The sequence below is a fragment of the Sabethes cyaneus genome, chromosome 3 (genome assembly GCF_943734655.1).
Source record: "Sabethes cyaneus chromosome 3, idSabCyanKW18_F2, whole genome shotgun sequence".
NCBI lineage: Eukaryota > Metazoa > Arthropoda > Insecta > Diptera > Culicidae > Sabethes > Sabethes cyaneus.
Genome location: NC_071355.1, coordinates 238,656,465 through 238,800,643, shown reverse-complemented (window position 1 = coordinate 238,800,643; position 144,179 = coordinate 238,656,465). Strand labels below are relative to the sequence as shown.

Below are 144,179 nucleotides of genomic sequence, written 5' to 3'. Positions count from 1 at the left end.
GCGAACCTCCTGTTGACATCACAAAGATCAAAGCCAACTGCGTTAGAAATTTCTTTTCGTCTTTCGATGTCTGAACCATAAAAATCCCCCCTTTGAGTGCCGGAAATGTCTTTCCCCTGTGCTCAGCCCCAATGATTCAAATTTCAACATAATTCCCCATTACTAAACGTCCTGTTTTTCTTCTTTCTCTTTTAACAACAGGAAAAAGATGTGTTCACATAGCAGCCGAAAGGTCAAACATTGAGATTCTCCGATATCTGGTCAACGCCGGAGCCAACATCAACGCACGGGTAAGTGTCTCAAACCAAACTAAAATTTCCCAGCAAAATTTTCATCTAACTAACGGTTTACGGTTTTTCGTCTCATTGCATTCAAACAGGATGGCAAAGCCGGTCTAACGCCGCTGCACATTGCCGTCGAGAGTGGCAACGAGTCGGTGATGAACTTCCTGCTGGACGAGTGCCCCAAGCTGCGGCTCGAGCAGGAGACACTGGCCGGCCTGACCGCCTATCAGCTGGCGGCCATGCAGCAGAACGAAACCCTGCAGCACGGTCTGCAGAGCCGGGGAGCGGAACCGCTCAGCCCACCGGAGTCCGACTACGAGTACGACGACAGCGAGGAAGATGAAAATGTAAATATTTTTATTTATTCTACTTTATCTACTACTGCCTATTCCATCATTGCTTACGACCGGATGAAAATGAATCGTTTTTAAGTTAGGTTGGTTCACTCCTTAAACAAGATAAACGCATAACCTTACGATAAACGAACGGTGTTTGTTAATAATTTTGGCTGGTGTATAACACAACTAACGCTTTGTTTTTTTTTCTCTCTCCTTTCTTCTTCAGTAATCGTTTCCTCAGCTGCCTACTACCTAGTCGTGTATCCTATGTATCTATGTGTATTTGTGTATGTGGGAGCTTCCCCCCTGTCCCCCCGTATCTCATGGGGTACTGCTCTACTCACTGTGTGGGGATGGTGGTGGTGGTGATGGTGACAAAACTGCATGACCGAGGCCAAGAGCGAACGAGACGGAAGAGTGCATCGTCCTAACTGTTGTTAATTAGTTCTTAATGGCAAAAGACTTTCGTAGACAAGAAAAAAAACAAGCGAAACATACATTTAAGTTTCAAACCTAGCTTTATACAAATCATCGCTGTTTACACAGATCTATAATAGTCCCACTAGTTAAGCGAAATTATTTATGTTCTGTAAATAGTGCAACCCCCGAACCCCCCTTGTAGGCTAGGCATAATATACTGTTATCTGTATGTTTTCTCTGTACATGTGTATAATAATAAATTAATCCATTTAATCGACTAACGGTGTGTTTGTGATTGGTCGTAGTTCTACGTCTCCTTCGAAAACGATTCATCCACCGGTTTTACCTGCTTTTTTCAGTCCTATCTGATTCAATACTTACTGTGCTGCGAACGAAACAAAAAAAAAGGAACCTAAGCGATATGTCATTTGATTGTGGCGCTCAAAATTCGAAGAAAAAATGTCCCGAATCCCGATGATTGTGCATCTCAAGCAATATTGTGCTGATTATCTGATACACACAATTGTTTGTAGACGACGGCGTCATTGTTTTTTTTTAACTTTCAATTTACTTCGACGGAAATTATGAACGAAAAGTTGAATCATTTACGTAAATACTGATAATTTTGTTGTTCGGAAAGTTTGCCTCAAGACTATTGTCTGATATACGCAAGCAACTGAAATTAACCGTCACGACCATGACGATTAGGACAGAACTTTGCATCGAAGTCGTCAGTAATAAGTCCAGTAATACGTCAGATCGTACTTTCGGCTGAATGAGAAGCCATTTTTTTGCATTGAAGCTGCTACCTATCTCGATCGATTCGATTTCGATCGAAAGCACAATCCGACGGACGTGTACCGTAAAAAGTAAACTGTCAGTCATGCAAAAACGTTACTCGTTAAGTCTGACGTAATAGACTCACTTTAACTTAATTTTTCATAGTTACGATGGTAGGCAATGACTTTCATGATAGTGCATCATTATTTTGGAGGTATCCGATTATCATTTATTGCTAAGTGTCTTTGATCCCATTCTTCGGTGATTGGATCAGAAGGTCACTCGCTGGATGTGACTCAGTCCACAAAATTGATTCCTTAATTGTTCGCAAACATGTGCTTGCTCATACAACATAATTTCGCGTTTACGTGTTGCTATAGCAACACACTCGACGATATCATTTTGTTGATCAATTTGGTTCCCCGTTCAAAGTTTTCTGTCAGATAGCAGTAAATGAACTCCATGAACTCCCAATCGTTCATCTATGGATTAGAATGAATTAGCAAATTTTGCAGTAATAAACCATCATGTTTAAAAACATAAAATTTCTACAAGCAAAACTTAAGGTTCCAATAACTTACTTAGTTTCTCTAAAGTGAGATAGATCGAACCAGGACAATTAGTCCCATAGATAACTTTTCCGAATTTGGCGAAATAAATAAAACCATAGCACAAAGAGCAGAACAGTCCTGGATCAACCCGTACGTACACCGTAATGACGTGCTATGGAGTTTGATAGCAATTCGGTTATAACATCTACTAACTGGAATGAACCAGTTTGAGTAACGAATTTATCAAAAATGCAGAATGAAGGCGTATTTATTCCTACAATGAGAAAAAAGATTAAGATCTTCCTTTTCTCTCATCGATGCAGGGTCTAGACAGGGTATAAAAAGTTCCTGGCGAAGCAATCTTCACTCGCAATCAAAATAATCCACATTATTCATTATCAAATTTAATTTTTTGTTGCGAATTGCAACCATAAATCACGCCAATATTCCGTTATCAAAAATTGACCCACAATTCTCGCGGCGGCTTCGGCTTACAACCGGATACTTTGGCGACCACGATCCTGAAGCGTAATATGTATGACGAAAATGAGATTTTTTTCTGTCGTTGCAATAATCGTAGCTATCTTGGTGCATCAATCATCCGCTTTTATTCCCGTTTTATTTGCAAATCAATTGCCCGGAACTGCAATTTTGTTTCGAATTTTTCGTTCCAACTTGTTGGTTCGGCGAATGGTAGTTAAGAATTAAGGGGGGACCCTACTCTGGAAGACCGGAAAATATTAGATTTTCGTAAATTTTTTTCAGATGCTAGAATTATAGTTAAGTGTTGGGGTATTTTGGTTATTGGTTAAGGTATATTTGAACATATATTTTGTATTCTTTGGATACCAGAATAGTGATTATTATACTGGTGAATGCCCTCTAGAAAATAGTTCCTTGTTGGCGGTACGTGCCAGGAACCAACGGAGTATCGTAGAACAATTTCAAGGATGATTTTGAAGCTTTAGGTTAATACCTAAATTGTTACGTAGGTTAATACCTAAATTGTTACGTGTTAGATAAGTCATTTTTACATGCTGAAAAAAAATTTCAGCCAAATCAGTCCACTAGACCCTGAGATACACGTACCGCCAGCTAAAGAAACATGGTTTCAGGGAAAACGCGTTCAAAGTTTCGTACAGCAATGAACTTCCCTTGAGGTGACTCCACAATATTTACCGTAAGTAACGACATCAGATATTAAAAAATCTTTTTGGCAAGACATTTCTGAAGGTATAAGTGTCTCGAAAATGCAAAAAAAAATAAAATTCGATTTCTCCGACTTTCCAGAGTAGCTCCCTCATGTTGTGTCTTGATTGAATGAAAGACTGTTCAAACTATAACGTCTAATGTATTTACGTCTATTCCTATTAACTGACAAACCTAGAATGAATTGACTGGTAGTTGTTTGCTAGCCTAGATTGCTATGATCTAACACTTCCCCTCTATAATTCATCCAGTAGGATTTAAACCGGGCAGGTAACTGGATAAATCGCCGTTCACGTTCGGAAGCTTGAGACATTGTGTCGGAATTTTCTTGAGCTAGTGGTTGATTCCTAACAGCAATAGTATCTTGAGCTTCGGTGTTCCCTAATAACTCGTCGAGCTCAGCATCGAAAGGGGTTTCCGTCTCATCTAGTTCCAATTTCAAAACTGGTTCCACTTGAACTGGATATGGAACATTCGCGTTCAACGTTTGGTACTAAACGATCCGATAGGCCGAAGTTATCAAAAAATATCGATAGCGGTGTCGAGTCCATAGGATGATTAGCTTTAACTGAGAGCCGGATCTTCAATTGGTTCGCATGTGAGCGAATTAATCGACAAGAATCTTCGAGAAGAACGTTATAGTTCACCTTGCCAATTCTTTCAATTACTTTAGCTGCTTCCCATTGCCAGCAATAAGTTCGATGAACCTGCGCGAACACTGATTCACCAGCTTTGAAACTACGACGAACTGCTCCGTGCTTTCTGTTGAAGGCTTCATTTTGCTTTTCCGCCTTTGGATTGTAGGATGAAACTGGCTGTTCACTCGGCTGAAGTAACGATGGAGTGGTTCGTATTTTTCTGCCGAACATAATTTCCGCCGGAGATTTCTCATCCTGGATAGGTGTTGTGCGGTATACTTGTAGAAAGCTTTGCAATGCTAGTTCCACTGATTTTTCCTCCGAACGAATTTTCCGAAGGCTGCGTTTCAAGGTGTCCACGAATCGTTCTGCCAAACCATTTGATTGTGGGTGTTAAGGTGCAGTGCGAATATGTTGGATACCCAGGCGTATGCAAAACTGTTGAAACTCGTATCCAGAAAGTTGTGTACCATTGTCTGAAACGATCACCTCAGGAATTGCAAATGTAGCGAAAGCTTGATTTAGGAATTTGATTGTGGTTTTTGCTGTTATCGATCGCGTTGTGTATACCTCGGGCCATTTGCTGAACGAGTCGACAATAATTAAAAAATAAATACCGTCTACAGGACCAGCGTAATCGATGTGGATTATGGACCATGGTTGACTTGGTGAAGGCCATGATTCTAGAGTCGCTTTCGTAGGTGCTTTGCCTTCGATGCAACAAGGCGTGCAGCGTTTAACGAATTCCTCAATATCCCCATCAATTCCAGGCCAGTAGACAAAACTGCGTGCAATTGCTTTCATTCGTATCATTCCGGGATGACCTCGATGAAATTGTCGTAGAATTTGCCGTTGAAACTTGTCTGGAACTACCACTCTGTCATGGAACATTACACAACCGTCGATCAAACTAAGTGCTTCACGTCTGTTGTAGTAAGGTTGAACTTCAGCTGACAGACTTTTGAAGCATGTAGGCCAACCGTCGCGGATGTGTTTAGCAACGGTTTGTAGTACAGCATTTGTTGATGTAGCCTTCCGGAATGCTGCAAAAGAGACAGGAACTTTTCTGCTGCATCGGCTAGAATGCTTGAGAGATCCTCTTCTAGGGTAAGTGCCGCAGTCACATATTCTTCCTCTGGTTGTTTAGTTCGATCAATCAATCTGGATAACAGGTCTGCACATCCGAACTCGTTCGTTGAAACATGGTGGATTTCAAAATCGAGGTTCAGCATTGTGAGTGCCCAGCGTTGCAGCCTGTTTGCAGTGTGTAGTGGAATGCCCTTCTTGGAATCAAAAATGGACAATAACGGCTTGTGATCAGTCAGCAATGTGAAGTGACGCCCACGCAAATATTTATGGAACTTTGTTACTGCATAAACCAATGCAATGCCTCCTTTTCAGGTTGTCCATAGTTACGTTTTGCCGGTGCAAGTGTTCTTGAAGCATGATGCACAGCTTTCATTTTGCCATCGGGAAACTGGTGAAAGATGACTGCCCCAATTCCTTTGTTTGATGCATCTACAGCCACAACAATGGGTAACTTCGGGTCGTAGTGCGTTAGTAGTAACTTTAATTGAAGCGTTTCCTTCAATTGATCAAAAGCTTTCTGGCACTCAGGAGTCCACTGCCACTTTGTTTCTTTCTTCAGTAATTGGTCCATCGGATGACGCAGTTCATGTAAGTTACGTACGATACTTCCGTAAAAGTTGATGGCGCCTACATACGAACGCAGTTCGGTGATGTTGGTTGGAGGTGAAATTGCAGCAATACTCTTCACTTTCTCAGGATCTGGATGGATGCCTTGATTATCCACGATGTGTCCCAAGTAACAAAGTTGTGGTTGGGAAAACCTACACTTTTCAGCTTTAACATGAAACCCATACTCCTTGAGTCGTTGAAAAAGCTGATTGAGTGATGCTGCATGCGACTTCATATCCTTCCCAAACACGATGACGTCGTCGATGAAAGAGCGAACTCCTGGTATGTCCGCGATCATTCCGTCGACCAAGCGTTGAAATGCTCCCGAAGCTGACTTCACAACCTGGAGCAAGGCGATTAAATCGGAACAAACCACGATGCGTATTGATGGTGAGAAGCTTTTTTGATTCATCAACTTCAAGTTGTAGATATGCGTCTGAGAGATCGATGATACTGAAAACGGTGCTGCTATTAAGTTGGGCGAAAATTTCCTCTGGAGTAGGAAGCGGATAATGATTAGCTTCCAGTGCTTCGTTGAGCCCAGTTGAATAGCCCGCGCAGATGCGAACTTTGCCATTAGGTTCGCACAATGCCACGATAGAAGCGGCCCACTCGGAGAAGTCGACTGGTTCAATGATGCCCAGCGATTGCAGCCGCGTAAGCTCGGCATCAACCAATAATATCGTATTGAAAGGAACAGATCGTTTTGGACAAAAAATCGGTTTGGCATTTGATTTTAGAAAAAGCCTTACCGTCATTTTCTTGCAGTGTCCAAGTGAGTCTTTGAAAACGTCTGCATGTTTCGCTCGGAATTCAAGAATTTGTTGATCGCTTTTTACTTGTACTTGATTGCAGATGGAGTCGATGGGAACTGACCATAATCCAAACATTTCTATCCAATGAATGCCCAAAAGGTTGAGGTTTGGAGTCGTTGTGACGAAACATCTTCCTTGATAGGTTTTACCGTTGATCTGGATTTCGCACTGAAATTCGCCGATTAGTTTAAGTAGCTGACCTGATGCGTTGACTGCTTCAATCGTCGTGTTGTTACCCAAATTGTTCCAGGTCTGCTTCGAAATTACCGTGATATCGCTTGCTGGATTGCTGAGCGGTTTGTTTCACAACGAAAATTCCTCTTGATTTAGCTTTCTTCCTCTTTTTCCTGTATTGCTTTTTTCCCTCTTGTTGCTAGCTGACTTGGAAATGCAACTACAGTAGCCTTCCTTATGGCCAACACGATTGCATGTCTTACACTGATGACTCGAAAACGGACAATCGCGAACGTAATGCATTTGACCGCATTGCCAACAAGGCGTGCGTAGAGATTTACCCGTTGAGTGATTCTTCGAAGCATCTTTATCACGAACTGTGTACACCGTTTGCTTCGAGCTTGATGGTTGCTCGATTAATGTGGTGTCCGCTTTGAGATTGACCAGTCGTTGATACTCCTCGATAAGATTTTCAAGTTTTACTGGTGCTTCAGCTGTCTCGGTTTCAATGCGGGAAAGTAGTCTTACGCGTATGTCTGCATAGCGTGGTGCTTTGAGACCACAAACGGAAATCAGACATTTGAATTGGTCTATCGTAAGTTTTTCAAATTCGAAAGCTTCACAGGCGCAATTCACCTTCCCTCCGTAGCTGATGATGTTGTCTGCTTCGGACTTCAATAGTTGTAAACACTGGTAACGTTTGTTGAACACGGTTGTCTGGGTGCCGAAAATTTTCTTCAACGTTGCTGTGGTAACGTCAAAACTTTTCATGCCTGGCTCTTCCGGAAGGATGAAATTGATGTACCGGGTGTGCGAAGACGTGTCCAATTTTCGTAACAGGAGTCGTACCTTTGCTGGCTCGTCCAATTTCGCAGCATGATGTTCGAAAAGGTCCTTGTAACGATTGTACCACCGGTCAAAAGTGATTCCGTTGTCGGGATCGAACGAAAATTCGGTAATGTTGCTTGCGAGATTTTCGAGAACTTGTTCGGTATTAATTCGTGCTGGAGCTAGCTCCGCCAATTTTTAAAGTAACTCCGTTATCCGCAGGATCGCTTCTTTAATTTTAGCCATTCTTCCGGAATTTTGCAGGCTTCATCCTCGTTGCCAATTTGTAGGGTCTTGATTGAATGAAAGACTGTTCAAACCATAACGTCTAATGTATTTACGTCTATTCATATTGACTGACAAACCAAGAATGAATTGACTGTTAGTTGTTTGCTAGCCTAGATTGCTATGATCTAACACCTTAAATGACTAGTCAACAAAATCTTTAACATTTTATCTGACGGGTTCTCAAAAACAACTGCGTCAATCCTTCTAATTTTTATTCAATATTATTCAAATCATCGAAAGGATAGTCAATTGTAGAACCACTCAAAAAATATTAACTCTGACTGAATTGTGAGAATTTTAGCGACTTTCAGCCAGACAAGCTATTAGGGTTTATTTCTAATTCCCGCCGTAGTAAGTAAAGCCATTTTAATTTTCATCATTTGTTGGATGGATTTAATGAATACTCCAAAAGTTCTTGTGCTGATTTGACTCAAACACACTCACCTTCCGATCCGTGCACTATGAATTCACTAAAAAGCGATTATTAACCCTTTATAAGGCCGTGGCAATTATTTTGCCACCAACGAAAAATATTTGTTTTGCGTCTATAATGACATCAATATAATTATAGAAGCAAAATAAAAACTGTTTGTTGGTGGCAATATAGTTGCCGCTGCCTTATAAAGGGTTAAAGCATTTTATTGAAACTACGCAACTGATTTTATTTCTTAAATTCGTCGTTCCATTTTAAAATCCGTCCATCAAAATTTTTTCATTTCTGAAAATTTCTGCTGGTCATATAAGTTTTCCCGGCTGCAGAATAACGACAGTGCGCTGCGTAAGTTAGTTTCGTTTTATGAATGACGAAAATTGAAACGATTAGTCGACATTTTCTTCTTCGTCGGTCGTCGTACGAAAAAACATAAAAAATCTGGCTGCTAGGAATCCTTTAATGATTCTCAGCTTACTTTGATTGATCGCGTATGATAGTCAACAAACTAAAATATTAGGGAATAACTAATTTTGTATTGTTTGTCATAAAAAAGCTGATATTTTGAATAATTTGTGCTGGATAAGACGGGAATAGGCAATTACAAATATGACGAAACAGCAACATACCCTGCTACTCCATGATTTCTCTCAAAGAGCTTTTTTTATCAAATAAAAAGACTGCTCTTGTTTTTTGTCAGCTTCTTTTATGACACGAACCTTATGCGTGCTTCTCAGTATACTCAGCATAATACTTATAATCAGTGCCTATCAGCGCATGCTAACAGCCAATGTTTATTTTATTGCTTCGGTAGTTCACCGTTTTGCTAGTTCCAGTTTCAGTGTTCAGATGATTCCAGTCCTATTTGAGGATCCCGCTTCGGCCGGTCGATATGTCATGGGGGAAACCTGATAAGAGACGGAATTGGAAATTAAAATGGATAAATTGATGGGAAAACTTACTACATTTTTGTGTCGCGGTTTCCTTCGATTGGCATTGAACGATAAACTTTTTTTTTCAAAAATTTCTTATAAGGTTATGCGCAATATCGTAAATACTAATATTTTACTGGGCTTTGAGTTAGCGAACGAAAGAGAGAACTATTTTTGTTTCTAATTTCACCTTTTGTAAATTTTAGAATGGGATTTAGTGTTCTTACACAAATCGATTTTACTTTCGTCTACGCAAATTTGTGTGCTGATCTGAAAACACTTGGTTGCGAATCCGCATCCCCTTCCTCTTTAACGGAATAATCTATGAATTCTATTATTCGTCGGGGGTTTTGGGGTTTTTATGATTGCCTCCTTCCCTAACCAGTCTGGGACACAGCAAAATTGTTATTAAAAATTCAAATTTATTAGAAGATTCTTTATTTGCGGGAGAAAAGGTCCGATTTTGACCGCTCCTGAACCCGGATGCTTTCCGTCGGCATCCGCAATCTGCTCTTTCTACGTACCTACCTATTGGATACGAGTTTTGGGGAGTTACACCACCCATCTCTAGATTTGAGATTGATAGCTCTGATCAGAGATTCAATAATCCTGTTTGAGGTTTTCACCACACCGTTGATCGATTGGTTGGTGTCATAAAAATACCTGCCTTCAGGACCGGAATATAGTCACCAAATGATGCAATGACTGATAATTATCACATCACAGATTGTTCTATCGAGATTAACCTTGAAAAACAGGTTTTCGCAACAAGAATATTTGAAGCATCTGCCGAAGTATTTGAAACCGACGGGAACATGATTTATGCGAAAAACTATTAAAATTAAAATCAATATTAATTATGGAACAAAAGATGAAGAATCATGTTAAATCGAAAACAGAACGACGACCCTGTCTGTCACTGATAACAGGGGATTTTAACATGAAAAAAACTGTAATCAAATTATAACACGCAATAAATAAACACGACGCTGTTGAAGTCAAAACAAAAAAAAGTCCCTGGATTCTGAGTCCGAGTCCGGGTGTCATCATGCGTAATCTACGAAATGAAATTCCACAAAACGGGTTCCACGCGCGGTTCGTTCGTAGTTCATAATCATCATTTTCTGTCCAAATATTCTAATGATTGTGTTTCTTCTCTCTTTTCTTTGTGTTTTTTTCTTCTCTCTTCAAACAAACGCAGATTCGCACGTATTACGGCGCCGGGAGCGCGTTCTGTAACAACTTTGCAGGACTTTCCACGATCAATGTAGCTTAATTTTCTGTTATTTTCGACGCCAGAGCATTACAGTATCACTTTGATTGACTGGTAGCCACTGAAAATTGTATTTTTTTTTTTTGTGATTGACAAATTAATTGACGGACCCCCATTGGATTAGTGTTTAATTGCTGTGTAGCCTTCCTACTGTAATGTATTAATCTTTTTACTAAACGTTTCATCAATCCAAGACCAGGCCCGTAAACACTGTCAGCGAAATAATTGTAGCTAAACGTAGTTGGTAGTTTGTTTTTTCCTATTATCAACAGTTCATTTCCTATTTTTTCTAAATCTTTCTTTATATTCTGGCTTGTCCGTATTTGCATATCTTAAATGAAACAAAAAAACACCGATATGTTAAACACAATTGTACATCTTGTAAACGAAAAAAAACTTTTTCCTAAGGCGAAAAGTACGCCTCACCTGTCGTATTTAATAGTATAGTAGCGATAGATAGAAACCACAGCGCTTAGATGATGAGTAAGCGCAAGATATGCATTATCTATATCGATGTCTTCAACTACAACAAAAAAACTGAGTAGTAAAATTAGTTTATACTTTCTTTCGAAATCCATACTGTGTAAAAACAATGATTGAAAGAAACCATCCATATGTAGGGTAGGGACCCGCATGCATACCTCATCCATCAGTCATGTCATGATGATGAGCACCCCGCGATCGTAAAAGTGTCACTCGACTAATCCGGTTTCACGCACTTGTCGTCGGTCGTTCTGAACGAAATTTCCCTGCCCTGAATCATGCGCAGCAGCTCGGCATTCCACACCCGGTACCGGGTGGGAAGCCCTCTTGTTTGTGTGATCCATTCGCGCGGCGGGGAATGCCTTGTCGCGTGCGCGCAATCTTTGTCCTTAAACGGAATGGAACGCAATGACGGGACTTTCTGGGAAAGGAGAAAGACAAACATCCTGTTGTGTGTCTTAGGCGCTGATTAACCTAGTGACGTTGCTGAGTTGGATTGGCGTGCTAAAAATGCCGTTTTAATTATTGACTCCTAGTGGTAAGTAGAAATTTTTTAATTAAAACCGTACGGTGGTGGTTCACAAAATGTATTCCCACGTGTAGTTCCCTGTTTCTTCCTGTTGTAATCTATCAATACTATATTTAACACCATGCTAATCTATTCTACACCGTTCATTAGGTATGCGTTTTTGTCATTGGAGTTTATTTTTATTATCTAAAGCAGTTGGGATTGGGAATTCATTAACCTAAATGCAAAATCATGGTGGAACCTTACTGTAAACCGCTTTTAGCCAGTCGGGAAAACCCTCATACCTAGGTACCTACGTTTAATTTTATGGCATGCATGTCTCTCTATATATCGGTCCGACGCGCGAAGGAACACGAGCCCGTAATAAGCTAGCTATTGATAATGACATTGCTTAGCGGTCTCGATTGATGTAATTACAAGAAATTAAAAAAAAGATTTATTACGGTGGCTTGTTTCTAAGGAAGAAATATTTTTGCTGCTTGATAGTTTTAAGACTTATTGGGGAACAAACTGTTGTTACTGGGAAAATCCCCCTCTGTAACATGTCACTTTAATTGAGCTTTACTTGAATCGTTCTGCAAAACGAGTGAAATTATTCGAAACATGCATCGAGTTCAACTCTTGAACAGCGTTATGAAAATGCCATCAAACTGCAGCCGCTTTAGTAGGGGGAAACGATCGCAGTAGTCTGTTTGGCAGATCTACTAGAAAACCTAAAGCTGTCATGTTTATTTAGTTTAGAGATTTTATTTTCTCTCAAATCGAAATTAGTTTACAGATTTATTATCTCTTATTTAAACTTAAATTAAATTCAAAAAAATATCTGATAATGGTTGTGTGAACAAACATGAAACGAAACATCAGTACAGGCTGATCCAGTCAGAAATTCAGAATTAAATTCGCAATTAGAATTTTTCTAATGTCAGAACTACCTAGGTAATTCATTTGGACTCGATTGTGTGTAAAAAATTCCGATGACGTTCAAGTTTTTGACGTAGAACTATATCTTACGCAATGGTAAGGAAAATTATGGGATTAACCAGATTTTTTTTACATCAATCGATCAAAAATCCTTCTACAAGTTGGTTCGCATAGGGAAAAAAGTAGTGCATCATCCACAAGTATCAGTTGATGTTAGTAGAAAGGAATCGATCTGGATCCACCGAGGCAGGTGGTGCGATTACTGTCATTCGAGCTCGCGTACGATTTGCGGACGTCTTTGGTTACGTGGCCATTGCGAAACAGATAGTGGAGATCCGACATACCGATATAAGAAAAAACTGAGAAATCAGTTCACCGCACCGAAAATTATGTTCTTTCAACATATTCGATTCGTTCGAAATCTCCCGCAAAACTCCGAACTACTTTATTAGGGAGCTGTTTAAGCTATTTAGTTTTTGATATTCGATAGTCATATGAAAGAAATTAACCGCGATGTTCCTAGGTAACCGATTTCACGACTCAAATGCACGTTTATAATGCTTCAAATGCTGCGGTAATGCTGCGGTTTTTAAACACGCCATTGCTAAATGTGCTCAAATGAATTCAAAATGACCATCAAAAGCAACTGCTGCCGGAAAAAATACAACGAGCGAGACACGAAAACAAACGATACTAAATTATCATACCAAACAGTACTCAGTATGTAAACATCGGTGATATGAGACTAACTTGGATATTAGGATTTTTGACGTAGGACTACGTCTTTGTTTACTATACTGGGACTGGGTAGCACTTTGTAAAAACGAGAAATAGAAGTGTAACGTTTGAATGAAATATTTCAAACGCTAATAGCTACTATACTACTGAACGAAACATAACAGTTAATATGTCGTTGGATAGATAAAATGTCCAGCAATTTTATAGTAACATACTAATAATAATTTTTTATACGCTAAATAGTGAAAATGTGTGTAAAGATTCAAGGTCGAATTTTTCCATACATTTCCCTTGTTATCGCCTAGCTTCACAGGCACGGACGACAATTAGATACACCAAAGGATTTGAATCCAAATGATAACCTTGAGACCACTTTGTAAGCCACACCCCTTTTCCAATCCAATCGGCAACATCGATGGCTATTGACGGCAACACCGGTCCCAAAGACAAGCGGAATCAGAGGGCAATGGCCAACGTGAATCCCACACGATGCACTTAACATTACATTTGGCATTATCCCCATCGCAGACATGCGAAGTTGTTCGATAGCTTGCTCAATCAGTGTCGGACAATCATTTAAGCAGCGGCAGCCGATATGGTTTCCTCCACCACCTACACTAGCTTACAAGCAGCAGCGGCAGTGCCAGTGACTATAAAATGGTACTCTTGGTTCGCCGTCTGCTCATTCATCGCACAATCGCACTGACGGACGGTCAGTATTTACCATCGACCCGACCATCGAAACCCAAAGGCATTTTGGCGGTAATTTTCGCAAACCAACACTGAAGGCAAATGGAAACGGATCGACTGACGGGCAGCAAATTCAGCAGTAGGCCATTGTGGTCTTAAACAGTTCTTATAAGAACTATAGTAATTGAAGAATGGAAAGATTTTTCTACACTTTCTAAATGATTAACGTTCCATTCGGATAATTATTTGAGCAGCAGCAGCAGCCGATCTGGTTTCTTCCATACCTACACTAGCTTACAAGTAGCAACGGCAGTGCCAGTGACTATAAAATCGCACACTAGGTTCGCCGTCTGCTTATTTACCGCACGATCGCACTGACGGACGGTCAAAATTTTGATAAAACTAATCCATTTCTACTTTACAGTGATTTGGTATTTCCTATCACTCCTGTATTAGCGGGCAACCATCATCCTAGAGTCTAAAGGACCGAATAGCGACATCCATCTATATATTGGCAACAGTAATTATAGTACTGATTTTTAAGAAGTGCTATCAGCTCAAACATAGTTCTTTTCAGGGCCACCAAACAATTTCAAACGGTTTTTTTCAAAACCACCATTGATTCAATGAAGAATTAAATCAGAATATTTCGCTCTTCTTTTACAAACAAACACTCAAACAATGATACTCACAAATACTCAAATATGCATATGCCAGAAATACAGTTTACATTAGTCTTTGATTTAATGATCAGACATAAAGTTATACTTCATCGATTAAAACATGTTATCAATATAATGAGTATTATATGACACAGTCCTACGTCACCCTTTCGTACAACCCTTAGGGCTGTATACCTTGTAGTTTTTTTTTGTAAAGCTAGTATAATTACGAAAATTAAGATCAAAAATACACTTTTTTTATAAATCTAATATAATGGTAATGCTACTCATAAACAACCAAATTTATTAATTTATATCGAAAACTCGAAAACCGTATGACAACTTCAACTTCTTATACCTAAAAACAAAAATCAGACATAAAAAACAAGCCAATATTATAGTCCCTAAGTTGATAAGCATTTCCTCCTACCAACGCTAATATGCAAAGATTTAGCACTCTACACGCTCAATTGAGTAACGAAAACAATAAATGGGGAAAAAAGGGATAGAAAAGAAAATAAAATGGGAAGAAAAAAAAATGAAAACAGACGACAAAAGGGATGAAAATGAATAGAAAAACAGGATATGACCGAAAAGGAGCAAAAGCAGGATTTAATAAGAGGAGGAACGGAATCGGCGAACGACGAACGAGCTAAAACGGGATAGAAAAGGAGTTGGAAAGCGAAAATAGACGAAACCGAAAAAGAAGAAAAAGGTCGAAACAGGAAAGAAAATGACAAAAAACGAAACAGAAAAAAACAGAAACAGGTCTGAAAACAGGCAAAACAGAACAGAGATAATGCAGTAGTAAAAAAAAGCGAAAAACGGAACAACAATTGAAGAGAAAAGGAACAGAAAAAGAAAAGAAAAAGAATGGCAGAAAAAGGAGAAGCGAAAAAGAGAAACCAAAAGGGAAAAGAAGAATAATGAAAGAGAAAAAAGAAACAACTTTTATTATTTTAATATCGACTTCTACCTGTCAAGTTATATTGTACAACAATTCATTTTTTACACAAATTCCGTAATTTGTAAAAAATCCGTGTAAAAAAGAACTTACTGTTGTTGGCGAAATTTTTGAAAAACCGTGTTATTTCGAAAAACCTCGTGCCTCGTGAAAAAAAGTCGTGCAAAAAAAATTCGTGTAAAAAAAATCCGTGAAAAAAAATGAACTGGGTGTACTTCTTATGAGGGAGTAAATGTGTTATAGGTGGAGAACAAACATTGGAAGAACTGGGAGTTTATTTTTCACAGTTTGCATATCATTTCCCAGTTCTTCCAAAGTTTGTTCTTCACCAAAACCACACTTCTCGGGTACTTTTTCATTTCGATGTATCTGCAAATGAGAGATTCACCTCGTGTCTCCACTCTTCCGCTGTTTACGGCGATACTAATAAATTTTGACTCATCAGCTTTGCATGAATCGGTTGCCGGATAAATGATAAACGTTTTGAAAATTTTCTTTTCAATGCATTAGTATCGCCGTAAAAAGCGGAAAAGAGGAGACACGAAGAGAATCTCTCATTTGCAGATGTGTCGAAATGAAAAAGTACCCGAGATTTACTCCCTCACAATAAGTAGAAAAAAGAAAAGCGATAGGAAACAAGAAAAAAGGGAATAGGTAAAACGAGACATAAAAGAAGAAATATGGGACAAAAAGCGGGAAATGAGACAGAAAAAGAAGAAAATGAAAAACAAACTAAGGAAAAAGGTAAAACAGAAGAACAAAAAACGGAAAGCGGGTGATAAAAAGGAAAACTGGAGTGGAAAGAGAAAGCATGGCTAAAAACGGAATAAAATGACGGAAAAGACGGAAGAACAAGGCTTCAAAAAATAAGGAAAACGGCACAGACGAAGACGAAAAAGCTGGAGACAAGAAAAAGGGGGATAAGAAAGAATGACTGAAAATGGGAAAATAACAAAAAACATGCGGAAATCATGCGAAAAACCGGCACTAAAGACAAGACAAAATGGTACCAAAAAAACGAAAAGCGAAGAAACAGGAAATAAGGGACAAAAAAAAGGAAAATGAGAAAAAAGAGAAAAAACAAAGGAAAGTGAGAGTAAAAATCAAGAAAACGCTACAGAAAAGGAGCAAAAACGGAACAAAGGGGGAAAATGTGGCCAGAAAAGAGAAAAAGCGGAACAAAAAATTGGTAAAATGCGCGAGAGAATAAGCCGATAAATGGCAACTTTAATTTCAAGTAAAAATTCGAGTCTAATTTCGTGTTCATGGTCGGTTTGAAGTAAAATGTCAAGTCCAAATTAGTTCAAATTCAACTCTAGTTTACTGTTCAATATCAAGTTCAATTCAATTGCATGTCTAATTTTACATCCAATTTAATGTCTAATTTTAGGTCCAATTTCCAGTCAAATTTAATCTCTAATTTTAAGTCCAATATCAAATGACAATCTAATTAATCTAATTAAATACAAAAATAAGTTCAATTTCCAATAAAACCTTCAAAATCTGTTTTAATTTGTTGGCGTCTATTACTCCTGTGCATAAAAGTGGACATCGTCACAATGTGGAAAACTACTGAGGCATTTCAGTTCTGAACTGCTTGTCAAATATGTTTGAAAAGATAATCCATCACTCACTTTGTACCGCTACACGAACTATCATCAATGAGTGCCAACATAAAAATATAAGAGAAATAATCCAGTGAGACTTTAGTAGGTACCAATCTTTCAAATGGGACAATAAGCGTGTAAATCGTACCCTTTGTCGAGAAAATTTAGTCCTATAATTACATAACTTGTAAAGGGAGCTTTTCGAAATCAAATTATGAACGATTAAAACGCTCCAGCCAATGCTCTTAGAGCCGGCTGTTAGAGTACAGGACGGTTTCGGGCTAATGCAACAATCCTACTGACTCTAATTACCACCTAGCCGAGATTGGAACATACGACGACTGACTTGTTAGACAAGCATCGTACCTTGAAACTAGCTGGACGATTTGACACACAGATATTTGCTAATTTTCTTAAGCTAAATTGATTGGCTGGACTTTGGGTTTGGAAGCCTTAAGGAGAAATGAGCCGTCATTGATTCTGTAAATTTCGAAAGCAGTTTTTTTTGTTTGAAACAAAAATTATGCTCATGAAAATATATTCTGTGTGTTCAGATTGGCAAGAACAATGCAGTGAATACATCTTTAAAAACAGATACCGTGTTTTCGGCCCAAAAGCTGCTTCCGAAATTGGGCTTTCCGACGAAAAGTTTATGAATGCTCGTTTCCCCTTAAACAAAAAGCGGATTATTTTAGCGAAATAATGCCTTTTTACAGTACAGTTAAAAAAATCAGCTTTAATCATTCAAAGCAAGTCCTAGTCATCGTTTCCACCGTTGCCAGTTTTACTACCAAAAAAGTGTTCCGGACTTTTCCGGACTTTCAAAGCAACACCCGGTCCGGTCCGGTTCCGGTTCCGGTCCGGCAAAAAATTGGACTTTAAAATTTCGTTCCGATCGGATTTCGGACCGGATATCGGACCTGACTTTCCGGATTTTACCCGGTCCGATGTCGATCACTACTCGCGGGGAATTTTACTTCCGCCTTCCGCGTTGAATCGAGGGCGAGAATGAAGAAGAAAAGAAAAAGTAATACAAAATTTGTATCCCAGTGCGCCACCAGCCACACGGGTAGCTGACTCCCCACGAGTTTTTTGACTCCGGGAATAAGCTATGCAGGAAGACGATGTGAGGATGTGCGTGCGCGAGTATGTGGGTAGCAGGATGTCGGCAAATTGATAAATTGATTGTGTAAATGGTAACCCAAATCAATTGATTATTATTTACTGTTTAGCAAGAAGTTTTGCGTTTAATGACAAATATTTTATGCTTTGAATAAGTTTTTTAAGCCAATAAATGAATATCGATTGTCACGATTTTCACTTTGATTGATCGCGTATGATAGTCAACAAATTAAAATATTAGGGAATAACTAATTTTGCATTGTGTGTCTTAAAAATCGCTGATATTTTTAATAATTTGTGTTGCATAAGACGGGAATAGGCAATTACGGCGAAGCAGCAACATACCCTATACATTGTACGTCAAGTTTCACCCTCGTTGAAGTTTCGATTTTTTACTATAATTAGTGTTAGAACCCGTTTTTAGATTAACTAATTGACCAGGGGCGAAATGAGCACTTCTGTGTGGAGTGAAACGAGCACATTCGAATAAACTAATCTCAAATTTATCTCAGCAGGCTTGTCAATTTTCTTGTTCATCTCGTCAGTGAGTGCTTGTTAATAGTGATGATGCTTATATATAAAAGGAAATCCGGAAGACAGACTTGGACAAAAATGGCCCTGCAAGCAGTCTTGGCCACTGTAAGGCGAGACGGAACATCCCCGAAACAAGCCGCCAAGCATCACGGGATTCCACGGCAGACGCTATCTCCGTGTGTGAAGAGATACGAAGCTGCATCTCGGGGCCGGAGGTGTTCCAAATCGGTTCTTTTGAGACCGTTATCACTTCTACTGAAAAACAAGCGCTAGTGAACCATATTTTGGAAACGGAGGTTCGTTGCTGCGGTATTACTTCCCGTGAAATCAGAAGCCTTGCATATTAGCTGGGGGAGAAAAACGAAAAAGCCCATGTCTTCAACACCAAAATACAGCTAGCTGGTTGGGATTGGCTGCGTGGCTTCCGAAAGCGTCATCCAAAACTTTCCTTGCGTGCTCCAGAGGCAACCTTTGCGACTCGATTGCAAGACTTCAACCGGGTAGCGGTCAATAATGTGTGATATGTATTTATGTGCTTGTTGTACTTGTATATACCTTCCAGGCAAGTGTTTATAAGGGTGCTCATTATGCCCCGGGGAGTGCTTATTTTGTTCACACACTGGCTTATTGGTAGTTTTTGAAGCATGACTTTAACTTACAATTTTCATGATTATACAGTTATTTTGGAACTTGCAAACATTATGCCTTTAATAATTGATACTAAATTCATGTTTTGCATTGACAACACTTTAAAAATTTAGTCATTTAAGCATCCAAAATCAGCCATCAGCCAAGTTAAGGTACCCATTATTCCCCTATTACCCCTATGTTAAAAGTGCAAATGGTTTTGTCACAATCACAATCACAAATGAAAAACGTCAGTCAGTGCCCCGCTCCCACTGGAACAACTTTGAGTGGACGTCAAAGTCCAATCCAAGGTGCAAAGCAAGCCTTGAATTTACGTCCGTCAAAATACTTAGTGCCCGAAGATGTTACGATTCTACTGGCAAGGACTGTTGGTATCGAATTTGAATAAATTCGACAACCAAAGTGGAGCCGTCGATCCAGTATAATTTGAAACGACATGATGGAAGTTTTAGAACAGAAAAAATCAGTTGATACGCATAACACAAGAATTGATTTATTCCTTTTTGTCTGTCAAATAAAAACGACTTGCTTTAGTGTAAAAGAACCTTTCCGACACCAACCGTTGCTGGAGCTACCTGTTTTGCCGCCGGGACAACGGTCTTAATTACTTGTGGCTGTTCCCAGCCGTATGTACCAGCTCCGTAGCTTCCCCATGGTATTCCCCACGAGTTACCGGCTGGAACGATAGTCTTGGCAACGTTTTGCTGATAACCCCAATCAGCGGCTCCATAGGTTTCCCATGGCTGGCTCCAAGAGTTAATATTCACTGATGGCACAATGGTCTTGGCAACATTTTGATATCCCCAATCAGCGGCTCCATAGGTTCCCCATGGCTGGCTCCACGAGTTGACCTTCACTGATGGCGCAATGGTTTTGGCAATGTTTTGATACGACCAACCAGCTCCGTACGTTCCCCATGGTTGACCCCATGCTTTCTGCACACCACCATATGCGCCATCCCATCCGTTGCTGTACAAATTGGTTGCTGGCCATGAGGAAGAGGTCCACGATTTCGCGTAAGGATAAGCAGCTACTTGGTGATCATTCCAGCCGTTGTTCCAGGAATTCCAGCCAGCGGAGTGCGATGGCCAGTAGGACGTCGGCACGTAGGATCCTTGAGCGGCAACGGCCAACGTTGCAATCAATAGGGCAGAAATCATCTAGTGACGAATAAGATTCGTAAATTTTAAAAACACTGTAGCATTTGAGTAAAGCTGTTTTACCTTAGTTATTTGTTTCTAAAACGATAATACTAAGTTGATTAGACTGAAAAAGCCTGAGAGGTACTGTGGTTAGCTAACGTTTTTCCAATGTTTTTATACTTCTTTCATGACCTCTGCTCTGCCAGGTTAGCAATTGCGCTTCCTAATATTGAATTGTTTTATTTCCTTTCGCTCAATAGTTAAGTTTTTGGCGATTTTAACCTTCTTTTTATGTGCAAAAGTCAACCGATAAATAAATCGAACAGAAAATAAACCTTCCACCGAATTAGGTCATTTCTGTTATTAAAGGATGTGACAAAGCACCGATAATTAATACCGATTTTATAATTGATCGCAATTGAGGAAATAGGCAACCGAAGCAACTAAACTGGTATAAAAGTGGCAAAGTTCGATAGTTTCAATCACAGTTCAACTCCAAACACAATTGTTTTAACACAGTATTTCCAAAATGAAGGTTTGAGTAGATTTTCCCTTCGTTTACGAACTTTACTGTATTGATTTTTTTCCATTTTCTAACCAAATTAGATGTTCGCTGCTTTGTTGGTCGCCACCCTGACTGTGGCTGCTCAAGGATCGTACGTGCCTTCGTCCTACTGGCCATCACACTCCGCTGGATGGAACTCCTGGAACAACGGCTGGAACAGCTGGAATGGTCACCACCAAGTAGCTGCCTACCCTTACGCAAAGTCGTGGACCTCTTCATGGCCAGCAACCAATTCGTACAGCAACGGATGGGATGGCGCCTATGGTGCTGTGCAAAAAGTATCCGCCTGGGGTCAGCCATGGGGAACGTACGGCGCTGGTTGGGGATATCAGAATGTTGCCAAGACCATTGTGCCATCAGTAAAGGTCGACTCTTGGAGTCAGCCTTGGGGAACCTATCAACAGAACGTTGCCAAGACTATCGTTCCATCTGGTCACTCCTGGGGACTGCCATGGGGAAGCTATGGAGCCGGTGCTTACGGCTGGGAGCAACCGCAACTAATCAAGACTGTCGTTCCGGCTGTCAAGCAGGTAGCTTACGTTGCTCCAGCATCGGTTGGTGTTGAGAAAGTTTTAGTGCACTAGGACAAATCGGTTTGGTTTGACAATGGGAATAGAAAGGAATAAATTGTTGGGTTGTGTAAATACATTGAACGAATTGTTTTATTTTATTTTTGAAATATTTTCGCAAATTTGCCCGATTTCTATTTCATATCAGTAATGACCTGAAGTGGTCAAATGATAACCACATCGGTCAGTAACATCACGAGACTTCAGGTCTACCAAAAGAGTCGGTTGTATAAAGAAAATTCGCATTCAAAAACAGTAACTGATAGATAGAAAAGCTATAATTAACACACATCCAGTCTATTTTTAACCGCCAATTGAACTTTGGTTTTGCTTGTGTTTTCGATGTCTCTCTTCTCTAATCTCAAGCTCTAGCTAGCTGATATTAAATAGGTAGGCACAGTTAGGCGGATTATGTGCGAAACCCCATTTATCTCTTCCCGCCCGGCTTCTCTGCGAAACGCACAGACTATGCGTAACGGTTCCAAAACACAATGGATATGCGATTTCGGCTCTGTTGGGTAAATTTGATAGATAATCCAACAGAAAACTGAATCCGTTTCCATTTTGGTGGGCCTTAAGCATTGCAGATTTTAGCAACTCAGATTTCTCTTCAGAGAAAATTAGTTTTTGACGATTGATGAAAAAACACAAAAAATCTTACTTTATAGCATTAAAAAGAAAATAATAAAAGATCTACAATGTGTTTATCAAATATCCTAGCTGGTTTATTGCAGATGATTAGTGGGCAGGTAACAAAAATAACAGAATTTGAGTTTCTCAAACCATTTGTCTGGGTTTGAAATGCCACTAGACCGTTTCGCCCGAAACGCAGACGGGTGCAAAGCTCGGGAATAACAACTAATTCCCTTCGGATATGATATGATAAGTGTCCACGCGTCACTCTTCGCATGAGAACTATTGACAAATTCAACAACGGTTGAAGGTTCCGCTCTCTTCGCTCCGATATCTTATCTGAAGGGATTTTCCAAACGATATGTATAGTTTCAATAAAAAACGCGACATACTGACAGTGTAAGTGCATGATGTCCTTGATGGAATTATGGCTCATTGGCTCATCCAGGTTTTACCGCAAAACAACAACTTGAGTCACTGTTTACTGTTTTTTTAACGTTTTAACGTAGGAAAACCAGGGGTAGTCCCGATGTAACCAAGTGTTGCGTCAAATAGTGATTTTTCCTTTTCTTTTTTTTTCAATTAAATTTAAATTTTATGCTTCAAAAGTTGTTGATATGTTAACGGGGGTTTCGTTGAATGATGTCTGGCTTGTAATCACCACCGGTGCCGTATCCGTATCACTGGTCTGCCAAAGCCAGAATTTCGGTTATCACGTAATTTCATTCCCGCTCGCTGCTCTCTCGTATTTGCGTCTCCTCGCAGCCTAAATTCCAAATTTCGTTTGGCCAGCCGTTGCAAACAGCAGTGAACAATTTGCTTTGCAAAATTCAGAGACAAGTTCCGATTATTTCGACTGTGCACGTAATCATCCAAATGATTGGCGTCCGCTTGTGGGCAATTATCGTCAGACAGTGCCACACTTGTTGTTCTTACATCGATGATTCCCTTCCGCGAAACGATCTGGCCCGGCGAAAGTGGGAACCGTTGAACTGTGCGCGTTCACATTACTGCGGGGAAGACCAGAAGGGAAGCCTTCTTGCCCAAGTCCCCGACCTCCGCGCCGTCAATCAATCAAACATCCCACCAACAAACATCAGTAACGCCATTGTAAAGCTCTGTAAGCCGGTTTGGTGATCTGAAATTTTCCCCCAATTAGAAAAACAACAACAAAAACCAAATGGTCCAAATGAAGAATCGCGTAACCACGCCGAGTGGTAAAAAACCGCATCGCTCGAAATTGCACCATTTAGGTCCGCCGTCCGTGTCCGTACGTGTCCATCATTATCCCCGACCGGCCAACCGACCGGCCGATTGTCTGTCTGTGTTCTGTTTCTGATGAGCTTGTGAACTGGACCCATCGTTTACCACACTCGACTCTCGCTGGCCGACCCCCGGCCAGCCTGCCTCCACCAGCCGTAGCCACCCGAACACCCGAAGCGATCCATTTTTCGAAACTGGCTGGGAATTTTAATTCGGTGGTTTTTCTCCGATGGGTTCTTCCGAGGAAACAAACCAACCGACAACCGAACCGGCCAGCAGAGCATTTCATTTGCTGCATTTAGGGGCGTCGTAAATTCCACTTATTAGCACGTGCAGCATCATCATCATCCTCACCAGCCAGGCCAGTCAGCAGCATGGCAGCAGCACAGTAATAATGCCGAAAACAGCAGCAGACAGGCAGCAGGTTCTTTATTATCTTCTATTTTCCAATCGACGGAGCTCTTTCCTTTTTGCGGTTTTGAAATGTCAGTGACGTTTGTTTATTGGCGAATTTTGATTTAACCTTCCACTCACTGGGTTGCTGTGATTGAAAGCGCGGTATTCAAAACTTACTGATTTTGTACGAAATGAGTCAAAATATCCCACACGGAGAAAATTTGCTACACTCTTTCTTTAACTACGGACCAAATATTAACTTAGCGTTCATTTGACGAACCGTTTATTTTCGTACAAATTCAAAAGTTTGGGTTATAGGTATATGTGTATTTTTGTTGAGATGCCTTTTGATTATAACCCATTCCCATTCAATAGGTGACCATTCCGGGCAGTTTTGAATTATCGACAACAAAAATAAAATAAGCCATTTAAAGTATTTACGTAATCCAAGAATTGATTTATTCCTTCGTTGCTATCACATAAAATCTAATCACTTTAGTGTACGAGGATCTTTTCTGGAGCAACATAAGCTACCTGTTTCACAACCTGTGGAGCAACGGTCTTAATTACTTGCGGTTGTTCCCAGCCGTAAGCACCAGTTCCATAGCTTCCCCATGGCAGTCCCCACGAGTGACCAGATGGAACGATAGTCTTGGCAACGTTCTGTTGATATCCCCAATCGGCGGCTCCGTAGCTTCCCCATGGCTGACTCCACGAGTTGACCTTTACTGATGGCACAATGGTTTTGGCAACGTTTTGATACGACCAACCGGCTCCGTACGTTCCCCATGGTTGACCCCATGTGGAAGCTTTCTCCACAGCACCATAGGCGCCATCCCATCCGTTGCTGTACAAATTGTTTGCTGGCCATGAAGAAGTCCACGATTTTGCGTAAGGGTAGGCAGCTACTTGGTGGCCATTCCAGCTGTTCCAACCATTGTTCCATCCGTTGTTCCAGGAATTCCAGCCAGCGGAGTGCGATGGCCAGTAGGATGTTGGCACATAGGATCCTTGAGCAGCAACGGCCAGCGTTGCAATCAATATGGCAGAAATTACCTAGTGAAGAATAAAATTGATAAGTTTTAAACACATGATGAAGTTTAATTAGATTTTACCTTCATTCTGTTTGTTTTTAAAATTCTAATACTGAGTTGAGGAAACTAAGATAGGCTGAGAAGTACTGTGACTAGCTAACGTTTAGCTGGCTTTTTTATACTTCTTTCATGGCCTCTGCCAGGTTAGCAATTGCACTTCCTAATATGTTTTACTTCCTTTCGCCCGATGGTTCAATTTTTGGACGATCACTATTTCTTACGTGCAAAAGCAAACCAATAAATAAATCAAGCAGAAAATGAACCTCCCACAGAATTAGGTCGTTTCTGCTATTAAAGGATGTGACAAAGCACCGATAATTAATACCGATTTTATAATTGATCGCAATTTCCTCAAGCAGCCAAAACAACTAAACGGGTATAAAAGTGACAAACTCCGACAGTTTCAAGCACAGTCCATCTTTAGACACAATTGCCTCCAACACAGTATTTTGAAAATGAAGGTTAGTTTTAGTTAATTTCACTTCGTTCGCAAACAGCCACTTTAATTTGTTTCGTTTCCCAACCAAACTAGATCTTCGTTGCACTGCTGGTTGCCTGCATGGCTGTAGCCTTGGCTCAAGGATCCTATGTGCCTACATCCTACTGGCCATCATCGCATTCTACTGGATGGAACTCCTGGAACAACGGCTGGAACAGCTGGAATGGTCACCACCAAGCTGCTGCCTATCCCTACGCAAAGTCGTGGACCTCTGCATGGCCAGCAACCAATTTGTACAACAACGGATGGGATGGTGCCTATGGTGCTGTGGAGAGAGTCTCCTCCGGATGGGGTCAACCATGGGGAACCTACGGTGCTGGTTGGTCGTATCAAAACGTTGCCAAAACCATTGTGCCTTCAGTGAAGGTCAACGCTTGGAGTCAGCCATGGGGAAGCTACGGAGCCGCTGATTGGGGATATCAACAGAACGTTGCCAAGACTATCGTTCCATCTGGTCACTCTTGGGGTCTGCCATGGGGAAGCTATGGAGCTGGTGCTTATGGCTGGGAACAACCGCAAGTGATTAAGACCGTTGCTCCACAGGTTGTGAAACAAGTAGCTTATGTTGCTCCTGCACCGATTGGTGTAGAAAAGGTTCTTGTGCACTAAGCCAAATAGGTTTTATTTGACAGCAAAAGGGAATAAATCGATTTTTGGATCACGTTAAAACATCAAATGAATTGTTTTATTTTTGATTTCAGTAGTTCAATCAACCGAAACGTGCGTTTTTAAGCATTCAGCAACTATTTTGCACTGGTTTCAGTTGTGGTCGGAGTGATATCTTTCAAACGATTCAATATCTTCAAAACTAGTAACATTGATTGCCGTCACGGAATGCAAGTCAACTAACAAATATTCAAGCAAGTTTGAATGAAGAATAATGTAGTCAAATAAATAGATACCAAATCAAACCTCCGCAAAGCTGAAGCTCGAAAAGAGCGATTGAGAAAAGGACAACTGCGGGGATTGATAAATTACTCTATTGATATTAGAGACCAAAAGAATTTGGATCACTGATTGCACAAACAATCGAACTTGTATGTTTTCATTCTAAGACATTGCAACTTAGAAAAGATTCGGCTTGGCGACTATGAGTACGTTCGTTTTTGAATTTCTGAAAAAGCGGCAGTTCTCTCAATTCATTCAAATTGTTGCAAAAAAAGGCAAAGCATTGCACATAGGAGTATTTGAGCCGAAAAGTTGGTCAAAAGTAATATTAATCATTTTTAGTAGAGTAAACAAGCGGTAATGAGTGAAAAATGGTATCATTAGTTCTATGAAGCATTTTTTTATGGAATTATGTTTGTATCTACCTAGTAGTGTAGCACAACTTTTCTGATATTGCTTTTACTGATAGTAGAAGAATGGAAACTTTTTAGAAATTGTGTGAATAAAGGGAGAAATATATATGAGAGAGAGGTAAGAAAGAGAGAGGCAGTTTTCGTGCAGTTTTCAGATACTATTTTAATAACCAAAACGATGCGTTTCAAATTAAATTGCAAGGGATCTAAAAGAGGTAGCCGTTTCAAGTCATAGAACCAACTGTAGAATGGTACCAGAGCTTTGAATTTGTGCATAAAAGCAATTGACTTTGTCACGCTTTTTTAGGAGAAATTTGAAGAAAACGCCTTGAGAAACACTTATTTCAAAACACTTCTGCTTCTGAAAAGTTACTAAACTTATTGAAATAGGAAGTTTAAAGATAATTTTCAGTACAATTTTCTATTTCGGTTTTTGAATGAAAGTAACAGAGTTAGTGTTCGACATCCGAACGAAAATTGAAGTCCGGGTTCCGGTCCGGTTAAAAATCGGCACGAACTTTGTTATTCCGACTTTATTCCGGTCCGATTTGGCTCTGTTCCGGTTCGAACCGGAACATTCCGTGACGGCAACCAATATTACTAGTTTTGAAGATATTGAATCGCTTGAAACCACTCCGACCACAACTAACACACGTTTCGGTTGATTGAACTACTAAAATCAAAAATAAAACAATTCATTTGATGTTTTAACGTAATCTAAGAATCGATTTATTCCCTTTTTCCTGTCAAATAAAACCTATTTGCCTTAGTGTACAAGAACCTTTTCTACACTAACCGGTGCTGGAGCAACATAAGCTACCTGTTTCACAACCTGTGGAGCAACGGTCTTAATTACTTGCGGTTGTTCCCAGCCATAAGCACCAGCTCCATAGCTTCCCCATGGCAGACCCCAAGAGTGACCAGATGGAACGATAGTCTTGGCAACGTTCTGTTGATATCCCCAGTCGGCAGCTCCATAGGTTCCCCATGGCTGACTCCACGAATTGACCTTTACTGATGGCACAATGGTTTTGGCAACGTTTTGATATCCCCAACCTGCGCCGTACGTTCCCCATGGCTGACCCCAGGTGGATACTTTTTGCACAGCACCATAGGCGCCATCCCATCCGTTGCTGTACAAATTGGTTGCTGGCCATGAAGAGGTCCACGACTTTGCATAAGGGTAGGCAGCTACTTGATGGTGACCATTCCAGCTGTTCCAGCCGTTGTTCCAGGAGTTCCATCCAGTAGAATGCGATGATGGCCAGTAGGATGTAGGAGCATAAGATCCTTGAGCGGCAACAGCCAGGATGACAACCAGCAATGCAACGAAGATCTAGTTTGGTTGGGAAACGAAAAAAATCAAAGTGGCTGTTCGTAAACGAAGTGAAATAAACTAAAACAAACCTTCATTTTCGAAATACTGCGTTAGAGGCAATTGCGTCTGAAGATGAACTGTGCTTGAAACTGTCGAAGCTTGTCACTTTTATACCTGTTTAGTTGCTTTGGTTGCTTGAGGAAATTGAGATCAATTATAAAATCGGTATTAATTATCGGTGCTTTGTCACATCCTTTAATAGCAGAAACGACCTAATTCTGTGGGAGGTTCATTTTCTGCTTGATTTATTTATTGGTTTGCTTTTGCACATAAGAAAATAGTGATCGTCCAAAAATTGAACCATCAGGCGAAAGGAAGTAAAACAACCCAATATTAGGAAGTGCAATTGCTAACCTGGCAGAGGCCACGAAAGAAGTATAAAAACACCAGCCAAACGTTAGCTAGTCACAGTACTTCTCAGCCTATCTCAGTTTCATTAACTCACTATTGGAATTTTAGAAACAAACAGAATGAAGGTAAATTCTACTTAAACTTCATCATGTGTTTAAAACTTATCAATTTCATTCTTCATTAGATGAATTCTGCCCTATTGCTTGCAACGCTGGCCGTTGTTGCTCAAGGATCCTATGTGCCAACATCCTACTGGCCATCGCACTCCGCTGGATGGAATTCCTGGAACAATGAATGGAACAACGGTTGGAACAGCTGGAATGGCCACCAAGTAGCTGCCTACCCTTATGCAAAGTCGTGGACCTCTTCATGGCCAGCAACCAATTTGTACAGCAACGGATGGGATGGTGCATATGGCGGTGTGGAGAAAGTTTCCACATGGGGTCAACCATGGGGAACGTACGGTGCTGGTTGGGGATATCAGAATGCTGCCAAAACTATTGTGCCATCAGTGAAAGTTGGCTCGTGGAGCCAGCCTTGGGGAACATATGGAGCTGCTGATTGGGGATATCAGCAAAACGTTGCCAAGACTATCATTCCATCTGGTCACTCGTGGGGACTGCCATGGGGAAGCTATGGAGCTGGTGCGTACGGCTGGGAACAACCGCAAGTGATCAAGACCGTTGTTCCGGCGGAGAAACAGCTGGCTTACGTTGCTCCTGCACCGGTGGGTGTTGGCAAGGTTCTAGTTCACTGAAGTAAATCGGGCGACCGCAAGGAATAAATAAATTATTACTCACGTAAAAGGATGTCTTAAATTGTTTTGGTTCGCTACACCTCTCGATTGTTCCGGTTTGGTCCGGTTGTCGAATATTTGAATCTAAATTGCCCAAGACGTTTTGCGTTTGCGCACAAACTGATGGAATCATTCACTTTTCGAACAGGTGAAAAGGTTGACGACTAAATATTCAAGGCTTGCTACTCCATACGACCATCTATTTTTTGTGACGTCAGAAAATTCGATGCTATCCATCGGTTAAGATCCAATCTACTGGCAGACTCTTTAGGCGTGTTAACGATAGATCATGCAAAGTAATGAAAAATTTCTGCTCTGGGTACCGTGAGGCGTTCGAAATTTCGACACATTTAAGGTGCGTTTAAACTGGGCAATTTTTCGGCAACATGTGAAATGCAACATTTAGTATGCGACATGCTGCTAGTTGTTACTCAATGCTGCTTCTGTTGCCACCTGCACATTTGTTATGCGTTGCTATGTTGCTTGGAAACATCGGGCAACAGTTTGGAGAAAGTTGCATGCCACATGTTGCCAATCTAAACGCACCTTAACCCTTTATAAGGCCGTGGTAACTACGCGTAAAATTAACACAAACTTCAGCGAAACATAATGTTAACATTCGGTAGAACCCATTTATATTCTTTTTGTAGAAAAAATTGCTGAAAAACTTGAAAAAATTGGTGGCAATATAGTTGCCACTGCCCGTCTAGCGCAAAACGTTGGTGGCAATATGTTTGCCGCAGCCCGTTAAGCCCAAAAACCATGTTCTCGAATATTAGTTCTAAGTTTTTGTGTAAATCCGCATAATCTGTCACAAAACGCCATAAACTGAATATTACCATCCAAAAAGTTTCCAATTTAATGGTTTTTCTACGAATTTAAACCAAAGTTACTGTTGACACTCAAAAACCAAGATTTGTTTTCATAAAAGCGGTTCGTAAATTACCAGTTTTGCAAATTCAGCGATTTAAAAACATTGAGAATGTTGCCAAAGGCTATCAGAACATATTGAGTACATAATATGCTAAAACGATACTGTTAGAAAAGCAAAAACAATATTTTTCGTTGGTGGCAATATAGTTGCCACTGCCTTATAAAGGGTTAACTGTTCATGAACACAACACTGCAGTGTTGTCTTTATAGAGACTTTCAATTCTGTTTTACAGGCGAGTTCTGGAACACAGCTGTTTCACTTTGATTGGCAGGTCTATCGCTTGTGACATTTCTTCACATTTCTTTATAGCGTTCACAACACCACAGTTGAGTTTATAGCTATGTCCAGAAATGACACGGTTTTTAAATATATTAGCTAACTTTTGAACGTTGAACCCTAGGCTTTGTAAGACCACCCTCTGATAACTGGTCCACCCAGATAAGGCCTTCGGAACCGTCTTCAAATCGTGCTTACTATGGGCTTCACAAGCAATTGCGGTCGAGCAGACTAAGTCCCCGTAGAAAATGCACCCTGTACAAGACGCTTATTAGATCGGTTGTTCTCTACGAGCATGAAACATGGACAATGCTCGATGAGGACCTGCGAGTGCTCGGAGTTTTCGAACGACGAGTGGTAAGAACGATCTTCGGTGGCGTACAGAAGAACGAAGTATAGAGACGGAGGATGAATCATGAACTCGCACTACTCCATGCCGATCCCAGTATCCAAAAGGTGGCCAAAGCTAGACAGATACGATGGGCAGGGCATGTTGCAAGAATGCCGGACAACTGCCCTGCAAAGATGGTGTTCGCCTCAAATCCGGTAGGAACAAGACGACCAGGAACGCAGCGAGCAAGATGGTTAGCACAGGTGGAGCGAGATCTGGCGGAGAGTACTCGATGTCCGAGGAATTGGAGAGTGTTACGGCGAGTGACAATTATCGTATTAAGTCACGTAACTCGTAGAATAAGAGTGAATAGGACCCTATGCATGTTGAACAAAACTAAACGGGTCTAATTAGCTCTATAGCAAAATATAAAATAATATTTTTCTTGCCTAAAATAGGGTAACCAATCTATTTTGGGCCCCATCAGCAGCTGTACATAATTTAGACACTTTTATTCGATTTTGCTGTAAGTGTCCAAATTATGTACAGCTGCTGATGGGGTCCAATATACGTTGATTACCCTACGCAACGCAACCGCAATCGATACATAAATTCCTGTTGGATGGTCGCGTATAGTAGCGAAGAAGCTCACTAAGTCATCTTGCTGCAGCTTTCTCGCCAACGCGTGATAATTACAATTGTATTACATTTCGCCGAATACCTTAATCCGGGGCAAATTGATCTCGATCTCGTCAGTTGCAGAAGGTTACCATTTTAATTAATAGTGCGAATCTTGTTCGTTAATTACTTGTAGCTCTGTGTTATTTATTGAATGTTGTCTATGCAAGGCGCTGGATCAATACCGCTCTTTCATGACAGGTCGCTAAATCTGCGCTGCGGCTATGGCTAGATTAAAAACTTGATGGACAATAAATCAATATAGAGATTTCAGTAATCCCGTCTTGAGCCACAAGCACTGATTTGGCGTAAGATGAATTGTATTCCATTATTTAAAATATAAAGAGTAAAATTCATGCATTGCTGTAGACGTATCGATTTGGAGTATACATATAAGAAACATTCAACTTTGATCACTTTATACGAAATTTATAGAAAGATTTCTTATAGTATCAACATTTGAGGGGCATAGTACCTACTTTTTCATTCCTAAAAAATCGAAGTTTTTTTTATTGATTATATCGAAAGATTAACATTGCAAGCATATGTGTTTGAAACCGTTTGGATGAAAAAAATGATAAAGTTACAGCTATTTGTACCGTGCATGTCTGGAGAAATTACACAGCGAATAAAAACTTCAACGCCGTTTTTCTTGAAGCCAGGTTTTCAAAGTCGGTATCATAAATATCTTAAGAACGGCTCAAGCAATTCACTTGCTTCTTTTTTTTTTGTTTAAAAGCTATTAAAATTATCTTGTCTGACCCATCCTTTTTTCGATATTGCAGTTTATGCATTTTTAGAATAGTTTAAAACCAATTTTGCGACTTAAAAAACTGACTTTTATGTTCGTTTGTACCTTCGTTCGTTTGTACGATTCCTCATGCCAACTAACGGGGTCAGTTTTTAATTTGAACAACTGGCAACCCTAAATATGCTGAAACTTGTAGGAACTGGTCGCCCTGTCTTATTTGTTATTGTTTTGGTGCTTTGATTTAGTTGGCAGTTGCAAGCAGCGAATATTTCATTCTCCGATTGGATTTCTATCATAATCATTGGGAAAACGGAATGTTAAACATTAAACACGCTAAATCAGTACAAACAAATCGTGTTTATGTGCATTGTCTGCATAGTAAACGATGTCATGGTTAGAACAAGCGAGTGGTCGTGGGTTCGAATCTTACTAGAATCAAGCCATTCGATGTCAAGTGACTTTAGCATGGGTTTATTCTCAGGCCCCTCCATTTACCCTTCCTTCGTGCTGAATTCTATATTTACCCTCTGAAGCCTCTTGACAGTGCAAATGTCCCTCCTATAGTTAAGTGTACTGGTCAGAGGTACGAATGAGTCCTCGCCAGGGACGGCTTTAATATGGGATAGTGCTGGCAGCGAGTAATAAGTGGGTAAAGTAGATCAAGCTTTGAAGGAAGGGTAAACCCCAATACACGCAAGCACGCATATAATTTAAAAGAAGCATATCGCTCACTCAATAGCGATTATAGCCAAAAAGAAATGCAGTGCAGGTCATACAGCAAACACCCGGGCGACATTACAATAGATCAACTATACTGGTCGCAGTAATGAGTCCACACTTAGAAAAAAATGGTTAGAATGACATTTGAACCATTTTTAATTTGCACGTCGTGCAAACCAGCGGGGTTAAAATTAAAAAATGTTCAGATTAAAAACAGTCAAACGAACGGGGGTCCACGGTATGTGAAAAAATTGCACATACTATTCATATGCGTACCAGGATTTGCCCTTACACAATCAATGTTTTAATAACGGGACTTCAGTTTTCTTATATTTTGCAGAGTGAAAATCTGGATTATTCAAATGTAGAATTGGTTTATTTAAAAACGAAGTTGCTTCGACAATAGTTTGCCCTACGATAAAACTGAACCTTGTCGTGGTGTAGGGCTTTTTAACTAATCAGTAAATGAACAGCGGTCACGTTTACTTCTGAATGTGGGTATATATCAAAATACTTTTGTGATTTCAAGTGGGACTCGGGGTAAAAATTTACCAAATGTGATTGTTGCGTTGTTCAGAAAGTGCTTTTATTCCGTTTAAGAATAAGGCCAGTATGGGGATCTCTGACAATAGATTAAGTTTTCTGGGATTCATCCTTATTTATCACAACTGTCACAAATATCTCCGAAAAATGTCGGATTGATTGAGTTGGTCGGGGGCTTAGGGTTAGTAAGGGGATGTAAGCGGGATACCAGATCCGATTGGATGCCGAAGGACCACTCTGTAATGATTACGGGTAATAGCACTTCTTAGGTAGCAGATGGGAAAAATAGGTCAATTCGTGTCGCGTGTTCGAGTTTCGGCTAGGCGGTGCTGCTAGATAGAGTAGGATTTTTGCACTGGCCCCGTGGCTGTCCTGAGCTCTGATGGCCGCCCGCGGGCTCTGTCGATGGGAAGGGGTCGAGTCTTAAAGAGACGTTTAAGCCCAGAACTTTACAGCACTTTGGTCTCGAGGGTTGGAAGGCGGGCGAGTCTATATTTTGAAGCTTCTGTCGACTACCGCGAACGTCCAGCTTGTGCTGCGCTCAATTTACTTTGTATCGTGGGAATGCACTGTGAATACTAAGGGGATGAAAGATTAAATTTGCCCTGATAAGTTGATAACCACTAATGCTCCGAAATTTGTCTTACCTATTGGTTCATTTGTGGTTGTTTGTGTTGGAAAACTGAAAGCGGGCGCGCGGTTGAAGACCGGCGTCAGGCGGGGCTGACGAATTCTCCACTTCTTCACTATACCACATATTGCAACTCGAGTGGTACAAAAAGTCCAAAGCACATTTACAAATTCGATCTATTATTTTTCTTCTCATCATCATAATTATCATCATCATCGTCATCATCATCATTATATTTAAAATATGGCATTCCGGCCTTTGGCAGAGAGATCTTAGAGTCAGTTCGTGGAGTCCGCGCAGGGCCGAAACGCCTCCGCCTGCGGGTATAGGCGTGACGGCTATGCTTGGGGCTCTACCTGTGTTTTAGTGGGCGCCAGTGCCTGTCTCGTCAGGTAGAACTGATGTTTGAGGTCTCCCTGACACTTTGTTGACAACACAAAAGGGCCCAGCGCAGAGTTTTATACGCTATTAAGCGACCAGTTGGATAACCCGAAAAAAAGGAAAAAAAAGGAAGTTGCTTCGACAATAGTTTGATAAGGACTGAACTTACTTAGATGAAAATTCTTAACTTGTACTCTCTACGTTGTTTACTCGTTGCTATGCTTTCTAACGGTGACCATGGCACTATGTATAACATCGCTGTTTCTAATATAACGGTAACTGTGGGACAATGTTCGACATCGTTATTTACTGGTTGCTATGGTATCACATAACAGTGATGATTCACGCTTGTTACGATGGATCCGAGAGTTACAATGTTCAACAAGTTTTAAAGATCGTGCTAACATACTACTGAAACACGTTTACTGGATCGGTTTACTCGCGGGACATCAAACATTCGGTATCTCAGTAGAGAAATGCTACATTTCAGCACATCATTCTTTCCCAGTTCGTCCATGCTAGATTGCCGAACAGATTCAAAACCTCGTTTAATTGTAACTCTTTCAACGGTATCATTAGGACAATTATTCTCACATCATCTCCTTTTCCTTTCACTGTTTAATGGTCACTTGTGGTCCCCACAAAATGCATCTAATATCACCCCGGCTGACAAGTCAACAGTTTCTCTTCGGAAATTTTTGTTCTACTAACTTAGAAAATTCTGCGGAAACGTGAACCATGGCATAGCCAGGGTATAAGAAACAGAGGTATCTGAACGAGCATTGTTAAGCTGAATAATTCTGCCAGCTCTTTCCTCTCCTTAGCATAAAGCTGGAGTCCAAAAAATAATTCCTTACGACTTTGATGAAATGGACTTCATCCAGCAGATTTGTTGAATAATTTGCTTCCAATTTTTGTATAAACTGCGGATCATTACTACCTGGCCGTACTTGGATGGTTTTTGTACTTAATCAGTAAGTCAGAGGCGAACCAGCCGCAGGCTGAAAAGTACTTTCATATCATCAAACTACAAGAGACAAGACACATGCCCGTTCTTTAACGTTCTTTCTTTCCTCTTGTTAAATTAATTTTGTCAAACATTCTCGTAGAGTAAATATAGCTGTCGAGGGAAATTCTTTTGAACGCAGGAGACGATATGCTCTCGATCCGGCAGAGTAGAAACCGGCAGTTGTAGCAACCGATATATCTTCGGCACTTAATTTCATTCTTTTTAATGGATTACTCAACTAGCACTGCTAACCCTTAGAAAAGCAATAATTCGCACCTTGACACAACTCTTAGGTTGACTTCAAATGCATATCATATTCTTACTTCTGTTTTCGTTCCAGTTAAGAATTTTTTCGTATAACGGCAATAGTTCTTTGATAGAAAATTTCCATATTAGATCTACAATGTGATAATAATGCAACGTTCTAATAAATAATTTGTTACGCATAGTTTCTTACTCAGATTGCACATCGGTTTAAACAGCAGCGACTCCAGATTCTTGAAAAAATATGACGATTACAGACTAAATAAGAAGCTAAAGTAAAATCAATGTTAATCTTACCGATCATATTCAGGAACAGCTATTTGAACAAGTTCCTTTCTTTCTGCTTCGATGATTTCATTTTTGTTTGCAACTTTTGGTGCGAGCTGACTCGGAGCTGCTCCTTCTTTCAACCTACACTTACCAAGTTCAATCTTGAAGAGCATATCTTGGAGTCAATCCTCAGATGGTGTGATCAGAACACATCTTGACTCTATTGACACTCTGACTATCAACGGTGCAAACTTTCACTCACAGAAAAAGCACGTAATTTTTCGTTTTTGGAAAAAAGAATGAACTTTTTCTTTGGTCCAATCGTATCGTTCTCGTTATTTTTACCAGCAGATTTTAAACACCGCATTATATTCAATTCAATTGATTCCAGTTATCCCACCAAACTTAGTTTTTAACGTTTTAAACAGACGTTGATGTTTGACAAATGGGAAAATCAAGGCTTGCTTTGCCAGCCACTAGCAGACTAGCACGCGCCGCCAGCAGTGCGACGTTGCCACAATGCCACGTGCATTTTCAAACGGAAAAAAATCAACCTCCGTGTGCGCCTAAATGTATACTTCCATTGTGAAGGCAACCACACCCTCGTACGTAGGTAGGGTGGTGCCGCAACAAAAAAACTCAATTCGAATTTCGGTGCTGTGAATTTCACTGCGAAAATCACCAAAAAACACAACGGAGTAGTTGGATTTTCCTATTTTATTTCATAAAAAAAATTAATATTATCAAAGAAAAATTACTCAAATTTGCAACCTAGTATATTTTGTGATATAAAACACAGATTTTACTATAGGTATAAGGTTTGACTTTTCTATAACAGTGAAGTGTTTTTTTGCGCTGCTTTTTTCGTGTGTTTTTATGTGCTCAAACCGAATTTGCTACATATGCCAAACGCCGTCTTACTATCATAAACATCCCCTCTGGCACGACGACCGTTCACAGACAGACCGACAGACAACATTCAAAAGTAAAAGAAAAGCATTAAAATCTATAGGTTAATGGCATTCCTAAAGTTTATTGTTTTTTTTTTTTATTTTAATTTTTCCTCGCTGTGTGATTATTTTATAATCGTGTGTTTGTGTGGGGGAGTTGTTTGTGTTTGCATGCAGTTTTATTCCTGTCTTTACACCTAACGATACATATTTTGTATAACATTTTTCAACACTTTATTTTAAAAATTTTAAATTTCGATTAACTAGTGATTTTTTTTGTTCTGTCTCTTTGTTTGTTAGCCTTTTCGAAATCAACGAAAAATTTACACGCACTAGAAATATCGAATAAATCGGGCTGCGAAGCCAGCCAGCTAAAGCTTAGTAGGACGTCGAGATTTTCTGGTAATTTTTGTGTTTTAGAACTGAGCCGCACATCGATTGCACTATTATTTTAGGATCGAAACAGACTTTTCAACATAAATAGATAGCGAACCACTCTTGCATCCCTCAAGCATTATTGATGTTGAATAACTTTGTTTTTGTTCCTCAACTGTGGGGTTGTTGTTTTTTTTTTGCGTTTTTGCGCGCACGATTGGCAGGCAGTTCATTGGCTACTACTGCTCGTGAACCCGTGACATGGAGGATTACGGATTGGGAACCTCTATTTGGGAGCTTCCGCCGGGTTGGGCAGCTTGTCCCAGGAAGGTTCGACGCCCCAAATTTCGCGAGCATACTCAGCGATCGTACGATCGCTGGAGAACTTACCACTGGATGCGATGTTGTGGATCGACATCTCCAGCCACTTGGCTTGGTTCTGGGGAAACAAAATCAAGACCATTAGCAAGAATATGGGAAGAGAGAAAACCATTCAGCAACTTACCTGATAGACGGCGGACACCCTATCCTGCGACTTGATGTACGACTCGTAATCGGCGAACAAGAAGTAGCGATCGTACTTCATCAGCACGTTCGCAATGTCCTGGAATTCGTGCGGATTTCCTGGGCTGAAGAAACCACCCTGAATCTGATCGACGCACTGCTTGATGTCCGGGTTCGAGTTGTAGTAATCCTGGGCATTGTAGCCGCGCCGTTTCAGGTCTTCGACCTCATCGACGGTCATACCGAAGATGAAAATATTGTCGTTACCCATCTCTTCGGCCATCTCGACGTTGGCACCGTCCAGCGTACCGATCGTGAGCGCACCGTTCAGCATGAACTTCATGTTACCGGTTCCGGACGCTTCCGTGCCGGCCGTGGAAATCTGTTCCGACAGATCGGCTGCCGGCATAATCTTTTCGGCCAGAGTGACGCGATAGTTCTCGAGGAAGATAACCTTTAGCTTGTCGCCAACGATCGGATCGTTGTTGACGACATTTCCGACCGCACAGATTAGTTTGATGATCTGTTTGGCAATGTAGTAGCCAGGGGCGGCTTTGCCACCGATCATGATCGTGCGAGGAGTGAAGTTTGCGGTCGGATCACGCTTGATGCGGTTGTACAGAGTGATGATGTGCAAGCAGTTCAGCAGCTGGCGCTTGTACTCGTGGATTCGCTTAACTTGAATGTCGAACATCGAAGCCGGATTGACCTTGACGCCGTAATCCTTCTCCAATAGCTGGGCGAGCTTCAGTTTATTCTCCTGCTTGACCTTTGCTACCGCGCGCTGGAAGCCCGAATCCTTGGCGAACGCCTTCAGCTTCGTCAACTGCTCCAAATGGACCGGCCACTCGTCACCGATCTTGTCGGCAATCAGATCCGACAGACCGGGGTTGCACAGCAGCAGCCAACGACGCGGAGTGATACCGTTGGTCTTGTTCTGGAACTTTTCCGGTGTCAGTTCATAGAAATACTTGAAGATATCCTTCTTGATAATCTCCGAGTGGATGGCGGCGACGCCGTTCACAGCGTGCGAACCGACAATCGAAAGGTTAGCCATATTGATACGCTTCTCACCGTCTTCCTCTACCATCGAAAGGGCACGCATGCGATCGAAATCACCCGGGTAGCGCTTCTCAACTGCTTGTAAATGCAAAAAGTTTATGTGATAGATGATTTCCAGGTGACGCGGCAGAATCGACTGCAGCAACGACACTGGCCAACGTTCCAGCGCTTCCGGTAGAACGGTGTGATTGGTATAGGCACACGTACGCACCACAATATCCCAGGCCTTCTCCCAAGCGAGCTTCTCGTCGTCAACCAAAATACGCATCAGCTCCGGAATGGCCAACGAGGGATGCGTATCGTTCAACTGGATGGCAACCTTGTTCGGGAAGTCATCGAACGAGGTCCGGACGGCGGCTTTCGTGCCAAACTTGGACGACTTATACCGACGGACAATGTCCTGCAGCGTAGCGGCACACATGAAGTACTCCTGCTTGAGACGCAGTTCCTTACCCTCGAAGAAGTTATCGTTCGGGTACAGAACGCGGGAGATATTCTCCGCCAAGTTACGATCCAGCACAGCTTGGATGTAGTCTCCGTCGTTGACTGCCAAAAGAAAGATCATTCATTAGTGAAAGTCCCCCAAAAACTTACAGCAAACTCACAGAACTTCAGATTAAAATCGATGGGCGACTTGGCAGACCACAAACGCAGGGTGTTAACCACATTATTTCCATACCCAGGAATCGGATTGTCGTACGGCATGGCGTACACGGTCTGGGTGTCCACCCACTTCTTACCCTCGGGCGTATCAATCACACGCCCGTAGAAATGAATCGGAATCATGTACTCCGGTCGGGCTTTCTCCCATGGATTACCGAACCGCAACCAGTCATCGGGTTCCTCAACCTGCTCGCCGTTCTTAATCTTCTGCGCGAAGATACCGTACTCGTAACGAATGCCTGCAAGGTGCAAATCATTGTATCAATCATCATCAGATTCAATTTTGTTCAACAAGCCTACCATAACCGTAGGCCGGCATTCCGAGGGTGGCCATCGAGTCGAGGAAACAGGCCGCCAAACGGCCGAGACCGCCGTTTCCGAGACCGGCGTCCTCCTCCAGCTCTTCCAGCTCCTCGATGTCCAGTCCCATCTGGTACATGGCTTCGTCACACGAAGTCTGAATACCCAGATTGATCATGGTGTTCTGCAGCGAACGGCCCATGTAGTACTCCAACGAGAGATAGTAAACGCGCTGGAAAATGATTCGAAATTAGTCTCCGGCCTTTGGTTCGACGGTAAATCATTAGCTAGAAGAGCGTTCGCTTCGTAGGCGATTTTTTTACACTTGCATCGGGTTCTAAGAAACAAGATTTGCGTTGGAATGGAAAGTGATGAAATGAAACTACCTAGCATTCTTCTAAAAGCGTAATTTTTATGTACAGCCGTTACGTTAGCTGAGAATCAAACAAACATGACTATAGATGGAACCCTTGAATGACGCGAAGCGTACACATTGGAGGTTATGTCTTTTCCGCTATAAAATTAGTTGCTTTTTTTTGTAGGATAGAAATAGCGAATAGTTTTTTTGTTTTGTTTTGGTTGAACTCATGCCACCCATAAATTTTCTTCTAAACCCATCCCACTCATTTGCATTTACGAGCGGCAGGAGTGCATTTTACCTAATTATATTAGCCAATTGTATTTTTACTCACTTTTACAGGATCCTGTAAATTTAGGGCGTGTAAAAAAAGTGAAAATATATTCAATTTGGAATTTGGAAAATTACGTCACGCTCAAGTCACGCTGAGGGTCGAAAGTCATTCTGTCTTGTTTGGTGTAAGTACGTGGTAAAATAGGAATCAATGAAAAGTTAGCATTTGGCGTTCAATTCAGTTGTCAACTTTTTATTAAGTGACAAGTGTTTTTCTATTGAAATGAAAACTAACTACTTGTGTTTACTTATGAACTCATAAACTTCGACGATTTCGGTTCCATTATGTTCCTTCTATTGGTTACCAAGGCAATGCCAAACATACAAGAAGTTTGTTTATAAGAATGTCAATGTGAAAGCTTTAGAGTTTACAAGCCTTGCGCAGTACGCTTGTACCAAAGCTTTTTTGCAGAACGCAATGAAAATAGCTAACAAATCTAAAAAATCACGAGGTTGGAATCAGCTGATCAACTATAATTCTTACTGACGAGCCCAGCCATAAACAGCAGATGGAACAGCCACCTTTCAGAACAACTTATACAATATGCAATCAATTTACTTGTCGCAAAAATACCCGGCCGGTTAGATTAGAAACAGTGGATTTCAGAGGTTACACTATCAGGATATTTTACATTATATTTCATTGAGAAAAGGGGACACGAGCACGGGACTGGGCACCTGAGTAGACCTGAAACCTGGATTCGAAATTAGACATAATTTTGGAGTTGAACTTGGACTTAAAATTGGATTTGAATTTAGACTTTAAACTCGAATTAAAATCAGACATGCCACAGCACTAGAACCAAGACATAAAATTGGACATGAAATACAACTTAACCTTCCTAGTGCATTGGGGTCGTTTTCGACCCATCGGCATACTTACAAAGCTTGATACTCAGTAACGGTACGAGCTATAGACTTGAAATTTTCTGACTTTTCCTAACTTTGGAAAATTAGCATTGTGGGGGAGTTTCAGCTTTCAGCGACATCTAGGAGAGCCACAGCAAAAAAAGTTACATATTATGCATTAAGGGTCGAAAACGACCCAAGTTTTGAAATTGCTCTCATTCATCCATTTTCAATCCGAATTTCGTTTTCTTTACCTCGTTTGAAAGATATGGCCAAAAACTAGCACCCAAGGTATGTTGGGGAATATTTGTTGACTGATGGCCACTTCTGCGTCGGTTCCGGATCACCCACTACCAGGTCCCGGGGAACATTTTTATATTTTGCAGTGGTTGGAGAGTTCGCGAAAAAGTGATCGTTTGAATCGATGAACATCCCTCATGAACACACACTATTCGCCTGCCTCGGCGATAATGCACGCATCAACTTTGAATTTTATCACGAACAGAACCTCTATGTGAACATCAGAATTCGTTCAAAAATTGAATATTGAACATTGAGTGTGTTCGATTTATCGGATATAGAATGTCCGGGGACGCCAGAAAGTATTCAAAATAATATTACCACGAAAAGGGAATAGTTTAAAGTAGTGTTAGTGGCTTTACAAGCACCAGAAAGCAGTAATTTGCACTTTTGCGTTGCTCACGATATTCGTATATTCAGCGATGCTATGAAGCGTGAGTGTATGATGCTCATTGTTATAGGCCAATTGAACCTCTCGCGTAGCTGTTTTATCATGATAAAAACCGTTTGCCGATGCTCGGCGTATATATTCATTTTGCGAGTTTTCCAACCTCTGATATTTTGAGATAATTCATTTTGCGGCACATCAAATCACATTGGCTTGATAAAATAAGACTAGTGGAAGTACAATGGGGACATTTTGGACCCGAATGGCCACTTCCCCATCGGTTACGGAACATCCGGTACCTGGTTTTTGAGTCCATTTTTGAATTTTAGGATGATTTCTATTGCGGCACGTCAAATTTCATCTCATTGATAACATAAGACTATTGAAAGTATAATAAACACATGTTGAAGGCAAATGGCCACATCAGCATCGGTCCTGGAACATCCGATACCCGGTTTTTGGGGACATTTTTGTATTTTAGGATAACTCATAATTCGACATATCAAATCACATCGGCTTGATAAAATAAGACTGATGGAAGTAAAACAATGTCATTTAGAAGCCAAATGGCCACTTTACCATCGGTACTGGGTCATCCGGTACCAGTTTCGGGGGACATTTTTGGCTTTTGAGATAATTCACCATGCGGCACCTCAAATCACATCGCGTTGATAAAATAACAACAATGGAAGTATAATGGGGCGTCAGTCGCATATAATCCGGTACCCGGTATTTGTAATGAACCGTAAAGCGGGGTAACTCGGGGCAGATGAATTACCCTGTAATTCAAAAATGTCCCCGAAACCCGGATACCGGATAGTCCGGAACCGATGGTGAAATGGTAATTTTGGCCCCAAAATTTTTACATTGTACTTCCATTAGTGTTATTTCATCAAGCCAATGTGATTTGATGTGGCGCATGATGAATTATCCTATCCAAAAATGTCCTCAAACCGTGCACCCGATGTTCCGGAACCGATGATGAAATGGCCATTTGTCTTCAAATGGTCCCCATAGCTCTTGTAACTGTTTTATTTGATCAAGGCGTTGTGATTTGATGTGCCGCAAGATGAATTATTTCATAATCCAAAAATATCCCGCGGAACCAGGTACCGGATGTTGCGGAACCGATGGTAAAGTGGCCATTTGGCTTCTAAATGACCTTATTTTATTTTCATCAGTCTTATTTAATCAAGCCGATGTTATTTGATGTGTTTGCGACATGGGTTATCCTAAAATACAAAAATTGCCCCAAAACCCGGGTACCGGATGTTCCGGGACCAATGCTGATGTAGCCATTTGCCTTCAAAATGTCTTTATTATACTTTCAATAGTCTTACGTTATCAAGCTGATGTAATTTGACGTGTCGCAAGATAAATCATCCTAAAATTCAAAAATGGACTCAAAAACCAGGTACCGGATGTTCCGTAACCGATGGGGAAGTGGCCATTCGGGTCCAAAATGTCCCCATTGTACTTCCACTAGTCTTATTTTATCAAGCCAATGTGATTTGATGTGCCGCAAAATGAATTATCTCAAAATTTAAAAATGTTCCCCGGGACCTGGTAGTGGGTGTTCCGGAACCGACGCAGAAGTGGCCATCAGTCAACAAATATTCCCCAACATACCTTGGGTGCTAGTTTTTGGCCATAGCTTTCAAACGAGGTAAAGAAAACGAAATTCGGATTGAAAATGGATGAATGAGAGCAATTTCAAAACTTGGGTCGTTTTCGACCCTTAATGCATAATATGTAACTTTTTTCTAATGCATTAGGAAGGTTAAATTAGATGTAAAATTGGACTGAATTTAATTTGAAATTTGCTTGAAGCTGGACTTGAAAATTGTTCAAGCTCGATAGGACATAACATTAGACTTAACATCAGCTCGAAACCGAAATTAAACTCAACTTGAAATTGGACTTAAAACCGAACTTGAAAATTGACATAAAACTTTATTTAAAATTGAACCTGGGTGTGGACATTAAGTGGAATTTAATATTGATCTCGAATTCCACTTGAAATGGGAACTGAAATTGGACTAGGAATTGAAATTAATTTAGACTTGAAATTGGACATGGAATTAGACTTCATTTTGGCATGCAATTTGTCGTGAATTAAGACTGTTAAAATAGGATTTGACGTGAAACAGGACTAATTTAGACTTAAACAGAGCCGGTGTTTAGACCGGCAAACCCGTGCGGTCGCACAGAGCCTCGCGCTTTACGGTGGCCTCGCACAAAATTCCAGTGAACAATCCCTGGCTGTATACAACACAATTGCTTGTTCAGAAATGTTTACATGATTTCCATTGTTTCCTTTTCTATTTTGTTGAAATTATTTACGGAGATTCAATCGAATGGCAACTTAGCTCTTTTGAACCAATGAAATCTCCATTCTACTTATTTTGCTACAGGATAATGTCCGCGCTCATCACCCGTTTTCGAACCAGTTTTACTTTGTGACATATCCCGGCGGAAAGTAGAGGTGGTTATTCGTAACTTAGGGATAAAAAAGAAAAAATCATGCATAAAGAAGAGAAAAGTCTGGCATCAAATTTCTTACGTTGATGGAGACAATCACAGATAACTATAATTCTCCATTGCATGGACATTAACATGCTTACTAACGCGGCTGGAAGAGGCTGTTGGAATCAATAGGATCGTAGCAACGAGCCCTGCAATTGTCCTGTATTCTAACAGCTGGCTGCGAAGTCTGTCGTACAAAAACAGAAGGTCAAGTTTCGATAACGGAATGTAGCACCTAGGCTTTGCTTACTAACACGATGACTTTAATTGAGAAATCACTCAAATATCACGGAGACGGCACTTTGTGCTTTTCTTGATATTGAAGGAGCTTTTGATTCACGTCCTTCGTTTCAATTCTTACGGCTCTCTCAAAACGGAATTGACCACATTACCATGAGCTAGATTCAAGCAATGCTATCGAGCAGATGATTTTTTAAGATACTTATAAGCCAGGCTTAATATGAATCCCACAAAAACAGTCGGTATATCATTCACTAGGTTAAGAAATCAAGGGCCGATTCTTCAATATAAGCATCATCAACGTGCACAGCCCTCACCTGAGAAGTACCGATGACGACCAGGATGAATTCTACGCGCAGTTGGAGAGCGAATACGACCGCTACCCAAAACATGATATCAAGATCGTCATCGGGGGTTTCAATGCTCAGGTCGGCCAGGAGGAGGAATACAAACCGGTGATTGGAAGGTTCAGTGCACACCAGCGAACCAATGAAATGGGCCCAAGACTTATCGACTTTGCCGCCACCAAGAATATGGCCGTACGTAGTACCTTTTTCCAGCACAGAATCCACCATAAGTACACCTGGAGGTCATCAAATCAGACAGAATCACAGATCGACCACGTTTTGATCGACAGTCGGCACTTGTCAGACATTATCGACGTCAGATCCTATCGAAGCACTAACGTTGACTCGGACCACTACCTAGTGATGGTTAAGATGCGCCCAAGATTCTCCGTTGTGAACAACATTCGGTACCGACGCCAGCCTCGGTTAGATCTCGCGCGGCTGAAGCAGCCAGACGTCGCCGCAAACTACGCGCATTCTTTCGAAGCTGTGCTGCCGGAAGAGGACGGGCTGAACGAAGCCTCTCTCGGGGACTGTTGGAACACTATCAAAACAGCCATCAGCAGTGTAGCGGAGAGCTCCATCGGGTATGTGGCCCGGAATCAGCGGAACGATTGGTTTGACGAAGAATGTAGGAGGGTGATGGATGAGGAGAACGCTGCGCGGGCGGCCAAGATGCGCAGTGCCACACGACAGAACGTGGAAAGACACAAACAGAAGAAGATGCAGCGAAACCAAATCTTTCGGGAGAAAAGGCGCTACCTGGAAGAGCAGGAATATGCAGAGTTGGAGCGGCTGCATCGTTCTCAGGAAACGCGAAAGTTCTACCAGAAACTGAACGGATCCCGCAAAGGCTTTGTGCCGCGAGCCGAAATGTGTCGGGATAAGACTGGCAGTATTCTGACGGACGATCGTGAGGTGACCGATAGATGGAAGCAGCACTTCGACGAACACTTGAATGGCGCCCAGGCGGAGAACCATGGCGGCGGGGAAGCCATTTCGACGGTGCAACAAACGGGGAAGAGGTGCCAGCCCCAACGATAGGCGAAGTTAAAGAGGCCATCATGCAGCTAAAGAATAACAAGTCAGCTGGAAAAGATGGCATCGGAGCGGAGCTTATTAAATTGGGACCAGAAAAACTGGCCGTTTGTCTGCATCAACTAATTGTTAGAATTTGGGATACGGAACAGCTACCGGAGGAGTGGAAAGATGGGGTTGTCTGCCCGATCTATAAAAAGGGCGACAAGTTGGACTGTGAGAACTATCGAGCGATCACCGTTCTCAATGCCGCTTATAAAGTGCTGTCCCAAATAATTTTCCGCCGTCTATCACCAATTGCGAATAGATTTGTGGGAACTTATCAAGCCGGCTTCGTCGAAGGTCGGTCTACAGCGGATCAAATATTTACACTGAGGCAAATCCTCCAAAAGGGCCGTGAATACAGAGTTCCCACGCACCATTTATTCGTTGGCTTCAAAGCCGCATATGATACCATCGACCGGAAAGAGCTATAGAAAATCATGGACGAGAACAGCTTCCCCAGGAAGCTCATCAAACTGATTAAATCCACGATGGATGGTACACAGTGCTGTGTTCGGATTTCGGGTAGATTGTCAAGTTCATTCGAATCACACAGAGGGCTTCGTCAAGGTGATGGTCTTTCATGCCTGCTGTTCAACATAGCGCTACAAGGTGTTATGAACCGAGCGGATATCAATACGCGGGGCACGATATTCAACAAAAATCTAGTCAATTCGTCTGCTTTGCCGATGACATGGATATTATCGGTAGAACATCTGTGGCGGTGGCTGAACAGTACACCAGACTAAAGCGCGAAGCAGAAAAGATTGGGTTAAAGGTAAATAGGGTAATTTGCCAATGATCGCACAGCTAAGCCTCTGAGTTTTGAGTTTTAACGATATTTGCTAAACAAATAATTACAAATAGACAGAAACATAAAAATCTGAATCAAATACAAAATATGTTCACATTACATGGCCATTTTTATGAAATAAATAAGCTTTTCGTGGAAAAATATGCGATTTTTTGACAACGCTTGAATGCCCAATCATTGAACAGTTCTGAAACCGTATTGTCCTATAGTTGGACACTTATTGTCCAATAGTTGCACATGCAATATATTGCACCGACCTCAAAGTTAATTTGATAGCTTACTATTAAGAATGAATACATTTTAAGATATATTCATTAAAAATAATCAGCAATTAGTTAACATGTTACTAATTATCAATATATTTCTTAAGGGATTTTATTTTCCCCTTCTAAACTTCGATGCTCTTCTCCTTCATTTCTGTTGCTTTCTGGCAAATTTTTCTCTCTTTACGGTTCCCTCGAAGCATACTTTTTCCTATTTTTCTATTTCCTGCGGCCTAATGGCTAGAACTGTTTTTTACAAGAGAAAAAAGTTATTGTAGTGAAATTATGTTTGTTTCTCTCCTCGTTACTCAAAACAAATTTGTTAGCAAGATAATAGTCTGAAAAACTGCGAATATCCGTTTCCTTACAGTTGAAAAACCATTCCACTATTCATCTTCGTTTCATCATCGAACCTTTATTTATAAAAGAAATAAAATTATAAAATTTATAATTTTTCAAAAGTAATGATAAAAAATTATTTAGCTCTCAAAAAATATGAAAAACTGGCTCGCCATTGTTGGCGAAAATTTAGAAAACAACATATTTTCAACGTTATATAATTGTTCCAACACAATATTATTCTACAATATTCATAGAAGTAGGTATCTTACGTTTCCTGTCAGTACCATTTAGACCGGAAGGATTTGGTGATTCAAACTTATTAATTTTCTTCAAGTCTTTAGACTAAAATGATGATTTTTGTGAATACCCTAATTCAGGAGCAGGCACTTTTAGCACCAAATCAAATACACGATAATAAAATTTCTCAGATAAGGTACAAGTACAAATAGCTTGAACAAATCTGGAGTAGCTTTAATTTGCAATAGGACTATTTTTCTCGAAATTGTTGTATTAAAACAAAAAATTAAAAGCATGTATGTATATAAAATAAAAAATTAATACCATTACATAAATTTTCATCGGAAAACTTTTGTGTACAAATGAAAACCATTCGTAAACAGTACCATAAACATAAAAACTGTCAAATACACATGCATAATAAGAAGTAATGCGGTTTTTTCTTGCTATTTCAGTTCTTGTACAAGCTTAGGACAATCGTTGCTTTATTGTCCAATGATTAAACAGTCAAATTTTAATACTTTAAAAACTATAAGTAATTTTTTATTTTGCCTGAAAATGTTGACAAATAGTGCATAGATGAATATCATTAGCTGTGTACAGCATGATATGATAATAATATTATTTTAAACGTTAATTAGTGAGACATGTTTCTTATCTGAAATGCTAACAAAATAGAGGGTTATAGCCCATATTGTATATGACAATGTTTAACTTGAATTTTTGTTATTAAATCTTGCCTTATGTAACTCTATTGTTACAAGAAATGATCCACAACTGATCAAAGTGAGTAATTCGTGCACTTTGAAAGGGTTTGAGCGTATATGTGTTCCAGAATTAGCGTTTTATTGGACGCTGTCCAATCATTGGAATCGTTCAATGATAGGCAAAATACCCTACGTCTAAAACAAAGTACATGCTGGCCAGCGGAACCGATGCCGAACGACACCGCTTGGGCAGTAGTATACTGATCGACGGCGATGAGTTTGAGATAGTCGATGAATTTGTCTACCTTGGCTCACTGGTAACGGCGGACAATGATACCAGCCGTGAGATTCGGAGGCGTATTATCAGCGAAAGTCGTGCTTACTAAGGATTTCACAAGCAATTGCGTTCCAGCAGACTAAGTCCCCGTATAAAGTGCACCCTGTACAAGACGCTTATTAGACCGGTTGTTCTCTACGGGCATGAAACATGGACAATGCTCGAGGAGGACCTGCGAGTGCTCGGAGTTTTCGAACGACAAGTGCTAAGAACGATTTTCGGTGGCGTACAGGAGAACGGAGTATGGAGGCGGAGGATGAACCATGAACTCCCACAGTTCTATGGTGAACCCAGTATCCAGAAGGTGGCTAAAGCTGGACGGATACGATGGGCAGGGCATGTTGCAAGAATGCCGGACAATTACCCTGCAAAGATGGTGTTCGCCTCAAATCCGGTAGGAACAAGACGACCAGGACCGCAGCGAGCAAGATGGTTAGACCAGGTGGAGCGAGATCTGGCGGAGAGAACCCGGTGTCCGAGGAATTGGAGAGCGGTAGCCCTCAACCGAGTTACATGGAGAAACTTTGTTCAACAGGCTTTGTCTTAGGACGGCAAGCCACCTAAGTAAGTAATATTTAAACTTTACGGACCTTAACGATACGGGAAGCTTCTTTAAAACGATCGTCGGCATTGGGAACCATAGAGCTTGTGAAAAACGAACCTCATTTTTCTTTTGTGTAGAAATGTCACTACACAAAACACTTGTTAGTGATGCGCCAACAATATCGTGTTTTCCAGCTACCTGGGCTGGGAGGTGAAAATCGACCACAACCAATAAAAAACTTCATCGAAAAACGATAAGCTAGCTACCTAATCATTTGTCGCCTAACTTGACTGATTCACAGAATAAGGAATGACAGTAAAAAATTCAATGCTCACTATGATTTTATTCCAAAATTGTGACGTTATGACAATGCTTTTTAAAAGCGTGTAAATTTTTTTTAGATTTTATTCGCCACACTCATAAAAAATGTTACCGAGCTTTTTACTGGAAAAATTTGGCACACTGTAAAATTTCTGAAAGCTTTCTAAATCTGTCCAGCGCTCAGTCAAAAATCTGGGAAAGTTAAAAAATTTTATCTGGCATAATGGTAATCGTGACTATAATGCTATAATTGGTGTTATCGGGCAAAACTGAAGTCTTGTCTTATCTAGTATTTTGTTGACTTTCTTTAGCTTCCAACTGGCACGCTGAATTAGTTTGCTGACCTATATATAGTAGTTTGTAAACAGACGAGCTTGCAAAATATGTGTAACGAATTGCTAATGCACAGAAAATTGGACAGAATAGTGTTCAGAAATCCAGTACCGACACCTAACTGGTGGAAACAAAAACAGTCATTCTGTCCCGTCGTGCAGACTAACGCGTAATATTTTGATGTGTTTTTGTATTTATTTTTGGACATCACGGCTCTGCGTACCAACCCGGTGAACGAACTCTACATTTGATGAGAGGTGGAAATGTGAATCGTCTAGCAAGTGATGAAAGTATCAATGATTGTATTGTTATACCAGAACTTTAATTTAATGGTAAAAATTCTCAGTTTTAAACCGATTTTTCAATTTTCATTAGGCATTGTCTTAAATGAAATTACCAATAACAAAAAGATCTGCAGTTGCAAACAAATGTTGATTTGTGACAACAGATTATGATCGAAGCGTTCGCTCATAACACTGTCGAACGTATTAAAGCACCATTCAATAAACACCAAATTACTTCATTTGATTGGTTATCACCCTTCCTTCATCATTTAACAAAAACAATCGGCCCGTTTAGTACGGCTTAGATCACGTTTCTTTCCTCGGTCCTCCATTCTGAGGGTGCACATTGCGAAATACAAGCACCACTTTTATTATTATTTTTGTTATCATTTTTCGAAAACAAACGCTTGCGACAATCCCTAGAACTATTATTTTTCTATACAATCTGACAAACGAAACAAAAACACCAGCATGCCATGGACGCACGACCTGCAGCTGTGCTGTAATGCAGTAGAAAATCGGCGACTTATTGTCCCTCTTGTCTTGAATGGTGTCATTCATTAGCTGTCAAGCATGCAGTCGTTTGATTTCATCATCATATAAAAGCATCTCAGTCGATGGATTTAAAAATATATTTTACCCATTCCCATTGTAATCGTAATCCATTCCGGAGCAACAAGTGTTCTATCAGTTGCAGTTTATTGCATTGATTTGCGTGCAAATATTATTACTGGAGAATAACACAGTATTCTCGCATTGATAGTGATCAAATGTTTAGAGTTGACTCGCCATTTCGCCATTCCGTCGTAGCAGGATACTTCCTGATTGTTGCGAGACTGCGGACGGAATTCGCATCGTCGAGTGCAGCTGGGTCGGAGCCACTCCGCTATCACCTGCTTGCTTGCTTTCGTTGTGACCTTCTGGCTGAATGCAACAGTGACCTGACTGATCACCGGATCAGTCCGGCCTGCGTGTGCGGTGTGGATACAAATTTGCCACAATAATCACACGGTTTCGATTTATTACACATTGTAAACAATGTTTCGGTTCGACTCAGAGGACTTTTGAAAGACTTTTCCAACCGGACAATGCTGGCTTGTGGCTGGTGGTGGCGGCCTATTTTTAAGCTAAACCTGTGTTTGTGGGGGTGGATATTTGCGAGTACAAGTGGCGCCGCCGTAAGCGACTCAACTCGCATTAACTTTAGCAGTGACCGACAAGGGCAATGGAAGTGAAGCGTTTGCGACGAATGCGATCGTCTAGTCTTGCACTGCCACCTGTATTGTAGTGTTGTGCAAAAAGGATAGGAACAATAACAGGCCGTCTTTCCATTAGTAGGCCAACCACCATGAGTTGCGAGTACTCTGATCACGTGCTGCACACCGAACACATGATGCTCTCAACTACGGACAAAACGAACGGAACGAGTGTAGTGCAAAAATGCGTTACGCTTGGGGTTATATCGGATATACCAGCAGCCGCTAACCGGTTGATGGCAGAACTCGGCTGACAGACAAGGGGTGTGTTGCGAATGAACGCAGCGTGCTTGTTTTTACGACTAGCTTAAAGGCCGAAGGAGGCTGAGATTGTAGGCGCTTTGCCTGCCTACTGCGATTGGTGTTTGTTGTGCTTCGTCTTTGACAGGAAAGGTTGGCTGGTTAGAGCCTCATGCAAATATTTTGCAAAGGTTGTTTGGAATTAAATGTATCAGAGTAGATGGATGCTAGTGTTCTAGATATCCAGGCAAATAGTACATACTTGTTTGATAAGTTTTGATTCCAAATTCTTTTGCGTATTAAAAAGACATAAAATCCAAACACAACAATTACATTGTCAATTCTATGAATATTGAAAAGGTTAAAACCACTTTAATGAAAGAAACATATTGAATAGATAATCGTCCAGCTTCCTCATTCCTCGGTAACTTCAAACTTATGCATGGCATACTTTACTCTCAAGACATCAAAGTAAAGTGAATTGGTAAATGGTTTGTATTGTAAATGGTATTTATGCCACCCACAAACTGCCAATGATTATCCTTGAACTCTATTGACAGTCATCGCGAATGCGAGACACACAAGAAACTTTGTGAGACGTTTGAATTAAGGTGAAATTAGTCGTCATCGATTCTGCCAATTTCAAAAGCAGTTTTTTTGTTTGAAACAAAAATTCTGTTTATGAAAATATGTTCGCTGTGTTCAGATTGGCAAGAATACAGTATTTACATTTTCATAAATAGAATCCCGCTTTTGGGCCGAAAAACTGCTTCCGAATATGGCTTTCCGACGAAAAGTTAATGACTGCTAGTTTCCCGTTGCCAAATCGCAATCCAGCTTTCCACGAGATAATGGCGGCTGATGAATACAACATTCTAAAGGGCACATTTCGGTTTTGAGAATCAATGCAGGAGCGGTTACTATGGAAGCCACTACGATTGTTTTCCGGTTGAGTGGAAAAATGTAAACATTATTTATTAGTTTTCGCAGACCAGCCAAAATGGAATTTAGTTATACGGAAACACAGTTTTGTGGCTATTCTTTGCTGAAATATTATCAGAAAATTGTCACGTCCGATTTTATTCTTAGAATTAGAGTTATTTTGTGAGAAAAAAAGAAAAATGGAACTAGAACTAAACATATAATATAAATTAAGTGTAAGTAGTGGCAGCTGATGTGAAAAAGTTTGAGTGAAGTGAATTTACGGGAAGGAAAAACGATTATACTGGACGGAGTTGAAGATGATGAAAATTGAAACGGGTTGCATCTCCTCTGCCGATGATTTGGATAAGGATTGGGTTGGAAGCATTACTGGTGTTTTGTAAGTGAGTGGGTAGTTTCTGGTATGTATAAAATTTGAGTAATTTGAGAAGTTTAGTACAATTAAGTAAATTGGAAACGAGTATCTAGATATAAGGGACGGTATCAGGGAAATGGAATATAGATATTTAATATATTACGTTACCAAGCGCGTAGCTTAGCAACATAATGTGAATGCGCTGTCTGTTATAATTACAAATATGAATGAATGACGTTGTGAAGTTATTTGTTGTTAATAAATTTTCGGTTATCTATTGGCGAGTTCCGGCGGCTTCAGAAACGAAAAATTTAACTAAACACAGTTTTGCAGGAATAGTTTATATTTTTACTTATCTAATATTAGTAGTTGGCGTGTTTATTCTATTTTCAGTGAGCGAAATAAGGCGCTATAACCTTGGCCAATTGCAGCTTGGCTTGTGGTTAATACCATAAGTTCATCCCCGAGGGTCCACTGTATCAATTAAGAGCGACCAAAGGCGCTATAACCTAGGTTTTTACCAAGGGCAAGTAAGTAAATGTACTTGTCCCATCCCCGAGGGTCCGGAGTATTATTTAACCTTTACTAGCAAAATACTCCCAACGAAAATCAAAACTTAATCAATTTAATTACTTATCAGAAGCGGTTGGTACGAGACGTCCCCGTTTCTTCTTCCCCTGTAGATTCCGAAATGCATCTATGTATGAATAACTTATTCATATAAGATTCATTTCACTGAATCGTCTTTGCGTCAATACTTCACAGTTGGCCTGGCCGATTTAACATTTGCGAAATATTTCGGATGTTTTGCAAATGTCAATACAGACAAGAAAATAATTTGAAATATTTCTATGATTAGAAATAATTAAAATTATTTCCAGGATTCCTTTATTGTGGCTGTGATGGTATTAATAAGAAGAATAAGAATAAGAAGAATATTCTTTGCTGAAATATTATCACATTGACCCAATGGAAAGATTATTTCACAAAATGATAGCTTGGAAAGCACAACAAATCGCTTGCCTTCAACTAAATTCCTCTTCGGCTGGTCTGCAAAAACTAAACAATGTTTACATTTTTTCACTCAACTAGCAAACAACCGTATTGGCTTCCATAGTAACCGTAGTAATCGCTCCTGCATTGCATGTCAAAACCAAGCTGTGCCCTTCAAAATGTTGTACCCATCAGCAGCCATTATCGCTCGTGGAAAGCTGGATTTGATAGAAATCATTGAAACGCGCGGAGCCGTTCATAAAGTTTTTGTCAGCCAGTCTGGTGTCATTGCAAAGTTGAGGTTGGCTAATCAAAATATGATTAACTGACGCAAATTATGAGATGGTAATCGAGCCAATTGCAATGAATTTAAAAGCGTATTGGGAATGGAATTATCCATTAATTTATCTTTAAATTGTGGAATTAGATTTATCAACGTTTTTGTTTTTTTATAGCCAAATTAGCTTGTTCGCTTATCCAAATGTGGTTCTTTTAATTGTTAGATTACGTCACCATAAAATTCTACTCAACCAAAAATATTTTGATTGTTGTAGAAATTCTGAAGTTTTATTCTTCCTAATGACTCCGACCTTTTGTACACCATTGCTCATTCGTCTCATATAATCAACATGCGTTTCTATAAAACTTTATCCAGTAATTTAATTAGTAAGTTTCTCATCATTTTTTGAGCATATTTCATCTACTAAAAGCGGAGTTGGTCCAAACAAAAGCAGATTTTTCAATCACTCAAAGGTAAACCCCTTCTCGCGGAGATATCACAAAGACCGGATTTAGTATGCGAAATTCCTTCGGTAAATTTGCAATATTGTTAGTCAATGCTTGCACCTCGTACGTATATGTACGGCTGAGGCAATGTTTTATCTTATCATCGGCTTGTGGCTTACAGATTAGACCTTCTACAACGACCACGACCACGAAACCACGAGAGCGAAACGTGCTGAGAATGCAACGCTTTAGGTGATGTTCGTTTGCACTTTAACATTTAGACATTTAATTTAATGGATAGGATTAAACTATCTTTCACTATTTAACAATATAAAATACTGAGACCACTTGGAATTTGAAACTAGCCACGGCTTCGATAATTGGAAGCGTCCCATGAGCACTGTGAGGCCCTTTTCGGATTATTTGAAAAGAATTTTTTATCTCGTTTGAGTTTGGTAGAGTTCCCGAAGGTAAGAAGGTCGAAGCTTGCCAAATTATTGTTTGGCAAGCAATCTTTCCTTTCTCCACATTCAATTGAAATCTCCCACAATTGTTAAACTTCTTGGCGACACACTGCCAAAATTGTCAAAGGTGTTCCGTTCATTTGGCACACGATCAAAAATCGGGTAAAATCCAGACTTATTTGGCATAATGACAAGTGGCAAATTGTTATGAAAACAAACTGAATAATGTGTCATATAGAATAATAAGATATAATGAAGATATCTCGCAAAACTGCTGTGGACAAGGTCAGATTTCGACTTGTCAGCTCCGTGAGACATCGAAGAGATGACGACAACCCGACAAACATACAACAACGTTGTATTTTCCAAAATTATCGTACAGGTTTAACCGACCGTAAGTTTCAGCGACGATGAGACCGTTCGGAAAAAAAAATTAGATTAAGAGGCACTATCTAGACTTCGACGAGCTTCAAAATTCACTGAATTTTACAAACAATTTTAAGATGCTCCATATATTCTGGAGTTTTAAAGCCATGTATCACCTTTTTTACCCCGTCATAGAGATGCTTCTACAGGGATCTTCCTAGTATCAGACAGTAATGGACGAAAGAGATACTTCTAAACGGGTTCTTCCCCTGGAGTGCAGGAGACAGTAACGGAAGAATACTAGCACTTCTAGAGAACCAAAATGACGGGTTAATGTTTAATGCGTGGAGAATACTCCAGGCCCAAGTGGTTCAACTAAATTCATGTTCGGCTGGTTTGCGAAAACTAAACAATGTTTACATTTTTCCACTCAACCGGCAAACAACCGTAGTGGTTTCCATAGAAACCTCAGTAACCGCTTGTGCATTATGTGTCAAAATTGAACTGTGCCCTTCAGAAAGTTGTATCCACCAGCCGCTATTACCGCTCGTGGAAAGCTGGATTAAAACAACTATCATACAATTTACGCAAATTTCTTTGGAGGTGATCTAAAGGTGATCTGAAGGCACTAATGCTGTTATTATCAATAATGGGGACTGGATGGCAAAAAGTACAATTTTAATCGAATATTTCGTGTATTTGAACCTAGGCGTGATTCTTGGGACAATGGTGGTCCCGATCTTAGCTCATGCTCGATTGTTTTCTACAGAAATGGTTCTGGAATGGACAATAAAGTGGGACCAGGAGTAACTGGCCCAGGAATTGACATATCAATTCTAATGGGCAGATGACCAACCAGGTTCCAGGCTGAAATACAAGCAATTCTAGCATGTACGACTGTGTGCTTGCGCAGGAACTAGATATTCAACTATATGCATCATATCCGACAGCCAAGCAGCTCTAAACGGTCTAAAGTCGGCGACATGCACCTCAAAGTATGTCTGGGAATGTATTCAGCCACTCCACAAATTGTCTTGTCGTAACCAAGCCAACTTGTACTAAGTCCCAGGTCACTGTGGAATCGATGGAAATGTAAGAGCTGATACGCTTGCAAGAGTCGGATCATCTCATCAATTCGTAGGACCTGAGCCCTTCTGTGGCTTATCTGCATCTGGTTTAAAAATTGGTGGTTTAAAAAGTAGAATCAAATTGGAATAAAATCCTGGAGCTTTCGAAGAAAGATCAAAACATTTATACTGGTCTTATAACAGGACATTGTCCAAGCCGCTATCATCTGAAGCTTATAGGAAAGAGTCAAGATGATATAGAAAAATAAGATTCGGAACACCTGTTATGCCGATGCCCGGCAATTCTTAGTAAAAAATTAGACGCTCCAAAAACTTCAGTCAATCATAGTTATGATAAAATGGAGGAAATATCACAATAGATCACACAAATGGTCGCAGTGATAAAAATACCCAACATGGAAAAAAAATCGTACAAAGTTCCATTGACGATGTCATTCGCAATGTCAGCTCAAGGGTGAAACAATGCCGTATCGTCCGCAAAGAAATCACTCTTGAGTAGAAATTCGCAATATTGCTGATATATATATCAAAAAGTGGACCAACATTGCTACTTTGAGGAACGTCAGCTTCAATTTTCAGCCAGTTTTGTTACGGATTAAAGACATTGTTTGCAACCGCCACAATTCCATATAGGAAATTTCCTATAAACTTCCTATAATCGGCCAAAGTCCAGCAGAACGCATCCTATCAAAGTGAATAAAATACTCACTTTGTTCAGTTTAAGGTTATTTTTAATGACGGAGTAATCCGATAATTTATATGAAAAAGAAAATCTGGTTATAGTGTATGACCATTGGCAAGCAACTTAAGTATTCGGTCGTTGATATTTTACCCTTTTTATTTCTATATTCTGAAGTAGAGTATTAAAATCAAAAATAAAGATCAGAAGCACTGTCTGCAAAATGTGTTCTTCGGACGATATCTGTCCTTTTGTGAAACACTTTTTCATGAGTGATCATTACAAATTCCTGTACACCGTAATTTCTGTATATTTTGAGCCAGGAGCTAATTTCTAAGAACAATTTTTGCAACTACTTCTCAGTAAAATTGTTATTTCTCTAATGTTATCCACATATTTGTACTAATATTGCATAATCTCTGTCTTTAGTACATCCACTTCCTTAAAAACTATCGCTTACGAGTTCTGTTCAAGCTAAAAACTTAAAAAGATTTTAAAATGTTCCAGAAAATAACCCACATTTTGTCTTTTAAACCCATAAGTCAAGTAAAGGTCACATAAACGATGAGAAAACTTTCCACGTTTTTCCTTCGTGTCAAATGAAAAAAAAAACAACAACCATTCAACTCCCTCTCCATTTCAAGAAGCAGCAAATGTTTCATATCCTACGCCATGCCGGAATGCACTGCAACAGCACAGGCAAATCAATCGCTCGACCGGCAGGCATGCATGAGCAACATGCCTAGCGCTGTTAATTTTCAGCCATGTTTTCTCCCCGTTGACAAGCCCTTACTTATTGAAACCAATCCGCAGTGAAACAAGCATAAATTGGATTACTCTACTAGCCGGCACACGGGCGGGCAGCACAGGCAACACAGCAAGCCGATAAGGCAATAATAAAAAAACAGCAGCATCACATTGTGTAAAATGGCCTGCTTCGACGGGTCAACGGTATTCAAGATCGACCGGTCTCTCGAAAGGCAAACTCATTCTCCGGACCTGCTCGTCCCTTCCTCCTTGGTCGCTCTCAGAAATGGGTACAGCGCCATCATGCGCCCGCATATCGTTCCGTGTTGTTGCTATTGAACTCTGTTCTACGGCAACATATCCCTTTCAGTTCGGTGTCGGTCGGTCGATCTATATCACACATCCACATGTAGTAGGCGTCGTGGAGAGTAGGTACAATATTCTCATGCTCATCTCGTCTCACCGCATCGTAGCAACACGATACGAAATTCGATTGAGAAAAGAAGAAGGGAGAGTAATAATCGCCCGACTGAAAATTAGGTAATGTCACACCGAATTCTACTTTCACTTTTCTCGATTATGAATTTGGATCAGGAAAATTCTGATTCGAGCCGGCCGCTGCTTATCAACTTAAGACCTACTCTAGTAGGAATAACACTATTGATTGATAGAAAGAACAAGTTGTACGTAATTAGGTCAAGTCATTATCACTGTATGTTTAAAATAACCACCCATCCAAATCTAATAAAGGCAACTAAAGTTTCGGGACGAAAAAAAAGATGTTTCGAGTAGAATGAGTCAGTGCTGGCCGTGTGACCCGTCGTCTGTTCATTGTCCAATGACCTTACCTTGGGGTCCCGTTCGTAGTAGTGCTGCTGCGTTCGGATCCAGCGGGACACCAGATGGTCCTTAACGGTGTGGGCCAGCGCAAAGTAGTAATCGCGCACCGTGGCTACGTTACGATCCTTCACCAGGGTGTAGTGAAGGTGACGATTGAAGCCTCTCTTGATTTCATTGACATCCTCCAGTACCGAGATACCGCGGACACTGATCTGTTTCCGCTTCTGCTCGTCCGACTGTGGTTTCGACATTTTCCTGCCTGTGCTTACGGTTCCAGAAACTGTCCCAAATAGTCACAATCACAAATCCCAACAATACAGACAATAGACACTTTGACAAACTTTACTTTCTATAGCAATTAGCAGCAGGCTAAAAGGGACCAGAGCTGTAGTAGAGCAGAACACACTTAATTCCGAACCGTTCGGAGCCACAGTTGCACTACGAGTGAGCCGACGATTCCTCCGTTCGGATGCGGTCACCTTGGTGGAAGGTCAAACATGCGCGGTTTGTGTTGTTTAGTAGGCACTCGCTCTCCGGTCGGTTTTTTTTTGTAAGTGCCTTCTACTACTATTATGGCCACCGCGAAGCTGTCATTTTTTCGGCTTATTTATGCTGTTTTTCGCCGCACCGCACACTGCTATCGTCGCCAGTCGTTGGTTGTCGCAGTTCATGTTTCGATTCGTTTGTGACGACGACCGGCGAGCGAAAAAAGCAACACCTACTGTGTGGCCATCTGAGTGCTACAAACTTTATGCTGCAAACGGGCTGCTCGTGTTGACAAGGCGAAATCAGCTGAAGTTGCGCCGTTTGTTGCGTAGCAAGAGCCGTAGTCAGGTGCTTCAAGCCAAGCCTGAGAAGAGATAAGTATTCTTGCTGGTTTTCACTCCAGGAGAATGTAATTTGTTACGAACAAACAAAGAAGCGATAAAAATTTTACGACAAAAATTTTATTTCAAAAATAAATAAATATTAATAATGTTACGAATAAATTTCTTCAACTACTATATTTGGTGACGAGAAGAACCTGAAACCCGAGATATGGGGGATAAGTTTGTGAATGAAGAATAGAACAGTCAGTCGACTATAAAAAAAATGGAAGTCGCCTAAGCGATTTTGATCGGGTCAGGCAATACAGTATGGTTCCTGTGGTGAATGTCACAGAATCGATGCTAGCAGGCCTTGCTGTGTTGCAGCAGAAACAAAATCAATCCTTTCTTAGCAACGATCAAGTTCAGTTCAACATTTATTGTGTGCTTGTGAATAATCGAATAAACCTATTATAATTGACGACCCCAAAGAAGTTTCATCAATTATCACCAATCATCACATCACATTTTATATATGGCAAAACGGAATCTGAACACAATGCAGCTCTCAAACATGCTCTGCAAACACTAGAATCACACAATGTTGTTCTAAACACAAAAAAGTGCCAATTCAGTGTTACTGAAACTGATTTCCTGGGCCACCATATTTCTCAACAGGGAGTCAGACCAATGGACGACAAAATAATAGCTGTTCAGCAGTTCCGGCCTCCTAGGACTGCAGAGGAAGTGCGGAGCTTCCTGGGACTCGTAGGATATATTGGCAGGTTTATCCCCGATCTCGCCACGAAAACTTTCAACCTTCGCCAGTTGATAATAGGTAAACAAAAATTCAATTGGACAAATGAGCACCAAAAAGCTTTCGATAGTTTAAAGAAGGCTGTTTGTTCAGCACCAGTGCTTGGGTATTTTGACAATAACCGCCGAACCAGAGTGATTGCAGATGCATCACCGGTAGGGTTAGGTGCTGTTCTGATACAGTACGAAGATGAAAATGATGATAAACCTGTTGTTATATCTTACGCCAGCAAGAGCCTCTCTCCAACCGAACGCCGTTATTGCCAAACTGAGAAGGAAGCACTCGCCATCGTTTGGAGCGTTGAAAAATTTCGGCTATATCTCATTGGAAGAGACTTTGAACTGGAAACCGATCACCGACCTTTAACAGCAATTTTTAAACCAACATCACAACCTCCTGGGCGCATAGAGAGGTGGGTGCTCAGATTACAACCCTTTAAATTCCGAATAATTTATAAGCCCGGCAAAGAGAACATAGCAGATTCGTTGTCTCGACTCTCTTCAGCAACCGATAGTAAAGACGTAGATAATTGTGACGATCAGATCTATATCAATGCTATCACTGAATCGGTAGCCATTGATGTAACAGAGATAAAAAACGCCTTGGATACTGATCCTGAACTACTATTAGTTAAAGATGCGTTGGAAACGGCTGATTGGAGCAATGAAACAATTAGAAGTAGAGCAAAGAAGTATACGCCATTTCAAAACGACCTCAGTCTGCTTGAGGGATACGTCATACGCGGATGTAGAATTGTTATTCCCCAAAGTCTGCGAGCAAGGATGTTACAGCTTGCGCACGAAGGCCATCCTGGAGAGACATTAATGATATCTCGGTTACGTGATCGAGTATGGTGGCCTGGGATGGATGATGAGGCAAGAAGAACAGTGAAAAATTGTGAAGGATGTCGGCTAGTAAGCAAGATTTCAGCGCCCGAACCAATGCACCGTCGTACGATGCCGGGAGAACCTTGGATAGATGTCGCAATGGACTTCCTTGGGCCACTGCCGTCAAATGAATATTTGCTAGTAATCGTGGATTACTACAGCCGTTACAAAGAAGTGTGTATAATGAGAAAAATCACGTCAGAAGAAACAATCAAACGCATAGAACCTATTTTTGTTCGGCAAGGTTATCCTAGAACGATAACTTTGGACAATGGTCGTCAATTCATCAGCACAGAGTTTGAAGATTATTGTCAGTCGAGAAATATTAAATTAAATCATACTGCTCCATATTGGCCTCAAGCTAATGGAGAAGTCGAGAGACAAAACCGTTCACTTCTAAAACGACTTAAAATCAGTCATTCAATGAATCGCAATTGGAAGACAGATTTGCTTCAATATCTCTTAATGTATAACACAACCCCACACACCGTTACCGGCAAGGCTCCCTCCGTGTTACTACAAGGTAGAATCATTCGTTCTAAGCTTCCATCAATTAGTGACATCGAAACAGCGCCCCTAGTGACCTCAGACACTCAAGATAGAGACACTATTTCGAAATACAGAGGAAAGGAAAGAGAAGACTTGAGGCGCCATGCACAGGTGTCTACCATCCAAAAAGGAGACCGTGTGTTGTTACAAAACATTATTTCAACCGGAAAGCTAACTTCAACATTTGGAAGAACTGTGTACGACGTTTTAGATAGAATTGGAAACAGGGTGAAAATTCTTGATCCTATATCTGGGAGTATACTAGAAAGGAACACAGCTCACCTTAAGAAAATTGACAGCTTTGAATCTAAACCTGTGACTGAATTTCCGTTTAATCAGAATGAAAATAGTACAATAAGGAACCCAGGATCAAGTGAACAGTCCGAACCGATACAACCTGTCCGTCCGTCCCGTCTGGTATGCAGACCCTCATGGCAACAGGATTTTGTCATCGATAGGACATAATCTGCAAAACAAAAGGAGATGTGGTGAATGTCACAGAATCGATGCTAGCAGGCCTTGCTGTGTTGCAGCAGAAACAAAATCAATCCTTTCTTAGCAACGATCAAGTTCAGTTCAACATTTATTGTGTGCTTGTGAATAATCGAATAAACCTATTATAATTGACGACCCCAAAGAAGTTTCATCAATTATCACCAATCATCACAGTTCCGATTATATCAGCCCTCGATTATATCAGTTTTTTCTTCAGTTTTATTCCTTATATGTTATTCAATGATTTCTTTGAGGTCATATGAACAACCTGAGTGAGTGTTTCAGGTGTTTTAACCCTTAAAGGGCCAAACTGCACAGTGAATTGAACAGCGAATTTTTACGTGTACATAGTGTTCTAGAAAGTTATTTGTCTTACTAAAATCCACGTTTTAGTGGAACATCATTAGGTACACGTTATTTTCTAAATTTTCTGAGTTATTGAGTATTTTCGGTGAAAAATAGCACTTCTTTGAGCTCAAATATTACTCAAGGCGGTAATCCAATTTTTCACCAGCGATAATGGTGGCTGATGGGTCCAACTTTCTGAAGGGCACAGTTCGGTTTTGACGTTCAGTGCAGGAGCAGTCACTGCGGTTACTATGGAAGCCACTACGGTTGTTTGCCGGTTGAGTGGAAAATTGTAAACATTTAGTTTTCTCACACCAGTCGAAAAGGAATTTAGTTGAAGGGAAGCGAAGTTTTGGTGCTTTCTTAGCTATCATTTTGTGAAATAATCTTTGCATTGGGTCAATGTGACGATATTTCAGCAAAGAATAGCCACAAAACTGCGCTTTCGTATAACTAAATTCTTTTTCAGCTGGTCTGCGAAAACTAAACAATGTTTACATTTTTCCACCCAACCAGAAAACAACCGTAGTGGCTTCCATAGTAACCGCAGTGACTGCTCCTGCATTGAACGTCAAAACCGAACTGTACCCTTCAGAAAGTTGTACCCATCAGCCGCCATTATAGCTCGTGGAAAGCTGGATTGGTGGTAGATCAAATAACTCACACATAAAAGTATGTACAACAAAAATCCTGTAAAAGCAAGTATCAGCTGTCTGTATCTGGTTGTATCTTCAAAAGTTACAGTTATTTTAAAACATGCTTTTTAAGTGCTTTTTACATACAAATTGTTATATTTCGACAACCATAAAAAGGATAGTTACTATATTCGATCATATTTTTGATCCGCATTTAAAACTTTTTTTTTTGAATCACCCTAATATGTCGAAACGTGACCACCCTAATAATGCAGTTATAAGTAAACTTGGCATACTTTGAGCCAAAAAAACATTTTTCCCATTATCTCAGTTTTCCAATTATATCAGCCTAAAATTCACGAAGGGGCTGATATAATCGGAACAATACTTTAAAACTAACGAAAGGTATCCCTGAAATGTGCACTTACGCCTAAGCCAGTGATGGCCAAACCGCGGCCCGCGGACTGGTTTGAGGGATGGCGGACTTATGAATAATTTTTTTGATTACACAGAGGCCACTTAGATAATACCTCGTAATACCTCGTGCATATTGTAGATCTGATTGCTTTCCAGTTTAAATCTTGTGGTGAATCGGCTTTTGCTTTTGTACCATTTTGTTATTCGCAGAAATGGCCAGGGATCATTGCGGCCCGCGGACTCATGGGGCGATCTAATTTGGCCCACACCACGCCTATGCCTGGGCACCACTGGCCTAAGCGATGGAAAAAATCCAGTCGGCTCAGGCAACATAGAGAGTACCTTGTTACGAACGAGGAATTTTCCTAAGCAACGAACAAAGAAATGGAATATGAAGCGTTAAATGAGAGGCCTAAGCGACGGAAAATTCCGATCGAGTCAGGTAAAACGATAAATTTATTTTCATTTCAAACCATTTTTGTGTCGCATGTGTTGCTAATGTGTTGCATAGCAACAAGATCATGTTTTGATCAAATAAATAAAATGATCGTAGTAACGAAAAACGATTGCTACAGGAACATATTTAGTCTAAATAAATAAAATGTTTGCAGTGGAAAAATGTTGCAAATATACATTTGCAATCAAATAGCTCCATAGACTAGCTGATTGCCCAATTTTACTCGGAACTCCTTTGTCACTCAGCCACTTGTACAAGGTTTGTTCAAAAAGTATCGCAAATTTCATTTCAATTATTAATTTTTCATGAATATCTATTTTGTCCCCTTCAAAATAATCGCCATCAGACATTATACACTTGTGATAGCGTTTTTTCCAATCCTCGAAGCATTTTGAAAAATCAAAGGGCCAGGTTTTGGGATTCAACCCCCCCCCCCCCCCCACCAGAAGAAAATTTGTTCTACACTTTTAATTGATATTTTTTGAAACGATGGTTCTACAATTGATGGAAGGATGTTAGGGAAAAGTAATGAAAATTTTTTGGGAATGGAGGGCAAAGAGTGAAAATGAAGAGGGTGGGGAGGGGGGGTAAAATAGGTAGTAACGCTTAACAAGTTGTCGTTGTGACTCCTACCTTTTGTCCAATGCTGAAAAGTGCATGGGTCGAACCAAGCTATAATCATTGGACAACAGGTAGGAGTCACAACGACAACTTGTTAAGCGTAGCAACCTATATACCCTATACACCCCCCCCCCCCCCCTCTTCCTTTCCACTCTTTCCCCTCCATTCCCAAAAAAATTTTCATTGCTTTCCCCTATCGTCCTTTCATCAATTGTAGAACCGTCGTTTCCAAAAAATATTAATATTAATGCCTGACCGCCTGGTTGGTAAACGGCTGGATAATGCGGAATATAGACCCCATAGTGGTCGTTAGTCTCTTATCCAGCAACTCCGATCCCGACCTCCTCGTGGTACCAGCCGGAATACGAGCAACCTTAGCGGAGATCGGGTAACCAACCCCGGTGGAAACTAAGGTCGTATACTAACCGGGAAGGAGGTATAGTGAGTCTCGGCACTATAAGATGGCAGCCCCATCGCGAGACTCGGTAGTGTTGCCCCAGTACGGCTACACACCTAAATAAACTTAAACTAACAACATTCAAGCATATTCGGGGCGGAATATTCGGCAGAAGGCGACGGAATAAGGACGACGAATGGAGACTCGGGACTTGGAACTGCAGATCGCTAAATTTCGCAGGTTGCGAGCGGGTACTGATTGAACAGCTGGAACCCCGCAAACTCGGCACCGTAGCTCTGCAAGAAATCTGTCGCAACGGAGAGAAGGTATGGAAGATCCGTGGCGGAAAGCCCCAGTTTTACCAGAGCGGTGGCGCTACCAACGAACTGGGAACGGGCTTTGTAGTGCTGGGCGGAATGCAGGATCGCGTGATTGATTGGAAGGCGATCAACGAGAGAATGTGTGTATTGAGGATAAAGTGCCGTTTCTTCAATTATAGCATCATTAACGTGCACTGCCCGCACGAAGGTAGACCCGACGATGAGAAAGAAGCGTTCTACGAGGCTGGAGGCAACGTACGACAGCTGCTCGTCACGGGACATCAAGATCGTCATCGAGGATATGAACGCCCAGGTCGGTAGGGAAAAAAAGTATAGACCGGTGGTAGGACCCCATAGCCTGCACACCGACACAAACGATAACGGCCAACGATGTATAAACTTCGCAGCTTCCCGAGGCCTGGTGATCCGAAGCACCTTTTTCCCGCGCAAGGATATCCACAAAGCCACCTGGAGATCACCTGACCAACGTACAATGAACCAAATTGACCACGTTCTCATAGAGGGCCGGTTCTTCTCTAACATCACGAACGTACGCTCCCGTCGGGGTGCGGATATTGATTCTGACCATTACCTAGTAGCAGTACATGTGCGCTCAAAGCTGTCCACCGTATACCGGACACGTCAAAGCCACCCTCCTCGGCTGAACATCAGGCAGCTAGATAACCCACAAGCTGCCGAGAACTACGTGCGAGTGCTGAATGGGGCACTGCCTTCTTCCGAGGAGTTAGGTGCTTCAAACCTCGAAGACGGTTGGGGCAGAATACGCTCGGCCATCGGAGAGGCCGCCACCGCGGCACTAGGTATTGAGCCTCGGAGTACACAAAATGATTGGTTTGATGGGGAATGCCAACAAGCGGGGGAGGAGAAAAAAAATGCTTGGAAAAATTATCTACGTATTGCCACTAGAGAGAGCCTGCCCAAATACCGACGAGCTAGGAACCAGTTGACCACGATCCTGAGGAGGAAAAAGCGCCAGAAGGAGGACAGATATCGTGAAGAATTAGAGCAACTATTCCGAGCTAATGACACGCGCAAGTTTTATGAGAACGTGAACCAAACTCGGAAGGGCTACACACCGAAACCTGACATATGTAGGGACGAGGGAGGGAATCTAATTACAAACGAGCGCGAGGTGGTCGACAGGTGGAAGCAGTTCTTCGATAAACACCTCAATGGCGAAGTCGCAGAAGGAGGCGGAACGGAAATTAACCTAGAAGCGCCCATGGAAGATAGTAATGTCCTAGCACCTGATCTCGAAGAAGTCAAACGAGAAATCGGGCTGCTGAAGACCAATAAAGCCGCCGGGAAGGACCGCCTACCGGCAGAGCTTTATAAACATGGCGGAGAAACGCAAGCAAACGCTCTACAATGGGTTATTTCCAGGATTTGGGAGGAAGAAAAGCTACCGGAGGAATGGATGGAAGGAGTGGTTTGTCCGATCTACAAAAAGGGTGATCGACTACACTGCTGCAACTATCGTGGTATTACGCTGGTAAACGCCGCCTACAAGGTACTCTACCATATCCCGTTACGCCGGCTGTCACCGATAGCACAAGGTTTCGTAGGGAACTATCAGGCGGATTTCAGGGGGGCTCGCGCAACTGCGGACTAAATTTTTACTATCCGACAGATCTTGCAGAAATGTCGGGAGTACAACGTGCCCACGCATCACATCTTTATTGATTTCAAAGCAGCATACGATACAGTCGATCGAGACAAGCTATGGCAGATAATGCACGAATACGGTTTTCCGGACAAACTGACGCGACTGATCAGAGCTACATTGGATCGAGTGATGTGTTTCGTACGTATCTCTGGGACACTATCGAGTCCCTTCGAGACGCGACGAGGGTTGAGACAAGGTGACGGTCTATCCTGCATGCTGTTCAACATCGCTCTTGAAGGGGGTGATCCGACGAGCGGGCATCGAAACGAGAGGCACGATTTTTACCAAGAGTAGCCAACTTCTAGGCTTTGCAGATGACTTCGATATCATTGCCAGGAACTTTGCGACGGCGGAGGCAATCTACGCCAGACTGAAAGCGGAGTCTAGGAGAATTGGGCTAAAAATAAATGCGTCGAAGACCAAATACATGAAAGGAAGAGGCTCAAAGGAAACAAATGCGTGCCTCCCACGGACGGTAACCGTTGACGGCGACGAACTAGAAGTGGTAGAGGAGTTCGTGTATTTGGGATCGTGTTTGGGTGACCGCGGACAACAACACTAGTAAGGAGATCCAGCGGCGCATCCAAGCGGGAAATCGTCCAATCATCCAAGCTACTTTGCCCTTCGTAAAACGCTACGGTCAGGAAGCGTACGCCGCCGCACGAAGCTAACAATGTACAAAACTTTTATTAGACCGGTAGTTCTTCATAGACTTGAAGCCGTGACGCTGCTTACGGAGGACATACGCGCCCTTGCCGTGTTCGAGCGGAAAGTGCTGCGCACGATATTTGGCGGAGACCAAACTGAAAGCGGAGAGTGGCGGAGGCGTATGAATCACGAGCTACAGGCACTGCTTGGGGAGACTCCCATCGTACATCTAGCGAAAGTTAGCAGGCTACGGTGGGCCGGACACGTCGTAAGGATGCCGGACGACAGTGCGACGAAAATAGTCCTCTTCAACAACCCCACCGGCATCAGGAACAGGGGGGGCCAACGTGCACGATGGCGCGACCAGGTCGAAAGCGATTTGCGACTTCTGAGACGACTAGGAAATTGGCGATGAGTGGCCCAAGACCGAGTTGAATGGAGACGAGTGCTTGAAACAGCACGAGCCACCCCGGCTCTATGCTGCTGAAGAAGAAGAAAATCTAGATTTTCATTTCGAGCAACAGGCAGCCGGAAGACAACAGAGAAGATCGGAAAAGTTCACAGATTATTACAATGCAATAAAAGAAATTTTCGATTACATGTCTATTTCGCCCACCGAACATCGAAAATTTGAAATCGTGTTTCGTAATTTACGGTCCGAATATAAGAACGCTTCGGTGGTTAAAATTATTAGAACCTTACGCTCCTTGCAGGTCTGGGGAAGAAAACTAGATTCTGCTAATTGGTTTTTGTATAAGCATAAAGAGAAGGAACCCGCTCAACTCCATCAATGGGTATGAGCGATCCGTAAACTGTGTACAGCAATCGGGGCCTGCCACAAAAGACGATCATTAAGACTGTCGCAGTGGCCTTTTAACCCAATGCCCTTCTGGCATACAAAAAAAAAGGAACCTGCTAGAGGACCAACATACGTGCACGAAGTTGTCCAAAAGCAATATCAAAAACCAGCCCAGGACGATAGAAGTTGGAACAGAGGCTGGAAAAATAACCGCAACAAGCATTGGAGCACAGGTTTCGATTTTAGGTACAGGAAGCAAACAGCTGTTGAAAAAGTTGAAGCTGAAAATGTTTCCAACCAAAACGAAGCTACTAGCTGCCGGAGGAGAAAGTTTAACAGTCCTAGCATATGTTCATCTGCCAGTGACCTTCAACGGCGAAACCAAGCTTGTTACTACGATTATAGCACCTTCGCTCAAGCGCAGATTGCTATTAGGAATCAATTTTTGGCGGCTTTTTGGAATAAACTCTACAATACGCGAGACGAGAGGAGCCCTAGTTGAGGAGTTAGCCTTGGAGCAAGAAGATGAAATTTCACTTACATCCACGCAACATTTTTCCTTAAAAGGTGTGGTAAAACTGATTGCTTTTATTTGCCAATTTGAAGCTCTAGTAGCGCTTTACAATTCGTTCTTTGACGTGAAACTCCTATTAGTAGTATTCGAATTTGTATCTGAAAACTGCACGAATTCATACATCACGCATAGCACACTAGATTAGCGCGTGCAACGAACAGTCTGACACGTATTAAAACCAGTAACAAAACTGACCTCTCGGGTCTCTCTAGGACGTTTCTGAAAACGATTGCATTCACGTTTGTTACAATGGCACGCTAATTGTATAGCAATGACAGCCCAGCAGGTGTATGGTTGTAGAGTTTCCGATCGTCAGCTACCTAATACAAGTAAATGAACACAACGCCACCGTCTCGAGAAGGAACGTTGTTTTCAACGAGGCTTCGAGGGTTGCATCATCAACAAGTGACGTTAGCGATTAACCATAAAATTTTGCGGTTCGCGGGAAATGGTCTCAAGACAAGCACAAGGCAAATTGCGGCACTCAGAATTCGTGTAGTGTTCAGATACTAATTTAAAGGCCCAGACACAATGCATACGGATTTTACTACGTTTCGGAAATTTGACAGAAAACCCATGGAAAAACTATCAAATAGCCGTAACGTAGTAAAATCCGTATGCATTGTGTCTGGGCCTTAACACTCAGCACGTCACGTTTAAAATTAAATTGCAACGAAACTAAAAACAGTAGTATGTATAGTAATAGTTGTATAATGGTGTTTGGTTTGCCTGACACGTACAGCAAATAAGGATATACTACAAAAGTTCAATTCAATGGACAAAGTAGTCTAAGTCCCCCCTAACAAAAAAAAACAATAGGCGTTTCACGTCAAGAAACGAATTGTAGAAGGTACCGGTAGCTTCAAATTGATAAATAATAGCAATCAGTTTTATTGCACCTTTTTAGGAGAAATTTGATAAAAACGCATTTCAAAGCTTTTTGCTTCTAAAAAGTTACTAATTTTAATAAAGTTGTATGTATGTATGGATGGAGTTAGCCCCCATCACCTCAAGGGTTTCCCATTGTATGCAAGTAGAATTTCTGCAGAATCGAATTTATCTACCTAGCAACTTTCAAGTCAATGCTGTTCGCGAAGGACCAAAAGGGGTTGGGATAATCAATGTCGCTTCTTTAAATTGTCCTGGCACAATAGGCTTCATTTTTGACAATGCAAAATTCAGTACAATCGAACGATGTGGGGAGAGGACTGAAAATAAAAATCAGAGAGGTTGTGTACAAGACACGTACATCTATTCAAGTTATTCGCAAAATGTTCTGTACCTTACTGCCTTATACTGAGTTGACGGTCAAATAAACATTGACATCACTATACGGTACGGATCCCTTCTGCCTTGTCTTGTACATCATTTTCGAAAGAAATTAATCTAAATCTTTGTAAGAAATTAATCTATTGAAACTATGTAAAGAATTGCAGGCAAATAACTGACGCAAAGTAGCAAACGAAACGTTCAAATCTATTCATGGATAAAAGAGCCGTCGATTTTCCTCGCTTTGAGAATTACTGCGTTAAGTCGCATGCACAAATATCCCTTCAGCCCTGTTTCCTTGTTAGACAACAGTTTTGTACAAATTCTTGCAGATTGCAGTACCTATATGGATACAATCTGGCAAAAGGAAAGAATTACCGGTCACATTCTATAACGTTTCACTTTCAGGACATCAATTTGAACTAGATTCAATGTTTAAAGATAAACTCGGTTGAAAGAAAAGGATGGTTTCAAACTTTAACAAAATTGTTTACTTTTAGGACATCAAATTTGGCTAGGTTAAATGTTCAAGCGATAACATCGGTTGTCATAAGACGTAGTCCCACATCAAAATTCCCTGGCAACCCAGGAATAGTAAAGCTTAGCTGGAGCCATAAACGACACGTCTAATGGTTGCAACTTGTTGCTGCAGTGGGAAGGAAAAACAAGGATCGTTATGTGTTCTTTTCTAGCTTTCTCTGCAGCCGCAAAGTTCTTCGTGTGTGAAGAATGACCATTCACTAACAACAGTACAGGTTTAGCTTCTGTAGCGTGGACGTGCTGTATGAAATGGTCAAACCAGCTTTCTTGACGGATTACATGCAAATTTTGTTCCAGGTGGGACTCCGTGTTTGAGCGCTTCTGGCATTAACGAGCATCTTATTGAACGCTCTTGTCCTCACGGTGGATGGCTTACAGAAGGGGATCTTCGGATTTCGTTTCATAAATCTAGTTAGTCATTGATGTCCTGCCATTTTTTCTTGCTTATTGAAAGAATGAGTAATTATTTTACTTTCCACAAGTGCGAAAACCATCTTCCGCACGTCATCTTTAGTTATACGATAAAATCGGCTTTCCAGGTCAAGCAGGTGCTGCGAAAACTCCGATTCCTGCTCGGTCATGAATAGTCTTTCTTGGCCCTAGTTTAGAGCTTGCTATCATACCAGAAATATGATTCTGCAACGTAGCCATAGGAATTCCAAAAAATGCTTGAATATTTTGTCTACTACGCTTTCATACAAGCCTTCAGTTTCGAATAAATTGTAAGGGTTTTTGACTCCTTGAATGCATCTTCCGGTTATGCACTGATAACACTGATCAATAACTTCAGTCACGTCACAATTCGAAACCCTTGAATTTTTCACAATTTTCCATCAGTTTTCACCATTTTGATTTTAAGCAATGCTAACTAGCGACTTTTTTTTACTAAACTCTTCCAATAGTTTGGTGTTCACCATTGAAAATTAATTTGACAGATCGAAAAACGGTTCGATCACAGTCACAGCCAACTTTGTTCTCGATCCAAGCACTGGTTAGCGGACATCTTCAAAACCTAGTTCAAAACGATGCGGTCTCTCTCCGGGACTAGGACTTTTGATTTTTCCAGTTCATTTATGTATTTCCAGTTCTTCTTGCATTGATGACATTTTTCCCTCTTACTATTCTTATTACCGCATCTTTCAATGAGTCATACTAATAATTATAATAATAAAGTTTTTTGTTGTAAGCAATCTTTTTTATCTTTCATTTTTTTTTATCTTTTGTTTCTTCGTCTTATGTGCTTATGCTGCTCGTAGCGTGTGTGAAGTAGTCATGAATATCCTCTGAGATGACGACCGTGTCACACTGCATTGCTGCTGTGATTTTCATTTTTTCTTCTCAATCTTAAGAGTTTTCTTATATCTTTGTCGAATTTACTTCTAGAAAAAGGGTGTGAATCGAAAGGTGATTTAATGCTTAAAATGTACACTAAAAACAAAGCTTTTACGCGCGATAACGAGTTAACGAAAAAAAGATTCGATAGTGTTTTATCTCTTATCTTTTTTTTTGGGTAAATAATGCACAACTTCAACAGAATTAAAGGCTAAATAGACTTGACGAGGAGTAGTGTGGTTTGTGTTCCCGTTCACTTAACACTATAGATGATTTCGCTTCACTTCCAAACACAAGCCTTAATTCTTAGACGAATATAATATATGAATATAGCGTGTTTGTGTTTGTTTTCTGCTCCTCCCCTTGCTGCTTGCTTGCTGTACACACAGAGATTTAAAGCGGCTGCTTGCTCTTCTATATAGATTTCTATTCTTTTAATTTTTTGTTACTTTCGCACAATACCTCCGTTCGGGTTAGCTAGATTCAACAGGACAAAAATGGACATGTCTCACACATGGGGCGCTCCCAGCGGTTTCGGCCGGAAGGAACCGCAAAAAAGGCAAACTCGATGATGACACAACAAAGCGGGTCAAACCAAGCACGACGCGGATACGGGTGCGGGGCACAGGCTACAGGGCAACAAAAATGAACCACTTAAGCGAGCTAAAACCAGGCGCGACCGAGTTTTTCTGTTTTCCGCAGAACAACCGGACAGGAAACTAACCTCTATGCTTAGTAAGTGTGTTTGTGTGTGTGGGAGGGAGGTGGTGTGTGAGTCAATTTAATACTTTGCTTATGACGACACAATTAAAACACACAAAACTCAAAAATTTTCGTGGTGCATTTGGCTGGCTGGCTATCCGAGAATTAAATGGGAAATTAACGGGATGAACACTGTTGTTTCTGTATACTTATCCGATGAATGATGAAAAGTAGGTATTTGTTTCTTTATTTGGTTGCTTTGGGTTGAGTTTTTTTTTTTGTTTTGATTAACGATTATTATTCTGTCTCACTAAACAACCGAAAAACAATGACGACTGTAATGAAAGATTCCGCTTCAGAACGGCGGTCCTCAGATTCTAGTTATTTTTAAACATTTGTCAATCTCAGTTTAATCCTTCCTTCGTCACATTTAGTGCCTTGAAGGGTTGTTTGTTTTGTAGTGAAAAGTTTTACTTTGCTATTACTATGTTGCATGTTACTTCTGCTAATGTTTCTTCTGAATGAATGTGTCTGTGAGTTCTGCTTTTTTACCTATTGTTTGTTTCGTTTATTTTCCATTCAGTAATCACGACAATCAAATAAAGGGTAACAGAAAGAGAAATCGTTTTGTTCAGTTATCTATTTATTGAGTTTTTTTTTGTTTGTTTGTATTTTAATCGTAAACGTGATTAATGAGAACTCGTTTATCAACTAGATTTCAAGGTTCAGCTGAACTTGCCTTAAGACGGATCTCAAATTAATTTGGTTGAAAATAAAATGATTCGATTTTTCGTTAATATTCTTTTTTTCTTGCACATCTTATTTGTTGCTTGTTACATGCTTTCTCCCTCGCTAAGATTTATCAAGTTAAATAAATTAAAAATAAAACTTGTTTTGTTTTTTTTTACAATTACGATCTATCGACTTATTTCTCCTTGTCAGATTCGGCTTTTTTGCCCAGTGGAACGGCCGCTTTTACTCTAAAAATATATAGGAAAATCGTGAATGAAAAAGGACTTACCCTCGCCGTAAGCTCACGGTACTCACTTTTCGGTGATTTCAAGTATTTTGCTTCTGACAAGCTCCAAGTAAGCATCAATCGACTGCTTGTTGTTTTCGTAGACCTTTGGTAAGGTGAAGAGTGCAACGAATGCTGCAAAAGATAATGGAACAAGCAAAAAATTGGCAAATTAGGAATGATTTTCCTACGGTTTTGAGCCGTTGGGGGGCCTTACCAATGATGACACAGGTCATTCCGTTGAAAATGGCACCGACGTAGGTCAAGCAGTACAGGACAACGCCAAACTTGATTGAATCGACCAGATCCTCTACCAAAAAGAGACGACGCAGCTCCGACAGCAGAGCGTTGGCATGTGCCACGGCGACCGTGGTCAGCTGTTGAACCTTCTCCTGCGACAGTGTTAGATCGAAGTCCAAGTATTCCCTGCAACGGGAAAGAATCCAGTTCAGACTTTGAAACGAGATCAGTTCACACCGATAGATAGCACTTACTTGAAGGGATGTCCCTCGGAGGTCTTCTGCACTGCCTGCAGTACGTTCTTATAGATTCGGAACGAAACCGTTCCGAACAGAACCAGCAGGGAAACGTAGGAAAATACACTGATCAGCGAGAACAGTGACATGGCGATCAAGATGGTCAGGCCACTGCCGAAGACGATGCCGGATTTCTTCACATCGCGCCAATAGATCAAGGATTCCACTGGAATGAGAGAAAGAGAGGAGTAAAAAGATGATTAGAACAGTCTTAAACTTTTTCTACCGTAAACAAACCACATGGATTGATTTTATCGGGAATACATGTAAACAAGTAAATTCAAAGTAAAATTCGTCCCCATATAAACAGTAGCTGTTGTTTCTATTTCTAACTTTCGATTGGTTGAGTAATGCATCCAGCACCGGAAAGGAAACAGCGATAATCTGCTAAATTGGTAAGGAATTATTCAGTCGTCCACCCTGCTCTGTTAGTAGGTACGAACGACCGGAGGAAAACTTGCACGGGAAACTACTGCTTTTTTCCCTGCTAAAATTAGCAAAAATTTCTTCCAAGTTAACTAAAACAGTTACCTAGAGTCAAATTAATAAAAACTTTTTTCATATTAGGTACCTACGAATTTTTCTAATTTTTCAATTATGTTGTTATACCCCTCCAATGTTATTGCCCGAAGCTGTAACTAAGGTGCTGTTATTAATTTAGTTGCATATCGGTTGCTACGATCATAGTAAGCCACGCGTGAGAGTAGACGTAAAATTTTTCGCTGTCAAAAACCTTCTCAGACATTTTACCGATTGACTTTCGCAATAAAGTTTTCTAGTTTGAGAGTGTTTGTTAGTGGCCATCAATTATGGAAATAATCCTTCAGAGCCTAAATAAAAATCCGCCATGGGAAAACTGTCAGAATAGCATTGACACACAATTCTGGTTGGCTCTTTAGTGTGTCCAGCTATTGATGTAAGTTTCGAAGCGTTGAAAACAACAGACAGAAGCGAAGGAATATGCTGGAAAAGCTCCGATTGTACGGTACTGGAAATCGCAAAAAAAGACTGCATGGTGCAATCACGGTGCTACAAGTAGAAAAAACAAAAACAATAATCATTTAACGTTGATTCTGTACCGAGTTTCTGAAGCAAGCCTTTCTTGAGCTCTCCCCCGGTAAAAAAGTGGCTAAAAGCAAAGCCATGGGTATAAACGTCCTTAAGAACTTGACCCTTTTATTATCGACAGACTTCACAGCCGGTTATTAGAGTACAGCAAAATTACGGGGCAAGTGCAAATCTCCTATTGATCGCTTAGTCGAGACATGAACATACGATGACGGGCTTGTTAGGACAGCATCGTACCCCAGAGCTAGCTGGGCGGTTGAAAAAGTGGCTAACGAGTTCAAAAAATCTATTCCAGAAAGAGATGACCATCCTTGAGTTACAGAACATTATTCATCGGAGCCATGGTGTTTCAAACAGACGGAGCACCATGCCACGCCTTGAAGAACCGTACTCAGAAGAACGTACGCAGCATCTGCCGTTTTAGAGGAAAGATATTTGGCCATTGGCCATCATGAAAATGAAGGGCAAGGCTTGTCACAAACGCCACTCATGTACAACAAACCTCAGACAAGGAATAACCCTCTCTGTTCACGTCTTGAGCCATAGTAGAAAATTGAGCGTCAACAGAATGCAAACGAGAGGGTAGCATGAGACAGTTAAAAGCATTCAGGTGGCGTCATAGGGGTCAAAGAGAGGATTTCCCATATTTGCGCCTTAGATATTTAAAGCCACTATTTATTATCATCTGCTATTTTGTGTGACTTGCTGGAGCTTGCCTCACTTTGTCTGCCTATCAAAGAATAGGGTAATCAGATCGCCATTTACACTGATTTGAAAGCCGCATTCTACTGTCAACTTGCCTGCCTTTCTCGCTTTACTCATATGAACACAATCGTAGAATCGCCGTCGTTGAATTGGGCTCACTGCAATCGAGATGGTTCCAGAACGGTTCTGGTAGGTTACACAAGGTAGCATTTTGAAACCTTTGCTATTCTCGCTGTGCGTGAACGTGCGTCACGTTATACTGGATAGCTTTCAAATGTCATTTAGACAAAACTATACCTTTATCATTAATTGCCTTGAGAAGGTACACTAATAGGCGTAATCCCGTGACGAAGCGTGCTTTCAACCAGATAAGGGCTTATAACCGGTACCTATATTCATGCTTCGTAAACAGGACGATTTGAGAAGAAACCCAAACGTTAAACGTGAACAAAATGGCCCTCCTTCTGGTATGTTTTTCGGAGATTTAGTGTCTGATTATATCCAAACTACCTGCAACATGTTTGCTAGACGCTTGTCTAGTGTATTTAGTTCAAAGCGGCTTCAACTTCACAAATTTGGACTTCCTCATTTCTCGACAGCGGACATTGAAGCGGAACTTCTGAAGTTGAAAACCAACTTTAGTGCGGGTCCAGATGGAATCCCGTCTGTTGTACTCAAAAAATGTGCTGAAGCATTATGTAGGCTGTTGCAAAAGCTATGCAACATGTCGCTCGAACAGCGCAAGTTTCCAGAGCCTTGGAAAAGGTCCTACATCTTTCCTATCTACAAAAAGGGAGATAAGCGTGACGTAACAAACTACCGTGGCATCACTTTGCTATGTGCCGGCTTTCGGAAGAAGCTTTTGGAGATCCTCGAGGGAAAACTGCTGTTTAGTAAAGTGAAGTCTTACATTTCCAGAAAGCAACATGGTTTTTTTCCTAAACGCTCAATTAACACGAGTCTACTGCCGTTCTGTTCATTTTGCCTACGTCAGATGGAAGTTGCAGCTCTGGTGGACACAGTATATACCTTAAAGCCTTAAAGCTGCTTTTGACCGCGTTGACCATCAAATACTACTTCGCAAACTGAGACGATTGGGCGCATCTGAAGGCTTCGTGTGCTGGCTTCAAACGTACCTTACAAATCGTCAGCTTGCAGTAAAGTAAGGCTCCGCTGAATTGTACAGTTTCTGCAATCAATCTGGAGTTCCACAGGGAAGTAACTTAGGGCCGTTTTGTTATACCGCCTGGCCGCAAGTTATACGCTGACGGTCTTCAAATATTCATCACTGTGCGGTCAGTGGAAGATTGCAAGATCTTATCGACAAGTTTACGGAATGGTGCCGCTTAAACAACCTCATCATCAGTGTTTCTAAATGTTCAATCATCACCTTCACTCGCAGCAAAACACCGATCGTGTACATCTACCAAATTGGAGGGGCTGGTCTGGAATTTGTCAGTGTTGTTATGGACCTAGGAGTTGAACTGGATGCTAAATTGACCTTCCACAACCATTACTCGAACATTATTGCTAAAGCAAATCGCAACATCGGTTTTATCATGCGTGTTGCCAATGAATTCCGTGATCCATATTGTTTGCGTGCTCTTTACTTCTCGCTTGTACGATCCATTCTGGATACAGCTTCTGTGGTATGGAGCCCGTCTACAAATGATTGGTGAGCTAGAATCGAAGAAGTCCAACGGAGGTTTATTAGACACGCACTAAGATTTCTACCCTGGTCGGGCCCTCGTAACCTTCCTCGTTATGAGGACCGCTGTAAGCTGCTGAATATCGAAACGTTAAGCAAAAGAATGGATCTATCTAGAGTCGTCTTTGTCGCCCAATTGTTGAATTCCGAAATTGACGCTCCTGAACTTCTGGCGTTGGTAAACATAAACGTAATGCCTCGACCGCTAAGATCTCGTGGATTTCTTCGGTTCGACTACCACCGCACTCAATACGGACAGCACAAACCAGTCCAGGCGATGTGCTCTGAATTTCATGACGTTTACGACCACTATGACCTTTCTATAACGACGAACGCTTTTAAAGCTAGAATTAGATCTAATTCTGAGACTGGCAAAATTTGCGGAATGCTACCCTGGAGGAACCTTGTTGCGCTACCTTCTCATCATGAGGCACTTTGTCTGCTAGTTGGGATTGCGCCCTTTGAGCCGCGATTGGTGCTTTTGACTGTCCTTATAGGCGCTTCTGTTGGGTGCTTCTTGACTACCCTGCTGTTCTGTCGTGGCTTCAGATTCGTGTCGATTCGTACCGCACTAACTATGGACTTCATAAACCAATTTGTTAAAACTTGCTTCATTTAGAATTGGAACAACCTTTTGCTCCTATTGTGGGGCTCTTGGTGGGTGGATTTGGAAGTTCTTGGTGCCCACGTGTCGGAAATTTTGTTAGCTTCACCTATGTATTTTTGACATTTCGCAAAACGAACTGCGTGGTAAGCTTTTGAAGACCATGAAGAGGAATGCCAATCTGTCGGACCATAATTTGACCGGCAAATTCGGTGCTGCCCATAGTACCGTGAGGAGAATTCGACTCCGGGAAGGAATCAAGTCGTATCGAGCTAGCAAAACCCCAAAACCGAACCATGAAACAGAATAGTGTGGTCAAATTCCGTGCTCGAAAGCTATAGGACCGGGTGCTAACCAAGTTCGACGGGTGTCTTCTGATGGACGATGAAACCTACGTCAAGGCTGACTTCAAAAATTTTACTTGGCGACGGCTCGGGAGGATGTTCTAAGCAAATTTAAACTTGTTTTTGCCAACAAATTTGCACGATAATTTATGATTTGGCAGGGCATTTTCAGCTGTCGCAGAAAAACGAACGTTTTCGTTACAAATAAGACAATGACGTCGGAACTGTACCAAAAGGAGTGTCTCCAAAAACGATCTTTACCGTTCATTCGATCCCACCACCATCCCGTGATGTTTTGGCCAGATTTGGTAAGCTGTCATTACAGCAAAGTCGTTCAAGAATGGTATGCAGTCAAAGACATCAATCAGATGAAGACCTGGTGGAATAAGATGGACCCAACGAGATGGACGAAGAAAGTGTGCGCCGCCTAATGAGCCATATTACAGGAAAAGTTCGAGAATTCCTTCGAAACCGTGACGAATAATTTTATCCGTATTTTTTTCGAAAAGTATGAAGAAAATGCTACATTTTTGTAAGAAAAGATTTTGAATTCAATAATAAATAACTGAAATACACGCAATTGTTTTTGTTCCAATATTATCTGAAGCAAGCTTAAGATCGCTTGGAGTGACATCGTCGCGAAAATAACGTGTCATTTAATCACTTTTTGTGCAATTGTAAAATGTGTATAGAAAATCAAGTATTGTATAGATAAGTGATTTATTGATTTTGAATTATAATGTTATGTTTATAGGCTTTTTTAAAATATACTGAGTTTTTGTGCCACTTTGTATAAGACAATGAGCTTTACTCAAGCTGGCTTCTCCCAGTCTATTGCACACTTCATTAAAACTTAAAAGCGGACGAAGGAAAAAGTTCAAAATAAAAATATGAACAGTCCAAACCAAACCATTCTGATGAATTGACATTCCCATCCCAGAACTGAGGACAGCTAGGGTTATGTCAAGCACGTATTTCTGGTGGCAGGTTTCTCGATGTGAAAAGATGTAAAAGCGAGTATCTTCAAATTCCGCCTGGATAAGATGGATTGTTTGCTTTCAAAGAAACTTATTTGCGATGAGAAAAACTGGAAAACTAAAAGGGGACAGGGATTCGACAGAAAAAGAAGCAGAAAACGGAAGGAATAATAAAAAAAAGAACAGAGAAATGCAATCAAGTGGAAAAGAAAATGAAAAAGGGCAGAGGGGAAGGAAACTGGGAAAGGAACTGACAGGGATATGTGAAATTGGGACATGGAAATGAAAATGAAAATAGGAAGATTGAATAGAATTTAATAACAAATCTATACCTATAAAGAAGGATTTCTGTCTGTCTGTCTGTCTGTCCTGTGTTCCTTATAGAATCAAAAACTACTGAACCAATCGGCGTGAAAATTTGCATGTAGAGGTTTTTGGGGCCAGGAAAGGTTTTAGTGATGGTTAGAGACCCCTCCCCCACTAAGAGGGGGGGCTCCCATACAAATGAAACACAAATTTCTGCATAACTCGAGAACTAATCAAGCAAATAGAACCAAATTTGGCATGTGGGTGTTTTCGGTGACAAGAATTTATTCTAGGGTAATTTGAGACCCCTCCCCTCTTTATAAGGGGAATTGTAACTCCTCTCCCCTTTAAGAGAGGGGGCTTCCATACAAATTTCCTCATAACTCGAGAACTAATCAAGCAAATGGAACCAAATTTGACATGTGAAGGTTTTCGAGGGTAGGAAAATTTTCTACGGTGAATTAGGACCCCTCCCCACTCTAAGAGGGGGGGCTCCTGTACAAATGAAATACAAATTTCCTCCTAACTCGAGAACTAATCAAGCAAATGGAACCAAATTTGGCATGTGAAGGTTTTCGAGGGCAGGAAAATTTTCTACGGTGAATTAGGACCCCTCCCCACTCTAAGAGGGGGGCTCCTGTACAAATGAAATACAAATTTCCTCCTAACTCGAGAACTAATCAAGCAAATAGAACAACATTTGGCATGTGGGTGTTTTTTTTGGTGACAAGAATTTATTCTATGGTGAATTGAGACCCCTCCCCTCTTTATAAGAGGAATTATAACTCCTCTCCCCTTTAAGAGAGGGGGCTTCCATACAAATTTCCTCATAACTCGAGAACTAATCAAGCGAATAGAACCAAATTTGGCATATGTGTGTTTTTGGAGACAATTTTTTTTTCAATGATGAATTGGGCCCCTCCCCACTTTAGGAGGGGGGGGTCCTATACAAACGAAATACAAATTTCTTCATAACTCGAGAACTAATCCAGCAAATGGAACCAAATTTGGCGTGTAGGTGTTTTTGGAGGCAAGAATTTTTTCTGTGATGAATTAGGACCTCTTCCCACATTAGGAGGGGGGGCTCCAATACAAATGAAATACAAATTTCCCCATAACTCGAGAACTAATCAAGCAAATAGAACCAAATTCGGCATGTGGAGGTTTTTGGAGGCAAAAATATTTTCTACGGTGAATTAGAATCCTTCCACACTTCAAGAGGGGGGGCTTCTACACAAATGAAATACAAATTTCCTCATAATTCGAGAACTAATCAAGCAAATGGAACCATATTTGGCATGTGGGTGTTTTTGGAGGCAACCATTTTTCCCATTATGAATTAGGACTTCTTACCTTTTTAGGAGGGGGGGGGGGGGCTCCCATTCAAACGAAATACAAATTTGCTCATAACTTTAGAACTAATCAAGCAAATGGAACCAAATTTGGCATGTGAGAGTTTTAGATGGCAGAATTTTTTTTCTGTGGTGTATTACGACCCCTTTCCCTTTTAAGAGGGTGGGCTCCCATACAAATGAAATACAAATTTCCTTATAATTTGAGTACTAATCAAGCAAATGGAACCAAATTTAGCATGTAGGAGATTTTTGAGTCTTGAATTTATTTTATGATAGTTAGAGACCTCTCACCCCTGTGGTAGGGGGATATGGACTCTCATACAAATAAAACAGAAATTTTTGCGAAACTCAAAAACTAATCCAACTCGAGAAATTCGAGACTCTTCCATAAAACATTAATCAATAACAAGACCACAAAAACTATCTATAGTAACACTAGATCATTCAGGACGAGCCGGTCGCGAGTGTTGCCGGTGACCCGCCGTCGGAAGCGCCGCCCACTGGGGGGCTTGCAAAACTCGAGATAGTGACAAAGATCATCCGAGATTCATGATTTATGTACAACACAGGTTAATTTGTGGCAATACGAAGTTTGTCGGGTCAGCTAGTAGGGAAATAAATGAGAAAGGCGACCCAAAAAAAATTATTAAAAAGGTCAAAGAAATGATAGGGCGAAACGAGAAAGAACTATTGCGCAAGTGTAAATATCAAGGGTATTGAAAAAAAGAAATGAAAAAAGAAAGTGGGAAACCATAAATGTAAAAATTAAAGCAGAGGAGCGTTTGGTGCGACCACCGCTTCTACCACCGAGAAGATAGACGATTATCGACTGCATTGTTGTAGGACCAAACTGTTATGGTGCCTACCGTCGGGGCACGCTGGCGCTGGTGCGCATTGGACAAAAGGTAGGAGTCACAACGACTTGTTAAGCGTACCTACGTATTCCCCCCCCCCTTACCTTTCCACTCTTTCCCCTTCATTTTCCAAACAAATTTCATTACTTTCCCCTACCGTCCCTTCATCAATTTTAGAACCATCGTTTCAAAAAATATTAATAAAATATGTTTGACCGCATTTCAAGGTCAAGACTAATCACTCGAGGTTGCTCTAAACCAAATGATTAACAAAACCAAAAAGAAAAGGGAGAATGTAAGTAATATTCGGGAGCGGAACGAGAAAGATAAAGCGAAAATGGAAGAAGAAAATGAAAAAAGAATATTAAAAAGGAGTGGAAAATGTGCAATCGAAAAATTAAATAAAAAATATAGAAAAAGGAATCTTTGAAAAATAAACGTAAAAGATATAATGGAAAAGATAAATGAAAAAGAGAAATTAGAATGAAAAAATAAACGGTAAAAAAGAAAAATGGAATAAAAATCGGAGAGTGGAATGAGGCAATGATAGGAACGAAAAATTGGAGATAAAGAAGGACGAAACTATGGGAAATAGCCAATAGGCATAAAAACCGAAAACAAAAAATGAACCAAGAGAAAAAGATATAGAAGAGGGCAAATACTTCCCCTTCCAGGGGGAGAAAAAACTGAATGTGGAACAGAAAAATGAAAAAAAAAATCAGAAAAATAAGAGAGATACATGGAAAGAATGGCAAAACAGGAAGGAAATGAAAAGCAGAAGCAGAACTGAACAATTTAACAATAGCAAATTGAAAGAAAAGAAAAATTAAATTGATAAATGAGAACGAAAATCCGTTCCGAAAAATTGTTGTACAACTTTACTGAAGACAGCATACTTCTTTGAACATATTTGAATAAACAAAAAAAATTCTCACTATTCTTCTTTTGTCTTTTGGTTTCTCCTGATTTCTGTTCCATTTTCCATTCTTGTCTCGTTCTTCCTCTTTCCTTTGCGTTCTTTCTTCTTCTGTCCCGTATTCCCTCTATTTAATTTGTATCGTTTTCCTCCCTTTTTCTCTTTTTTCTGTCTGTGGTTTCCTCTTTCTCATCTGCCCTATCCCGTTTTTTCAGTCTTAATTTTCCTCTTTTCTGCCCCGTTTTACGTATCTTCCAGACTGATTTTTTGTTTGCTGTACTGTTAGTTCCTTTTCTTTTTTTCGTTTTCGACGATTCCTTTCTACCTCTTATTATGTCCTGCTCTTCCTCCTTTTTTGTCCTTTCTGTTTTCTGTTCCATTTTTTCTCCTTTTCTGTTCAGTTTACCCACACATTCTTTCTCGTTTTCCTCGTTGTCCCTCTTTTTCTGTCCAGTCTCTACTTTTTTGCCCCGTTTTTCCTTTGTTTCCAGTTTGTTCTTTTCCACTTTTTTCGCTTTTTACGTCCCGTTGTTGAGTTACGATTTGTTCCTTCGTTTTTCTTATTTCCATACCAGTTTTTTTCTTCGAGTTCTCTCTCGTAAGTTTATTGAAGTTTAACTTCAATTACGGAATCAATGTGCTAACGGTAGAACTGGTAGGAATCTTAAGCAGCTAGCTATTTTTTTTGACTTTGGAAGGTTGGACCGTAGATAGACCCCGTAGATGGATAACAACTTACCCGAAACCGGTTGAAGATAACGAACATAATGAGAGGAAGAACGGAACATACGAAATTGAATGAGGAATAAGGAACAAATGAGACAAGAAAAAAATACAAAGAAAGAAAAAATAGGAAAACCGATGCAGAAAAGAGAAAAACAAGGAAAAACGTGAGAGAAAAGGTGGGAAAACGGTAGAGAATAAAAGGGAAAATGAGACAAGAAACGATCGCAAACGAAAAATCGCAAACAAAAAGTCCATAAAATTTATAAAAAAACACGTCAATAGTGAAAATTTAACAATATATTTGGACATCTGCAACCAGCTAAATTTAGCAATTAGCAATGCATTTGAAGAGTACAATTCAAAAATTGAACTTGAAATAAAGTCCAGTCCTAAAAACTTCTTTAATTACTAACGCATCTTGATGAAAGTGTTGGGGATAGCTCGCAAAAGATTTGTAATCTCTTTGCAAATTTTTTTCAAGAAATTTATACAACATTTTCTAAAGAAGTTCGCGATCGCGACTGTTTTTCATTTTATCCAGAATTTTCAATGGATATAGGCGTCAACCAACTTCATGCTCAGGATATTTTTCGGGCTTTAAAAAATTTAGATGCCTCAAAAAGCCCTGGACGGGATGGAATCCCTCCAGTTTTCATAAAAAAAACATTACAATGGAGCTTACAGCTCTTTTGTTTTGGCTTTTTAACTTATCACTGGAATCTTTTCCAAAAAATATGGAAAAGCTCATTTCTAGTACCTATCTTTAAATCGGGTCGGAATTCTGCCGTACGTAATTATCGCGGTATTGCCATAATCTCTTGCAATCCCAAACTTTTCGAAGCAATTATTAATGAAAAATTATTCCTTCAAATTAAAAAACAGAATTACAGAAATGCAACACGGTTTCTTCAAAGGACGCTCGACTATGACAAATTTACTGGAATTCATAGACTGACTATTCATGAATGCAATGGATAATGGAAGCCATGTAGCAGCACTTAACACGGACTTTAGCAAACCATTCGATCGCATTGACATCATACCAATGCTGCTTTTCAAATTGCAAAAGATTGGAATTGAACCAGGGCTTCTGAAATGTCCTGAATCGTATTTATCTAATCGCCAACAAATAATTAAATTTTACGAAAAGAACTCGAATCCAATTCAAGTCATTTCTGGGGTCCCTCAAGGTTCTCATTTGGGACCTCTTCTTTTTATTTTGTATGTAAACGACATTTCCTTTATTCTCAAGGAACCTAAAGTGCTAATATGTGCCGACGACATGAAGCTCTTTTTGGAAATAAGAAATGAAGAAGACATCAATGTATTCCAGAATGAAATACACATATTCTATGTATGGTGTAAAAAAGCCTATTAGAACTAAATGTAAAAAATAAAATCTAATATCATTTAGCAGAAAAACGTGCTTTAGCAACATTGACGTGCTTTTGTCACCGAATATTTATGGGGGGAATGGCAGATAAAGCAGATTAGTTTTTACCGAGAAAGTGTAGCTCTAGTCTATTTGGAAAAGGAAAGATAAAATAGTTCAAATAAACTAAGACTAGTTGGGCAAACATTTGAAAGAATATAAATAACCGCTTTATCACATCCGCAATTTAGTTCGTAGTCATGGGGAAACTAGTGGTGTTTTGTCTTTCAGTAGCCATTAGTCTCAGTGCGGCGCAATACGACAACCAGTTTCAAGGTTAGTTTTAATTTTCAGTTTCTGCACTGAAAAAAAAATATTTTGCCTCATTTTTCGCAACTTGCTAATTTTAGCATCCCTTGGTTGTCTACAATACAACTCAGTCGATGGTTACAATGGAATGCATCCATATTTTTCAATGGCTAACTTTCGGCACATTCATTCTACGGCCAACGTGACCCGAATTCGACTGGGAGTTCTGGCAAGAAATGATGGCCATCTTCGGCTAGCACCGGTTGCATACCCTTATGACAACGTTGAAATGCATGAAATTGGTAAAATTGAAAAAGGTTTTGCTTTTAAATGGCGGTTAACCAAAAGAAAATTCTATTTTCCAGTTCTCTCGGGTTGGAACAACCAGCGGATCGCAGTTCGTCGGTACATTCGAACAGCACCCAATAGCACCAGAAACCAAGTTGTTTTGCTCGAGCAAGCCAGCAATGGTTTGCTCTCGCAGCTCAAACCATTGTATGTTACGATTGAGTTCTATCCCAATGGAAGAGTTAAATTGTACAGAGATGGCGACGCCCGGCCTTTGCTGCAATTTCAAGATCCAAAGCTGTCTTTCAATTACATCGGATTTAGCAATTGGGATGTTCCGGTGGTGTATTTCTTTGATTGTCCAGTAGGTCCAGCTTGAATCATCGGAGTAGTCGGAATTGTTGGAGAAGATAAAAAACAAGGTATTTCCCATATTACAAGGGTCATGTTTCTGATATCATAAATCTATTGAGTAAATTATAAATTGGATTTTTTAAGAGAAATAAAATAATTCGAGATTCCTGGCATATTGTGTAATTATAATAAGTACGATATCCAATCCGTTTAATCCGTTAATCCGGCTTTTGTGCTCCCTGGTACATGCTTCATTTCGAACGGAACGTTGTTGATGCAACAATCGAAATAAAAATCTCGGCTTTTACGTATAGCAGAATTACGCGTAATAAGAAAAGGAAGTTAAGAAAAATGTGCAATACAAATTTACTATGTTTTCCATGGAAAGCAACTCGCATAGAAAAAGTAAATTAGGATTTCCCATATATGCGCTTTAGGTTTGTTTATAGATTTACCCTGAAATGTGAAACATGTTTTGTCCATATTAAGTGAAGTATAGCTTTTGTCCAACAATTCAGTTTTCCAAGAACGATAGACCGACAGTAAAAACTCCTGGAGGATAATTAACAAGGAAAAAAGCGATGGCTGGCATTAAGTATGAACCGTAGCGACAGAGGGTAACCGCCCGTCAATGACACGCTAAACTTAACGCCGAAGTAGGTGGGATAAGAGTAACTTTACCGACAATCGGCATGGATGGAGAAAACGCATCCGCCAATGCACAGCTGGGATTATTTTATCGAAAAAAGCTGGTTGTTTGATGAGGTCAACTTTTAATACCAATAGATATATTTTTTTACAAAGCCTTGGCTGTAACCAAAACCAGGCCTCTGACAAAACGCCGTGTATTTTCGTCGTGTAGAATCCTAGCTCGCTCCCTACACGATTTGTACAAAGCTGTAACTAATTCATGTGCGAGTTAAAGTACAGCTAATGCGAGCACCTTACGAATACTCTCTTATCTGTGGCAGGATTTTTCCGTGGGCCCAAAGTAGAAGTTGGTGTTATAAACCTAAAAACACTCCTGACCAAACGATGCACAGATGTCAGTGCCCTGGTTAAAACTCCAGCGCGGAGGCGTTTGGTCATACATTCCGGTTATTTCCGTAAATTAAGATTGTCACAGCAAAAAAGTGTTTTTCGTCAAAGTTATAGAAAATTTCGATGAGTACCACGAAACGAAAACAAATTGAATAGAGAAGAAAAGTAGAGAAAAAGAAACAGGGACGTAGGGAAGGGAAGTGAGAAATGAAATAGGGAAATGTGAAATTGGGGTAAGGAAATAGAACAATGGCAATTGAAAAAAAGAAAGATTTAGGACGAAACGAAGAAGCTACTGAGCAAGCGGGAATGGTAACAGGATATGAGAAAAAGGAAATGAGAAATAGAAGGAGACACAAAACCGAAAAAGGTAAAATGAATGGCAAAGGGAAGAAGGAAAGCACTAAAGCAGCAGATGTAAAGCAGAAGTGAATCAGAAAAATAGCGAAGGAAAAGGGAAAGAAGAAACCAATACAAGAAAACGGAATGAGAAGAACAAAGTGAAAACCGGAAAAAAATAAGGAAAAGCATAACTCAACATAGTTTTGGTCTATATCGAAATTTTACAATTCATCTTAATTTATCATTCTTCGCACCAGACACTTCTTTCCTTTCCAAAAGAGTTTACGTCATGACCGCGTATAGTTTTATAGGAGTATAAATAAAAAAAGAAAACACACTTGATGGTTTGGTGGTTTAATCACAAGACTTGTCGAAGCGACTGTCCGCAACGCACTGCTTGTTTCTATCGCACTGACCGAGTAGATAACAGTCTGTCTTCTCAGCGACAGAAACAAAGAGCAGTCACTCAAAAATAATATTGTCGCATAGAAGTAGCTTAGTGATTAAAGTATTCGGGTGCCAACCGAAAGAGTGTGGGTGCGAGCCACACCTACAATGGTAAAATTCCAAAAAAAGATGAACAAATGGAAAAAATAAATGACAACGAAAAATTGTAAGTCATCTAAAAAAGAAAAATGAAAGAAATATAGGGAATAAGAATGAGCAAGTGAAATAAGAAAGAATAATGGGAGATAAAAGTTGAAAAAGAACCAAAGAAATAGCCAAATGAGATGAGAAATGTTGAAAAACTCTTCTTCCAGAGAAATGAAAAACAGAGAGATGAGTTTTCTCTTCTCAGGGAAAACTTAATATGGGTCGCCCAAAATGATTAAGAAAAATCAGGAAAATAAAACGTAAAGGAAAACGAGAAACAAAGGAAAAATGGAAATGAAAGAGAAGGTAAAAAAGTAAATAAAGAGAACCATATCAAGAAGAGTACCAGTAATTTTTGATAAATGACAAAGATTCTGAGTTAAAACCACTTAAAAAAGAAACAGAAAAAAAATGATAAGCACAAATTGGACTGAAAAATTTAAGTACACTAAACTCGCTTTTTATACGGTTTGTTTTTTTACGCCATATTCAGAATTTATACGGTTTTTTGACGCGAATTTCGGAATTTTCACGGTTTTTTTTTTGACGCAAATTTCGAAACTCACACAGTTTTTTACGCGATTTTTGGAATTTACGTGGATGTGCTCTGAGTTTATTGTTATGCTTATTGTGGGTATGAAATGGGGAAGGACTAGGAAAAAGCGCCCCACATAGCCTTAGCCATCTCAAGCCCCTACCTAGCGCCTCCACGTGACCATACCTCTAAATACTTCAGTTTGTATAATTGAGTAGCCAAGCTAGGAGCAAACTAATCTATTTTCAGAAAAAGGCGCTATATCCTTGGCCAATTGCAGGCTGGCTTCTGGTCTAAATGCCATTAGTTCATCCCTGAGGGTCCGAAGTATCACTTAACCATTATTAGCAAAGACACTCCCAACGACTGCAAATAAATCATTATCTATGTATATGGGAAGCGTTTGGTACGGGAGGACCACGCTTTCTTCCTTTCCCCTTTATTTCAAGGAGTTCAATGGAATTAGGTATTTTTTCTGGTTCCACTTGATTCCTTGGAGTTCTCTCTGCGGTACATGCTGCGCAGTTGGCCTGGCCGTTGACAAGAAAAATGATTGATTCAAGTAACCGTCATTTTCCAGAATGCCTTCCAGAATTGGCTGCGTTAGTGTGAGATTAGATTAGATTAGCTCACGAGGTTTTCTTACGCGAATTTCGGAATTTACGCGATTTCGATTTACGCGAAACGTATCTTTCGCGTAAAAAGCTACTTGAGTGTATTGCAAACTTAAGGAGAGGAAAACGGAAATAATAAATTGAAAAATTAGACGATGGGTAGAAAAGTGGGAAAGAAGATCGGATGAAAGCAACAAAACAAAGTTAGAAATGAAAAGATAATAGAGAAAAATTGGAAATAGGAAAACGGAAAATAGGAAAAGAAGGTTGCAAAGTAATATGGGTAACGGAAATCGAATTTTCAACTGGAAAGAAAAATCAGAAAAGGAAATGAAAAAAGACAGGCAAAGGAAAAAAAAGAAAAGAAAAAAAGAAAGAGCGAAAAGGAACAGGAAAAGAAAACGGGAAAACGACATTAAAAAGGAAAGTTGAATAAAAGGAAATCGAAGAAGGAAATGAAATAAAAATATAGAAAAAGAAAAGTGTGGAAAAGGAACGTATAAGATAGCAAAAAAAATGGGGAAAAAATAAAAAGCGTAATGGAAAAGCGAAATGAGAATGAAGAATGGTAAAGGAAATGAGAACTGAGAAAAAAACGGAAGAAAATATTACTTCCATTAAGGTGAGAGAAAAATTGCAGTAAAAAATGACAGAACTAAAAAAATATAGCCAAGAGAAATGAGAAACGAAAACGAAAGTGGCTTGATAAGAAAAAAACACAAAAATGGAAATATTTCCACTTCTAGGGAAATTAGAAAAAGAAAGCTTCTACTCTTTCTGAGAAATGGGTGATGAAAAACTGACTATGGAACGGAAGAGACAAATGAAAAAGAAAAGGCTGGAAAATAAAACGAAAGAAAAACAGCGAAAGGATGAAAAGAAAAATTATAGGCAAACAATTATAAGGAAAGACAGTAATCGGTAGTGCGACTGAAATTTTTTGTGAACTGCAAATTAATAAATTAGACTACAGATAGGCAGGAAATAGAGTAAAACAAAGTGACAAAAAGGATTGAATGGCGACCAAGAAAAGATGGAAATGAAAAAGAAATTGAAAAAAATTGAAAAATTCATTAGGAAAAGAATATCAAAAAAGGGAGCGAAAAAGAAAAAAGCAATACAGTAATGTTCCGGTTTTATCAGTCCCATGTTGAATTTTGGGTTGACAAAATGGGGAAACTGACTAAATCGGGATGTTTTTTTCGAAATTTAAGACTTAAAACCTTGCAATATCGAGGACTTTTATTAAAAATTAATTTTTAACCCTCAATTGATCAACCGAAAGCTCAACACAATCTATTCAACCGCGCACAGCACACTGTTCAGAACCTTTTTTGGTGCGCATTAGAGTTTTGAGTGGAAAACTTGGTTTTAGGTTTACGCTGGACCAGTCCAGCGCCTCTGTGGTTCAAAGGTACACGGGTACCAGTGAGCGACACGCCCTGGCAGGTGTTGTGGGTTCAAATCCGGTTATAATCTCTGATTACAGCTTGGTTCGACCCATGCACCTTCCAGCATTGGACAAAAGATAGGAGTCACAGCGACAACTTGTTAACCATAGCTACCTATTACCCCCCCCCCCCTTCCTTTCCACCCTTCCCCTTCATTCCCGAAAAAATCCTTCTTCATTACTTTCCCTTACCGTCCCTTCATCAATTGTAGAATCATCGTTTCAAAATAAAAATTTTAAAGCATATTATTACAAGAAATTTGCTGAAGACAGTAACCTTCTATCTCTTCAGCAAAAATAGAAAAATCCTATCATAATTATCATAAATATAAGAGGCTTATGTCTGTCGCCAAAACAAGGAGCGCGATATGTATTTTCGTGGTAATAATCGCCCACATTAAGCAAAGACTCAAACCAATCATACCAGATTACATTCAAGACGAGCAAAAGTAAAGTAGTTGCACCTCATAGAGTTACATAGCGTACCTCCAATTTGCTCTCAATGGACTATTCAAATCGGCTGCTCGACTCAACTGCTCAACCTGATTGCTCGATTCAACTGCTTGCGATTTGTTAACTCGACTCAACTGACAGCTTGATTCTACAGCTCGACTAGACTGCTCGACTTAGCCACTCAACCCGACTGCTTGACTCAACTGCTTGATTTGACCGTTTGATTCGACAGCTTGACTTAACTACTCGATTCAAGTGTTTGACTGGACAACTCAACTGAACTGCTCGACTCAACTGTTCGATTTAACTGCTCGACTGAACCGCTTGACCCAACTGCTCGACTAGACTGCTTAACCCAACTGCTTAACTCAACTGCTCGACTAGACTACTCGATTCAACTGCTCGACGGGACTACTCGACTTAACTACTTGACTGGACTGCTCGACTCGACTACTCGGTTCAACTGGCCATCTCGACTGGTCGACTCAACTGCTCGGCTGAACTGCTTGACTGAACAGCTTGATCTGACTGCTCGACTCAACTGCTTGACTTCTGTTTGATTCGACAGCTCGACTTAACTGCTCGATTCAAATGCTCGATACAACTGCTCGACTCAGCTGCTCAACTAGACTACTCGACTCAACTGCTCGAATAAACCGTTCGACTTGACTACTCGAATAAACCGTTCGACTTGACTACTCGAATGAACTACTCGACTACTCGAATGAACTGCTCGACTCGACTACTCGAATGAACTGCTTGACTCGACTACTCGAATGAATTGCTCGAGTCGATTACTCGAATGAGCTGCTCGACTCAACTGTTCCACTTAACCGCTTGACCCTACTGCTTGACTAAACTATTCGATTCGACTGCTCGACTATACTCGTTACAACTGCTCGACTGGACTATTCGACTTAATTGCTCGATTAAACTGATCGACTGAACTGCTCGATTTAACTGCTCGACTTGACTGCTCGACTCAACTGCTCGTCCGGACTGCTTGACTGAATCGCTTGATTTAACTGCTTGACTCGATTGCTTGATTTGACTGCTCGACTTGACTGTTCGACTCGACTGCTCGGCCCAACTGCTTGACTCGATTGCTTGATTCGACTGCTAGACTCGCCTGCTCAACTCGATTGCATGTCGCGATATCATATGGTCGGTGTTAAATCAGACCGAACCAAGTCGCAAAATTTTAAAAAATGAGTTAATGATAGCAAACGATCAAGAATTTTCTGAGCGTCATTTTACTCCAATCAGACTACATAAGTGTTGCAAACAGCCAGAAGCTTTTATTCAGTTAAATAAAATCCAATACGATTTGTTTCAGTTTCCGGCTATGACTCCTTTAGGTACAACTTCTTAGAGCTATATTATGCAATAAAAGAACTCAAAGAACTAATACAAAGATTAAACATCTTTGCAAACACTGGCCAATGGAATGTATCCACAGTCTTCGGAATTCTGAACAGACATTTAAGTTTTCCGGATCGTAAGATTCGGGCCCAACTAGTTTCTCATAAATGAAAAATCGTTAAAATAAGTTTTACCATTTTAGCTGTTTTTGTAGTTGTTGTATGACTTTTCCTGCTTTACAAAAAAAAATTAAAATGAGAGACATATGATAACTGTAAAGCGAAATCAGGAAAAATGAAAAAAGGAATAAGTGAAACAAAAAGGGCAAAGTGAGAAGTAACAAAAAGAAATAGTCAAGAGAAAAAAAGAGAAACAAAAATGTTGTAAAAAATAAAACAGCAAGCAGAAGTAAAAAAGGGAAAAAAGAAATGGAAAGAAGAAAAATAAATGAGAAAAGAAAACCTGGGTATGGAAAAAGAAAATTTGAAAAAAAAAATCAGGAAAACGAAACGTAAAGGAGTTAAGAAAGAGATACCGGTGAATACTGTGGGTAATGGAAAAATAGCGTTGAAAAGAGAAATGAGAAAAACCAGAGAAAAGGAAGCCGGAGCAACGGAAGGAAACAAAATAAAAAGCAAAAATGTAAGACTAAAAGTTTAGGAAAAATTGGAAATTTGAAGAAGGAAAACGAAACGAAGTACAGAAATTTAGAAAAACACAGAGAAAATAAAAATGGAATGGGTTTGAGATAAAATAGGAAAAAATTGAAATGGCGAATGCCAAAACGAAATGAGAATGGGAGAAAAATCAGAAAAGGAAGTGGCAAAAATCAGAACGGAAACTGTGCAAGAGTAATAGTAAACGGACATCGGGAAAACTATTAAAGAAAAGATGCATCTTAATATGAATCTGAAATAAAAAGAAATAGATAAATATGCGGATGGTTAACTAAAGAGCAGAGAGGGCAAGACATACCTGTTTTAACTTGAAAAAAGGAAATGGAAATGGCAAGAGCGTGTAGGGCGGTATGTCTCTACATACTTGCGTTGGCAAGAGTGTAGAGATACTTATCAACTCAGGGACCAATTGCTTCAAGAAAAGGCTTATTGGTTTCACTGCTCCTGGTTTTGTGAGCCAGTTAGCAATATGTGATTATCTGCGTCTTCATTAAGGGGACATAAACGACTAAAATTTTTGAAAAAATCATTATTTTTAACCTTTATTTATTTCAGATTTTGATTCTGCAGTCTTTTTCGCTTGTTTTGATACTGATTTTGTAATGATCCGACCACGGGAATCGGCCGAAAAACGATCATACACCTAAGCATTCCAGTGCGGCGTGGAACAACTTCAGCGGAATAAAACGCCGCTCCTGGAAAACCACGATTTTCAAACTTTATGGACCTTTTTCTCGGAAACTACACGACGTATTGGAACCAACTTTTTTTTTGTTTCGTTGGTAGTAGCTTGACAAAGGCTTTTATAACTTTAGGATCATATCATCTACCAAGATGAAACCTGATCTGTACCTTCTCCTACTAACATAAATCCTATCCCGTGATACTTGTGGAGATGCAGTGGTACCCCCCGTCAATTTTCAAAGTATTGAATCAGTAGAAGTTGCACAATGAGAATGTCATGCTACTCCCAAGCACTATTTAATTAATGGTTCTTTGTCCAATCTTACTGGTTCGGCCAATCACGGAGTGCCGCTACTGGCAGTCTACCTAAGCTAAGCTAAGCTAAGCTAGAAAAATAAATGGCAAATGAAAAGGGAAATGTGATCGACTAAACAGGAAAAATAATCCAATAAGGAAAAACAGAGTTAATGAACAGAAGAAAATCACGAGGTAGTAAAAGCCGTTAACGGAAAAAGGAAATGCAACGCTGTTTGAGAGAAGAAAGGCAGAAAGGAATGAAGGAATGGAAAACTTAGTGGTTCCGTTAACAAAGACCATATCATTATTGGAATCCTAACAAAACATTCCTTGTTTTGTCATCAAAACAATGAATGCATTTGGAGATACTGAGACCGAGCTGTCGTCTACTAACAAAACAATAAAAGAAAAGTTTGTTCCAATGCTGCATTGTTTAGTTAACGAGAAAAAAGTACATAACTTTTTAAAACCATCATTTTATAGGCCGAATTTGTTCCGCACAGCACTGAAATGTTTAGGGTTTAAATTTGTTTTTCATTCACCAAGTCGAATAGGTGCAAATTTTAAATTTCAACTAATTTCAAAATAAGTGAGAAAACTTATAGAGCCTGTCTGTCTTTAAGAAGTAGTCTTTAAACCCAGCTCACTATCTCAAGTAGATCGTTCACTAAAATGCCACGAGCCACTATTGCGTTCGCTTCGTATCCTTCGTATGTGTTGAGTTACGCTGGTCATTTACCCAATTGTTCAATTATAGGTAGCGATGGATTTTCCATGCGCCGAATAAAAGGAAGGATTTGCAATCTTTCATAATTTTATCAACACCTTTTATCATGTTGACATGAGAAATTCCCCTGATCATTTTTTCGAAGAATTCATTCATCATAGTCGATTTTGTCTGTGATAAAAAATTAATGTTAACTACTTTGTTCCCATAAAACAATAAAATCGAATTAAACTCCCGTAGATCTCGTCATTTATGGCAGGTTTTACTCGACCAATATTGGAGCATAATACACCGTTGAATAGGTTTTCAATTTAAGTTACGGCACTTGAACCCAACGATGCGCTAAATCAGTTTTTAATTTGTTTTATTTCTGAGTGAAAATAACACACAAGGTTGTAAATAAGCCTCCAGGTTCAGACTGATGTTACTTAACCAGGCCAATCATTCAACTGGGATCGTAAAATACTCGTTCAGCCACCCTGAACTGCGGATGCGAAAGTCCGATCCGTTCAAGAGCTCGCCCAGTTTAAAAGCCAATCAAAATCGAATGTATTTAACCCACAGAACCAGCCACGTCTCATTGCACACATTGCACGCGGGGCAATCATCAGTGAAATGATTAATGCATCAAACACACCTCCTCTCTATGAGCTCTTGTGTCTGCGCGAACACAGAAAAAAAAGTGAACGCATTTCACTTTCGTTAACACGTGCTCGTCTCGCCAATCACTTTAAAAAAAAACAGCACAACGAGCTAATTAAATGTGATATGAAAAGTTAAACCTTTCCAATCTTCGTTCAATATAAAGTCGATGATCGATTTGCGAAAAGCAGAACTAAAGTGAAACCAAAACTTTTGACTGTTACGAACCAGTTCCAAATGACACCGGTTCCCGTAGTCCTTGTCTGCTGTTGCTGCACAATCATGCCAGCGTGGAAGAAACAAAAGCCCCTCGAAGGACCTTGACAAGTTTGGCCGATCTGCGCGCGTCGCTCGTGGCAGCCAGTTGGCAACGCAGAGCTTTATTCCTTCCTCCTCACAATGCAACGCGACTACGACGACGTTCATACCCTCCCCATACATGTAAGGCACCATGCGGCGGCAGGTTTTGCTGATTCGTGAAGATTCCCAGCCAGCCAGCCAGTAAGCCAGCAGAAGCAATTCGCAGAGCGTAAACAACAGATAAGTAGGTACGCGGTGTGATATTGTACTGCACTGCACTCGGTTGTTGGCTGCTTTTTGCCAACACCACCCATCCTCGTCGGCCACCCATCCGATCGACCGACCACGGACAGGGCCGGATCGCTGGTTCGGCTCGCTGCCTGGTGCCAAGTTACAGCTTCTTCACGCATCAAGACTTCGTACACATTTACACGCCCGTCTGGCCGCGTCTGCGGACAGAAATCCGAGATTTTTCCATTCACTGCAGTGCAACCGTGGCGCGAATGTAGTGTTTCAGCCGCAGCAAAAGCTGCTTCAAGTTTCAAACATTTCAACAATCCAAATGATAGTTTGGTTTTGATAAGCTCCGTTCAGGCACCTAAACCAACTCTGAGTTATCAAATCGCGGTGAGCAACAATCTGAGAAACGCTTTCGATTGCTTCCAAAAAATGACACGTTGCCAATTAGAGCATCGAACTTCTGGTCTACTAATCAAACACGATCCTCTTCTTCGTTTTACGTCCAGTCAACCCCAACAACAAATACCTGGTCCTCGCGGGGGCAATTCCACTGGCTGCTTGTGATACGCATTTCCGTTCCCATTGGAGTAGCGGGAGTTCTGACGTTTCACCATTTTTTTTTTTTTTTTGCTTCTCTTGCTACAGTGGCAACAACCTACGAAAACGAACTGAACTTGGGCACTGCGGGCTCACTTATGAATCGGTTCCATCGGCGAGGGATACCTTATGCTGTGCTACCGAGCCATATTACTACGCTACGATTGTGAACGGGAATTCGGCAGAGAAAGGTCGCTGGCGGCTTGGGGGGGAATCGATACTGGTTGGTTGGTGGAGAAGAAAGGGGATAAAAAGAAGTAAATAAAACGAGAGAAAGAGACGTGCCATGGAGGAGAGCTTTGAATGGAAATCTTTTACCAATACCATCCAGCTGGAAGGTAAGGTTTAAGCTGCTTGGAGGTAAATGGACAACGCGGGTGGCTGAGTAGCCACCAACGTCAGCCGACGTAGTAGTCATCGGCGACGCTGTCGTCGACGTCGCTCAATCAGCTGCGGCATCGAGCAGTGCTGGCAAACTTACCGGCGCACACCGGTCGGTGTTTTCGCGCAAGTCCGAGCCAACTGCGAATGAGGGGATTAGGGCGGGCTAATAATGATTGACTTAGTAGGCCAATTAGTGTCAGTCAGCAGCTGAGCCAAAGTGCTTCTCAGGCGAAAATATTGTCTACTCGCAGTGCACTACTTTGGGGTGGGGTTCTATTTTCGATGTTTTAATTGGGGTTGGATTAAACCAGAGATCTGCCCGTTATTAAGAGGAATTCAGATATTGCTTTGAATGGATAGGTAAAAGAAACAAAATGTACTTTTATGCAACTATCAACATTCCAATTCCATTCCTAATAACGATTTTAATTTTTTCGTCAACTCCCAGAACAACTGAGCATTGGGCAACAATCCGTTTCCAATTACCTAATTACAAGATGGTAAAAATTCAAAACTACCGACAGATGATTGACCGCATGAGTTGAAAGAAAAGCAGATCGAGTAAGTGCAAACAAAAGAAAGTGTCGCCTTTACACCGTCCGTCCGAACTCGATCTGTGCTGGGAAAAGATGAGGACTCAAGGATCTCAAGTGTAAGAAATCTTGGCAGGCATCGTACATTTTTCCTATTTAGAATGAACCTGTGATCATAGTTAATCGACCATGCAGCATCATCTTGCGCATCGCATATATTCGATTTGAATAACTACATATTGGCTTAAATTGATGGTAAAATGATGATTTATTGTTTACATCTGTCATTGAGTCTCTTTGTCGATTTTGTCAGCAGAAAACACGAATTGCCAACAACAGACCGGGCGTGATGCCAGCGAGTTTTGTTATGAACAACTAGAGAAAAATACTAATAACATTTCGAATAATTTCAGTAGCTTTTGGGGAGAATTCATTAATGAATCGCAACTTGTGGCATTTATCAGAGCTTAGTTCTAAACATTGGGCGGAATATATGATTTCTAAAATCAACAACTATCAGTATCTGTACAAAATACAGAAAAAATATTCGTAAAACTACATTCGTAGCTAATAAAATAGGCTTAATATCTGCTGCAAATGTTGTTATTACAAATGGTTCGTATTTGGTGCGAGAGCACATTCGTAGCACATTTTGCACCAGAACGCATTTGATGCACGGTTATTGTCTGGCATCGTTATCGACGAGATCGAGCTACGAAGCAGTGTTGAGAAATTCATAGCAGTAAAAAATTCAATGAGATTTCAAGCACATGAAATTTCAATCTTGATCACAAGCGCCAAATCTATACCTATAAAAAGGGATTTCTGTCTGTCTGTCCCTATGTCCCTTATAGAATCGAAAACAACTGAACCGATCGGCGTGAACATGCCCTATGTTCCTTATAGAGTCGAAAACTACTGAACCGATCGGAGTGAAAATTTGCATGCAGGGGTTTTTGGTGCCAGGGAAAGCTCCTATGATGGTTTAGATCCCTCCCCCCACTAAGGGGGGGGGGGGGCTCCAATACAAATCTATACCTATAAAAATGGATTTCTGTCTGTCTGCTCGTATGTTCCTTATAGAATCGAAAACTACTGAACTACTGGTTCTTATGATGGCTAGAGGCCCCTCCCCCCACTAAGAGGGGGGGCTCCCATACAAATGAAACACAAATTTCTGCATAACTCGAGAACTAATCAAGCAAATGGAACCAAATTTGACATGTGGGTGTTTTAGGAGACAAGCATTTTTTTATGGTGAATTGAAACCTCTCTCTACTTCAGGAGGGGGGGAGCTCCCATACAAATGAAATACAAATTTCCTCATAACTCGAAAAGTAATCAAGCAAATGGAACCAAATGTGGTATGTGAGGGGTTTTGGAGACAGGAATTTTTTTAATGATGGTTTGAGACCACTCACCCCTGTGGTGGTAGGGGGATAAGGACTCTCATACAAATAAAACAGAAATTTTTGCGTAACTCGAAAACTAATCGAACTCGGGAAATTTTAGACTCTTTCATAAAACATTAATCAATAACAAGACCACCAAAAACTATCAATAGTAATATTAGATGATTCAGCGCGAGACGTCAATGCCGTCGGAAATGCCGACCACTGCGGGGGGCAGCCCCCCGTAGAGATAACCTCTATCTAGGTTTATTTATTTTTCTAGATATACTGACCTCTATTACTTTTCTTCGGTTGGGTCACCCCTGCGAAATGGTACTTTCTGCGAAAAGATTTTCCGTGAAATGGTACATTCTGCTCCTTAAGGTCGGAATATTTTTCGCTTACAAATTTTTTCGTCATGAATCTACTGGTTTTAAAACATCTTTTTTTTTTGGAAATCTACATATATAGATGTACCTATTAATGTTTAGATGTTCTGCCATAACTCCAGAACACCTTGACCGTTCTCCATCAACCTTGGCAAACATATTCCTTGACATCAGCACTGGAAGTTGACAAAAGGTGGGATTGTCCCTATGGTGATAGTTCCCATAAAAATTAAAAATTGTTACTGATAATTATCAGTAGTTTCAGCACGTTATTGATAACTATCAGTAAATATCAGTAATTTTACGCATCACGGCATTGGACTATGGACAAAAACGAGAGAAAAAACGGACACAATTAAGATAGGGCCTGCAGGCTTATAAAATATAGGTGATCTTACGTAAAATTTTCCGGAGAATCGCGTGGTGCCCACCCCTTTCCTGTTTGTCAACAGGAAGTGCCCCATTTTGCACATTTGCCCCTATTTTTTAACATTTTTCACCCTTATTGGATTATTTCAAGCAAGGTTTGAGAAAACAAACCGGAAAATCTACTAATTTTGTGTAAAAAAGTCCGCAGAATCAAATAAGGTTTATCTCATTTATTTTAGAGCACATTAATTCTTTTGGTTGATTTCCCGTTTGGTCGTATGGTCGGTTTGATAACGGGAGCTCAACCAAAAAAAAATATTGTGCTCCAAACTAAATGAGATAAGCCCCATTCGATTCTGCGGACTTTTTTACACAAAATTATTAAGTTTTTAACTTTTGTTTTCTCAAAGCCTTGCTTGAAACAGTCCAATAAGGGTGAAAAATACTAAAAATAGGGGAAAATGAGCAAAATGGGGCACTTCTCAATGACAGACAGGAAAGGGGTCGGCACCACGCGATTCTCCGGAAAATTTTACTTAGGATCACGTATATTTTATCAGCCTGCATGTCGTATCTTAATTGCATCCGTTTTTTCTCTCATTTTTGCCCATAGTGCATTGTAGCAAAAAAATAGGAAATTGTAATAACTGCATTATTCATTGTAATTTTACATTGTAATTTATCAGGTGTACTTCATGGGGCTCGCGCAACTACCGACCAGATTTTTTCCATCCGACAGATCTTGCAGAAATGTTGAGGGTACATCGTGTCCTCTGATCACATCTTTATTGATTTCAAAGTAACATACGATACAGTCCATCGAGACCAGCTATGGTACATAATGCACGAAAACGGTTTTCCGGATAAACTGACCTGACTAATCAGAGCTACATTGGAACGAGTGATGCGTTTCGCACGTCTCCGGGACAAACTCGAGTCCCTTCGAGACTCGGTGAGAGTTGGGACAAGGTGACAGCTTATCCAGTATGCTGTTCAACATCACTCTTCAGGCGGTGTTCCGACCAGCGAGTATCGAAACGAGATGCATGATTTTCATCGAGGGTAGAAGTATATGAATCACGACATACTTTCACTGCTTGAGAATCCCAGAGACTCCAATCTACATCTAACGAAATTCGGTAGGCTACGGTGAGCCGGGCACGTTGTAAGGATGCCGGACGACAGAGCAACGACAACAGTTCTTTTCAACAACCCTACCGGCACCGGAAACACAAAGACTCGACATGCAAGATGGCTTTACCAAGTTGAAAGTGATTTATGGCTTTTGAGAAGACTGGGAAACTTGCGACGAATGGCCCAAGATCGAGTTGAATAGAGACGACTGCTTGAAACAGCACGAATCACCTCGGCTCTAGGCTGCTGTCCATGCTATCAAGGTGGGAGGTCCGAATAAATGAAAGGGGTTGCGTTTTTCTTGCACTTAGATCGATTATAGTTGCGCGAGTAGCTGGGAGACAAGAAGCCGGGGAGGGGGGTCATGAAAAGAAGGCTTTGTTTCTCTCCTGTTATAGATTTTCAGAGAGCAAACAGATGGATAATTATCTAAGTGACAGAAGGGAGAGCTGACTGGAAGAGAGCCAACATGTGGAGAGACGAGAAACTCCGGAACGCCTGGACTGTTCTTCATCAAACTTGGCACACACGTTAACATAAAAAAAATTAGCGCATGAGAGTTGACAAGGGGGGAATCACTTCAAAGGGATAGGAAGGTTCAAATAGGTAAAAAGCTGTGTTTTTCTTGTATTTGGAACGATAGCACTTGTACAAGTGGCTGGGGGAGGGTTCAAATCCATAAAACACGCTTTATAAGGACTACCGAAAAGACAAATTTACAAGTGGCTGGGGACAACGGGAGATGAGCTGACGAAGGGAGTAGACACATTCAAATCAAGAAAAAGGGTTTCGTTTCTTGCATTAAGAAAATTTTCTTTACAATAATAGATGTACAAGTGACTGAGAAACAAAGCCTGAGACTGAGAGACAAAGGCAAGACTGAGAGCACATTTAGACATAGTTGCTCATACATTAGCCTCAATATTTCCGAGCATGCCTTCACAAGCGAATGATTGCGGGTTCGAATCAGGCCATTCGATGTTAAATGACTATAACATGAGTTTATTCGCAAGCCACGTCACATTTTTCTTCCATACTGGATTCTGCATTTGCCAACAATAAAGCCTTTATCAGGGCTGGTTATAAGAATGGTACTTGCTCGAAGCACGTAATGAAACCCCTTGTACAAAGGGTAAATTATAACCTATCTACGAACTTCCTGGCTCTAGAGCGAAAATGGTTGAAGAGTAGTAAAAGCATAAAAAGAAAAAAGGGTGAAAACACCAATACTTAAGCACAGATGATAAACAGTCCGCTCACTCTATAGCGATACTGATAAAAACAAATACAACACTTTGGTCTTAGCCTTTAGGCCGAGTAGCGATTGTGAGTTCCAGGATTAGCTATGTTTCGTTGGTCTGGTGACTAAAAACGAAAGCAGTTACCCAAAAACAGACTTCAAAGACTTCAAAGGCTAACCACTTTCTCAATGAGATGCAATGAGAAGTACACCTTCGAAAGCATTGGCTGCTGTACTTTATATGCTTCCATTGCATCAGTTTATACAATTAGAAACTGAAAAAAGTGCTCTGAGGATCAAAAGATTTATGAACCTCTCTAAATTTTATCTTACAGATCATCTCAGTATTCTAAAAGCTATTAGTATTAATCCTCTTGTTATCAATAATGAAGACTGAATGGCAAAAAAATACAATTTTATTCGAATATTTCGTGTTGACATGTCAATTCCTATGCGCAGTGGGCCAACTGTGTTCCAAGCTAAACAAGCAATTCTAGAATTTTTAACTCTATGCTTGCATAGGAACTATAGACAGTCAAATATATGCATCATGTATGAAAGTCAAGCAGCTCTAAGTACTTTAAAGTTGGCGAAATGCACAACAAATGTACATGTACGAAAGTGAAATCAAATTGGAATAACAATTTCATTGCTAGACAGTCAAAACGGTTTTATCTTCCAACACATTTCTATGACTCACACAATTCTGGATCTTTCAAAGAAAGATTTAAGCATTTATACAGGACATTGCCCGAGGCGCTATCACCTGAAGCTTACGACAAAGCAAAACGGGTTATCATACAAAAATAATTACCGTCAGTGGGGGATTGTATGTGTGCGTGTATGGAATGGCAAAAACATTAGATATAAGATTATCCAAAACTAAGGGTAGGGCGGTAGTTTAATTGCAAAAACACTTGAGTACCAACCGAGAGAGTGTGGGTTGGAATCTCACTTGCCACCACCAGACTAAGGTTCTTCAACAGAGGGCTGCATGAAACCTCTAATATTTGAAGAACAACTCCCAGGGCAGTAGTGCACTTCATCCGAAGTGTATCACCGGGCAAGGCAAACGCTGTTAGTCAAACAATGACGATCACTTCTAATAGTGGTCCTCTTGGCAACATGGCTATAATAAAATGAGGGATATATCACAATAGATCAAACACAAACGGTCGCATTGATAAAAAATACCCCAAACACGGGAAAACTCAACAAAAGTTTTAATGTACTCTTATTATGGTTTCATGACTAAATTATGGCCACTAGATACGTATAATAAAGCCCAAACTGCTACTTGGGGCATTTTCATTATTCATGTAACAAAGTTTGTTAACCCATTACCTACCGGCACTCTTCTCTCGATTCAAGGAAAGCCTGTATTTGAGGTACAGAGACTATAGGTTACAGAGGCGACGAGTATACCGGTATACCCGTATTCTTGGAAAGCTTTTGATGTAGGACTACATCTTATGGCAAGGTAGGTGAGCGCCGCGAAATATAGTTCGGATTTAAGTGCTAATAATTTAGCGATTTCCTTATCGATTTTCAATATGTTTGTACCAATCGATTGGAAAATTTCTCCGCATTTTACACATCGACTCCAATAAAGAAGCCAATTGATTTTTAGTTCACGCTATTGAAAAACTGCCAAATGTCATGCCATGCCTCGTTATTGTCAGTTTCAGAGCATTTGCTATCAAAACAAAAGCTATTTTACTAGCACAGACATCAAATCGATAATGATTGGTGCAACTACAAACAAACGAGCGCTTGAGGAGTGAATTGGCTTTCTCGCTTTTGAAAATTAAGTTACAATCTTCTTTGGAGTAATTTTCAAAATTCGAATTTTCTGCTAAATTTTTTTGGTAAAGATCATTTTTCAAAGTAAAGTTGTAAATTTTTCAAAGTAAAGTGGTAAAGTTGGCATTTTACGATTTTGACTTTACAAAACGGAAGCGTTTTTGGCAATATAAACTAGCTAGTCTTCCAAAAATATGGTAAAATGCTAACCGCTTGTAATGTGTTCTAAGTGATCAGAAAATTGATGATGTTTTGATTAGTATTTCCTTCCCTTTGGCATGGGCGGGGTCAAAATCTTGGACAAAACTGTCTAACACAGTTTTACGTCAACCATGCGGTCGTGTCTATCACACAAACCTTTCGCATTATCATCCAAAAAATACAAAGAAAACTTATTAAATTCTCAACTAACGAATCAAGATTACATTTCCACCTACCGAAACATCATTTGCAGCCATCAGAATGCATGAAAAATGGGAAATTTTCTTATTTTATAGCCGTAAAATAAACAGTGTTGTACCGCTCGCCCACACCCCACAGAGATGTTCTTTTCCTGGAGAGTCAAGTCATGTTCAAACATCGTAGCGGAAAACAAATGGCTACTGTGTCGGTTGAAAATCTGCCAAATAATGGCTGTGACATCATATTTTGGCAGAAGTTTGAGATTCTCTTGTATGGGAAAACTGTCTCGTTCTACAGTTCCCAACTAATGTGACACAAGGGGTGCCTGCAGGCAAGAGAAAGCAGATTATTTTACATATTTTTAGTTTTATACCATTGAACTCGAGTAACGTTTCCAGTGCGAATCAGAACAAGTGGTTACATTGATATGTTTGGATCGCCGAAAGGTAAGAGGAACCACAAACTTTGTTGTGAGTTTATTTTTGCAAAACATGCCAAATACTGTGCAGAGTCAAAGCGTGATAAGTCGACTCCCAATACAGTGGCAGTTTCAGGTGTGTTGTTTCTCCCATGACGTTTTTCCATACATGACAGTTTCTAAAAATAAAACAATTTCATCATAAAAATGCCTTCAATGGTTATTTTGCGGGTTTTTTTTCATTATCAAGCTGATTATAAATCAGTGCATGACTCGTATTGCTCATTGTCCTTTTTCTAGTCACATTATTCAACTAAAAAATGAAGTTAACGTCATGTTCACTGCCGGTTGTGAAATGGTAATAATAAATTCGACACAAACGATTATCGCACCGAGAAAGAAAACGTTACAATAATCACCTCCCAAACTGGCGCATACACCGAAAGAGAATTAAATACATAATTCAAAACTAATTAGCAGACACTTTTTCCCACCATCATAGGTCAGAAGTCAGGAAAGTGAGACGACTTTCGGAAACAGCCAAATTACTCGCGAAATTTTTCGCGCTCTCACCAGTACTCGACTGACTTGTCTGCGCTTGACAGACGAAGACGACGGATAGCTAGAAGTGCATATTCTCACCGCGCAGCACGGCTCAGTGGTTGAGCTCCTTTACACCTGCATTTTTCCCTCTTGTTGTTGTTGTTGTTGTTGTTGTCGTTGGACTTTACACAACCAACCACAACAACAGCAACAGCTGGCAGTCAGTGAAAAACGTGAAAATTTTCCCTATAGATCGAATGGATATTATTTTCTGTTACGCTGGTGTGACTCCTGGCTGGCCGCTGCTGCCGAGATGCGCTTCAACGCTACGGTAGCGACAATCGACTTTAGCGAATATATAACACCTATAAAAATGCGAAATGTGTATTTTTATAATTCTTTCACTGGCTGGCTGGCTGACTGGCGGACTCGACTCTGCCTGTGTAACAAAGTGATCACCGTAGCAACCGGTGACGATCGTTCCCACCAGCAGCACTATTGATTCTACACGCCTGGCCTACTGCTGTAGTACACCACCCTGTCACCATCATGATGTTGCGCTGCTTCAAGCGCTTTTGTTACATTTCATGCGGATGACTTTTTTACGTAACCAAAGTCTCAAGAACGAATGTGAAAATGACATTATAGATGTGTACAGCCTAAACGGTACAGCAGCAGGTAGCTCCCATGATTTTCCTCCGCACACTACATTCCATGCACCGGAGTTCCTTCCCATCCAGGGGTGCTTCTTTTTTCAAACGACGTATACATATTACAAATGCGAACAAAATGCTCGCAGCAGATGCTGGATCTCCACCCTCCATCCAGCGGCACCCTAACGACTGGACGCAAAAAAGAACGACGTAATTGCAGCGTAGAGCTACGTCGATTCCACGACAAGCTATCGGATATCATACAGAAACCACTCACATCCTTCCTTGCTGAACTCGATCTCCCGCAGCAGCTTAAGGTCTTCTAAGGACACCATTTTTGTGATCCACTTTTTGCTCTACCGGGCAGCAGTTTCCAGATCGGGTTTTTTTCCTACGAACGGTTCACAATCGACCCGAAAAATGCACACACTTCTTAACGGCGCGCGTATCCTGCGGCTGTACCGCACAAACCGACTCCTGGCAGGAGCACAACTTTTACTTCACTTTGAGTTTTACTGTTCTCGCAAACCAGCCAGTAGCCGACTCTAGAACCTTATTATAGAATTTGATTTACCCCTGTAAAAGGGGAAAATAAAACTGACCGAGGAAAATCGAGTTTATTAATAACTTTTCCTTTACTCCGTGTGTTTGGTCGACTAAGACTAAAATTATTTTCGCTTCTCGAATTCGGTGAGAAATGCAACCGCGGCACTCGGGACTCTCGACTTTCCGTTGGCTTAAACTCACTATTATTACACCACACGGCATGCGCTTAATCCAACGACTACTGCGTCTTTTGTGTTCCGTCAGGCAGACCGCCGCGCCGTGAGCGACCCGACCACAGCTACGAGTGTCGCTAGTGTATTGGTGAAGGAAAATTACTAGCTAACGAACGAACAAACTCAAACCAATGTTGTCTAGCTTTAGCTTTAGCTTGTGCCCCATAGTGGCATGGCCATAGCGCAGGTAAGATTTTTAATCTCCGGCTGCTGGCTGACTGAAACACGAACAAGGGCTGTGTGAGTAATTCATGAATCACACATCTACTTGCAACGCGATACAGGCTGCTGTAACACTGTTACAGCTCTACGAAACAACACAAACGATCAGAAGTGTTAATGTTCAGGTCAGTTTAAAATTTGGCTTTGCTTCGGTGTGGGTTCAATGAATGACGTCAGAAGCAATGGAAAAATAAACACAGATTCAGATAGTTTCAATCCATTCAAAACTCAAAAGTCATATTAAAAGTTAGTCATATTAAAGTCATTCTACTCATTTTGTTGTTCACCTACTTAACATTACCTTCACAGATTTATTTTCATAAAAGTTTTATATTTTAATGAAAATTTAACTGTTGAATATTAGCAAATATTTGGCATTTAATATTTGAACATAAAGTACAGCAACGTGGTTATGCTGGTTGACGGCCTTCCTGCTGCAGTTTTATTTTGTTTTGTTTTCTTCATCCCTTTGTCATTATGTTTTATTATTCTGTTCTTGGGATAATGTATGTATGTGGAAAATTTCGAATGTATAATGTTTTCTAACAACAATGTTAAAATTTTCGAGCAGGTAGGCGGTCATGTACTGTACTTAATCGTTAGTTTTTCGGCCCCTAACTCAAGAACAAAAATAACACTACACACTTAAAAAAAATACCGAGTTCGGTAAATTATCGTAAATTTTACCGAACTCTGAGCAGCAGAACGTTCGGTAAAATAAATTTATTTATGATGCCAAACATTATTAATGATCCGTAAACGTCGATTGGCACCATCGAATTTTACCGAACGTTCGGCTGCTCAGAGTTCGGTAAAAAAAAATTAAGTGTGTAGAAATTGTTGAGCAAAATAATATTTGGTTAATTTTTTTTTAGGTGGAACATAGTTTCTCCAGCTTGGCTGGTGTTTTCCATCAGTGTGAATTTCGTCAAGAACTTTTCAAATGACTTTTCTGATTTTTCTAAGAAATAACGATGGTTCATAAGAAATGAATTCATGAAATAGATAAACGTTCAGAAAAATCGAATTTTTGGGCCATAAAAGAACAACGAAAAACGCAATCATAAAATTTTTATTACTAGAAAACGTTCGTTTAAATTGACAAACAAATTTTTTTTTTTTTTTTCAAAGTTTTTTATGAAGTAAAACATTATTTTCTTTGGGGTTTCCCACCCTTGTAGAAAAATTTTTCCTAATATTTTTCTTGGATTGTTATACAAAATTTGCTTACATTTTGATATAAATAAAAAAAAAATTTATTTTACGATGCTTGTTTTGACTTAGAACTTAGCGACGCACAGTGCACTCTGCAGTGGGACGGGACAGCTTCAAAAATAGGCGGACATCAGCTTTTGCGTAGAAACTACCGTGACCGCTCCTAATTCTGCGCAGCTCCTAACTCTGCGCATTTTTCTTCATATAAGTATTTTTTAACATTGTGAATAACTATGATCATTGCGTTATTTTTTTATAAATGTCTGTTGAATATTACGCCATTATTCACAAACGAGCCATAATATTTGAGAGCGAAATAATTTAACGTGAAACTGAAAGAATTTCAGTTAGAAGTTCAGAAGTTCAGTTCAGAAAACATCGTTGTTAGCACCAACGCTAAGATTGCCCTTCTAGAGAATTACCAAATTTATGATCGAAATTCTTTGCAATGATCAAATTACCCAGCATAATAAGAAAGAATAATTAGTTTTAGTAATGTTTTAGATAAAAAGAGATATTGCATGCATTGCTTTCCTTAGAAAAATGCGATGCAATACTGCGCAGATTTAGGCACAGACTTTTTATTCATGTTCCAAATTCTGCGCAGTAATGTGTCCTACAAAGAAATCACGAAAGAATACGCAACCTCACCCAAATGGCAGAGGTATAGAAGGATGAGAATTCAAGTAGAATCTTTAACTCGCATTGATTGGCATCCTGTGCTGTGTCTCGGGGTCCGAACCTACGAGCGCCAGTTCATGAAACTATGTCTTCTATTTTTTTCAACCTCATGGGGCTGTCAGATAGTGGGGAAGTGGTTTCTATATGAAAACACAATTTTTAGTATTAGTCTAAAGTGTAATGTTCACTATACAGAAAACACGAATCAATTCGCCCTTCACGTTATCGAGAATAAAATATTTAAAATGAGGCAATCGAAATGATAACAATATTCCTTTGCCACCCGGACAGCACAAGAAGGCCGGATCATGGATTTAATCATGGTAAATATCTAATGCCGGATTTTTTGGTGTGCGTATAAAGACATAAACAGCATGGCAGGAGTATTTAATTTAACTTTTTGGGTGCGCAGAATTAGGAGCAAACATGCGCAAAATTAGGAACATGGGCAAGAAAGTGCACAGAATTACGCACCGTGGATAAGTTTACAAAACGAAAAATATACTCAATTTTTGATCGACTTATAATTCTCATATTTTTTACCAGATGTTACAGACCGTAGCACTACACGTTGCTGCTATCCACGTTGTTAATTTAAATCTACAATACTTAGAATAGCGGAAGAATCATAAAAATGTCTTAACTGCGCAGAATATGGTACGTTCACGGTACTAAGCTTTTCTGCATTTGTGTCTTCACAAAAGTTTCTTGATTTTCGAAGTACTTTTCTGTTATACCAAAAAAATTTGCATTAAGGGGATGGGTCAATAAATAATCAATTTAACTTCTTTATTTAAAGCTAAAAATAAACAAAGCCGAAGAAAAAGTTATACAAAATGTTACTTAAGGAGTTTTTTTCGAAGAAAGAAAACTCCTGTCCTTTAAGGGAAAGAAGTTTTAGTGCTATAAATACAAACTAATCCCCTTAATACCAGTTTTTCTATTTTTTTTGGTTTCTTTCATTTCTACGCAGTTTTGTTGTTCCACGAGGTTTAACATACTATGAAAATACACCTTTTTGCTGAAAGAAATGTAGCTCTACCCTTCTTGGTAATCGAGCTATTCCAGCTTTTGTCTAATATTTTAAATCAATTTTTAAGGGCACTAGAGCACTAGATGAGAAAATGTTACTTCAACAAGGCGTAAAATATACGTTAGTTGTTTGATCATAGCTTTGTAAACTTTTCATCTCGCTAATAGACATGAGCTCTTACCTTCCTTGTTTATTGCGTTTATTGTTGCTAAGAGACTAATATTCCCTTAATTAATGTAACTAATCATGCGGGAAACTGAAAAGTTGGCAATACAAATACTGTCAAGAAAAACCATTTTATATGCTGTATAAATACTTTTCCGATATGCCAAAATATTTTTACATTGCGTAGAGAATTACTGCTTCAAGAAAAAGTTATTTTGCTCTTAGTTTTACATTAAAAATCGGGAATTGCTTGCTTTAAAACGCTGTATCTCGGGATCGGCAAAGAATACCTCGGGGCGATGAGTGATTCTTATGTAAAAAAATCTTCGGAACACGATGAAGTTGAAATTTTTGAGATAAAATTGTCTTCATTGAGAGAAAAATGTAAATTTAGTTTTCAAATTGAGTTTAAAAATGTTTGGCAACACTGGTGTTCAAAAATATTTTTTTTTTCGAATTCCTTGGATGATTTCCTTTAAAAATGTGAAAATAGTGTCTTTCTAAACTTAATATTTCCGGAGATATGAGCAAAAGTAAAAAGAGGTTTTGACAAAATCGGGTATTTTCCTTAAAAATGGAGGTGCTCCCAATAATCGAGCGAATGTTCTATCCGTACCAAATTTTGGATTTTTAGTTTCTGACCGAAAACAAAAAATCTGGCAAAGTTTGGTTCAAGTCCGTGAAGGTCGATTACACGTTTGAACTTCTCCTCGGTCACTTGGCATGGAATGACCCATGCTTTGATTCAGAGCAAAGAAATCCTGCAAAATTGGGAATTTCATTTACAGTTTTCTCAAATGTTCCACCGTGATCCACCGTAACATATATATATATATGAAATAAAACACAATACATTGCAGTACGTAAAGTAGTGGAGATTGGCTGCGCATACATGCGCCCTTTTAAAATAAAACTCCTTAAAAGTTGATTCAAAATTAGACAAAAGCTGGAATAGCTCGAAAACCAAGAAGGATAGAGCTGCACTTGTTTCAGCAAAAAGGTCTATTTTCATAGTATGTTAAACTTCGTGGAACATCAAAACTGTGTAGAAATGAAAATAACCAACAAAAAGTTAGAAAAACTGGTATTAAGGGGATACATTAGTTTGTAGGACTAAAACTTCTTTCCCTTAAGGGTTAGAAGTTTTCGTTCTTCGACAAAAACTCCTAAAATAACATTTTTTATAACTTTTTCTTAGGCTCGGTTTATTTTTAGCATTAAATAAAAAAGTTAAATTGATTATTTTTTGACCTACCCCATTAATACAATTTTTAAAACAGAAAACAGTAAAACAGAAAAGTACTTCGAAAATCAAGAAACTTTTGTGAACACACAAATGCAAAAAACTTATTAGTTTCTTCTTCGAGAAAAAGAAAATAATCAAAGAGCGCTGCACCTGAGCTGTTTACGAAAATGTTAATGAGCAATAGTCCGAGAGCACTACCTTGGGATACGACAGATGGAATACGATTTAATCCGGAAGGATCATGGTCCAACTTATTGATAACCCAAGTCTAAGGTACAATGTCCAAAAGCTACTACATTCCTCATCCATCCCTTCCTATTCCCTCTGTTTTCCTTTCCGTTCTCATCAGGTAAATGATGATCCGGGGGTCAATATCCGCAGAAGTCACAAATAATCCTGTTAAGCTGTTAAAGTGAGCATAATAAAAAAAAGTGATGTCACGAGCAAGATTCAAGGCCTCAAGGCTTTATGGCCGGCACTTCATAAAGCTGTGCTGGGTTTTCTAATACCTTGGAGTGGCTACAGAGTTGAGAGGCTCCTTGAAAATTGAAGACGCAGCTAGGTTTACCAGACTTGGACACAAGTCAGGTTGATTTCGAAGCGTACGAAAAAGAACTTTCACGCAGCGAACTACTGAAAATCAATGCAACAAATACCGCAAAACAGTACAGCAGTACGGGTTTTCCGGAAATACTGGAAAAATGTCGCATGTATTTGAGCCGAACCAGAAATATACGGGTCCTTGCAGGTAAAAATAAGCTGCTCAAAGCGCTAGAAACCTTAAAATTGGTTCATTGACTCAAAAGTTATGAATTGAGAACTAATTTCGGTGGAGTTAAAACGGAAAGCGGAGAGCAGACCCGACGTATGAACCAACTACTTAGAGAGATTCCCGTCGTACAGCTGGCGCAAGTTGGAAAATCCCAAGGTTGTCGAACGATCTGTTCTCTTCGAATATGCCTTTGGCACCGAGAATAGAGGGGCCTAACAATCAAATTGAAGCTGAATTGACAGTGTCGAAATACTCAAGAAATTGGCGACGAATTGCCCCGGACCGAGCACTCACACTAGAGACCATCAGTCCTTGACACGACTAGGTCCATCCCAGCACTAAGCCCACCTCGAGAATAAAGACGATGTACGGATTGCGATCGCAGCGAAAAAAGGTAGTCAGAGGAGTTCGTCAGAACATGTTTCCATGAGAATATCATAGTTAATTGCAGCTGCTCAATAACAAACGGCTATTGGGTGATTTTAGTGTACAAACCTCTCACGTTCTGATAATAAAGCAAAATAAGATGGTCGGATATTTTCATTGCATGAGTTCTAAGCAACTAAAAATCTAGACTGTACCCGAGGAGGGACAAGATTTAGATGTTTCGAGCACCGTAAGACGCTAGTAGAAATAACTATACTGTGCCGGAGAAATCGGCAGCTTTTAAAATATTCGCAGACATGCATCTCGGTAGTGGCGGTTTAGAAGTAAACACGTAGAGCTTCCTGATGACGGATGGCGAAATAGTAATGAATGCGCTAGTCACGAAAACTCACCAAATTACTCACATCTCTTACCAGGCTTCTACATTATTAAATTCAGTATATTCCATCGGTGAACTGAAAAGAGGCTCTCTTCGAACCGCCTCAGTGTTGTTAAAGCTTCGTTCGTGTGGAACATTTCTGATAAAAAAAAATTCAAAAGGGGCTAGAGTGGTAGGAACCGACATCCTTCTTGACAAGCGAGAGCTGGACTTTTTGTGACAATTGAGTAATTTTTTTGCAATCTGTTTGCATGTTGATTCTGTCGAAAAAATTTTCGATCGTGGTCATACCAGCTCATGCTGCTGCAGTTATGAGTCATCATGGTACGCACCATTCGGATCTGTGGGAACACCAAGAATCCGGAATTGGGTTAGTATAAAGGTACATTAGTGGACCCTTTAGTGCTTGAATTGTTTTCTTCCATGAATTATTTTGAACTGGTAATGCTAAACACCCAACCGATGGCACTTATAATATTAGTAACTTCCGATTAAACCTAAAACAATATCAATTTACGTTGCAAATCTCTGTATTATACATATTTTCCAAAACTAATTGGATTTTAATTTTATTTTCTAACGACGTTTAGCAGTCAGCTTACTTTTTCTGTTGGGGAAGAATAAATCTTTAATGCGAAAAATGTAGATTCAGCCAAACTGAGTCGAGTGTGTTGTTTAACCAGACAGACAGCTTAGTGGTGTAGTTGGTTAAACAACACACTCGACTAGAGATTGAGAGCTGTGAGTTCGGCTCTCACCTTCACTAAGTCTGCTATATTTTTGGCCTGATATCAAGAATATTTCAGTTGGGTATGAAATGGGGAAGGCAAATGAGGAGCGTCCAATATAGCTCTAGCTATCCCAAGCCTCTACCTAGCACCTCCACGTGACCATATCCGGTAATGCTCTATAGAGTAGCCAAGCTAGGAGGTGCGATACTAGGTGGTTCCCGGCTGCCTGATCTCAAAATCGAGGTTTTGGGCAGACGGCGGAGCCACACGACCTTGTTAATAGGTAAGCATAAAATAAATTATTTTAATTATTTTTTTCGTTTTAGCTTATGAAGCACCTCCTGCTATATAAAACTTTGGCCAATACGAGTGTTAATACTGCACGTGGATATTGGATACCAGAAGAAAAAATTAAATTAATTATTAGAAGCACTTATGGAAACTAAAAGGACGCAACTCTATTCCATTCGAAGGACTGCTGGTGAGATTGTTCTATTTTTATCCATATATACCACATTTCATAAAAAAACTAGAATGGGGAAGAGGGAGGGACCATCAAAGCACTTGTTTGAAGCGGTGGGCCTAGGGAGAGTGAAACAGTCAACTTTCTAGGGTTAATCTTGGCCCGATTAACAACACATCGTGGATAATGAGCGGGCTCTTCTCCCCACCTGCTGGAGTCATTCTGCATTAAGACGGTTTATTCAACGATTGACTCAGGTGACTTAGCCCTTGGAAGGAGATTCTCTAAATCCCTGGTACGTGTAAGTGATGTTGCTTATCGACCAATTCCCTTTTGACCTTTCATACAAGAGTTGGGAAGCATGACCAATCGTTGAATATCTTCAACTCTCTTTGACATGACAGGCTCATTGCTATGAACGGATGTTCTGCTAAGGCTGGTGGTAGTACCATATATTCATATTCATCATCAAGAATTTTTCAGTTTGCCTGAATCTACATTTTTCGCAATAAGCATTTATTCTTCCCCAATAAACTAATTGGAATGTCCGTTTTCCTTTTATGGACCCGTGGTTTACAATCAGATAACCACCCGGGCCCTCATAGGAATTCTAGTGTATTTTGCATGGAGAGGGTCCTCTAATGGAAATATTTTTTGCATTGATAACCGTATGATGGACCCACACTTGTTGAAAATGTCGGTTTTAAGGCATTAATAATAAAATATAACTAAAATTTCATAAACTAAAATGTGTGTTATGTATAGTACTTTCTGTTTGATGCCATATATTCTCAGATATAAGAAGTACAAGCCAGTAAACTGGTTCCCAAATTTCATTATAGATAAAGGGTCCATTATAGGTTAACTTACCCTGTGTCACGCCTTCCATTAAATAACATCGACACTTAACAGCTAAGCGATTGGCTATAATCAGGCTTCATTTGCCGCACCCCGATGGTGGTACGAAAACTTGCCGGAGCGACGCGTCGGCAAAAGACTGCCTGTTTCTACTGCACTGACCGAGTAGATAACAGTCGATCTTCTCAGCCGTAAAAAGAAAGACCAGTCCTACAAAAATAATATCATCGACTGGGCGTGTGTGGTGCGTGTATGGAATGATAGAACTGGGAGCATTAAACAAAACTAGGAATTAGACTCAGGGTGGCAACTGAATACGAAAAACCAAATTCCCTGATTTTTCCAGGTTTTTCCCGGTGTTTAATCAAATTCTAGGTTTCATATTGCGATATAATTTTAACTGAAAATGTGTTTCGATCATTGATATTTGAATTGTTTATCAATCTACGAGGTATTGAGAAAAATTTCCCTACCTACTCTATTTCCCTAGGCGAATTCTTCAATCACTTTCTCTTATTCTGCCGACCAGCAAATTACTCTCCTACCGTGAGTTCCTCATCTGTCCTTTTTCCCGCGCAAGTTTATTCGCAAACTCAGGTGCAAGCGGAGTTTTAGTGCCCATTACGGCTAGCTCTCGAACCCGCCGTGGTGGTTTTCCTGCCGGCCACGCGGAAATGTTCGTATATTTAATTTTCGCTCTTCGAGCCATAAGCCATGCAAAAATGCAGTTTGAGCTAATTTTTAATTTCGCTTGCCTCGTAGAATAATGCTCTTTGCAAAACACTGAGCTAATTATCGATAACCCAATCTGTCGCTTGTGTGCCGTACTTCTTTATCTATTTCTAAGTGTTCTTGACTACTCAATGAATCGATCATTGGGGTTGTTTGAAAAATTCCCTGATTTTTTTAAGAATTCCCTGATTATTCCAGGTTTTTCCAGGTAATTTCAAATACAATTCCAGGTTTTTTCAGGTAGTTGCCACCCTGAGACTACCTAATATAAGAGTGCGGCAGTAGGGGAAGACGGGGTAAGACGGCCCCCCTAAGCAAATAAATTGCTAGCATAAAATGTGTACGAAAATTCACCTTTTCTTGTTCCACACATGGAAAAGCATTCATTTATCTACCATTAAAAATTATATAAAGAATTAATTAGTCTATTTTTCCGTGATTTTTCATCAATTTTCGAAACGTCTAAAAATTACTCGTTCACAACCAGGCGGGGTAAGAAGGACCACCAAAGGGGTAAGACGGACAATGGCGGAGTAAGGCAAATTGTGGCAGATTGGAAGGTTTCTTTGAGTTGTAAACACAATTTCAATATTATTAACTAAGTAAGAACAAGTTCTTAAGGGGTTTTAGGTGCATGCTAAAAGAAGGTATAGTTTAATTTAGAGACCTGCCAAAATAAAGAATTTTACTACTAGTTCAATTTTGAAAATAAGACTAGACGTTATTTTACTCCACTGGTTTTTATTTACTCTTTTCTTGGAGTTATTTTGTTGATTTATCAGCAGGACTTTTACTCTTTGAATACGCTTCACTTTAGGTGACGGCAAAGAAGGCAACACATTAAATGAGCCGTTAAGTGACTTGGGATCATCGAATTTTGATTCCGTTAGATCCAAATTTACATTGATTTTGTTATTCGAATGACACTTGTTGGCTTCTTTTGACGTGGGAGGCTCTGTGTTAGACAGGATGATCTCAGATTCAGGAATAATTTTTGTTACAGGTGTACTCTATTTCGAAAAAGACACTGGTGAAGCCTGCAAGTCGTAAACGAAATGCATATCTGTCAGAATAATAAAAAAGTTAGTCAAATTCAACAGGAAAAAAGTTGGTTTTTTCATTTAATATTTTTGAAATCTATTAAGACACTAAACAGAAGAACTTTAGGCAATTATGAGCACTATGACGTATGGCCCTTTTACCCCGTGAAAAATGGCCCGTCTTACCCCTAGTTAACAATTTACATTATTTTGCTTTTATCTCTCAATCCGTACTATTCTATATACCTTTTCCGCCACATACAGAACAAGAATTTACCAATTAAAGTCAGTGGTAAGATAAACGACAAAATACATAACTTTTTTTTTGCTGAATAACCTTAAATTTGTTGCTGCTGAAATTATATCGCATGAAAACATTGCGTACGAAAAGTTTGTTTTGATTCTAGTTTTGACGTTGGATACGGCCGAGTGCCACAGGTTTTCTCGAAAGTGTTTAGATAGTCTAATAAACAAAACATACTGGGGCATTTGTAGAAAATTTCAGGATTTCTTGGCGAAATCGCCCTCTTACCCCGCCGGGCCTTCTTACCCCTTGTTACCCTAACAGTTTAGTCAGTAACACATTCGGCCAGCAAGGAGCGTGACTGCAAGTCCCATCTGCCACTGAGCAACCGGACCAGACACTGCCTCCCTTTCTAAAACAGAGATTCATTTGACGGTTTTGCTCAGTACATACTCTTTTGACCACATAGGGGCTGATAGACGTGACCAATCGGAAGTTTGAACAATTCCCTTTGTCTAGAAAGGACCATTGCTATGAACGGTTGTTCTGCTGAGATAGGTTGTAGTTCCATACATACATACATAACTTGTAAGCTTTTGGCTATAGTGTTTTAACGAAATCATGATTGTCGCATTGCTTTGTCAATGAAGTAGAATCAGGCCACTTGAGGAACTCAGGAGGAATTGGTTAGTTGTAAGAACTTAAATCTATGGATCTTCCACGGAAACGTTCGTTAATGGACGAGAATCCACGATGTTCTCCACCTCAGCCTCAGTATGCGGCGGAGTGGTTTGTCGGTCGAGTTTCGCATTAGTTTTATTTTCATTAAATTCTTCTATACGATCTAGATAAGCCTGTCCCAAGACCCGCCCATATACGGTACCGGATTCGAGGCGAACACCATTTTTGCAGGATTGTTCTTTGGAATTCTCAGATATTTGATGCGAGGGAGTAGCTTACTAGACCCTAGGGTCTTGTGGAGTCCGAGGTAAGCACCACGCCTGCGTATTTCTCTGCTGCAATTATTATCCGACGTCATTAACGTTCCGAGGTATACAAATCAGTCCACAACCTCGAACTCGTCCCCATCAACTACCATTCTATTGCCTATGCGAGCACGATCGCGCTCGGTTACTCCTTCTAACTTCACTGCTTCACGTTTCAGTTTGGTATACTGTTCAGCAACCACTTGGAATGTCCTCGCCGTCAGCGAAACAGATTTATTAAAGATCGTCTCCAGCATGTTAAAACCATAACGCACCAGAATGATAACGCACCAGAATTAGTCACACAGCACTGCACACCATCCATCGTCGCCCTAATCGGGTTTATCATCTTCCCAGCAAAACCGTTTTCGTCCATTATTAGCTCTTCACGGTCAATAGTATCATAAGCGGCCTTGAAATCTATGAGTGGGTGATGCATTGGGTTTTGGTATTAGCGACTCTTTTGGAGGACTTATCGTAGAATAAAGATTTGGTCCGTTGTCGATCCTCCGAGCTGCTACGTAAACTAAATATCGGTGGACATCCTCACAGGACGTCACGGAACGTACGTCTAGCTAAGCTACAGAAACAAATTTCAGCGAGGCACTCTACAGTGTCACCTTTGCCTAGACTGCTGCGCAAAAATAAAAATATTGGCATCGACAAAGGCGCGGAGCAGTTTGGATGGAGTTTCGATTAAAACCATCCAATAACCTATTAAAACCATCCAATTTTTTTGGACGTCAAAATCAGCTTTAAAAATCGAGCGGTGAAAACAATTGGTTGGACATGAGTAAAACTTTTTTATGTAAAATGAAATGTCTATGGGCTCTATAACCCAAAGAATTCTAAAATGGAGTGTACCGAGTGTTAACTGCCACTGGCACAGAACAAAAGTTAAAGTTCGAACAATGCGATGATCAAGAAGTGGTAAATAATTGCCTTTGATTTTGTCTCTTTTTGGGAAGTTCTCACACGGAAACCCGTTACGTGCGCATATATTTTAGAAAGGGAGGAAGTGTCTAGATAGACGATAGACCAACAATATGTCGGGATGTGCAATGGCAGGTGGGGCCAGCCTATGAGCCTATGAGCGCTCTCTGGGTTGGTACCCGAATGTTGTGCTCACTAAACTACTGTTAAATATGATTTTGGAGTCATGGAGATGACCAAGTCACTGATCAAACGGTTAAAAGCTGTCAGTTCCACATTGTTCAACATCAAAAAACAAAACTTGTTTTCTATTAAACTTCTACGAAACTAGTTTAAATTCCTGGAGACATTGAGAAGATTTATGTTTTCTTAATTTATTGAATATTTGAATATTGATTATGAAAAAAAAACGCTTAAAAAAGGAAACGCACAGTTGGGGAATTTCAAATTCACCGAAAAAGGGTCATCGAAATTTTCCTCCTCATCTGCCTAGCACATGGCACGGAAAAGTTCACGTAACACGTAATCGATAATCACTTTAAAACTATTCCGACTAAGTAGCAAAATGCTGCTGAGCATGTAAAATAACTTGCCATGCCGAATAAACGTTAACTAGTGGAACCCAATTCGGTCTCCCACCAACCAAATCACACAAAATCTCTTGTTATATCACGAGTTCGAAACAAGACAAAAAAAAAAGACTTACCTTTCGGGTGCAATTTTTCCGGCTTGAACCAAGCATCTGTAAAACGACGGAAAGAAATATAATGAAGCAGATTATAAAAAGCATTTGCGTGAAATTAATGACTATAAAGTGACACGAGCTGAGATGCACTCAAACTATGCACTAACACTAGGGAAAAAGCTAGACCAATACACGCGGCTCTGCTGCCGAATGGTGCATAGCATAGCATAATGAACGGCCTGTCTTATCATATTCGATCTCAAAAGTGAAGAACCATGCATTTTACTGTTAATAGCTTACAACACAATAATAGTACATAGTTGCAGTGGTGATATTAATAATTCAATCACACAGTTCTAACCACCACGGGGCGGAACAACGAGGACGAAAACCTCAATTGCATTGATTGGTTCGAGCCGTCCTACTCCCGTAGGATCCCCACCCATATTCGAAGCATTGCTGCTTTATTCGTCGTCGCTAAAATGTGGGTTGAATATGTTTCATAATATGTTCAATCACCGCAATGCTGTTCTTCTCCGAGTTCGAGGCTTACACATAATTTTACAGGTCACTTCATGGCACTAAAACCCTCAGGTGTTAGAATCCGTTTTGCCAAATGAAAAACTATTCGGAAAACTTACAAGGATTCATCACGCTGCATATGATGAGGGGGCTGGATGTTTTTGCGTTTCCTTCCAATCCGTTCATTGTGCGGCTGCTGTTCCCGTGAAGTTCTTCCGCTTCTGGATTCGGTTTTTTAAATAGGGGAAAAAGGAAAAAAGAAACCGTCTCGTCCTGAATCGCACTGTCACCACCGCCCTGCACTATTTGGCAAATTCAATCCCGGAAACCACCTGCCCAAATCACATCAACTTTCAAATCACGTTAATTTTTCCGTCTTAAATATCCGACGCGTACGATTATTCTGGCTCCTAGCCGTGGACACTTGGTTCGGAGAGTTCTGTGCGAATATCGATTTTTCCCTTTCAGGACTATAGCGCTATATGGCGTCTCGTGTGTGCTCACTCTCCCGACTGTATGCTTTGAAGTCTCTCTGCAACCTGTTTTTCCCAGCAGCGCTTCTTTGTTGTTTTCTGCACCGTGCAGTGACTCGTTTCGGCAGCATAATAATCTCACTCACTCGAGCGTAAGAAGGATCAAATCGAACATCTCTCAGTGACTCAGTGTGACTGTACTGTTATCTGCAAAGGATAACTCTCCGCTGATTCATCATTTTTTCCGAGCGTTGTTAGTTGGTATTGGTGAAGAGTAGTTACATTATAGGCAGGCAGGCAGGAGAGACACAGGCCACAATTTGCGCTGTACTCCAAAAGGCCTATCCTGGTTGTGCGCATGTTCCGCACTCAACTCGGCATGCTCAATTCCATGCTGCGATTTGCGAAAAAAAAGCAGTGAGAAGGTGGGGAGGCAGACCGTGAGATTGTACAGTCATCCCCTAGAAAGTACGGGCCTGGGTGGAAGCAGGTGAGCCCCGAATGAGATAAATCAAACGGTTTTGCATTTTTATGCGTTCGGACAATAATCGAGTACAAGTCACGGTGTGTTCAATGACCTTACGGATAATAAATTGCCACTGTGATGTCCGCATTCCTTGTAAGAAAATTTGTCCTCGCTTGAATGGTTGTGCAAAAATCAAAATATCTACAAGCATTGGTCCCCATGTTATTATACCAAGCATGGGTCACAAATATATTTGGTTTTTTTGGAATAAAGTAGTATAATTTATTTCATTCCATTGATAATTTTCGTCACACGTCAGTCAGACTACAGGTCTAGACTATGTAAGACACGTCCAGTGTCACTTTGCTCGACTGGTCTGCTTTTGGTATTATATAACATAAGTCACACGCGACACGATATGGTCGATTAACTCGACTAAGTTGACCGCGAAATAGCTCGTGACTTTGTTTTGTTGTTTGTTTTGTTTTGGTCGTGCATTGAACCGCTATGCTGTCCGTTTTTCTCGTACTCGACACTCGACTCGAAAACTGCGGACACATTCCATTGGCCAGTGTTTGCGAAGATGTTTAATTTTTATATTAGTTCTTTGATTGTGTTTTTTATCGACTGGATTCAATTGTAATTGTTAATATTCGGCAGGGCAGTCTTCGGAGAAATTTATCAAGACTGAACTTTGATGTTTTCCCGACGTTTCGACACTTTGTTGGTGTCCTTTTCAAGGGGTACTGTGGTAAAATACATTTATAATGTTATTTTTAAGTTGCTTACATGAATTTCAATCTGCTTACATATCATTTAGTCTTTTGTTCTGTTCTTTGAGTTCTTATATTGCATAATATAGCTCTAAGATGTTATACATAAAAGAGTCATAGCCCGAAACTGGAACAAACAGTTTTCATGGTCGTATTGAATTTTATTTACCCGAATAAAAACACTGCTGATTCTGTAGGCGGACAATATGGCTCTTTTGTGTGAGTGACTGAACCGTCTATTGTCTGCCGCCGCGCAAACCGATTCATATGGTCGGTGTCATCTTCTAACTCTGGCTGTTTACAACATTTATGTAGTCTGATTAGAGTAAAATATTGCTTAGAAAATTCTTGATCGATTCTTCAATTTTGCGACTTGGTCCGGTCTGATTTAGCACCGACCATATGATATCGTGACAAGCAATCGAGTTGAACAGGCAAGTCGAGCAGTCGAATCAAACAATCGAGTTAAGCAGTTGGGTCGAGCAGTCGAGTCGAACACTTGAGACGAGCAGTCAAATCGAGCAGTTAAATTAAGCTGTTCAATCAAGCAATCCAGTAGAGCAATCGAGCAGTTCAGTCGAGCAGTCGAGTCGAGCGGTTAAATCGAGCAGTCGAGTCGAGCAGTTGAATCGAGCAGTCCAGTCGAGCAGTTTAGTCGAGTAGCCCAGACGAGCAGTTGAGTCGAGCGCTCGAATCGAGCAATTTAGACAAGCAATCTAGTCAAGCGATCGGGTCAAGCGATTCAGTCGAACAGTTGAGTCGAGCAGTTCAGTCGAGTCGAGCAATTGAATCGAGCGGTCCAGTCGAACAGTTTAATCGAGCAACTGAGTCGAGTAGTCCAGTCGAGCGTTGAGTCAAGCAGCTGAGTCGAGCAGTTTGGTTGGGCAGTTGAATCAAGCTGTTCAATCAAGAAGTCCAGTCGAGCAGTTGAGTCGAGTTCTCAAATCGAACAGTTTACTCAAGCAGTCTAGTCGAGCAGTCGGATCAAGCGGTTCAGTCGAGCAGTTAAGTCGAAGCAGCAGCAGCAGTTAACTCAACGAGCAGTGGAATCGAGCAGTAAAGCCGAGCAGTTGAATCAAGCAGTCCAATCGAACAGTTTAATCGATCAGTTGAGTCGAGCAGTCAAGTCGAGTCGAGCTGTTGAATCGAGTAGTCCACTCGAGCAGTTAAGTCGAGCTGTTGAATCAATCGGGTTGAGCAGCCGATTCAAATAGTCCAATCGAGTAGCTGAGTCAAGCAGTTGAGTCCAGTAGTTTAGTCGAGCAGTTGAGTCGAATAGTTCCAGGAGTGGAATCAAGCAGTTGAATCGAGCAGTTAAGTCGAGCGTCGAATCGAACAATTAAGTCAAGCAGTTGAGTCGTGCAGTCTAGTCGAGTACTTGAATCAAGCTGTCCAGTCGAGAAGCCGAATCGAACAGTCCAGTCGAGCAGTTCAATCGAGCAACTAAGTCGAGCAGTTCTATCGAGTAGTAAGTCGAGCAATCGGATCGAGCAGTAAGTCAAACAAATGTGCCAAGTAGTCGAATCGAGTAGTTAAGCCGAGTATTTCAGTTGAGCAGTCCAGTCGACCAATTAAATCAAGCAGGCTGATCGACCAGTCCAGTCGAGCAGTCTAGTCACCCAGTTGAGCAATAGAGCAGTCCAGAATACAAACCATCGCTGCGAAAGCATGACGTCCTGTCAGGGGCCTGTTTTTAGTTACCGATAAGCCTCTTAGGACGTCCTGTCAGAGTCCTACAGACATAAGCCTCTTTTATAAATAGATTATATAAATAGATGAGAATGAATGACCACACATATCGTAGGTAATCTAAGCTGACGAAGTACAAAATGTTCCAGGAGTGGGCTTCTAGAAAAACCAAGAAATTTTTTCACCAAATTTTCAAAAAATATTTGCTGGTTTCATAACTTCTACAGACCGGTCTCGATTTCACCGAGCAGCCTGTACTTTGTTTTAGACGTATTTAACTTTAACCCAATCTTTTCTGCCTCACGCTTTAGTCTGATGTACTGTTCAGCCGCCCTTGTCATCGGTAAAGCAGACGAATTTCTAGATTTGTTGAAAATCGTGCCTCACGTGTTGATGTTTGCTCGGTTGTAGTACACCTTGTAACGCTACTTTGAACTCGACAATCCACTCGAAATCCGAACACAGCATTGTGTACCTTCCATCGTAAATTAAATGAGCTCGATCAGCTTCTTGAGGAAACTGTTCTCGTGCACAGTTTTCCATAGCGCTTTTCGGTCGATGGTGCGGCTTTGAAGTCAACGAACAAATGGTGCGTGGAGACTCTGTATTCACGATCGTTTTGGAGAATCTGCGCCAGTGTAAATATTTGATCCATTGCAGACCGACCTTCAACGAAGTCCGCTTGATAAATTCCCACAAATCTGTTCGCGATTGATGATAGACGGCGGAAAGTGATTTGGGAACGCACTTTGTATGCGACATTGAGAACGGAAATTGCTCGATAGTTCTCACAGTCCAACTTGTCCAATTCTAACAATTAGCCGGTACAGACAAGTGACCAGCTTTTCTGTTCCCATTTTAATGAGCTCCGTAACCAAGATAATGGATTGGTAATTCGGAGTGACTAGAACAATCTGTCTTGCTTGGTGGTTGACTAACAAATAACAATCTTTATAGAACTCATAACATTGGCAGGGCAAGGGCTGCTACATCTCCCCCTCTTAAAAGTAGGTTAGCCATTTTGGGAGTTTTGACTCACGGGTAGAACGTCGCAGGATAACTTCACTTTGATCGGATGGCTTCGGTGTTGAAGTGAATAAAGCTTCGTCTTTTGCTTCTTCAACAATCAGAACAACCAGATGTACCATCTCCTGGATCGACCTTTGCAGGCACCATAGTAGATTGATATTGAACCTCATCGAGTTACTACTAGCTTCGAGAGTCAGTACTAACTTCGATCGTGCTGCCATATCCAGCGCAACGATGTAGTTTACGGAGCCCTTCCGTTTGATGACTCGGTCAGAAACATCCAAGACTTGGCATTTCTGCGGTGCCGCTCAACTTAAACCAGGTCGGCTTTTTTGAAGTTGCGTTTGATAACGTCATGTTGACGACTGAACTGCTCATCTTGATTACGGCCAGTCTCATCTTGAGTAACAGAATCAGGTTTGCTTAGTAGGACCAACGTGCTGCGCACGGGTCTACCCAGAAACGCTTCAGCTGGAGATGTTAATTCCGAAGTATTTGGGATTGGAGTAGGGCGGTACATCGAAAAGAATATGTGCAGATGCTCCAGTGTAGGTGAACCTTCCCCATAGCTGAAGCTGACTTCACCCGCTGCTTTGAGATGCTGATTCTTCAGGCCAAGCTTGAGGGAATCAACCAATCGTTCGGCATAGCCGTTGGACTGCGGATGGTATGGAGCAATATGCAGATGGGTCAATACCATTTCCACCACATAATTGCTGAATTCCGTTGTCCGAAATCAATGAATCCGGGTTACCAGAACGGAAAAACGTCTCACAAAGTATTGCTATAGTTGCAGTGGTTTTGTTGGATCAAGTACGGAACATTTCGGGCCATAAGGCCAGCGAAGTCAATAAGAACACGTTACTGCTACCGAACTGAGATGGGCTACGACTCCAGAGTTGTTTTCGGTGGAAACTTCGCTACTTCAGCACACGCTCTACACTGTTGAACCATTTGCGCCACATCGTCGTCGACATTGAGCCAGTAAATGTAGCTACGCGCCAGATATTTCATACGGTCTATCCCAGAGTACGACGATTTGATAGCCGAACATAACGCATTCGTCGACAACTTGAATCCCATCTCGTCTGGCCAAAAATTTTCCTGACATAAGGGTCAGCCACGAACAATTGCTTTCGCTTCAAATCCAATGTGAACGCAGGCAATCACGTAATCTTCATCCGGTCGACCTGTTGGGATTACATCAGCCGGGAAGTCAGCATTACCAAATTTGTTCGTGGGAACATGTTGAATTTCGAAATCGTACAACAAGAGAGTGTGCGCAAGGGGTTTGCTGTGTGAACTGGAATACCTTTCTTTGAGTCGAAAACCTGGCACTCATACAGCATCTGGTGATAGCGGTCACATCGAATATCAAGGCGATGCGATCTACGACGATGATCTCCATCGGGACGGGTCGTAGTAAGTGAACAGCAGAATGGACAGTAGAATGGACTTGAATAGGTCGAATGACTTCAGGCAGTCTTTGGTCCAGCACAAGTGAGCGTTCTTCGTGAACAGATTATTCAGGGAAGTCCTCGATTGCTTCATCTGCTTGACGAATCTACCATAATAGTTAATAACCCCCGAGTAAGAACAAGGCTACTTGACATGCTTCGAAGGCTGCATCTTGATGATAGCTTCAGTTTTTGGAAGGGTCAGGTCGAATACCGTCCTCGTCCTCGAAGTGTCCCAGGAACTCGATCGTGGTCTTGCCTGGTGCGACCAGCGATGAGGATGCCGTCCAACCAGGGACCGGCCGCCATGCTATCGATAATACTTTGGAATGCGCCTAATGCTTATGAGAGTTGACGATGTGTCTTTACGTTGAGCAACTTGCGGGATTCTTCCTCAACCTCGACCTGCAGACAGGCGTCTGACAAGTCGAATTCGTGAAATAACGTGCTCCAGTCAGTTCCCTCGTCGAATACTTTCCACATACACGAACTGATACTTTGTCCGACTTGCGTACGACGACTATTGAAGCTGCCCACGCCGAGAATTGAACCAGAGAAATGATACCGTTTTTCTAGAGCCTTTCGTGTTCAGCGTCCACTTTGGGCAGCGCAGCGTATGCAACGAGTCTCTTGGGACAGTAGACAGGACGTGCGTCGGGTTTTAGCTACATTTTCACTTACGCTCTCGTGCATTTACCCAGCGTAATTTGGAAAACTTCCGGGAACTGGCGCTTGAAATGACTGATGAACTGATGTTCTTGCGCTTGTGGAATGGCGTTGCCGTTGGTCAGGCTGCTAATCGGCACCGACCACAAATCGAAAAGATCCGTAGTCTAGATGCCGAAAACGTTGAGTTCAGCGTTGTCCGAGATGAAGATGCGACCTGTTTTGGTGACGTCGCTGATGGTGACGATGGTGAAGATTTAGGTTACCTCCGGAAGCTGTGACTTCAGAATGTATCGTCGGTAGAGCGGGTGGTTGGCCGATTCTGATCCACGTTTCGTTCGAAATGATGGTGATATCGGATGCCGAGAAGTTTGACTGCTACACCATTGAACTTAACAGGAGCGAACTTTCATTTGCTTCCGATGTTGCAAACCGTGAATATGCTTCTCGCCTTCTTCTCGTCTTTTTGGGCTTCAACTGCTTCGATAGACCGGGTTAGCTACTGGAACAATAGGTACCGCATTTCCAACAGGGCGTTTTGGATACTTTTTGGCTTTTCTTTCTGAGAGGATTCTTCTGGTTTCGGGGGACATTGTTTGTTGCGGTTGCCTGCTGCTTTGCTCTCCACCATCAATGTGCTCTGCTTGAGGTTGACCACGCGATGACATTCTTCCACAAGCTTCTCCAGGGTTACTTTACCTACGTTTCCTGCTATGTTTTCATCGGCTTCGAAATTAACCTGGCTCGAATATCTGCATCTCGAAGGTGAACAAACGCCAGGTTATAACATTTTGCATAAAAAATAAAGTATTAGTCATTACATTACTATGAAACATATTGATTATTTATTTTCAGTTTCATATTTGCACGAAAACTCTAAATTTGACAAACAGGGAAAAATAATGAAGTTTCAAACGCACTACAACCAAAACAAAATCCGGGGAGTTTGCTATTAAACTGACAGGCGACCAAATTAACAAAAAATGAAATGAAATGAAAATGAAAAAAATGAAAATTGGTTTATTTCATTTCAGTTTTGATGTGATCTAATAGCTAAAATAAGCCAAAAAGCACGAAGACAAAACACAAGATTTACATGATACTTTCATCGCCCTTTTCTTACAAGACATCAGTTTTGCCCATATTACAACAGCATATCCATACAATCGTTGAAAGTGGAGATATCGTAACGCACTTTCCCTAATCGGTTTGCTTTCAGGACATCATATTATTCTAGGTTCAAGCGACAAAAATAATATCCGTCTTATTGGTTATTTTTTTCGTAAATGGAAATCACCCAAATTCCAATAGCTAAGATGCGTGTTTAAGTGTCATTTGTGCCTGGGAAGTAAAACGATCACACTGAAAATGTATGGCGAAATTTGCGAGTTGCGAAATTTGAAACTTGTCACTGATTTTTTCTAGTTATCACTAGAAACCCAATATTATACCAGCTACCATACAATTGCTACAACTGCTTATAATTTATTGGATCTGTATTACTTTTTGTGGATTCTGGTCCTGTCCTTACCTATACGGTTTATTCTTCTATCTTCCATCAGCGAGCAGATCCTGCTGAGAGAACAGTTTCCTGTTCGACTTGCTGTTAGATATTGAAAAAATGGATTTTTTCCGAACGAAATTGTGGTATATTGTTGTTGTCGTCGTAGTCATGTGTTGTGTTGTTAGCAACGTTGCTGATCTTCGAAAACAACATACCACACGTTTCAGCTAAATAGTCGTTGTGTTCATTCGTTTAACGGGTTCAATTGAGTCGTCGATGGATGAAATATCACGGAATTCGTTATCAAAAGCGGGAAGTATTCACTGCGATCCACTTGTGCGGTTATTAGCAACGGTGTCACTCCGAAATCTGTTTTGGTTTTAGTACTTGGTAAATTTTGTTCTCAGTTTCGAATTCTCTGGTTTCCTTATCAACTGCCACAATGCTCTTTTTTATAAGTGTTTTTCATAGGACCAACCTATTTGAAATATTTCTTGTATAGCGAGAGCATTAGCTTTGTTTCGCTGTCACCCAAACAACTGCTTTGACCACAGATGGCATCAAAGTCAAACTTTCAACTGCCGTCGGGTCGTTGTTGGGTAGAAGCTCACTATTGTCGTTTCCAGAGTTGAACGTAGTATCGTCAAGTGGCATTGGTATTTTGCTATAGTTGGCTCTATCGGAAATGAATGATAATGCTACTTTAGCCATGGAGGGAATATACAGTTTCATTATCTCTTTAGTTGAAAAAAATGTACATAATACATATCTACATTCCAAAATAAATGTATGCTCGGTAAATTTATGTTTAAAAATTAAATATTTCAATTCTTTCTGATAGGAGCTACCTTCGTTATTTACTATTAGTGAGTAGTGAGTAATCTTCTCATTATGATGTATTGTACGATGTGTTAAGATTATGATGTTATGATACTCAACTTTCTTTCAGAACCCAGTTACTTTTCCACTTTAAAAATTCTGAGGATCAAATAAATCGTTCTTGTGGAAGTGCCTTCCACAGTAAAATGCACGCACGTAATGTTTTACCCTTTGTTTTCATGAATGCTGTTCCATCGTTGCCATTCTATTATATTCTCATTGAATTTGTATATTAGACATTAAAAGGATAATGCGACCCATCGGCTGATCACATAACATATGCGTTTTAAAACTAAGAACAATAAAATGGCAGGCGATTGAAATTGCACTGCAGTCCTCTAGTTATCAGTGCGCAACTTGGAGTTTACTCTCTAGAAGCGATAAATTAATTTCATTGGTGAAAATCTTAGCCACAAACGTTGGCTATTAAATTTTATAGCGCCATTCAGGCATGTCCAGGCTACGATAAAGAGTCCAGTAGGGCAGATGGTGGGTGGTCGATTAAATCGGAATCAGCTTTCAGAGACTACGTCCAGCTGGAATTTTCTCTCTAACTAATGTAAAAATGAACTCGAGTTAAATTTTAAAAAAAATTACTTAGCAATTCAGGAAAACCATATTTTCATAAAAGCAAAATAGCAGAGAAAAGTCGTCAAAATTAAAATGAACAAAATATAATTATAAATTGGATGTGACAGGGACAACTCAGGACGAGCGAAGAGAACAGTTTTATTCAAGAGTATAACAATGTTTTCTCCTGCATTATCCAGTGCCTAAATCCGTTGCCCTAGTTTGGAAGACACTAGTATGCGTACTAGCTATTCAACAAGTCGCAATTACTGCGTCGCATAACGTTTCCCTTCGCCCGGTCACATCCGAACCGACCTTCAAATGAGTCATCGTGATGACGTACTCCTAAAATAGACAGACATGCTAACTGACTAACCGGACTACGAATTTATTAGCATTTATCAATTCTCATCCCTTTCAGCAGGTAAAACAACAGACATTGAACAAGTGCATGAAATTGTTCTTACTCGAGGGGGGCCTCTTTGCTGCAAATCTCGTGCAAACCTGAGCCGATGGCGATTGGAAAGAAAACACACGCAAAAGGGTAACGATGAGTCAGACATATCCGATAATATCGTCAACCTGGTACTATGTATAGTCGAATGACTGTGATGGGTTTAGAGCTTCATGCCCGCAAATTGTTCCACGGCTGCATTAAGGGCAGCACGATTGCCTGCCTGACCGCCTATAGCTATCTTCTCATTCTCATGCGATCGCACATCCGAGTATAGCATGTCTCTCGGCGTCCAGTCGGTGGTGGATAGATAATGTCTACCTGGTTCTACCTTCCTATACTGCTACTGCTGTTTGTCGTTGTTTTATTTTTCTCGCTCTATCGAACCGACTGACTGGGCTGGAGCGACAAAACGAGCAGCAGGGAAAATATTAAGTAGAACAGAACAGCAACCAAGCAGCGGTGCGGCGGCGGCGACGACGACGACGGATTATCGTTGCCAAAAGCTTTGCCCCCTGTTGGAGCAACGGAGCCGATTTTGCAGCGATGTTATAACTAATGTTATATCATTTTCAGAACTTTTAGTAGCGATTTGATTTTTTGCTTCTTCCGATTTTGACCCATTTCCTGTGAGTGATTGCACGGTAACACGATGGCCAAAAAGGGATACATCAACCTTATTTTTTCACGGTACACTACCGATAAAAGTTGCGCATGCAATGCTTTCAGATTACTGCTTGCAGATTCAGATTACTAATTAAACTGGCTAATGCGATACAGGTACTTCTATGAATGTGACTAACACAGTCATGTCTTATATAAGAAATCGATAAAATCGTACATAAGGAGAAAAATCATCCCTCTAGTAACGTGATTCTTATTCGTTCGTCGAAATATTTCTATTACAAAAGTGATTAATAATTAAATGTTACTTGATCAATTACAATCAATGAAAGGAGATTATTCAAAAACAAGCTTCCCAGAAACAATCTCAAAATATCTGTCTAGCAAGTTTCCTGTGACAGCAGGAAAAACACTGTACTGCAGTCGATAAAATTTTCATTTCTTTCCTTTTCTTTCTTTCTTTCAGATTTAAATTCATATGATAATGTGTTATCGATTGAGATAAAACAGAACGTCGAACACAACACAATTTGAAACAAACGGTTTGAAGATGCATTTGTTTGCTTTAAAAACTATTTGCGCTTGCAAATAGTCAATCTTCTTCTGCTTTTCCTGCCGGGGTTATGTTTCTAAACGGTTTCGTTAATGAGCTTTTTATTTTCCTAACGGCTTCGCTCTGTGCTGCTTTTTCGGCTTTTAGGGCTTTTGCACGTTGTTTCTGCATTTTAATTTTGTACATAAGCTTTTTCTGATTTTCTGGGCCTAGGCCTAAGCGGTGCATCTCGTTTTATCGTTCGTTTAAGCTCATTTTCTCAAGCATCTCTTGAGGTGAATTTTTCACCAGCAAAATCTTTCGCCATAGACAGAAACAGGTTATATCATATAAGATCACACATTATTATTATCATACTAGAACATAATTCCTCTCCCATTACTTTAAAATTAATAAATTTATTTATTTATGAAAATTCAATAATGATCAGTGGACTTAATACTGAGAGATATAATCAAAACACAAATACCTACATTTAACGAGTCATGACTCTTGTTGAAAAGTGTCTGAGGTCGAATTGAAGGTGATCAAGGCCCCACCAGTTCTTTAAATCGTTACGGCTAAATTCAAGACACCGAAAACTCGGAAGCTGTACGAAAAAACTGCTGACCAAGAAAACGGGATGTACCGTTCTGATTCAAACTTAGAACACTTCAGCATTTTATTCTCGTAAATATCGCTAATATGATAAAATATTATGCTTATTGTACATCACCGTATTCGTTAGAATGTCCTCTATCCGGTGAGGTATGACATTGAACTGTAGGACTCCTTGTAAGAAACCAGCAGGCACTGGAAAAAAGTGAGAACTCAGATTTTAACTTCGTTCGCATACTCTTAGCGTTTCGTGCAAAAGTAGCTGTTTTTTCGTTTGCATTATTTACCCAAATTTTAGAACATTTACCTTCCCACTTCGCGATTATTAGGTAAGTGCAAGATATATATGTACTAAAGCATAGTTAAAATACAATATTCCATGCATGATTTCAAAGATATTAGATAAATAAAAAGTGTTCGAAGTTTGAATCACGTTTTGAGGTGTGATTCAAACTTCGAACACCCACGAATAATATCCGGTTTTTCCGGATTTTCCTTCGGGAAAATGAACTATCAGCATTGTAAAGTTAACTTGCTTTAGATGTGGTACATAGAGTTTCAAAATATGTATTAGCAATTGACTACAGAAGTGCGGATTGAAACAAATTATTGTGTGAAAAATTTAAATCATACCGTTAGGTGGATTTAAAAAGACAGTGTATAGAATGTGAAACATTTTGCGAATGTGGAAACATGTCTCGTTCATTCAGTACAACAGACACAATGAAACGAAAAATCTAAGTGAAAGAGTGACTGCAAAAATGTTGCTACCCTTGATCAAAGAGCATAACCTTCCTGCAATGTTTTGACTGCACTGAGAGCGTAATTTCGTTTGTTTTTAAATATTCATGACACTATATTTGTAGCTGATAAAAAAGTTTCATGCCATTTAAAATCATTCGCAGGTTTATTTTCTACCGCACATACTGTTGTTACGAATGATTTGTATTTGGTACGAGAACATATTCGTAGCACATTTTGCGTTAAAGCACCCATTTGACGCACAGCTACTGTCTGCCTTCGTTATCGACAAGATCGGGCTGCGAAGGTAAGGTAAGAGAAAATATACTTGAGGAATTATGACCTGCTCAGTGGTTGGAGAACTCGCGAAGAAGTGATCATTTGAATCGATGAACATCCCTCATGAACATACACTATTTGCCTGCCTCGCCGATAATGCACGCATCAACTTAGAATTTTATCACGAACATAAGCTCATTGTGAACATCAGAATTCGTTCAAAAATAGAATATTGAACATTAAGTGTGTTCGATTTAGCGGATATAGGATGCCAGGGGACGCCGGAAAGTATTCAAAATAATATTACCATGAAAAGGGAATACCGTGGACCCCCGTTCGTTTGACCGTTTTTAATCTGAACACTTTTTAATTTGAACCCCGTTGGTTTGCACGACGTGCAAATTAAAAATGGTTCAAATGTCATTCTCAATATGACGTCATTTGCTTATGCAGACAATGCATATAAACACGATTTGTTTGTACTGATCTAGCGCGTTTAATCTGTTTCACATTGCGTTTTACCAACGATTATGGAAGAAATCCGATCGGAGAATGAAATATTCGCTGCTTGCAACTGCCAACTGAATCAAACCACCAAAACAGTAACAAAGAGCAGGCCGGCCAGTTCACACAAGCTCCAGCATATTTAGGGTTACCAGTTGTTCAAATTAAAAACTAATCCCGCTAGTTTGCATGATGAATCGTTCAAACGAACGGGGGTCCACTGTAGTTTAAAATAGTGTTAGTGGCTTTACAAGCAGCAGAAGGTGTTAATTCGCACCTTTGCGTTGCACACGATATTCGATATGAAGCGTGAATGTATGTGACTCATTGCTACAGGCGAACTGAACCACTTGCGTCGATGTTTTATCATGATAAAAACCGTTTGCCGATGCTCGGCGTATGTATTCATTTTGCGAGTTTTCCAACCTCTGGACCTGCTTAATGTGCGGTTGTTGTAGTGCTGGGTTTGCCGTATGCCGTGTCGTCAGCTGTTTTTATGGAAATACTAGCTGACCCGACAAACTTCGAATTGCCACAAATTAAATTATGTTGTACATAAATCTCTGATGACCTTTGTCACAATCTCGAGTTTTGCAAGTTTCTGAGGAGTTCACCCAGCTAGCATTTTTATATGTATATAAATATTAAAAATCAGTATTACGTACATATATACATGCTAATAAATCGTATTTGATGCGCAAAATTGGCATATCCGTGATATTTTGGAGGCGATATACGTGATGAGGAATAAACATACGCATTTCATCGATATAAGTAAATATTCGATTAAACCCGACCCGCTCCGTACTGCTATACGATTCTTTGCTGAATATCGTATGTATGTCAGCTATTATCATTATATACGGCTGAAAATCAACTTGGGCGGACTTTTTTAAGCTTTAGTTACGATTCCGAATTCGTTAAGAGTTAGTTACGATAATTTTCGGTTATTGTTGTACGATTTGGTGCTAGCTGGGCATGGGGCATGGTAAATTCCGAAAACCGCGTAAAAAGTCGCGTAAAAAACCCGCGTAAAAAGCGACTTCAGGGTAATAGAGGTCAGTAGATCTAGGAAAATAAATAACCCTTTAAGCACGACGGGTTTTAGTTACGATATTTTTGGTTTTTGGATCAATATAAAATTTTTTATCTCTCGAGATACCAAAACCAGTGTTTTCTACACATTGCAATAAATGTTTGCTAAATTTAGCAACCTACACAATTGTGTGGGTTCGTGCTTATCTTATACCACTGCACTATGGGCATAAACGAGTCGAAAAAAACAGACGCAATTAAGTGATCTTATGTAAAATTTTCCGCAAAATCGCATGGTGCCCACCGCTTTCCTGTTTGTCATCGGTAAGTGCCCCATTTTGCTCATTTTCCCCTATTTTTAACATTTTTAACCCTTTTTGGACTATACTAAGCCAGGCTTTGAAAAAACAAAACATGAAAACCTAATTATTCTGTGTAAAGAAGTCCACAGATTTGAATGAGGTTGACCCCGCTTAGTTTAGAGCGAGATCATCGCTTCGAGGCTCATAGACTTTAGCTTCTGAAGCAGCGGAACGGTCGTTACGTAGCTATGGAAATGCACGGAACTTTTTGCAAGTTAACTTTTTACTAACCTTTATACAACAGATATACCGGAACGCCCAGATTGGCTTAAAAACTTTCAAATGTTATTCCAAGAAATTGTCTTAGAAAATCCCGTAGGTGAATACATCATTTGCCACAATTCTTTATTATTTTACAATTTATAAATGCCCAGTTTTAGGTTCCGGTAGTACTCTAAACGAAAGTTCCGTATTGTGGACCATGAACGAATGCTCTACAGTATAATGTATTCATTCTTACTGACAGATGGCAGTGGCAGATTGCGTTTTATTTCATCTGTTACTTATGACATGAAAAAATAATCCCACTGCGATCTGGAATATCTCCGGGAAAATGGATCCAAAATTTGCTAATATATTTTTTCATTGAAGGTCAATCTAAGGTAGTTCTTTGAAGACAAGTTGTATAAAAATCGATCAAAAAATAGTAAAGATAGAGAGAAAAGTGTAACGGCAAGTACACTAATTTTTGAAGTCCCGGCGGGAACGTAAAGGTAAAAGTAGGTATACAATAAAGCCGAACCTACGCAATTGTGTAGGTATGAAAAACAATGAGCATAAGTAAGTTGTAAAAGTTATTTCCCGTAAATTTTTAATTACATCAATTAGAAATACTTATTACCAATTATTTTTTATCTAAGCAATTTCGAAATACGGATTCAATAAGAAAATACGACAGATTAAACCTTTTGGTGTTTTCACAAGATTTTGAAGACTAGACAATAATTAATCCAAGCACAAAAAAAAACTTCTTTTCAGCTATTTTTTATTTTTTTCTACGAGTTACGACGTTTACACAAGAGATTGGTGCCAGATATGTAAAAGTGCGACGTTTAGAAAGGAAAGGAAATTTTTTTAAAAGTAGTCATGTCTCTCCTACACAATTGTGTGGGCTCGGGCTTAAAGGGATAAACCTAGATAGAGGTGATCTCTACGGGGGGCTGATCCTTATCCTGAACTTATTCTGCCATCAGCATAAAGCCGAGATGACCTGCCGTATCAAGAATTCCTCTCCACTGTACTCGGTGCCGGGCCACTCGTCGTCAATTCGTTAAGCTTTACGACACACACAAGTCAGCTTCAAAATGGTCGAGCCATCTAGCACGTCGGGGTCCTCTATTCCTGGTGCACGTAGGGTTCTTGAAGAGAACGGCTTTCACTATATCTACCGGCATCCTTGCGCCGTGGCCGGTCCGTCGTAGTCTTCCAACTTTCGCCAGATGTGCGGTGGGAATCTCTCCAAGTAGTGCCTCTAACTCGTAATACATACGGCTACGCCACTCTCCGCTATCCGTTTGTATTCCTTATCTTATCTTATCTTATTATCTTATTAATTTCTTCTTGTCTGTATTAACATTTGCAATTATTTTCTTGTCTGTATTAACATTTGCAAGATATCAGAGATTTCTTACAAATGTCTAATCGGCCAGGCCAACTGTGAAGTATTGCCACAAAGATGGTTATACGAAATGAATCTTGTGTGAATAAGTTATTCACACATAGATGCATTTCTAAATCTACAGGGAATGAAGAAACGGGGACGTCTCGTACCAACCGTCTCTGAGTATTTATAGCTTTGTTTTCGTTGGAAGTATCTTTGCTAATAAAAGTTAAGTGATACTCCGGACCCTCTGGGATGAACTTATGGTATTTAGACCAAAAGTCCGGCTGCAATAGGTCAAGGTTATAGCGCCTTATTTCGCTTTCTGAAAATAGACGACAATCCCTTTCTGCAAGGAATAATAGTTTAAATTGTTTAGATTATTTAGAATATTAATGAAATAATCAAATAAATAAATAAGAGGAAATTATTTACTGCCCAGTCAGTGTTGAAAATTTATCCACTAGATAGGTTATTTCCGGATGGAACTAATTTAACTTTCTGTTGGGCATGACATGAATTATTTTGATGCTGCTTCTGGTTAATTCTTGTAACAACCGCTCCACCATTTTCCAGCAAGCTTCCATTGATTGTTGGATGATGGACAAGATAGCAGCTTTTAAATTCAGTTGTTTCACCGGCGAAAGTTTCTTCTTGTTTCACATTTCCTCAAACTACATTCTTCTGCATCTTGTCTTGCACGGGCTTTGGATGCTGAACGTATACACCTTTCGTTTTCTGCCCTTTTTATTCAATGCTATAATAACTACTTTTAAACCGGAAAATTCTCGCACCTAAACGCACTTTTTTCTGAATACCTTCTGAATACACTAAATTCACATTTTCAAAAAACAATGCATGTAAACATTTAGATGCAAAATCATTTTTGGTTTACAGAAAACCTCTCCGCTATCCGTTTGCACTCCACCAAAAACTAGTCCGCAACACCTTTCGTTCCAATACGGCAAGTGCATGTATGTCTTCCGTAAGCAAAGTGGCTGTCTTCGGGGTACGATGTTGGACTAACAAGTGAGTCGTCGTATGTTCGAATCTCGGCTGGGTGGTGATGCTATAGAGTCAGTAGGATCGTTGCACTAGCCCCGTAACTGTCCTGTACTCTAACAGCCGGCTGCGAAGTCTGTCGATAAAAGAGGGTTAAGTTCTTAACAGAACGTTTATACCCATGGCTTTGCTTTTTTCCTAGGCTTCATTTTTAGTCTGGCGTAGATAACCTCAGTCAGCAGTTGGTAACATTTGCTGAAGATCGTTCCTCTCATTTCGATGCCCGCACACTGGATCACACCTTCAATAGCGATGTTTAATAACATACAGAACAATCCATTCCCTACCGCAACACTGCGTGATTCAAAGGGATACGAGATTTGAGAGTGCCCCAAAACAGGCACGTAGTACATCACTCGCCCCAGGGTAGCGTTGATGAGGCGCGTCAGTTTGTCCGGAAAGCCGTTCTCGTACATCATCTGCCCTAGTTGTTCGCGCTCAACTGTATCGTATGCTGTCCAGAAATGATTGTACTGCATTACATTGTACTCCCGACATGTCTGGAGGATTTGATGGAGAGTGCAAATTTGAAAGTTTCTCCTTCACCCAAATCCTTGAAATTATCCAGGCACCTATAGGTACCGTCGCTAGCGGTTCTTTGCCATTTTTGTAGAGTTCTGTCATTTCTTTGACCGATTTCTCGCCGGATCTCTTCGAGATCGGGAGCCGGCACGCTGCTATCGTTTGTAGGTACTCCTAGGTTAACTTCCGTTTTGTCTCCTTCTGTTATAATGCCATTGAGATATCCATCGAAGAACTGCTTCTAGCTGTCCACCCTGCGCTTGTTTGTGACCAGATTTTCCTCCCCGACCCTATTTATCGACCTCTCTCGACCTGTTATTTATTGCTTAAACCATATTTTTTCATGTCCTTTCAATTTCTCAAGGCTTGCCAGGACCCTATGCGACTTTCTGGTCCGTAAACACTGCAACAGCACTAAAATCAGCAAGATTAATAATGACAGAATGTTTTGAGAAAACCACGATAATCCACGAATTGCAGAGACTCCTTTAAGAAACTTCCATCGTACTGCTGGAAAACCGTGAAACCTGTTCTCTTGGAAGACCCCCAAAGTGGTCAATAACATTTTCGAACACGACAAACTAAATGTAACATCGAAAGTGATCGGTATCGAGCATGGTAACAGGTTTAGTCGTCTTGATAATCAAGCAATATTATTAAAGCACGTTACAAGCCGTGCAAGCGTTGGTCATTAATGATAGGGGCACCGTGTACAGGAACACTCCAAACTGGATCGGACTGGCTGTAATCACCGGATAGTACCGACGACGCTAGATGCTAGAATACACACTTCCACATCCACACCACGAGAAAGTTCTCACGGTCAGGCGCCAAGTGCTTGTAGATTCTTAGAGAACGATTGGCCTTTTGTCTTTTTCATAGTTGCTCAAATGTTTCATAAGTAGAAGGTCGATGAAGCAATTCAGCTTGTTAGAGACGGTATTCAATAGATCTCTGCCACGGAATTTTCTGGTGTTCTACTGATTACGAACGCGTCTAAAGCACTTTCGAATAGCTCTTGCAAGTGAATCTTCTCCTCAAGCCTAATGATTATATTGAAGTCCAAATCCGTCACAGTAATAAAAGGAAATTATCTATTTGCATGTTGGGAGTCCACGCACGTTCTGGTAGTAAAGCAGCAGCGGATTGGAAGAGTTCAGCTGCGGATCAAGCACTGAGCTGGAAACGTGAACTGCGCCATCTAAAGAATTGTTATAGCAATTATACCGTTTGCCTGGTCTGCAATTTTGTGTGGAAGCCCAGTTTCGTACACCCAAGCCCGCACACGAAGATCGACAGAAACAGGATAAGGATTGTGAGTGATGGCCAAGATGTTAAACCACCAACACAGGAGGACGTTACCGTCCTTCCGACCAGTCTTGCCCGTTTTTCAGTTTACTGATTGCCTTCTGAACTTCTAAAAGTGGACAGCGAACGGTTATACGAAGTAGTCCATCTGGGAGGTGAAACAAATACTGGAGGTGTGGTTGAATGGCCTCATTTGCTAGACTAGACAAGTTTCGGGAGTAAAACTTGCAAACTCATCATCTGTCATGACTTATCCGTCCGTAACTACAGATTGCTTGCCAAACGGCGGACCTCTCTTCTTTACTTTGCAGTTTTACGGGGAACTTTACTGATTCAATAAAGTAACAAATTCTTGTCCAGGAATTTGTCCGAAAACAGTCTTGTAGTTCGTTTTACTCCTGCATAAGCATGCAACCATATGTCGTCAGTAAATGCTAAATGCGCATCACCGGCTGAAAACTTCGAGTTTCGAATTCCATTCCACTTGATCGTAAACAAACTGATAGACAAAGCATATTTAAAAAGTCTGCAATTTAAATTAGCTTCTCCAAACAAAACTTCTAATATAATATACATTTCGTGAAAATATTATATTTTTCTATCTTTTTTATATCAGTTATACCAGTTTGATTCAATAAAGCTTTTCTGCGTAAATAACTACATTGAGTCAGATGCCTGACATGTTGAAGGCCTATGCAATGTAATTATCAGAAGCATTTACTCGCAAGGTGTGAAATTTGCGATTTACCCTTGTAAATCACCCGTTTGACCTTGGCATCTTCAGGAGAATCTAAGGGTGCCCTAACGCTTTAAACCATAGGTAGGTAGTATTTTTTTGGCACCTAAAAAGTACCACAATTTGCAATACAAAGTTCACTAACCATCGCCACCACAGCTCGTGCATTAAACTACAAACCACCGCCGTCAGCACGTTGGCCGCTTCTAGGAAACAACGTATTTCACTATGACATTGCGATGACCAGTCAGTACACAAAACGGTCAATGAATCATTATTATTTCACTAGCGGCAGGCCACCCTCCGATTTTTAACGATTGTTTTGCTTGCAACCGACACCGGTTCAGCGTGTAGGTACGACGACAATCCGGTCGATCGTTGATGTTATAAAAATGACGTAATTTTCAATTATCGCGTTCTTCTACCTACTTATCACCGGTGTGGTTCGGTCGTCCGAAAGACCAGACGCAATTCAATTTTACAGAAAACAAATTTTGCTATCTACTCACCCAAACCGAACTGCTTGAAGATTTTCTCGGCTTCGATGCACTCCTCATCCGCCGCCGCTGCTGGGGCTGCTGCTTGCTTGGTAGAAACCGTCTCAGCCGGTGGATTTGGTTTCGGCTCCGGTTGCTTCGCAGCAGGTACAACTTTGGGTGCGGCTGGAGGTGGTGGCTGTACAACTGGAGCGGGCTCCGGGACGGCGGCCGGCGCTAATGGTTCGTTCAATTTGGTTGGTTCGGGTGCAAAATGGTCCTCTTTCTTGTGACTATCGAAGGCGTTGAAAATGTCCTCCTTTTCCACACTATCCGAAACGGCAGACTGGCCGAATGGCTCATCGATTTTTGGCTTGTTATGATCAGCTGTAGCGCTGGCACGGACCTCGGCATACGGATTCATATAATCGCTTGTGATTTCATCTTGCATCAAATGGAAAGGTTCGGCTTGACCGGTGCCGAACGGAACGGTATCGGTAAACTGTTGTTTTTCAACCTTATCGTTGTTCTGAGCCTTGGTCTGGGGCTCGAGAAAATCGAGTCCTGTCATATCCATAAGATTGCTCACGGAAGATGGTGCCGGCTCGGAAGGATTATTGATCTCTTTTCCCATGAAAAAATCATCCATATTATCTCGTTCCTGCGTTAAAAGCTTATTATCTATCAAAGCGGACGAAACCGGTGGCATGGAGAAAGAATCACCCAGCAGGTTCGCCTCGGCCGCAGCAAACTTCTGTGAAATGTCAGATTTTTCCTCTGCCATTGGAAAACGGGAGTGGTCTGCGAATAAATCCGCATTAGCAAACTGTTCCTTCGACATGTCAGCCAAATCCTTTGGAATCACTTTAGCACTATCGGAGTTTCCCAAAAAACTATCCATCTCTTGATATACACTGGCACTGGCACAATCGGTTGTCACTGGAAATAAAACCGTGTATTTTCAGTATCTTCACTCGAAGGACGAATCGACTGATGGAACGCGAACCGACCTGCAACCGTTGAGTGGTGCAGCAGTAGCAGCAGTAGTAGGACAGGTTCGTTAACTCGTCAGACAACGCACAAAGGTTCTCTCACTGTGAAGGGAAATAATTTTCATCTGTTTCCAGAACCCGAACCGACCGAACGTCGATGCGATGCTTTGCTTCTTTTACAACGGCTGGCTGGTGCGCTGCTGGGCAATGTGCGCGTGTGAGTAAATTTTATCCAGCCTACTGTTTGTGTGCAAGCCGTGTGATGATCATGCGCACAATAAGAGGGATATTTTGTATTGAAGCAAATGAGATGTTTATTGCTCGATGGTATTAATTTAAAGATCGTCACGTTTTCACGCACACTACTTTGCTAAGGATCTTTCTTGCTTTTATCTCTATCTTTTATGTTACTGCCAGTGCGTGTTTGTGAGTCAAAAAACGCTGAAAACAGTTATCCAATTCATGAAAATGAATTAAAACCGTTAACCGAATGTGTTTTGTACTTGCGTGGATTTGAAATCCAAGTACACTCTTAAACATCTTCTCCTATAATGTGATAAAATTACTGAAATTGTGCATTATTCTTAAAATGTAAAACTCAGATTTTGATTTGATTGATAGAAATTGATGTGAAATGGGAAGTGCAACTAAGCGCAAGCACTTTTTATATCTTTGGACACAGCAAGTCGCTGCCTTTTCCAAGTGCTTCTGCTTCGAGCTGCTTTTAAAGCTGCAATGAAGCTTAATAAAGGATTTTGCGCACTTTTAAACAGGCAGTTTCCACAATACTGTCAATTCTATTTTTAGAACGAGAAATAGTTATGCAATATGCTTTTCTAGTCGCTTAATCAACGTCTCATCAACCTCTATTCAGCCAAAAAAAATCTATTTTTAAATTTAAAAAAATGGAGCGCGATACCGTGGACCTCCGTTCGTTTGACCATTTTTAATCTGAACACATTAATTTAAACCCCGGTTTAAATGGTTCAAATGTCAATCTCAACAACTTGTTTATGCATACAATGCACATAAACACGATTTGTTTGTACTGACCTAGCGTGTTTAATCGGTTTCGCATTTCGTTTTCCTGACGATTAAGATAGAAATCCGATCGGAAAATATAATATTCGCGCATGCAACTGCCAACTAAAACAAACCACCAAAACGATAACAAAGAGCAGAGCGACCAGTTCACACAGGTTTCAGCATATTTCGGGCTTATTACGGGTTATTTAGATGTTTAAGAGCTGAAAAAAGGTTTTTACTTCTAAACCTAAACCATAGTTCAGCCACAGGTTGACTAAAATCAGCTATAAAAGCGTTTGATCAGCCTGAAATTGTTACTTCAGTATTGCTGGGTATAGTCCGCATATGGTTATCTGATTATACAGCAAATGGTAACTATACGGAAAATCGTTGGCGTATGGTATTTGACTATGCGGGTAAAGCGTGCTTCACACTGACCAGTGTAGCTTTTATCAATACATCGTACATTATCTGCCATAGGTCTTCGCGCTTGACTGTATCGTATACTGTCCTGAAATCCACGAAAATATGACGCGTGAACATTTTGTACTCTCGATGCCTCTGGAGAAATTGTCGGAGTGTAAAAATTTGGTCCGTATTAGCACGGGCCCCCCATAAAACCCGCCTGGTACTACTCGACGAAATTTATTGCTATTGGGTATAAGCACTGACGAACTGACATGACACATAG

At 40.4% G+C, this 144,179-nt stretch overlaps 4 protein-coding genes across 6 annotated transcripts in view; 1 reads left to right on the top strand and 3 right to left on the bottom strand.

Annotated features, from left to right (window-relative positions):
• The window catches only part of LOC128744056 (NF-kappa-B inhibitor cactus), an 18,370-nt gene extending 7,176 nt beyond the window's left edge, over nt 1–11,194 (top strand). The window contains exons 3-5 of one of the 2 annotated variants that reach the window (XM_053840810.1): nt 202–290; nt 380–631; nt 10,587–11,194. In XM_053840810.1, coding sequence (XP_053696785.1) covers nt 202–290; nt 380–631; nt 10,587–10,661 — 416 coding nt within the window. In that variant the 3' untranslated portion in view covers nt 10,662–11,194. Of the gene's footprint in view, nt 1–201; nt 291–379; nt 632–848; nt 1,315–10,586 lie in introns of those variants that run through there. The other variant, XM_053840811.1, reaches the window with a different exon arrangement.
• Nucleotides 11,195–37,038: 25,844 nt separating this feature from the next.
• LOC128744053 (glycogen phosphorylase) lies at nt 37,039–60,053 on the bottom strand. The gene is made up of 5 exons (XM_053840807.1): nt 59,493–60,053; nt 40,186–40,417; nt 39,828–40,124; nt 38,162–39,768; nt 37,039–38,095 (listed from the first exon to the last, which is right to left on the bottom strand). The coding sequence occupies exons 1-5, from the start codon at nt 59,733–59,735 to the stop codon at nt 37,943–37,945; spliced, it is 2,532 nt and encodes an 843-aa protein (XP_053696782.1). The 5' UTR covers nt 59,736–60,053; the 3' UTR covers nt 37,039–37,942.
• A 12,734-nt stretch (nt 60,054–72,787) lies between these two features.
• LOC128744061 (reticulon-1-A-like) lies at nt 72,788–107,780 on the bottom strand. 2 transcript variants are annotated; one of them, XM_053840819.1, is made up of 5 exons: nt 107,316–107,780; nt 75,297–75,504; nt 75,020–75,228; nt 74,832–74,937; nt 72,788–74,764 (listed from the first exon to the last, which is right to left on the bottom strand). In XM_053840819.1, exons 1-5 carry the CDS (start codon nt 107,371–107,373, stop codon nt 74,710–74,712), a joined length of 636 nt encoding a protein of 211 aa, XP_053696794.1. In that variant the 5' UTR covers nt 107,374–107,780; the 3' UTR covers nt 72,788–74,709. The 2 variants fall into 2 exon arrangements, with proteins under 2 accessions (XP_053696794.1, XP_053696793.1); XM_053840818.1 differs by lacking the exon at nt 107,316–107,780 and adding an exon at nt 97,709–97,870.
• A 187-nt stretch (nt 107,781–107,967) lies between these two features.
• Nucleotides 107,968–142,557, bottom strand: LOC128740951 (uncharacterized). Its single transcript, XM_053836527.1, has 3 exons — nt 141,504–142,557; nt 120,611–120,646; nt 107,968–108,035 (listed from the first exon to the last, which is right to left on the bottom strand). Exons 1-3 carry the CDS (start codon nt 142,369–142,371, stop codon nt 107,968–107,970), a joined length of 972 nt encoding a protein of 323 aa, XP_053692502.1. The 5' UTR covers nt 142,372–142,557.
• Between the last annotated feature and the right edge of the window lie 1,622 nt (nt 142,558–144,179).

What these genes read in the sequence shown, in the direction of transcription:
- LOC128744053 (XM_053840807.1), bottom strand. Translation starts at nt 59,735, where the DNA reads ATGTCGAAACCACAGTCGGACGAGCAGAAGCGGAAACAGATCAGTGTC. An exon ending in ACTACGAACGGGACCCCAAG is followed by an intron (nt 40,418 to 59,492) that starts GTAAGGTCATTG and finishes ATCATTTTCCAG; the next exon opens with CGCGTTTACTATCTCTCGTT. An exon ending in GGGTGTCCGCCGTCTATCAG is followed by an intron (nt 38,096 to 38,161) that starts GTAAGTTGCTGA and finishes TTGTTTCCCCAG; the next exon opens with AACCAAGCCAAGTGGCTGGA.
- LOC128740951 (XM_053836527.1), bottom strand. Translation starts at nt 142,371, where the DNA reads ATGGATAGTTTTTTGGGAAACTCCGATAGTGCTAAAGTGATTCCAAAG. An exon ending in CTTCAAGCAGTTCGGTTTGG is followed by an intron (nt 120,647 to 141,503) that starts GTGAGTAGATAG and finishes GTCGTTTTACAG; the next exon opens with ATGCTTGGTTCAAGCCGGAA. An exon ending in GGAAAAATTGCACCCGAAAG is followed by an intron (nt 108,036 to 120,610) that starts GTAAGTCTTTTT and finishes TTCGTGTTTCAG; the next exon opens with TCAGCCAGCAGCCGGAGATT.
- LOC128744061 (XM_053840818.1), bottom strand. Translation starts at nt 97,796, where the DNA reads ATGGTGAAACGTCAGAACTCCCGCTACTCCAATGGGAACGGAAATGCG. An exon ending in TCCGAGGGACATCCCTTCAA is followed by an intron (nt 75,229 to 75,296) that starts GTAAGTGCTATC and finishes TTCCCGTTGCAG; the next exon opens with GGAATACTTGGACTTCGATC. An exon ending in AATGACCTGTGTCATCATTG is followed by an intron (nt 74,938 to 75,019) that starts GTAAGGCCCCCC and finishes TATCTTTTGCAG; the next exon opens with CATTCGTTGCACTCTTCACC.